Below are 118,238 nucleotides of genomic sequence, written 5' to 3' on the forward strand. Positions count from 1 at the left end.
ATTGCGCCAAAGTTACGTGAAAAAAAACACATAAATCCTTTGATAAATACCCCCCATAGTGTCTGCAAACAAAAGGAGCCAGGAACAGGTCTTGTTTTAGAATTTGCCTATAATATGTAAAGGAAATCAATGAAAATAAATTCTCTCTATCATAAAAATCTCTTTTCAATAGCAAATAGTTACAGTATTTATAAATGGACAACCTCCTCTGTTGTACAATCATCCTTACCTACTGTATCAGCTAACACCATACAGAGGTAAGGCCTTATTTGTATTGTGTTTTCGGGGCAAATTGCCAGTATATATCTGGATATAAGCAACAATTCCTACATAAATCCTGCAACATAACCAAGGAGGGTCCATTCGCATTAAAGGGTACCTTTCATCAAAAAAACTTTTTAAATATTATGGATTAATATATGCAGAATAACCTTCCAATAGCATGTTATTAAAAAATATGCTTCACTTTGACAAAATGACCACTAGGGGTCCTAAATCTCAGACTACAGCCGGGACACAGACAAGCTCAGCAGTTGTCTAATGCTGGATACCTCCTTCAGTGTTTGGACGGAGTCCTATATAAGACCCAGTGGTGGTAATATTATTGTATGGTGTTAGCAGTGCCAGTTTATTTTCACGCTTTTTTATATTGTCTCAATGAAGTGATCTGCTATAGTCAAGGAATAGTCTGTGGAAAAATGCTTGGCTGGGGAAGGTTTCTATTGAAGGTGTGTGGTGTGACCTTGAGATAAGCCGAATTGGACATTTCTAAAAAGTCGATGATTTGAGTGATATATTGAAATCTATGAGCTGTGTTGTAGGGCTGGGCGGTATGGCCAAATATGTGTATCGCAGTATTTTTGTAACTAATATATATTACGGTATATAACGGTATTCCCCACCCCCCCCAAAAAAAAAATCAATTATTAGCCCAGCCCTGCGCTGTCCCCATCGGGGTACTACTCCCGTCACCCGCAAGCGCTGCCCTCCTCATCCTCCTGTTAGTTGCGGCCGCTGGCGCTGGCACATTATAGCTGTAAACAAAATAAACTTTAATGCATGTTGCGACGTCGGCCTTACGCTCTTCCTGGGGACGTGTACTTCGGACAGCCGTCAGCCTATCACCGGCCGCAGCGATGTTCCGCCTCGGTCAGTGATAGGCTGAGCCCACTGTCATGTAAGAAGCCGGCTGAGGCGGTACATCGCTGCGGCTGGTGATAGGCTGACAGACCTCCGACGTTCCATTCCCATGGAAGCTGGTCCGGACCGACGGGGAAGGTGCGTTAAAGTTTATTTTGTTTACCTTTTGCAGACCGGGCATAGGAATACAGTAAAGAGCAGTGGTCTTCAACCTGCGGACCTCCAGATGTTGCAAAACTACAACTCCCAGCATGCCCGGACAGCCGTTGGCTGTCCGGGCATGCTGGGAGTTGTAGTTTTGCAACATCTGGAGGTTGAAGGCCACTGGTATAGAGTGCCAGCGCCGGCGGCCGCAACAAACAGGAGGACGAGGAGGGCAGCGCTTGCGGGTGACATATGTGAGTAGTACCCCGATGGGGACAGCACAGCGCTGGGCTAGTAATTAATTCGGGGGGGGGGGGGGGGCAAAACAGCGCTCGCGGGTCACATATGATTAGTTCCCCGATGTGGGGACAGCGTAGCGCTGGGTTGACAATTCATTCATTCCCGAGGGGGAGGGGCCAAACCGGTATTGCGGTATGGGTTAAAATTCATATCGTGCAGCACAAAAACTTCAATATTCCGTATGAACCAGTATACCGCCCAGCCCTACTGTGTTGTATTATATATTTTTTATCATCCCCTGCATGTATAAATATGACAGGTAGTCAGTTTTCAATGTACAGATTGACAATTTTTATTATGATACCTGTAGGAATCACAGACAATAACCCAATATCCAATGCTTCGATCGAACCTGCATCTTTTTTTTAGGTATCTAAAAATGTAAAACATATCGTGTGTCACTTATGTCGCGGAAAACATAATAGCAACAATGGAACAAGCGAATGAATATGTAACATATTAAGTGTATTCCCATAATAATCTGGGCGCTATGGCAAAAAGGCTGGTAGTCATAGTAACAAACAAGGAGTATGTGTGGAAAAATAGGACAAAAATAACAGCACAAATAGGTGTAAGAAATAATGGCGCTCCAGATGGGTTCTTCACACTGTGATAGCCTGGGGGAGTAGAGTATATGGGATGTAGCTGTGCGGTCACTAAAGGGTGCTTGTTTAACCCTTTCTATTTGTGACGCTAGGGTGAGGGCTCCTCAGTAATGCTTGTCCTACCGCCACCCTTTCCAAGAGCGATAGGGAGGTATAGAATAAGTGAATGTCCACAACCGGAGAGTTTGCTGAAAACAGTTGGAACTTTACTGAAGATTTTATGCAAGCTTCAGAACCGGAACAGTCTCTACACATGCAAAGTCTCTTAGAGGTTGACAAAGGTTGGGACCTTAAGCGTTTTAGAGTCCATAGACTGATATGCGCTGTTCCAGTGGATTTAGGGGATTTAGTTTCGGTCCAGTAGTCACGCTAGCTTTAGCAGGGATTTAGTTTAGGACTCACGGTTTAGTTTAGGCTGAGGCCGCAGGTTTTCTGGCCTAGCTTGTCTTTGAAAGTTGCGCAGATCCATCCTGATAGTCCGGCATCCACGAGAGCAGCAACCCAAGAGAGCGATAATAAGCTACAGCTCCCTTATATGGGCGGGGGCTGGACTAGAGCTGATTGGTCCAATACTTCTGTCAATCATCTTTACATAGAGTTATGGGTAAACATGTGACCCAAGGACCTCCAAAGGTCCTCCAACATACCATAGAGGAATCAACACGGTCACATGACCGAAGGTCCTGCGACGCTAACAAGGTAAGCATACTAATATGCATTATATTAAATATGTACACATAAACATTATAAAATTAGAGAAATAGGAGGTGACTAGGGTCTGTCCCACCTGGGAGACCCTACCTGAACGTAGTAACTCTGACTTTGGGGACCACCATACAAGGTACGGTATGCAATACGGTACAGGGACACCACAACACAGATTAGGTCAGATCAAAATACAAACAATAGTTAAATAGGCATATTTGGGGAGATTTATCAAAACCTGTGCAGAGGAAGAGTGGTGCAGTTGCCCATAGCAACCAATCAGATTGCTTCTTTCATTTTCCACAGGCCTCTTTAGAGGCCTGTGGAAAATGAAAGAAGCAATCTGATTGGTTGCTATGGGCAACTGCACCACTCTTCCTCTGCACAGGTTTTGATAAATCTCCCCCATTAAGTGTAATGCCATTACAGTGCAATGGATTCAGATGTATAAATGGTCTGCAGTATAGCCATGTGGGGGCAAATAAATATATGAAAACTAAAGCGGTAGAACGCCTTTCAGTATAAACACAGTAAACAATATAGATGAAGCAATCCCTCACAGTAAATCATATAACAACTGTGGTAAAGTGTTTGAAGAAAAAACCTTTGGTGAGGGGCATGCAGCCAGCCGCCACATCCTTTCATGGAAAGCTACACCCCCTCTGCACCAATGAGTGATGGACCAAAGCATTAAACATGGAGGATACTATCATGAAGGATGGTTCATTCTCCCTCCCATTCCCAGCAATGATACTGCTTCACACTCCTCATCCAGGACCCCACACAACCTGTTTGTTGAAGAGCATTCGCCTGAAATATTGTTACTATATGTTGTTGTTTTTTATTAATGAATAAATCTAGATTTTCCTAGCTTGTGACGGAAAATATTAGTTATATGAAGACAGGAGGCGAGTATCTTATGCATTATTCTTTCTTTAATAATGCCCATAGCAGAACACTTTGGTAATCAATTCAATAAAAGAAAAAACTTCAAACTACAACTCCCAGCAGTCCTAGGGCCACAGTAGCCACTCCTCCTCCGTAGCCCCTATATAAGGACTGCCCCCATATAGGTCTTCCTCTTTCTTCATGCGAATCAGAACCGCACAAAAACGACTCTATCCGGACATCCACAGTTGCCCGCAAACACTCGGTCCTTCGACCTCGGGCAGCAGAAGCCTAGATGGCAGGGAAGACCCAACTTCGTCCCAACGGGGACTGTAGAGAACCCAAACAGCTGGAAACCGACAGGTCAACCAAACTCAGGAACACCGCCTCTGCGTTCAATATCCTGTAAAGAGAACAAAAGTCGTAATAGGGTGGGTAGGGAGGGAAGATACTCGCCTCCTGTCTTCATATAACTAATATTTTCCGTCACAAGCTAGGAAAATCTAGATTTATATATCAGACAGGAGGCTCATATCTTATGCAAGTTCAAAGCTAACAACTAGCTATGACAGAAAAAACAATAATCAGCCAGAGCATTATAAGACCGACATAGAAACATGGTCCTCCGGCCGGAAGTAGAAATGACGGAAGGTGGTCTCTGAAGATCAATCAGCCGCCATCAATAAGTCGGAGAGGGAGCCCCCTGCTGTGACTATCTTCGTAGCCATAGCACCCCTGGACGAGTGAGCTCCAAACAGAGATACATCAATACCTGCCATGTCCATGGCGGAACGTACCCAACGCGCTAGAGTAGCGGAGGCAACTGGACGATGGGGTCTGACATAAGAGACGAGGAGCTGAGGGGAATCCGGAGAGCGCAGATCTGCCGTCTGCGATTCGTACGCCTATAGGCAACGAACAACGCAAAGCTTCGGATGCGCAGGAAAAAACGGATAAAAAAACGAATGAATACCCGTCTTGGTCCTACGGGCCACCGAGAATTTCACTCCCTGAGGCGAAAATTGTCGCCTAGAGACGTCCAAAGCCTTCACGTCGGAGACACGTTTGATGGACACCAAACATAGAAGGACCGTCAACTTATATGACAACAGTTTCAGGGGAAGATCGTCATTGTCCGTCCACGAAGCAAACATATCGAGCAACCTGGAGACATCCCAGGTCGAATGATACCTAGGCCTAGGGGGACGTTGAAATTTTATGCCGCGCAAAAGTCTACAAACCAGCGGGTGCTTGCCAATCGGCAATCGGTAGGGAGTCCACTGGGCAATGGTAGGCCGCAATAGCCGATCGGTATACGTTAATGGAACTATAGGACTTGCCAGATTCAAAAGAATCTGCCAGGTAGTTCACCACTACAGACACAGGTGCATGTACGGGATCAACTTGCCGTTGATCACACCAACGAACCCAGAGCCTCCAGGCTGATCGATAAGCCGATCTAGTCCCGGGGGCCCAGGCCAGGGAGAGGAGATCCCTAGCTGATCTTGAAAGCTCCTGATCCGCGTCTGAGACCCCGAAACCAACCACGCTAGGAGAGGCAGTTTTCCCTCCATCACCAGAGGATGGAGACCCCCGGTCGGGTTGGCGAGAAGGTGTGGCATGTGGGGTAGCACTCTGGGATAATCCACGGCCATCCCCAGAAGGAGAGGGAACCATGGTTGCGTCGGCCACCAAGGAGTGATCAGCACAACCGTCGCTCTCTGGTTCGTCGCATGCAGGAGAACCCGGGGGATCAATTGGAAGGGAGGAAAAGCATAATGCGTTCCCGTCGGCCAGACGAGGCGGAGAGCGTCTACCGCAGATGCCTCTGGGTCCGGTCTCCAGCTGAAGAAATGGGGCAGCTGGCGGTTGAGGCGGGACGCGAAAAGGTCCACGTGTAACGGACCCCACAGTCGCCGCAATTGCAGGAAGATGGAGCGATCCAGCCGCCAATCGCTGGAATCGAGGAGATAGCGAGAATTCCAATTGGCCACTGTGTTGGAGACCCCTGGAATGTACTCCGCTACCGGGATAATGTTGCGGGCCAGGCAAAAATGCCAGAAGTCTTTGGCAAGGTCCGCCAGGATCTTGGATCTGGTACCCCCCAAGCGGTTGACGTATTGGACCGCCGCCACGTTGTCCATGCGTAGTAACACACAACAATTGGACGAACGAGGCATGAAACTCTTGACGGCAAAATATGCTGCCAGAAGCTCCAATGCATTGATATGCAGGTCGATCTCCTTGACGGACCAAGTCCCTCCTGTGGAAATCTCCCCGCATCGAGCGCCCCAGCCAAGTCGGCTTGCGTCCGACTCTATGATGACGTCTGGGCATGGGTGGAAGATGGCTTTGCCGTTCCACTCGACGGCATGACGAAGCCACCAATGTAACTCTTCGATAGCAGACGGACAAAGGGGTACCTTGTCCGCATATCTGAGGCCCTGGCGCAGATGCAAGATCTTGAGCCTCTGAAGGGCTCGGTAGTGCAAGGGGGCCGGAAAGATGGCTTTTATGGAAGCCGCCAGGAGACCCACCAGGCGCGCCAGAATCCGTAATGATAAGCAACCTTTGCGCAAAACCGCCCTGATTTCTTTGCGGATCAGGGCTAGTTTGGACTTGGGGAGTCGCAGCAGTGCGCGATTGGTGTCCACCAAGAAACCCAGGAATTCCATCTCTTGACCTGGAATCAGGACCGACTTTTCTCGGTTGATTATGAAGCCCAGAGAATGTAGTAGTGATATCGCCCACGACATGTGAAGGGAGGCCTGAGTTTTGGAACGGGCCATGATGAGAAGGTCGTCTAAGTAAATGATCAGACGAACCCCCCTGCTCCTCAGAGCTGCTACCACCGGTTTCATCAGTTGGTGAAACACCACGGGGCGGACGATAGGCCGAACGGGAGGCAGGTAAATTGCCACATGCGGCCCTTCCAAAGGAATCGGAGGAACTGTTGTGACTCTGGGTGTGTGGGGACGGTGAGGTAGGCGTCCTTTAAGTCCACCTTCACCAGCCAGTCTCCTGGCATCAGGAGGTCCCGGAGGGAATGAATTCCCTCCATCTTGAAATGGCGATACGTGACATGTTGGTTTAGGTCTCGTAGATTTATGACCGGACGATAGCCGCCCCCTTTTTTCTTCACGAGGAAGAGGTTGCTTACGAACCCTAGGGAGGATGGATTGGATTCCACGATCACATGTTTGAACAGGAGATCCCGTACCTCGTTGTCTATGAGGGCAACGTTTTGGTCGGAAAAGTGAAAAGGAGGTGGGATGACACCCAGCATCGGCAAGGATTGGAATTCTATGTGAAATCCCCCCACTGTCTGAAGAATCCATACGTCTGCTGTAATCGCAGACCAGGCGTGGGTAAAATACATCAGTCGACCCCCCACAGGTATGTGAGACTGAGAAATGGAAGGTACACTCACCGGTAGGAGGGCGAGAACGGGGGTATCCACGTCCGCCACAACCTCTCCAGGGTCGGCCTCGAGGAGGGAAGAATGGTGATGGTTGAACCACGGGTACTGTGTATGAAGGGGAAGTCTGTGGATACTGGTATTGGGCGAAGGCTCTGCCCTGTGGCCTATAGGGAGCAGAACGGCCGGCAGATCGGCCTCTACTTCTGCCGGCCCGGGGAAAAATTTTACTAGACCCTGATTTCTTCAAGGAATTTTGGGCCTTATCTAAGCCCGTAAAAAGGCCAACGAATCTATTGACGTCTTTCATTAGACTGTCCCCAAAAAGCATGTCTGCTGCCGAAGGACCCGGTTCGGTCTCGGCCAGATGGGACAGTTGAGGGTCGAGGCGCATAAGGATCGACCGGCGCCTCTCAACAGAGCAGGTGGTATTAGCAGTACCTGCCAGGCAAATGGCTCTCTGAGCCCACCCACGGAGCTGACGGACGTCCACAGGCTCATCCGTCGCTGCAGCGTGCTCCGCTAAGTTAAGGATTTTAGTGAGGGGGCCCATTAAATCAAGGATACGCTCCTGTATAGTTTTGAAGGAACGCTCTATTCCTTTCTTAGTGAATTTTCCTGATTTCAATAGATATTTCATCAGGATAGGATCCACCGCAGGGGTGACCACCACTTTATTGGGGATAAAAGGTCTAGGGCATTCGGCCCTCAGCTTATTACGGCTGGACCTATCCAGAGATTTGCGTGCCCAAAGTTCTACATATTGGGCCACATGGGGGAGTGGTGACCAGTCGCCCGATCTCGGGTGGGAGATCGCGTCTGGGTGGAACAGGGGCTCTCCTAGGGCATCCAGGATAACATTGCCCTGCCACTTATGGCCTCGCCTAGCGGACTTATGCCTCTTGCCATGTAACTCCCCGAGGCCCAGGGGTCGAGCGGAGTCTGAAGCATGCTGGGGTTGACAGACCGGGGTAGGAACTGTCTGGAGCATAGTATTATCTTCCCCTGCCGGGGAGTCGGAGGTGTGCTTCCTTTTATGGGAAGCTTTGCCCTTTTTTATCTGCGGCTCTCCACCGTGAAGTGGAGGGACTGGGGCATGGGAAACCGGTTGATGCGGGCCAGAGGACAACATGGACGAGGCCAGGGCTGCTTGGACCGATCTGTTAATTAGGTCCTGAATCTGGGTGGCGGACATAAATTGTGCAGAATCCAGAGAGAGGGGTTCACCTCTGAGAGGGGCAGGTGAAGGTTCCTCAGCCATAATAACGGTAGGGTAAAAAGGAACTTGGGTAGTGAACTAAGGGGTTAATTTATGCCTAATGTACACAGAAACCTAACTAGGCGGAATAAATTCCGATCCACAGAAAAACAATGTATGGGGCACTACACTACCTACTCAAACACAGTACCGGGTTCCGATCCTCCACACCGCAGGCGTAGCACTGTCTTTGCGGTGGGAGGGGAGCCCGGAGTCTTAGCACCCAGGGGACGAAGTCTCGCGAGACTACGTCCCTCTGAGTCCTGATTGGAGGTCGCCAGAGCGCCTCTCCACAAGCGCAGAGACGCCGCCCCCTTACCGAGCGCAGGCCGCAGTGAAAGCGGCCAGCCAGGGAGAAGAAGCTCCGCCCCCAGCCCGCGCGCGCGAACTCGGAGGAGAGGAGAAGGAGCAAGAAATGGCGAAGGGAGGGGGAGGGGAAGGTGGCGATACTAGCACAGGGGGTAATAGGAAGACGCCGAAGCGGCGACAGAGTGAGAAAAAGCCCAGAATCGGGAATTTCCGGCGCTGGGTAGAAGTATAGAGGAGAAAAAGAAGTGAGATAAAGAAAAAACTGAATCTGTGGATACTACTCACGCAGAGAAGCACCACACAAGGTATTACTATAGAATAATATCACCTATAGAACAATATCACAGAAATACAGAAAGTATAAATCACTGCATATAGAGTACACTTATCTTGGGTCTGCTATGAGCAGAAAGAAAGAGGAAGACCTATATGGGGGCAGTCCTTATATAGGGGCTACGGAGGAGGAGTGGCTACTGTGGCCCTAGGACTGCTGGGAGTTGTAGTTTGAAGTTTTTTCTTTTATTGAATTGATTACCAAAGTGTTCTGCTATGGGCATTATTAAAGAAAGAATAATGCATAAGATATGAGCCTCCTGTCTGATATATAACTGACATTACTGCACTTTGTTTGGTCACTATCATATGTGTGGATCATTTGTTCTGGCACCATTTATGCGGGGGTAGTTTTAGCTTTGTCCTCCTTATGTTCCACTGTTGGACTGACGGTTAATAAGTGCTTAAGAGATCATGTAACAAGGATTATAATAACAATGCCACTGTGGGTGGTCTGGGTATTAAGACCAGGAATAGTTAAATACATTACACCATACACAACCCGGAACTACAATCCATTTCTGGTGCAGGAAATGCATCGTGGGTCTGTGGAACTACCTAAGAATCTCCACCATTGCTGTCTATGAAATCTATTATTTATGTTTCAGATAGAAGAAAGGGGGCTCAGCTATCCAAAAATGTGTATATAAAACCGGGGTGCTATCCGGTGTATCCAAGAATTAGAATACCGTACTCAAGGCAAGAAAAAGAAAATGCACCAAAATAATGCGCAACAAAAAATTTAGAAAATAGCAATTCAAGTATGATCATTTTATTATGTGAATGCAAAAAGGAGACATCACATTTGAGCAACACTGCAACAAAAAGGGGACAGAATGACACCCCCGGGAATTACACAAGTAAAATATAGACATATAAAATTTAGGCAGTCCCCACACCACCTAAAGCCCAGTGAAGGCGATGTGCAGACAGTCCTACGAAGTACTGGATGTCAATAAGAAGTTAGGAAATACATAAGACATAATACAAGCAATGCACAATGCAAGCAAGCAAACACAAAATGCATGAACCTAAAATATCAGAGGTAACAACTGCACAAGTGGGACTATGAATGTTAAAAAAAAGTGGAAAAAAACACCTCTAAATTAAGCAGATACCAGATGAAGGTATAGACCGGTGCAGCCATGATAAAAGGTGACAACGCATGTGTCCCACTGAAGCCCCACGCATTTTGTCGTATACATGACTTCCTTAGGGGACCCTTTCGGAAATCATGTATACAGCAAAATGCAAGGGGATTTTGAGTCGTGTCTTTTGGCCCTAAAAAAAGGTCACAAAACTTCCCCCTAATTTTGCAGTTCCAATATGCAGTTTTTGGTGTATTGTCAGTGTCAAAAAGTCTTAAAAAGTTTGTTGCTAACTGTAACAAATGGAAAAAATGGTTAATAGAAGACTTTGTTTTTTTTACATTTAAGGATATTACTAGGATATAACATCACTATAAGATCTGTGGGAGTCTACAATGTTGAGGTCCTCATAATCCCTATAAAGAAGTGGCTTCCTTTTCTCTCCAATGCACAACGTTGTGACACAAGAGACCTTTATTTATGGACCAGTCTTACACTTTATTTACTGCAGAAATATACACCAAATTCATTGAGAGACACCCCTGTTAATGCATCAGTAGTTTGTGCTCCACACAATGAAATCTATGACTGCTATGAGCTGGCATCGATTTCCGCCAGAGTTTAACTAATTTTTTATGTACATTATAAAAAAATTCCTAGTAAGCCACAAAAAAAAGTGTCAAGAATGGGATAAAAATGGCAACATGTATGTCAGAAAACTGGTAAATTCCCTCCATGGTGCTTATAATACTTAAGACTGCCACCTACTGTTTCTGGGATGGTAATTTTTGTTGAATGTAGTAAAAGTATACCTCTATTAAAGGGGTATTCCAGGAAATTATCAACTGGCTCCAGAAAGTTAAACAGATTTTGAAATGACTTCTATTAAAAAATCTTAATCCTTTCAGTACTTATGAGCTTCTGAAGTTAAGGTTGTTCTTTTCTGTCTAAGTCCCCCCTGATGACACCTGTCTCGGGAAAGGCCCAGTTTAGAAGAGGTTTGCTAATGGGATTTACTTCTAAACTGGGCCTTTCCCGAGACAGGTGTCATCAGAGAGGACTTAGACAGAAAAGAACAACCTTAACTTCAGAAGCTCATAAGTACAGTAACCCCCCGACCTACGATGGCCCCGACATATGATAAAATCGACATACGATGGCCTCTCAGAGGCCATCGTATGTCGATGTCAGCATCGACATACGATGCTTTTATATGTCGGGGCCATCGCATTAACTGCTATCCGACAGCGCAAAATGCTTAAGCTGCTGTCGGATAGCAGTGTAATGTGCACCAGCAGGTTCACTTACCTATTCCCGCTGCTCCGGGTCCACTTCGCGATCCTCCGGTGTCTTGCGCATCTTCTCCAGGGTCCGGGCCTTGCTTTCCGGCGTCGTTATTACGTCACTACGCACGCCGCGCCGGCGCAGCAGCGTAATAACGTCACCGGAAAGCAAGGCCCGGACCCTGCAGAAGATGCGCAAGACACCGGAGGATCGCGAAGAAGACACCGGAGCAACGGGACAGCATCGGGAGCCCCTGGAACAGCAGCGGGAGCGGTGAGGACCTGGTCCGGAGCGACGGGGACAGGTGAGTACAGATGCCTATACTTTACATTGCACGGATCCCTCAACATATGATGGATTCGACAAACGATGGGTCGTTTGGAACGAATTACCATCGTATGTTGAGGGACCACTGTACTGAAAGGATTAAGATTTTTCAATAGAAGTAATTTGCAAATCTGTTTAACTTTCTGGAGCCAGTTGATATATATAAAAAAAGTTTTTTCCTGGATAACCCCTTTAAGTCCTGCCGATTATTTCCTAGAATTTTTGCAATGTAATGAGGATAATGGGAAGTATTTATCAATTCTCCTTGTGGAAAGCTATATGTGTAGATTGTTTTTCTATGCTGTTCTTTTGGCATCTTTGCCCCTAAAGTAATAATTAATAAAAATATACAGAAAATTAACTGAGGAAAACCAGACAGGTTCATTTTCATAAGCAAAATAATAAAACTGGCCTGGACAAAAAAAGATGGTACCCTGGCAAGTCAGCTCGTTGTTCACAGATGCAAAAATAAAGCATACAAAGAAAAGAACACTGGGGGGAATGTATGTCTGCTGTGTAGAGGCTTTTATTGGATGTCCATTTTCCTTACAAGCAGAAAGTTTTAAAGGGTACCTCTCATCAAAAAAACTTTTGATATATTATAGATTAATGTATGCAGAATAACTTTACAATTGCATGTTATTAAAAAATATGCTTCTTTCTATTTAATTTTCCGCTTTGAAGAAATGACCACTAGGGGTCTCCCTACCAGTCCTGGCAGCAAGCATTTCAGACTCATGCTGGAGTCCTAAACACTACGAGCTGCCAGTCTGCTTTGTTCACAAAGGAGAACACTCAGAGCTGCCAGCCTGCTTTGTTCACAGCCTGTTTGGCTGTGAACAAAGCAGGCTGGCAGCTCTGAGTGTTTAGGACTCCAGCATGAGTCAGAAATGCTTGCTGACAGGACTGATCGGGAAAAATACAATAGAAAGAAGCATATTTTTCATTAACATGCTATTGGAAAGTTATTCAACATTCATTAATCTAAAATATATCAAAAGTTTATTTGATGAGAGGTACCCTTTAAAGTTAGAAACATTTTGGGATTTTTCACCAAGAAAGGATGCATGTAACGACGAAAATTTACCACTATGGTAAAGTAGAATATGTCACGAATCAGAATATAAGGTAAAAGGCATTAATGCATAAAGTGACAGTGGTCAGATGTGCAAAAAAGGGCTGAGTCCTGAGACCGATTTAAAAAAATCTTCCACTACTTATCGACTGCTGTATGTTCCAGAGGAAGTTCTTTTCTTTTTGAATTTCCTTTCAGTCTGACCACAGTACTCTCTGCTGACACCTCTGTCCATTTTAGGAACTGTCCAGAGTAGGAGCTAAACCCCATAGCAAACTGTTCTGGACAGTTCCTGATATGGAGAGAGGTGTCAGCAGAGAGCACTGTGGTCCGACAAAAAGAAAATTCTAAAATAAAAGAACTTCCTGTGGAACATACAGCAGCTGATAAGTACTGGAAGGATTACTATTTTTAAACAGAAGTAATTTACCCCCAGTTCATTTTACAAAAAAATTTTTTTTTCCACCAGAGCACCCCTTTAAATAAGCAATGTGATTGGTTGCTATGGGCAACTGCAACACTTTTCCTCTGCACAGATTTTGTAAAATAAAGGTGGCATGGTTATGAAAAATATATGATTAAAGAAGATGGGGCAAATAGGGAAAGAATAAGGCATGCCAGGCAGGCAGCAATTGGGCATTAGGGATCTAGGTTAATAACCACTGTCTGCTCTCAGGTCCCGATGAAGGTTATTTTTGCACTTTCGTTTTTCCTCCACACCTTCTTATAGCCATAACACTTTTACTTTTTACCTAAAGACCCCAATGAGGGCCTGTTTTTTTGCCCCACCAATTGTACTTTGTAATTACATCACTAATTTTACCATAACATCTGTATATGAATTTATGGGTAGGATCACACATATATGATGCTGCGGCTGCGCTACTGACCATCCCTAGAGTATGCCTCCTTCTGTGATCTGCGAGTCCCCGCATGCATACAGCTCTCGGCCTAGCTCAGGAAGCATGGGGAGCAACCGCAATGTCTGTGAATACACTGAGCATGCACGCGGCGACTAGCAGATAATTGTGTTTCTGCACATAGAAGCTGATTGCTGTTACGGGCAGATAAAGCAAGACGCACGGGCACAGCAGAAGGTACACCCTAGGGACAGTCATCAGCGCATCCGCGCATCCGTGACTACATGTGACCCTACCCTAAATAGGTTTCCTTTTATTGAACTTTTAAAAAATTATAACTTTTCCTACGAAAATGAGTATGTTAAAAATTGGCCTCTTCTGACCCCTATAACTCTTTAATTTTCCATACACGGGGATGTACAGTGGGAAAAAAAGTATTTAGTCAGCCACAAATTGTGCAAGTTCTCCTACTTAAAAAGATGAGAGCGGCCTATAATTTTCATCATAGGTATACCTCAACTATGAGAGACCGAATGGGGGGAAAGGATAAAGGAAATCACATTGTAGGATTTCTAATGAATTCATTGGCAAATTCCTCGGTAAAATAAGTATTTGGTCACCTACAAACAAGCAAGATTTCTGGCTCTCACAGACCTGTAACTTTTTCTTTAAGAGTCTCCTCTATCCTCCACTCGTTACCTGTATTAATGGCGCCTGTTTGAACTTGTAATCAGTATAAAAGACACCTGTCCACAACATCAAACAGTCACACTCCAAACTCCACTATAGCCAAGGCCAAAGAGCTGTCGAAGGACACCAGAAACAAAATTGTAGACATGCACCAGACTGGGAAGACTGAATCTGCAATATGCAAGCAGCTTGGTGTGAAGAAATCAACTGTGGGAGCAATTATTAGAAAATGGACGACATACAAGACCACTGATAATCTCCCTTGATCTGGGCCTCCATGCAAGATCTCACCCCGTGGTGTCAAAATGATGACAAGAACGGTGAGCAAAAAGCCCGGAACCACACGGGGAGACCTAGTGAATGACCTGCAGAGAGCTGGGACCAAAGTAACAAAGGCTACCATCAGTTACACACTACACCACCAGGGACTCAAATCATGCAGTGTCAGACTTTTCTCCCTGCTTAAGCCAGTACATGTCCGGGACCATCTGAAGTTTGCTAGAGAGCATTTGGATGATCCAGAAGAGGACTGGGAGAATGTCATATGGTCAGAAGAAACCAAAAGTAGAGCTTTTTGGTAGAAATTCAACTCGTCGTGTTTGGAGGAGAAATAATGCTGAGTTGCATCTAAAGAACAACATACCTACTGTGAAGCATGGGGGTGGAAACAACATGCTTTGGGGCTGTTTTTCAGCAAAGGGACAAGGACGACTGATCCGTGTAAAGGAAAGAATGAATGGGGCCATGTATCATGAGATTTTGAGTGAAAACCTCCTTCCATCAGCAAGGGCATTATAGATGAAATGTGGCTGGGTCTTTCAGCATGACAATAATCCCAAACACACCACCCGGGCAACAAAGGAGTGGCTTCGTAAGAAGCATTTCAAGGTCCTGGAGTGGCCTTTTTCTCAATATGTCTCTCATAGTTGAGGTATACCTATGATGAAAAGTACAGGCCTCTCTCACCTTTTTAAGGGGGAGAACTTACACAATTGGTGGCTTACTAAATACTTTTTTCCCCACTGTATGAGGGCTCATTTTATGCACTGTGAGCTGTAGTTTTATTGATGCCATTTTTGTTTTATTTTTTGACCGCTTTTTATGTATTTTTCAAATATATGAAGTGACCAAACATACACAATTCTGGACTATTTTTTAATGCAGTTTAATTGACGTTATATTTTAATAGTTTGGACCTTTACAACCACATATTTATTTTAATTTAAAAAAATGGGAAAAGGGGGGTGATTCAAACTTTTATTAGGAAAGAGGCTTATTCACATTTATTAACTTTTTTTTTTTTTTAATCTTTAGATTGCATACACTGCTCAATGCACTGACATAGCACAGCAGTGATAAGTGTTATTGGTGATCCATTGCCTCAGGCTGCCATGGCTTCCTGCACTGATTGGTGAGTGAGGAGTCAGATAAGAGCTCTCCTGCCATCCCCTCAGCTGATCAGCCCAGTGAGCTAGTCTGGATTATTTTTTCTTTTTTACAGTTTAGATGCCACAATCAGTTTGCGGTGTCTAAAGGATTAGAGGGGTACTCCGGTGGAAGACAATATGTTTTTTTAAATCCACTGGTGCCAAAAAGTTAAACAGATTTGCAAATTACTTCTATTTAAAAATCTTAATTCTTTCAGTACTTAAAAATCTTAATCTTTCCAGTACTTAGCTGCTGTATGCTCCACAGGAAATTCTTTTCTTTTTGAATTTCTTTTCCGTCTGACCACAGTGCTCTCTGCTGACACCTCTGTCCATGTCAGGAACTTTCCGGAGCAGGAGAGGTTTGCTATAGGGTTTTGCTCCTACTCTGGACAGTTCCTAAAATGGACAGAGGTGTCAGCAGAGAGCACTGTGGTCAGACAGAAAAAAATTCAAAAAGAAAAGAACTTTCTCTGTAGTATACATCAGCTGATAAGTACTGGAAGGATTATGATTTTTAAATAGAAGTAAATTACAAATCTGTTTAACTTTCTGCCACCTGTTCAATTAAAAACTTTTTTTTCCCACTGGAGTACCCCTTTAATGACAGTCACGCTTCAAAGGGGTTGTCAAGTGAAAGAAACAGCTTGTGGATGGTGTCAAAAAGTATAGTAAGCAATTTACTAATATAATGTTATTACCTATAGGGCACAGATCTTCCATATGACTTCTCCTCTCTCCTTTGTAATTATATCTAGTCATCGGCTGTAATTGCAAAGAGTTCCAGTCTCCCCCTCCCCTCTTGTCAGCAGGGAACTAGACCGTTAATGTGAAGAGGGGAACTTATTTCTGCTCATTACATTTTAAGGAAGCCTTTCTGAGATAAGACAGCAGTGAGACTGTTTTTAGGGAAACTACTGTGAGTGAGAAAGGCTTCCTTCTGCCTTAAAATCTAAAGAGCAGTAATATGAGTAACAACACAAATAGAGAAACATAGCTGCCCATCCACCATTTTAATTTTGATCTACTTTCTTCTCAGCATAATTTAAAAAACTAACAGGTTGTTAGTACAGTGATCCCCCGACCTACAATGGCCCCGACATACGATCATTTCAACATACGATGCTTTTATATGTTGGGTCATCCGGCTATCCGGCAGCGCAGACTGCTTCAGCTGCCACCGGATAGCCGTTTAATGTGCCCAGTGTGTTCTGGTGAGTGTCACTCACCTGTCCCCGACATTCCGGACCATCCTCTTCATGCTCCGCTGCATGGCCGTTGCTCTCCTTCGTCATCATAACGTCGCCGCACACGCCATCCCGTCATCCAGTAAGAGCAGCGTGCACAGTGACGTGATGACGGCGATGGAGAGCGACGATCCAGGGCAGCGGTGATGGTCTGGAGCGGTGGAGAAACCCCAGGAACGTGATGATGGCGATGGAGAGCAACAATCCAGGGCAGTGGTGACGGTTCGGAGTGGCAGGGACATGTGAATTTAACTTTCTAAATTTTTAATGCATGGATCCCTCAACATACGATGGATTCAAGTAACGATGGTTAATATGGAATGAATTACCATCGTATGTTGAGGGATCACTGTAAACATTTTGATCAAAAAGTACAAGCCCATTCGCCGCGTCAAGGCCACCTAGTCAGAGTGGGTCCCTAACCTAACACTGGCATATCGCTGTGCGGTGACCACTGTCCCCGAGACACCAAGCCCACCGGGGGAATGGCCCAGTGGCCAGGCAGCCGCACTGCTGCCCGACCAAGCCCCTGGCTCTGGGCCACACCACCCCACAGACAAAGCATCACAGAGACAATGGCCGCCACAGAGCACCACACCAGTGTGAACACCTACCATGTGCTCCCTACCAGAGGGCTGGGAGAATGGTAGGAGGAAACCCATATGCTGTCTCCTGCTAATTAAAAACGCCTGGGCTGAATGTGTGGAGTGGAGTGCTGGCCATGGAAGAGGGGAGAGACTACAGATGTACAACACAAATAGAGAAACACAGCCGCACATCCACCATTTGTATTTTGATCTACTTGCTTCTCAGCATAATTTAAAAAAATAATGGGTTGTTAGTATACATTTTGATCAAAAAGTACAAGCCCACTGGCCACGTCAAGGCCACCTAGTCAGAGTGGCAATAATATGAGTTCCCCCTTTTCACATCAAAGGAGTCCAAAGCAGACAGGAGGGGAGAGGGGAGCAGCAATGGAGCAGCTCTGCTTTAGAGAGTGGGACCAGACATCACAGCTACAAGCCAGACATCACAGCTACAAGCCAGACAGCCCAGCTAATATGGATAGACTTGTGCACTGTGGCTAATAACATTCTATTAGTAAGTTGTTTTATTATATTTTTTCACACCATACCAATGTTAGTCTTACTCCATGCCCCCTCCATGCAAGTCTAAGGGAGAGGGCATGATGGCCACGACCCCTGCCACCTGCACCCAGCATTCTAAATGAACGCCGGGTGCTGCACAGAGATCGCGAGGGTCCCAGCAGCAGGAGCCCCGCGATCAGACATCTTATCCCCTATCATTTGGAAAGGGGATGTCTAGGGGCTGAGTACTTCTTTAAAGATTTGTTGATAAGTCTCAACTTTCTGCATGTGACTGAGTCCAAATATGTCAGTGCCAACCCCACTTGTACGGTGTCCATTTTAGGACATCGTCAGTCGTCAGCCGTAACTCCATCCTCCATCAGGTGAAACGGTGTCCTGCCTCCTCCCTCGGACCAATCGCCATCAGCCGCAACTCCGTCAGGTAAAACGGCATTCCGCCTCCTCCCTCACACCAATCACCGTCCTCCTTCAGCCACAACTCCCTCATCTGAAACTCGTCCAAAACGCTGTCATGCCTCAGACGATTCTCCCTCAGACGCAACTTCCTGACGCACAGCAGAGCCGACGCTGCACAGCATTGTATAGCAGAGCCAAAACTGTGAAACTTGCATGTGTACTACAGACACTACATGTTCTACAGAATCTGTATAGCAGAGCCGACATTGAATAGTGTGTACAGCAGAACCCGTATAGCAGAGAGCCAACACTGATTCGGCTCTGCTACGCCACAGGAAAGTTTTTCGTCTGAGGGATGACGGAGTTTCGGATGAGAGACTTTAGGATGAGGGAGTTTTGGATGAGAGACTTTAGGATGACAAAGGAGGGAGGAGACTTTAGGATTGGCCCGAGGGAGGAGGCGGAACGTCGTTTCACCTGACAGAGGATGCAGTTACGGCTGACGATGTCCTAAAATGAACACTGTACACTTGGTACCACTGGGCTGTGGAAGCTGTGGGCCTGCCACCCCCTCAGGGTGCCCCCACATTTCTTCACATGTTCCTGCTCAGGGCTCAAGTCCTGCAGGAACGCATGGGAACTGAGTTCCTGCACTTTTTTCACAGGAACACCGTTCCCATTAGCAGGACCAGCCCTTGAGTGGAAATCTTGGATTAGTTCCCTCACTTTTTTTTCACCAAGCTAATCAACAGAGAAGAAGAAAAAAAACACCAGCAACAGTGGTGTGAACAGAGACAGACACTATCGGGGGCACTGAGACTGGCACAAGTGGTGGCATAGTGGGTGGCAGTGCTATGGGAAAACAGGTGTTGGGGGGTGTAACACTAAACAGATGCCAGGGTATTTGTGTCTATATACGAATACATGGTTGATGAATTGCAAGTTAGGGTGGGTTTTAAAGGGGGGCTCTAGACTGGAATAAATGTATCACGGCCATGTTTAGCTTGGTGCACGGAGCTCTGCTGTTGCTTCCTGCGTTCCATAGCTGTGTCACATTGTATCACTGCTTATTCCTCCTCCCATCCTTAGGGCACTGGCATCTACCCGTCATTACGATAACTTCCTATATTCCCGCCCCTTAGCAACGCAGTTACTGACGTCCCGATTCACCAATCAGCTTACAGAATCATAGAGTGACGGCTGCCGCTAGCCAATGAGCGTGCCCGGAGGCGGGACATCCGCTGTGGTGTGCTCCTGGATGTAGATCAGCTGCTGTGACTGTCGCCCTGGTTTAGGTGTCTTGTTTTCCCGGTTCCTCCTTCACCATGCTCGGTACAGACAAGCTGCCCATCGAGGAGACGCTGGAGGATAGTCCTCAGGTCAGGAGCCAGGCTGGGGAGGGGGAGATGGATTGGACTTCACGTCATTTTATGATGTCTGGTTCTGTCTGTGCCAGTATGTCTAGACCGGTGTTTCCCAACCAGGGTGCCTCCAGCTGTTGCAAAACTACAACTCCGAAGGCTGTCCGGGCATGCTGGGAGTTGTAGTTTTGCAACAGCTGGAGGCACCCTGGTTGGGAAACAATGGGGTGGCTCATGCCATTCATCTTGGGCATCAGGTGGTAGAATAGTAATCAGGGGCACCTACCAGAGCTCATACAGAGGTAGAAATGGTGTCATCTGACTGTCCGGGCATGCTGGGAGTTGTAGTATGTAACAGCTGGAGGCACCCTGGTTGGGAAACAATGGTCTGGACTATGGGGTGGCTCATGCCATTCTTCTTGGGCATCAGGTGGTAGAATAGTAATCAGGGGCACCTACCAGAGCTCATACAGAGGTAGAAATGTTGTCATCTGACTGCCCGGGCATGCTGGGAGTTGTAGTATGTAACAGCTGGAGGCACCCTGGTTGGGAAACAATGGTCTGGACTATGGGGTGGCTCATGCCATTCTTCTTGGGTATCAGGTGGTAGAATAGTAATCAGGGGCACCTACCAGAGCTCATACAGAGGTAGAAATGGTGTCATCTGACTGTCCGGGCATGCTGGGAGTTGTAGTATGTAACAGCTGGCGATCCAAAGGTATGAGGTGCACTATATATAGGGTTATTGCGTGTATAGCAATACTCCAATATAATATTACTTTCAATAGCGGAAGGCTGTCAGTGCATGATGGGAGTTGTAGTTTTGCAACAGCTGGGGAGCCACAGGTTGAGGTGTGGTGAATTTTAAGGTTATTGCATAAATAGCGATTACCGAATACAGTGCTATGTCCTATAGCTTAAAGGGGTACTCCCGTGGAAAACTTTTTTTTTTTTTTTTTTAAATCAACTGGTGCCAGAAAGTTAAACAGATTTGTAAATCACTTCTAAATCCAAAAAAGAAATGCATTTCCTCTGATGTCATGACCACAGTGCTCTCTGCTGTCCATTTTAGGAACTGTCCAGAGCAGCATATGTTTGCTATGGGGATTTTCTCCTGCTCTGAACAATTCCTAAAATGGACAGCAGAGGTCAGCAGAGAGCACTGTGGTCATGACATCAGAGGAAATGCATTTCTTTTTTGGATTTCTCTTTAGTATACAGCCCCTAAAAAGTACTGGAAGGATTAAGATTTTTTTAATAGAAGATGGAATTTACAAATATGTTTAACTTTCTGACACCTGTTGATTAAAAAAAAAAAAAAAAAAAAAAAGTTTTCCACGCGAGTACCCCTTTAAAGCTGTCAGGGCATGATGGGAGTTGTAGTTTTTGCAACAGCTATAGGCCCACATATTGGGGTTTGCAGACTATTAGGCCATGGCACGAATAGCAGTTACCCAATGCAGTGCTCCCTTCTATAGCTAAAGGCTGTCAGGGCATAATGGGAGTTGTAGTTTTGCAATAGCTATAGACTAGAGATGAGCGAACTTACAGTAAATTCGATTCGTCACAAACTTCTCGGCTCGGCAGTTGATGACTTATCCTGCATAAATTAGTTCAGCTTTCAGGAGTTCCGGTGGGCTGGAAAAGATGGATAAAGTCCTTGGAAAGAGTCTCCTAGGACTGTATCCACCTTTTCCAGCCCACCGGAGCACCTGAAAGCTGAACTAATTTATGCAGAATAAGATAAGTCAGCAACCACCGAGCCGAGAAGTTCGTGACGAATCGAATTTACTGTAAGTTCGCTCATCTCTACTATAGACCCACAGGTTGGGGTGTATTGAATAAAAGATCATTGTATGAATAGCAATTCCCCAATACAGTGCTACTCCCCATAGCTGAAGATTGTCAGGGCATGATGGGAGTTGTAGTTTTGAAACTTTTATAGACTCACAATTTGGGGTGTACTGAATAAAAGGTCATTGAATGAATTGCAATTCTCCAATATAATGCTACCTCCAGTATTGCCCCTGCATTAGCTTCTTATTAGAGATGAGCGAACTTACAGTAAATTCGATAAGTCATGAACTTCTCGGCTCGGCAGTTGCTGACTTATCCTGCATAAATTAGTTCAGCCTTCAGGTGCTCTGGTGGGCTGGAAAAGGTGGATACAGTCCTAGGAGACTCTTTCCTAGGAATGTATCCACCTTTTCCAGCCCACGGGAGCACCTGAAAGCTGAACTAATTTATGCAGGATAAGTCCTCAACTGCCGAGCCGAGAAGTTTGTGACGAATCAAATTTACTGTAAGTTCGCTCATCTCTACTTCTCATCATCAGCAGATACAATGTATGTACTTAAATATTTGTATATGTAAATATTAACTCGATTATGTGTAAATAGGAAGCGACGACACTGAAGTTACCATCATCATCGTCCTGTATCCATTCCATGAGTCCTGTTGGTTTATTATAGAAATAGCGCCCCCATTTGGTGTCATAGGGGGATGTCCTGCGTCTGTTGAGTTACTGGGTGTCTGCAGCTATGCTTTGCCATTTGCAGCATGTGACAGCAATCGTAAATCAGGTTGTGTCATCCCACAGACTTGTATAGCAACTGCAGCAAATGATATTTTCCAGAACCCTGCAGTTTATTAACCCCTTAAGGACTCAGCCCATTTTGGCCTTAAGGACTCAGACAATTGAATTTTTACGTTTTTGTTTTTTCCTCCTCGCCTTCTAAAAATCATAACTCTTTTATATTTTCATCCACAGACTAATATGAGGGCTTGTTTTTTGCGCAACCAGTTGTCCTTCGTAATGACATCACTGATTATATCATAAAATGTATGGCGCAACCAAAAAACACTATTTTTGTGCGGAAATTAAAAAGAAAAACGCAATTTTGCTAATTTTAGAAGGTTTCGTTTTCACGCCGTACAATTTACGGTAAAAAATACGTGTGTTCTTTATTCTGAGGGTCAATACGATTAAAATGATACCCATTATTACATACTTTTCTATTATTGTTGTGCTTAAAAAAAATTACAAACTTTTTAACCAAATTAGTACGTTTATAATCCCTTTATTTTGATGACCTCTAACTTTTTTATTTTTCCGTATAAGCGGCGGTATGAGGGCTCATTTTTTACGCCATGATCTGTACTTTTTTTTTATACCGACAGCCCTAGTAGTCTCAGCAGCCTGCCACCGACAGCCCTAGTAGTCTCAGCAGCCTGCCACCGACAGCCCTAGTAGTCTCAGCAGCCTGCCACCGACAGCCCTAGTAGTCTCAGCAGCCTGCCACCGACAGCCCTAGTAGTGTCAGCGGCCTGCCACCGACAGCCCTAGTAGTGTCAGCGGCCTGCCACCGACAGCCCTAGTAGTGTCAGCGGCCTGCCACCGACAGCCCTAGTAGTCTCAGCAGCGACCCACCCCCTTTTCCCTACCACGCTGAACATTCACCCCAAGCACAGTGTAAATTGTAGCAGTTTACATGACAGGGAACGTATGCCGTCATGTTTTATGTATACGGAGATATCTCTTCTGTACAGGATTATTCCTCAGCAGCTTATACTCTCTGTATTTTTATTTTCAGACCCGCTCTCTCCTAGGAGTTTTTGAGGAAGATGTAGCTGCTATCTCCAGTTACTGCAGTCAGCTCTATCATGCCATGCGTAGGATTTACGATGCCCAGGTACCCACCACAATGCTACATGATGCATTGTTCTATTATTTTTCTGTAAACAAAGTTGCCCAGGGAGTTTAAGGAGATTTCACCCCAACAACACTCATCACCTATCCGCAGTATAAATTAGGAGTGTCTGATATGTCTGACCTCTGGGAGCCGGGACCCCCGTTCTCGTGATCGGTTGTTGGTGTTAAAACCCTTTGAAGCAAAGTTCTGTTGGTATGTGTAAATGTTCACATGGTCAGGGCCTTGCACTTAATGTTAAATCTACTCATTTTGCTCTAATTTTTAGGAGAGAGTAGCAAAAAGCTCTCAGATTGATAACATATACAATACAGAATAAAACTAGACTAGACAGGGAAAGTGCATGCATAATACAATGAATAAATCTGGTGCATTTGACAACTCTGCTAAGGCTAGGTTCACATCACGATTAGTGCCTCCAACTTTTGAAGCTGGAATTGGCTGCAATGTATCTATGCACTGATGCCATTCACTCCTATGGCCTGCACAGACCCGATTGTAGTAAACTAAAGGGTCATTCTCTGAGCTTATCATACTTTTGACTCAGATGGGTCTGCTACGATTATACAATCCAGTCCTTGCTCTTTTTTTCCTTCTGACTTCTCTCTTTTTACCTTCCCCCAATACATCAGATGTAAGATTGGTCCCTTCTAGTCCTTGCTCTGTCTTTATCTTTTTACCATGCCACCAAACCTAACATATAGAGCAGTGTTTTCCAACCAGGGTGCCACCAGTTGCGGTCTGGGCATGCTGAAAGTTGTTGTAGTTTTACAACAGGTGGAAGCACCCAGGTTTGGAAACACATACATAGTGTTGCTCTAAACAACTTTTCAGGGTCATCCATCTTATATAAACAGCCTCAAAGCTTTCCTCACTTTTTCCTGAAATTTGTCTAATATTATTTCACATTATCTAACCACTATGTAGACACAAACTTTTATTTATAAAATGCACATTCAAATAACAAAACTCTCGGATTTGTCAAAACCTCATAGAAGCATCTCAGACATATGGTGTGAAATACAGACACTAATAGAGAATCTGATGTGAAGAAACATAAGAGCAGATAGATAGGACATCGGTAAAACCAACAATCGGATTGCATTATGATTGATAATGGCATCATATCATTTCACTGCAGTATTGGAAACCTCAATGCAACTTATAGGATTAGCGCAATCCAACACTAAATAGTAACAAGAGCATACAGTTTATAGGAGTCATCGTGACAACCACTTATTCCCACTGTCCCTCACCCCCTAAAGAAGGTTACTTTCTAAACCTCACAAATATGCCCAGTGACCACATGATTTGTCCAGTTATGTCTTGTTGAATTGACCAGTCTGTTGAGTCAAAGTAGGAATATTGGGTGATTCCGGGGCTACCTTTAGAGCACACAAAAAATGGAAAAAAATTTGAGGTTTGTATTAACCAAATATTAAAGTATCTAGGACACAGTGTTTGCTAAGGATTTCGAGTGTTGGTTTAAAAACGGGATAGAACGGGAGAACTCTGTTACAAGACTGAATAGTATGTATGAATTCTTAAAAATGATGTTCAACATAAAAACCTGATTTAAACAATAGGCCATTTTCTGGTGACCATTTAAAGGGGTACTCTGCCCCTAGACATCTTATTCCCTATCCAAAGGATAGGGGATAAGATGTCTGATCAATGGGGAACCCGCGATCTCGGCTGCGGCACCCTAGATATCCAGTGCACAGAGCAAACTTCGCTCTGGCGATACAGGGCGGAGGCTCGTGAAATCATGTCCACGCCCCCTCCCATAGACTTGCATTGAGGGGGCGTGGCCATGACATCACGAGCCTCCTACACTATAAACGAATGCCGGGTGCAGCAAAAAAACAACAAAAAAAAATCTTTTTTGCATTCTTCATTTCATAACTCACAATATACAACCACAAATCTAAACTTGCGTAAAGGAAGTAGTAACCAGTGATTTGTTTCTGTATAGCAGTTTGTGGTTAATACATTGGCCTAACTTTGAGGTTTTACTTCCCTTCTTACAAGTTATCATAGTAAGTAGTAGATGATAAAAAATTTCCGGGTGATCGGCACAATCCGCATGACAAAATACAAAGTATGCTGGTAAAAATCCAAAGGTTCTTTTATTTGCTTGCGTCAGACGCGTTTCGAGGTTTCATACCTCTTTTTCAATGACTACAGCAGTGATCAACAACTTATCATGGTAATAATTTTAGTATAAGCATTAATGTATTATTGGATTTGGTCAATTTTGTAATGATTTCTCCCCTGACAACAGAACAGCTAAAAAATGTCAAATGGTTTGGTAAGTACAGTGGGGTCCCCAGTGATCACAGATTTGGGGGAAGGATCGGAGCCAATGGAAACTAAATATTACTTTCTTAAAAGAGAAGTAGGTGCCTGGACCAAACTTATAGCCGCTGTGGTTTGTTAATCCACAGTAGATGAATGTAAACTGGTCTGGGATAAATATGTATCTATTCTAAGATACAAATTAAAAGGTAATAGTGTCAGGGCAGACTAGATGGACCATGTGCTTATTTTCTGCTGACAATGTTCTATATACAGTCATGGCCGTAAATGTTGACACCCCTAAAATGTAGTATTTCTCACAGAAATGGATTGCAGTAACACATGTTTTGCTATATACATGTTTATTCCCTTTGTGCGTATTGGAACTAAACCAAAAAAGGGAAGAAAAAAAGCTATTTGGACATAATGTCACATCAAACTCCAAAAATGGGCTGGACAAAATTATTGGCACCCTTAACTTAATATTTGGTTGCACACCCTTTGGAAAAAATAACTGAAATCAGTGGCTTCCTATAACCATCAATAAGCTTCTTGCACCTCTCAGCAGGAATGTTGGACCATTTTTCCTTTACAAACTGCTCCAGGTCTCTCTTATTGGAAGGCGTCTTTTCCCAACAGCAATTTTAAGATCTCTCCACAGGTGTTCAATGGGATTTAGATCTGGACTCATTGCTGCCACTTCAGAACTCTCCAGCGCTTTGTTGCCATCCATTTCTGGGTGCTTTTTGATGTATGTTTGGGGTCATTGTTCTGCTGGAAGACCCAAGATCTCAGACACAAACCCAGCTTTCTGACACTGGGCTGTACAGTGCGACCCGAAATCCGTTGGTAATCATCAGATTTCATGATGTCTTGTACACATTCAAGGCACCCAGTGCCAGAGGCTGAAAAACAGCCCCAAAACATCATTGAACCTCCACCATATTTCACTGTAGGTACTGTGTTCTTTTCTTAGTAGGCCTCATTCCATTTTCGTAAAAGTAGAATGATGTGCTTTACCAAAAAGCTCTATCTTGGTCTTATCTGTCCAAAAGACGTTTTCCCAGAAGGATTTTTTTATGTCTCTGTGTCAGCAGTGGGGTCCTCCTGAGTCTCCTGCCATAGCGTTTCATTTCATTTCATTTAAATGTTGACTGATAGTTTGCACCGACACTGATGCTCCCAGAGCCTGCAGGACAGCTTGAGTATCTTTGGAACTTGTTTGTGGCTGCTTACCCACCATCCGGACTATCTTGCATTGACACTTTTCATCATTTTTCTCTTCCGTCCATGCCCAGGGAGATTAGCTACAGAGCCATGGGTTGCAAATTTCTTGATAATGTTGCGCCCTGTGCACAAAGGCAAATCTAGCTCTCTAGAGATGGACTTGTAACCTTGAGTTTGTTGATAATTTTTCACAATTTTGGTTCTCAAGTCCTCAGACAGTTCTCTTCTCTTTCGGTTGTCCATTCTTAGTGTGGCGCACACACACACAATGCAAAGACTAAGTGAACTTCTCTCCTTTTTATCTGCTTTCAGGTGTGATTTTTATATTGCCCACACCTGTTACTTGCCTCAGGTGAGTTTAAAGGAGCATCACATTCTTGAAACAATCTTATTTATCCACAATTTTTATAGGGTGCCAATAATTTTGTCCAGCCCATTTTTGGAGTTTGGTGTGACATTATGTCCAATTTGCTTTTTTTCCTCCCTTTTTTGGTTTAGTTCCAATACACACAAAGGGAATAAACATGTGTATAGCAAAACATGTGTTACTGCAATTATTTTCTGTGAGAAATACTTCATTTTCTTGAAAAACGTCAGGGGTGCCAACATTTACGGTCATGACTGTAACTGTCCATAGTGCATTGAAGTAAAGTGGAGGTATGACAGAGCATGCACAACTCTATAACATTTTGGGAATATTCCTGGTATACTTGCCTTTTCAATGAAAGGGGTTATCCAGTTATTAAAAACTTACACCCTATCCACAGACATCCTTGTCCTGGCAGTGAGTGCTCAATCACCGGCTAAGGCAGAACACCGCTGTGGCCAGTGATTGGCTGAGCTGTCACTGCTAAGACAAATACTTCTTGAAAGGTGGGGGTCAGAGCATTCATCGAGGAGAGTGTGGCCCCACACTGGAGATTGTGGGGGGTCCCAGAGGTAGAACCTCTCGCTATCAGACACATATATTCTATCATTTGCATAGGTTATACATTTTTAATATCTGGGTAACCCCTTTTAGTTTTGTTCAGTCATCCCCATGTATGCTGAGTGCCACTTCCTTTGAATTTCTGTGGGATGAACATGTTACTATAATGCAGTGTTTTCCAACCAGGGTGCCTCCAGCTGTTGTAAAACTACAACTCCCAGCATGCCCGGACAGCCATTGACTGTCCGGGCATGCTGGGAGTTGTAGTTTGGCAACAGCTGGAGACACCCTGGTTGGGAAATACTGCTATAATGAGCAGGGTCTGTATTGATAAGTAAATTCTTCATCCATCTATGTGTCATGTCCAGAGAATTAGCTGCTATGGAATTGACTGCCATTTTAATAATAACAATGTCTATTATTTCTATTTGCAATATAGAACTTTATACTTTAATAATTCATTTCCATGCATTTCATTAATGTTACTTTGTGTCTCCAGAATGAATTAAGTGCAGCCACTCACTTGACATCCAAACTTCTGAAAGAGTATGAGAAGCAGGTATGTGGACAGTTTTAATATGGTATATTTAACTTGAAGAGACATTAAAAGGGTACTCCGGCCTTAAGACATCATATCCCCTTTCCAAAGGATAGGGGATAAGATGTCTGATGCGGGGGTCCCGTCGCTGGGGACCCCCGCAATCTCTCATGCAGCACCCATCTGTCTCAGCTGCACAGAGCGATGATAGCTCCTTGTCTGAAGACTCACGACCACGGGGCCGGAGTATGGTGACATCACAACTCCGCCCCCTTGTGACGTCTTTCTTCGCCCCCTCAATGTAAGTCTATGGGAGAGGGCGTGCCGGCCGTGCACCTGAGACAGGTGACTGCTGCATGAGAGATTGTGGGGGTCCCCAGCGGCAGGACCCCCAGCGATCAGACATCTTATCCCCGATCCTTTGGATAGGGGATAAGATGTCTTGGGGCTGGAGTACCCCTTTAATTGTAAAAACAGACAGAAAGTTAATAGGAGAATAACCTGCCGACAGTATTTGCCAGTCTGCAGGATCTTCTTCATGCTCCTGAAACAGTCCTGCAGCGAACTCAAGTGTTAACTTTCTCTAAATCCCTTACAATTGTGGCTGATCCTAGTAGGTGGGTTTAGACGCTTTGTCCTCTTCATACAAACAGAACAGTGGGGAAGGGCTCGTGCTGGATCCAGTTGCTGATCTGGTAAAAATTCTGACTCATATTGAAGAGTTTTTCATAGATTTTGGGCAGTTTTTATACTGAGCCATGTTATTTGTGGTGTAATCCACACGCATACACCACTTGTGGTCTTCGCAGCGCCATCACTTACTACTGCAATACGGATCAGAACAGGTTGAGAACCGTTCATGTCAGACTTCTTATATTGCTCTTTTAACTATTGCCAAAGATAAAGCAGTTTTATTGCTTGGTATGTGTTATGTCCTTAGTGCAAAGTACAGACCATACAGACAGTGACTTATGAAATTCTCTGCTGACCTGTTTTCCTTTATTCCAATGCATTTTCGTATAAGGATAATTAAAGGGGTACTCCCGTGGAAAACTTTTTTTTTTTTAAATCAACTGGTGCCAGAAAGTTAAACAGATATGTAAATCACTTCTATAAAAAAATCTTAATCTTTCCAGTACTTTTTAGGGGCTGTATACTAAAGAGAAATCCTAAAGAGAAATCCAAAAAAGAAATGCATTTCCTCTGATGTCATGACCACAGTGCTCTCTGCTGACCTCTGCTGACCATTTTTGGAACTGTCAAGAGCAGGAGAAAATCCCCATAGCAAACATATGCTGCTCTGGACAGTTCCTAAAATGGACAGCAGAGGTCAGCAGAGAGCACAGTGGTCATGACATCAGAGGAAATGCATTTCTTTTTTGGATTTCTCTTTAGTATACAGCCCATAAAAATTACTGGAAGGATTAAGATTTTTTAAAAGAAGTAATTTACAAGTCTGTTTAACTTTCTGGCACCAGTTGATTTAAAAAAAAAAAAAAAAGTTTTCCACGGTAGTACCCCTAAATCTTTGACTTATGACGTATGCTCTTGTTTACTTACAGAGGTTTCCACTGGGGGGCGATGATGAAGTGATGACTTCAACCTTGCAACAGTTTTCAAAAGTGATTGATGAAGTAAGTGTTTGCATCAGGCTTTTTTTTTTTTTTTTTTTTTTTTTTTTTTTTTTTACACTTTTCTACTGAAAAACCTTTAGTTCAGTTTTATGCTGATTTCATTATGCATACCACTGTATACTGCCAGTAGCCTCATTCAGTGACTACGTTCACGCTATATCCCATACATACAGTGGAGCAAAAAAAAGTATATAGTCAGCCACCAATTGTGCACATTCTCCCACTTACAAAGATGAGAGAGGCCTGTAATTTTCATCATAGGTATATCTTAACTATGAGAGACATAATGAGAAAAAAATCCATAAAATCACATTGTCTGATTTTCAAAGAATTTATTTGCAAATTATGGTGGAAAATAAATATTTGGTCAATAACAAAAGTTCATCTCAATACTTTGTTATATACCCTTTGTTTGCAATGACAGAGATCAAATGTTTTCTGTAAGTCCTCACAAGGTTTTCACACACTGTTGCTGGTATTTTGGCCCATTCCTCCATGCAGATCTCCTCTAGAGTAGTGATGTTTTGGGGCTGTCGCTGGGCAACACATACTTTCAACTCCCTCCAAAGGTTTTCTATGGGGTTGAGATCTGGAGACTGGCTAGGCCACTCCAGGACCTTGAAATGCTTCTTACGAAGCCAATCCTTCGTTGCCTTGGCGGTGTGTTTGGGATGATTGTCATGCTGAAAGAACCAGCCACGTTTCATCTGCAATGCCCTTGCTGATGGAAGGAGGTTTTCACTCAAAATCTCACGATACATGGCCCAATTCATTCTTTCCTTTACATGGAACAGGCGTCCTGGTCCCTTAACAGAAAAACAGCCCCAAAGCATGATGTTTCACCCCCATGCTTCACAGTAGGTATGGTGTTCTTTGGATGCAACTCAGCATTCTTTCTCCTCCAAACACGACGAGTTGAGTTTTTACCAAAAAGTTTTACTTTGGTTTCATCTGACCATATGACGTTCTCCCAATCCTCTTCTGGATCATCCAAATGCTCTCTAGCAAACTTCAGAAGGGGCCAAACATGTACTGGCTTAAGCAGGGGGACACGTCTGGCACTGCATGATTTGAGTCCCTGGTGGCGTAGTGTGTTACTGATGGTAGCCTTTGTTACTTTGGTCCCAGCTCTCTGCAGGTCATTCACTAGGTCCCCCCATGTGGTTCTGGGCTTTTTGCTCACCGTTCATGTGATCATTTTGACACCACAGGGTGAGATCTTGTGTGGAGCCCCAGATTGAGGGAGATCATCAGTGGTCTTGTATGTCTTCCATTTTCTAATAATTGTTCCCACAGCTGATTTCTTCACACCAAGCTGCTTGCCTATTGCAGATTCAGTCTTCGCAGCCTGGTGCAGGTTTACAATTTTGTTTCTGATGTCCTTCGACAGCTCTTTGGTCTTGGCCATAATGTAGTTTGGAGTGTGACTGTTTGAGGTTGTGGACAGGTGTCTTTTATACTGATAACAAGTTCAAACAGATAAGGAGTGGAGGACAGAAGAGACTCTTAAAGAAGTTACAGGTCTGTGAGAGACAGAAATCTTGCTTGTTTGTAGGTGACCAAATACTTAATTTTCACCATAATTTGCAAATAAATTCTTTTAAAAATCAGAAAATGTGACTTTATGGATTTGTTTTCTCGTTATGTCTCTCATAGATGAGGTATACCTATGATGAAAATTACAGGCCTCTCTTGCACAATTGGTGGCTGACTAAATACTTTTTTGCCCCACTGTATGTTTATTTTATATAATTCAAAAGGCCATCCTTTTGAGTCTGGCAAAGTGAACACATATATATATATATATATATATATATATATATATATATATATATTATTATGTGTGTGTGTGGGAAATGACCAGGCATGGCATGTAGGGCTGGCTGGGAGTTGTGGTTTTGCAACAGCTAGAGAGCCATAGGAGAGCTCTTTCTGTCCACTGTATCTTCCTTCCTAACTATTCACATGGAGCACCGGTGGCAAAGCTGGGTGCTGCAAACTACGTGCGGCTGCACCTGGCATCCCCTCGGGTGCTCGTAGACATGTATGGGTGTGGCGTTGGATGGTTCCAGCGTCAAATAGAAGAACAATCAATATGGCCATTGTAAACCAATGCGCCAGATCTTTAAAAGAAAGGCCAATATTCACTGTATCATTTACTATTGTTCACTTTTCTCTCGTTCCGTCCAGTTTACCAGCAGATTATTTATCTCTGAAGGGGGTTGCCATACACATAATTTTTGCATGATCACAAACAGCAATTTCTAACATAACGCCCCCGCACCCGCCTCTTTTCTCTATGGGGAGAAAACTGCTGCCGGACACCTTTTAGTTGATGACTTATCTCCCATGAGAATGAATAGAATGGACGTGTTGTAATCGAACAGCCTGATCATTTTTTTCCTAGGACGTGTGCTGTTAGGTAAAAGTTGGGCCACCCCTGTACATGTTGGATGGTCCCCTGCTCCTGCAAAAATTGGATATGTGGGCCATCATTAAGTGTTTTTGGGGCAATCACTGATTGACGGGGTACTGATACCTGACACCCCTGCCTATCAGTTGTTTGGGTCCCCACACTACACAATGATTAGGGCTGGAAGTAATGCACTGTTTATTGTGTAGTTGGCTAAGCTGCAGTAATGTGGCAACACCACTACACAATAAACAGCACATTGCTTGCAGCCGCATACATTGACTCTTGCGGGGCATTAAACCAGTGTTTCCCAACCAGGATGCCTCCAGCTGTTGCAAAACTACAACTCCCATCATGCCCGGACAGCCTTTGGCTGTCCGGGAATGCTGGGAGTTGTAGTTTTGCACCAGTTGGAGGCACCCTGGTTGGGAAACACTGCACTAAACAGCTGATCAGCGGGGGTGCCAAGTGTCAGCATCCCACTAATAGCCTGAAAAACCCCTTTAATCTGTGTGTGGCCATTTACAATCCTGTTTTAGGCTCCTACAAAGGTGGAGCTTTCCCAAAGCTGCAAATGTGACTTTGATGACCAGTAACCTGACTGTATATATGTATTTCATCGAATCCACCTGCATGATCTGTGAATGTAACTCTACTTTTTTTCCATCCCACAGCTGAGCTCCTGCCATGCGGTCCTATCTACACAGCTGGCTGACGCCATGATGTTTCCTATTAGCCAGTTTAAAGAGAGGGATTTAAAAGGTAATGCTGATCATACTGAGCCCTGCCTGTTCTTCTGGATCAGATATATTGCAGTTTATTACATTATAACCTGAAGCGATGCAATTCCTCTCTCTCTGTTTTACATTACAGAAATCCTGACTTTAAAGGAGATTTTCCAGATTTCCAGCAATGGTATGCACGCCTTATGTATGAGATGTGTAACTATGTATGCTTTATTAGGAAGCAGATAAAGGGCATTATGGAGAAAGTCTGCAAAAGACAGGTTGACATGTGCATGAAATCCCTTCCCTGCGGTAGAATATGGGTCTATGAATGTATCCGTGTGTTAAGTATTAAGGAAGAGGTGTAACATTTTACACTGTTGAGTGGAATCTGGAAATGATAAAGGTTGGGCTCTGCAGCTTTGAAGAAACCCAGCTGATATCATTGGGCGGGACAGTTATGGTGACATTTCTGACAAGTCTGTTCAATTGGGTATTGTATGCACGTAACCAGATAAATAAAGCTTAGTCATTGTACAAATTAAAAGTTTGATAGTGAATGGAAGCATTCTTGTTTGCCCAAAACTAGAGATGAGCGAACTTACAGTAAATTCGATTCGTCACGAACTTCTCGGCTTGGCAGTTGATGCCTTTTCCTGCGTAAATTAGTTCAGCCTTCAGGTGCTCCGGTGGGCTGGAAAAGGTGGATACAGTCCTAGGACTGTATCCACCTTTTCCAGCCCACCGGAGCACCGGAAAGCTGAACTAATATATGCAGGAAAAGTCATCAACTGCCGAGCCGAGAAGTTCGTGACAAATCTAATTTACTGTAAGTTCGCTCATCTCTACCCAAAACCTTTGGAAACCTTAGCTCAGAGTTAAGAGTTTGCTACTGTTGGATTGAGTCTGGACAGTCCATTATGAGCGAAATCCATCAACAACAAGGAAAAAAAAAATCTTCTGTCCTGATTCTGCAATATATTAATGTAGAGTGGAAGATTTTTAGTTTACAGGGGAATGCCTATAAGGGGATTGAATTGTAGCAAATTCTCAGCTCTGAGTGGTATTGCCTCTGGATGTAAACCAAAGTTGCTTCCATTCGCTGGCAGCAAGCATGAATTTTAAAATCAGATAAAATGCTTTTGGGTATTTCTTAAAACCTACAAGATACTGCAGATTTTATGCTGTGTTCAACTACTTATTTCTATTGATTTACAGCATAAAATCTGCAGCCTATACAGTATAAGTAAACATACACTTAAAGAGGTATTCCCTTGAAGAAGACCCATCACCTATCTGCAGTATTGATGATGATTGGTCAATGTGAGTAGAAGTGCAGGATTACACATACTTGTGTTATTTGTGTTAAAGGGGTACTCTCCATGGAAAACACATAATATAAAAAAAAATATATATATATTTATTATTATTATTATTATTATTATTATTATTATTATTATGTTATTATTTATTACTTTTATTTAAAAATCGTAATCCTTCCAGTACTTATCAGCTGCTATATGCTCCACAGGAAGCTCTTTTCTTTTTGAATTTCCTTTCTGTCTGACCACAGTGCTCTCTGCTGACACCTCTGTCCATGTCAGGAACTGTCTGGAGCAGGAGAGGTTTGCTATGGAGATTTGCTCCTACTCTGTACAGTTCCTAAAATGGAGAGAGGTGTCAGCAGAGAGCACTGTGGTCAGACAGAAAGGAAATTCAAAAAGAAAAGAACGTCCTGTGGAGCCTATAGCAGCTGAAAAGTACTGGAATGATTTAAGATTTTTAAATAGAAGTAATTTGCAAATCTGTTTAACTTTCTGGCACCAGTTGTTTAAAAAAAAAAATGTTTTCCAGGGGAGTACTACTTTAAACAATATTACTGGAATATTCAGCGTAGTTAGCCGTACAGACGTATGCAGTCACCTCCTTCTTCTTCTTTTCTCCCTAATTCATGGCGGACACCACTCTCGTTTACAAATTGTCCTTATTAGATCCCTGTTCTCCTACATTTTGGTGGATGCATCTTAGAAAGCTATCCTGTATTTTGGGGAACATACAACTTTTCTGTTATATTTCACTATATTTTGCTGGTGATTAGTGACTGGTGTCTTTTTTTTCTTCTTCTTAGATCACGATGTAGCAATCAACAGATACAGCCGGCTGTCCAAAAAGAGGGAGAATGAGAAGGTGGTCCATGGCACCTATTCCACTACTTCATGTCATGCAGCTTTTCTTCCTTTCTTTTGGTGCCTCAGTAAAGTGGATCCTCTATTTTATTACCCTTTTAGAGTAGTATCCAGGCCTTACATGGCATGTTCGCTTTCCCTTTCAAAACATATTAAAACAGAGGAAGGGGCTTTTTGTGTATAATGGCAGGGGATATGTATGACCCTTGCCACCTCCACAGCCACTCTCTCTTATGTGGATTCACTCACCTGGAGTGAGTGCTATAGGTGGCACAACACTCAGCATTCTATTAAATCAGTGTTTCCCAAGCAGGGTGCCTCCAGCTGTTGCAAAACTACAACTCCCAGCATGCTGAGAGTTGTAGTTTTGCAACATCTGGAGGCACCCTGCTTGGGAAACACTGTATGAGATGATCAGATACTAGGTGTAACAGCTGGCACCTCAAATCCGTCCCATGTTCTTTCAAAGGCTAGGTTGGCATCTCTGGTTACTGCTGCGGAGGATGTATCTCTCTGCTAGAAAAGCTTGATCCTTATCGCCAGGGTGATGTTTTAAAGGCTCAATAGTCCTCTCCAGAGTATTTGGTACAGCGCCATCACAAAAAGAGTGCTATAAGAACAAAAATGTAGGAGTGAAAAGGTGGTTGTCCGGAACTGCTAGACTAAGATGAGCAAAAGCAGAATGTGGTGTGGATGGTCCTGACTGTCCTGTTAATGCAATCTTGGGTGCAGAGCTAAACAGCAGGATACAGGCAATGGTAGTGAAGAAAAACAAAGCTTGCACTCGCCATCCAAGGAAAATTCTTTATTTCACCGTGTCAGGCACAACAGGCTGGTGGGTGGAGGCGGGTGGGGTGGGTACCGGAACAGACTGTTTCATGCCGCTCAGGCGCTTCTTCCAGCCGGTATATCAGCTGGAAGAAGCGCCTGAGCGGCGTGAAACAGTCTGTTCTGGTCCCCACCCCACCCGCCTCCACCCACCCACCAGCCTGTTGTGCCTGACACGGTGAAAAAAAGAATTTTCCTTGGATGGTGAATGCGAGCTTTGTTTTTCTTCACTACCACAGAGTGCTATAAGAGCCTACCCGGTTAGTTGATCTTTAAAGGGGTATTCCAGGAAAAACCTGAAAGTTAAACAGATTTGTAAATTACTTCTATTAAAAAAAATCTTAATCCTTTCAGTACGTATGAGCTGCTGAAGTTGAGTTGTTCTTTCTGTCTAAGTGCTCTCTGATGACACATGTCTCTGGAAGTTTTTTCCTGGAATACCCCTTTAACTTTTTAAAGGGAGTTTGTCCCCTGGTTCATTCTGCCCATAAAGCAGCATAAAGTAGGGACAGAGACCTTGTTTCCAGGACTGTCTGACTTTGTTTTTTCTTGCTGTGTTTTTAAAGCATACCTCTTATTTTTGGAAAAATTAATCGTGTAGCACTGTGCATTTTTCAAATTGGCGCAGTTCTCTCTGCCAAATATACCTATTCATTAAGAGAGAGATTTTCTCACTCTGCCTCTGCGGCTGCTATGGGGCCAGAGCTAGAAGCTCTGTCTCAGGATGCAGAGTGCTATGCGGGAAGAATGGCGCCCCTGTTCTGGCATTTAGGTGAATTTGAAAAAAAATGTATACCATTTAAACAAATCACATTCGTGCACAGTGATGAAATCCTCATTTTAGCTCTTAGTCCTCTCCCTGATGTGCAAACTTCCCATAGTTTTCTATTCTTCTAGTTCTCTACCTTCTGGAGGAGAACCATTTTGCTACTGTTCATAAGTGCATTGGCCACATATATTGTATTTGGTCATGTGACATTTCCACGCAGGTATAAAATAAGCTGACATCTGACTTTTATTTGTAGACCAAGTTTGAAGCCACAGAAGATGTTTACACGGCCAGGAAGAAGCAGCATCAGACCATGATGCATTATTTCTGTGCGCTGAACACTATACAATACAAGAAGAAAATTGCAATTTTGGAGCCACTCTTGGGATACATGCAAGCTCAGGTACGCTGTAATGAGATTTAGGCTAATAATAAAATGTACCGTATATACTCGAGTATAAGCCGACCCAAATATAAGCCGAGGCCCATAATTTCACCCCAAAAACCCAGGAAAAGTGTTTGACTCGACTGTAAGCCTAGGGTGGGAAATACATAATCCCCCCCATGTAATCATCCAGACCCCGTCATCATCCCCCCCCCCTTCATAATCACCCCCTGCCAATCCCTTCATCAGTGGTCTTCAACCTGCGGACCTCCAGATGTTGCAAAACTACAACTCCCAGCATGCCCGGACAGCCGATGGCTGTCCGGGCATGCTGGGAGTTGTAGTTTTGAAACCTCTGGAGGTCCGCAGGTTGAAGACCACTGCGGCCTTTGTCATCATCCAGCCCCTCCCTTAAGTTTTCTACTCGCCTCCCCTCGGCGGGAAAAAAGGGTGAGCTGGTCCGGGCCATCTATGCTGCAGGGACCGTCCGGTGGGGAGGGTTAGTCATTGCGGGTTGTCCATTTTCACCGGGGGGGCCTCTTCTTCACTTCAGGCCTGCCCCGGACTAGTGACGTTGCCATGACAACGACGCACAGGGACGTTGCGCATGAGTGGGGGGCGTTTACTCGAGTATATATGGTATCTACACATCTGTTTATTAAACTATTCATCATTTTTATCTAGATGAGTTTTTTCAAGATGGGCTCGGAGAACCTCAATGGTCAGTTGGAGGAATTCATGTCAAACATTGCAACGAGTGTCCAGAAGTGAGTAGTGCTTGCACGTGAAGCACCTGTACACTTCAACACCTTTTCTGTTTGATAAGCAATATTATGAATTTTTATTTTATTTTTTTCCCCATTTTAGCGTACGTAGGGAAATGGACAGTGATGTAGAGACTATGCAGCAAACCATCCAGGACATGGAGGTGGCAAGTGAACCTTTGTATTTGCCTGACCCAGACCCAAAGAAGCTTCCTGTCAATCGCAATTTAACAAGGAAAGCTGGCTACCTCAACATACGCAAGTATGGGACACTTTACTCTGATTATCTATGGTTTTAGGGTGCGTTCCCACATGGCGTATACGCAGCGTATTTCATGCTGCGCAAAATTTATGTCAGCAGCGGGAAATACGCAGCGTGTTCCTTGCTCACTATACACACAGGGCTTTCCAGCGGCAGCCCTATGTGTGCAGTGAGTTTAGGAGGCGGCACACAGCCCCGCCGGCACACAGCCCCGCCTCTAAAACTCACTACACGCATAAGCCCTGTGTGTATAGTGAGCAAGGAATATGCTGCGTATTTCCCACTGCTGCCGTAAATTTTGCGCAGCGTGAAATATGCTGCGTATACGCCATGTGGGAACGCACCCTCAAAGTGTATTTTTCATGCCTCTAGTACGCTGCATTTGAACACTTTGTGCCAAATTGTCAATCCCTTCTTGCCACGTCTAGTTTTGTTGGCAACTTGAGCAGTAAAAGGGACGTGATCATTTTTAGTCAGTGTATGAGTACAGCTAAACTATATATAGTTTAAAGGAGTACTCCGGTGGAAACCTTTTTTTTTTTTTTTTTTTAATCAACTGGTGCCAGAAAGTTAAACAGATTTGTAAATTGCTTCTATTAAAAAATCTTAATCCTTCCAGTACTTATTAGCTGCTGAATAATACAGAGGAAATTATTTTCATTTTGGAACACTGTGCTCTCTGCTGACACCTCTGTCCATTTTAAGAACTGTCCAGAGTAGGAGAAAATCCCCATAGCAAACATATGCTGCTCTGGACAGTTCATAAAATGGACAGAGATGTCAGCAGAGAGCACTGTGCTCGTAATGTCAGCAGGGAGCTCTGTGTTTCAAACGGAAAATGATTTCCACTGTAGTATTCGGCAGCTAATAAGTACAGGAAGAATTAAGATTTTTTTAATAGAAGTAATTTACAAATCTGTTTAACTTTCTGGCACCAGTTGATTTGAAAAAAAAGTTTTTCACCGGAGTACCCCTTTAAGCCGTGGTCTCTGCCCAGTGGCTGTGCTGCTGTTATGAAACTACAACTCCTAGCATGTCCTGACTGCCTACATCTTATAGTTATGGTTACAACAGTGAAGAGCCACAAGTTTAAGATCTGACATGTAGCAGGCAGATAGCAGTATACAGTAAGGTCATCATGTATTTGTAGGTGTGATCTGCAAACCAGTGCATAACATACTATAGGATGGAAGTTCACGTGTCTTCTACAGTCTATCAGCTGTAAAGTTGTACCTACTTAGTTTGTATGAGGTGCTGTCATCCATGTTAAATACGGTTTTGCCTTTACAACTAAGTTCCGTGTTCTTTTTCTATTTCAGTAAGACGGGGCTGGTGTCCTCCACTTGGGAGCGACATTATTTCTTTACTCAGGGAGGTAATCTTATGAGCCAGGCGAGGGGAGACGTGGCTGGTGGTCTGGTGATGGACATAGACAACTGCTCCGTGATGGCTGTGGACTCCGAAGACCGAAGATACTGCTTCCAGATCACTTCCTTTGATGGAAAAAAGTTTGTATCACTATATAGTTCAGCATTATTGCATTAAACCTTTACTATCAGCTAATGCAGATGCATTTTATGTCCTTATTACGACTGCAGCTTCTGGCCCAGACACAGGTCCCATGACCAGATTTGACAGCTGGTACTTCAGGTCATCAGACCCATGATTGAGCCAGGACTTGCTGCCGTAATACAGATTTAAAATACAACCATAGTAGGCTAGTGGGAACCCAGCCTTTATCGTTAATGTAAAAAAAAAAAAAAAAACGAGGGTGAGACCATTCTACTTTATATTTTAATAATTTTATGTTCAAATTCTGTCATTGAAAAAATGGTTTAAGTATCGAATTTTCCCTTAAAGGGGTACTCCACCCCTAGACATCTTATCCCCTATCCAAAGGATAGGGGATAAGATGTCTGATCGCGGGGGTCCCACCGCTGGGGACCCCCGCAATATAGCATGCGGTACCCACCTGTTTCTTGTCCGGAAGCGCTGGAGGGTCTGGGTCCCGACCACGGGAACGGAAGTTTGTGACGTTACGACTTGGCCCCCGTGTGACGTCACGCACCGTCCCCTCGATGCAAGTCACGCTCCCTCCCATAGACCTGCATTGAGGGGACGGTGCGTGACGTCACACGGGGGCCAAGTCGTGACGTCACAAACTTCTGTTCCCGTGGTCAAGATCCAGACCCTCCAGCGCTTCCGGACAAGAAACCGGTGGGTTCCGCATGCTATATTGCGGGGGGTCCCCAGCGGCGGGACCCCCGCGGTCAGACATCTTATCCCCTATCCTTTGGACAGGGGATAAGATGTCTAGGGGTGGAGTACCCCTTTAATACGAGCAATTTACCATGTAAAAATCTTTGACCAATCTTAAAAAAAAGTATGTGTTGTGTAATTTGTATATAATCAGTTTTTACTAGTACTAGAATATATAGTGGTATAGTAAATGTTATAAAGCAGTGTTTCTCAACCAGGGTGCCTCCAGCTGTTGCAAAACTACATCTCCCAGCATGGCTGGACAGCCGAAGGCTGTCCAGCCATGCTGGGAGTTGTAGTTTTGCAACAGCTTGAGGCACCCTGGTTGGGAAACACTGCTGTAATGGGTGGTTTCCATACCTCCCATTGAGCCAAGAGGAGTGGGTAGCTGGATTGTTTTCTTCTCACCTTTTGGAACCATCAGCTATCCTGTGGATAGTCATAAATGTATGAGATATGAATAACTCTTTAAAATGAATGTACAGCTGTGCAGATATTTGGGAATAATACATTTTGTCTTTTTATTTATTTTTTTATAGGTCTGTAATTCTGCAAGCAGAGAGCAGGAAGGACAGTGAAGAGGTACAGACACTTCATCAGGCATCTTTTTTTAACAGTTTCTTATTTAGTTCCCAAATTTCATAAAGCAAAAAAAAAAAACAGACAAAATCTCATCTGACTTGGATTATTATTTTTCTTTTGTAAGTTAGAATAGGCGAATATGATGGGAGATAAAAATCCTGGACAGATCGTAAAGACTTTAAGTTGATGTGTTACCGTAGCCTTTAAAGGGGTACTCCGGTGAAAACCTTTTTTTCTTTTAAATCAACTGGTGGCAGAAAGTTAAACATATTTGTAAATTACTTCTATTAAAAAATCTTAATCCTTCCAGTACTTATTAGCTGCTGAATGCTACAGAGGAAATTCCTTTCTTTTTGGACCACTGATTACATCACGAACACAGTGCTCTCTGCTGACATCTCTGTCCATTTTAGCAACCATGCATAGCAGATGTATGCTAAGGGCAGCATGGTGGCTCAGTGGTTAGCACTGCTGCCTTGCAGTGCTGGGGACTTATGTTCAAATCCCACTAAGGACAACAATAAATAAAGCATTATTATTATTATAATAACCTCAGCAGAGAGAACTGTGTTCATGATGTCATCAGAGAGCATTCCAAAAAGAAAAGAATTTCCTCTGTAGTATTCAGCAGCTAATAAGTACAGGAAGGATTAAGATTTTTTTAATAGAAGTAATTTACAAATATGTTTAACTTTCTGCCACCAGTTGATTTAAAAGAAAAAAGGTTTTCACCGGAGTACCCCTTTAATGTGCAGTAACGTCAATGACCCTATGTTCTCTTGTTTATGTTGCAGTGGATATCTACAATAAATAACATTTCCAAACGTATATATCTAACAGAGAATCCTGAGGTGAGTTTCTGTGTATTAGAGATGCCATTCCATATTGCAGCATTTAGCTGTTTGCATATAAGTACGTTATTTGATGTAAATATTCCCAGTTTGAAATGGAGCAGCATGAGACGAACTGCATCAAAACTGCAAAAATAAAAAATAAATTAATTTTGCCTGTTCTCAATTGACTGCAGACACAAACAGGTTTATTACAGGCTGTCAGGGCCGCCGTCAGCGGGGTACAGTCAGTACACCATTAAGGGCCCTGGGCCCCGCTGTACTACCCCTGCAGGAGACGCGGTGTCAACAGCGTACAGCACGTACAGTGCAAATTGCGTACATAATGTACGTACAGGCTATAGCATTTTCCGGGTCCTGTACGTAAATTACGCAAATAGTGTACGCTATGTACATACAAGAGCGTACATTGCGCAGCAGGCCGAGTGATTATGTCATTTCATCACGCAGCCTGCCGGAGAAGTCCTGCGCCGCCCGGGGGCTGCTGACAGCCTAGCCTCAGTGCAGTGGATTTTTATTATTTTATTTTTATTTTATTTTTTAGAAAATCTACGTGGGGCAATTTTTACCTATGTGGGGGCGTTATTTACAAACTGGTGCATTTTTTGCCTACTGGAGCATTACCTATGTGAGGGGCATTATTACATAACTGGGGGCATTACCTATGTGAGGGGCATTATTACATAACTGGGGGCATTACCTATGTGAGGGGCATTATTACATAACTGGGGGCATTACCTATGTGAGGGGCATTATTACATAATTGGGAGCATTATTACCTAGCTGGGGACATTATTACTCAACCTTTGGGACACTACCTACCTGCATGACATACATGGGGGAACTATCTACTGGGGTGACTGGGGTGACTGTATACTGGGGACATTACCTACCTGGCCTGAAGCTGTATGGGGCCCCAATCTTTCTGATGGCAGCCCTGCAGGCTTTTGTCGCATGTTTATTTAATTACTGAAAATTTGACTGTATAGAAGTAACATTTCATGACAGAGAAATTATTACAGGGACTTTACAGAGAAATGACTGTTAGAGGACCGCCTTACGTCCAATTTAAGGCAGCGTAATTGTTTCAGAGCACATGTTTGGGATATCTCCCATATTGTTTAACAGTGTGGAAATGTATTTTATTATGGATTGGATATGACAAGGAGCTGGATTTCAGGGATCCTACTGATATAGGGACTATCGCCTCTTCCTTTCCACCCCTCCATCTAAGCAGTCTGAGCCAATTAAAATCCCATGGACCGTTCATCCAGGTTGCAGTGGGGCAATGAGACAGTGAAGCCACTGCTGGAACTGCACCGCATCCGGATGAATCATAGATGCAGATGCAGGGAGAGGCGATACAGCCTAATTGACTCCTACTCTCTGGGATAATATCTGCTGAACCACACGAGTTCTCCTTTAAAGTTATGTTTACATGTAAATAGTTCCCTGCAGGTTTTCCGAAAGCGGATTATTTTACTACTCATTGACTTTAACCCCTTAACGACGTAAATGTACGTCCTGGTGACGTGGTACTTAATGCACCAAGACATACATTTATGTCCTATACATAACTGCGAGCATCGGAGCGATGCTCAGGTCATGCGCAACAGGTCCCGGCTGCTGATAGCAGCCAGGGACCCGCTGGTAATGGTCTACATCCACGATCGTGCAGATGTCTGCCATTAACCCCCTCAGATGCAGTGATCAACACAGATCACTGCATCTGCGGCAGTGCGGTCACTAAAATGGATGCCGCGGCGATCCGATCATCCAGAACGGCAGATGGAGGTCACCTCACCTGCCTCCGCTGCCTTCCACGGGTCTTCTGCTCTGGTTTGAGATTGAGCAGACCAGAGCAGAAGATGACCGATAACACTGATCAATGCTATGTCCTATGCATAGCACTGAACAGTATTAGCAATCGAGTGATTACCATAAATAGTCCCCAATGGGGACTATTAGAGTGTAAAAGTACAAAATAAAAGTAAAAAAAAATTTATAAAATCCCCTCCCCCAATAAAAATGTAAATTGTCAGTTTTTCCGTTTTACCCCCAAAAAGTGTAAAAAAAAAAATTAAAATAAAATTTTTATAAGCATATTTGATATCTCCGCGTGCGTAAACATCCGAACTATTAAAATATAATGTTAATCATCCCGTACGGTGAATGGCGTGAACATAAAAAAAAAAGTCCAAAATTGCTGCTTTTTTATAACATTTTATTCCAAATAAAATTGATAAAAAATGTATTAGAAGTTTTATATATGCAAATGTGGTATAAAAAAAATTACAGATCACGGTGCAAAAAATGAGCCCTCATACCGCTGCTTATACAGAAAAATAAAAAAGTTATAGGTCAGCAAAATGGAGGGATTTTAAATGCACTTATTTGGTAAAAAAGTTTGCAAATTTTTTTTTTTAAGCAGTATAATAAAGTATATAATCATGGGTATCATTTTAGTCGTATTGACCCCAAAGAATAAAGAAAACGGGTCTATTTTACCGTAAATGTAAAATATGTGTAGCTCACTTAGGATAAAAGAAATAATGTGCTTGAGGTTAAAGGTGTTGCCTTCACCCAAAAGGCCTAATGTAATATGTAGAAATTATAAATATAAAATATTTATGTGAACCAGTCCTCAAAAGCACAGGGGAGAGAAAAAGGAAAAGACTAGTGGAGATGGGATCCAAGAAATGGTCTTTATTATATAAAAAGGATATATATGACCAATCGCCTAGCAGGGCCCTTGCTAAAGGCGAATGGCATATACTGGGTAAGAAATAGATATAATAAAAAATACAGAATATAGTAGGATTAAAATGAAATAAATATGATGGGTAAGTAGCACCAAAGAAAATTAATTAATTAAATATCTGCTGCATATATCAGGAGAAAACGTTCTCAGTCCATATAATTCATAGGGATAAATGAAAAATCCACAAGAAATGTCCAGAATGAAAAGTCACAATTAGTTTGGGTGTGTCCGGAGTAACGGTATATGGTAGTGAATGTAGCGACAAGTAATGCAGACAATGTGGCAAACACTGTCAGCGATGAAGATGTCAAGTCTCGGTGCACAGCACCACTCACCCTCCTTTGGAGTCCTCAGGTCCGGGCTGGCACGGCTGAGTCCGGCACTCTGGATTTTATCAATGCCCGCCTGGGTGGTATGCTGGGTGAGTGGCTGAATCTCCGGGGGTCCGAGTGTCCTGGGCTGGCACGGGAGGCGTCCGGCCTTGAGGAGGATGATGTCCAGTAGTAACTCTGCCAACCGGGGCTGTGAGTGGATGCAGGTAACAGGTGGTGCGGATTGCACGTGTGAATAAGGCGCTAACAGCGTGCGTGCAGCAGTGGTCCCGGAATCGCGGGCATCCAGCTGTTGCAATTGGAATATGGCAGATAAAGTCTATTTGAAGTGATATACACTTATGGATAAGGTGCAGCTAATGGGCTAGACGCGTTTCAAGGCCGCGGGCCTTTTCTTCAGTAGCTATAATCAATAGTGATTGTCGCTACATTCACTACCATATACCGTTACTCCAGATACACCCAAACTAATTGTGACTTTTCATTCTGGACATTTCTTGTGGATTTTTCATTGAAATATCCCTATGAATTATATGGACTGAGAACGTTTTCTCCTGATATATGCAGCAGATATTTAATTAATGAATTTTCTTTGGTGCTACTTACCCATCATATTTATTTCATTTTAATCCTACTATATTCTGTATTTTTTATTATATCTATTATTTACCCAGTATATGCCATTCACCTTTAGCAAGGGCCCTGCTAGGCGATTGGTCATATATATCCTTTTTATATAATAAAGACCATTTCTTGGATCCCATCTCCACTAGTCTTTTCCTTCTTCTCTCCCCTGTGCTTTTGAGGACTGGTTCACATAAATATTTTATATTTATAATTTCTACATATTTTACCGTAAAGTGTACAGCATGAAAACAAAACCTTCCAATATTTGCAAAATTGCGGTTTTCTTATCAATTTCCCCACACAAATAGTAATTTTTGGTTGTGCCATACATTTTATGATATAATGAGTGATGTCATTACAAAGGACAACTGGTCGCGCAAAAAACAAGCCCTCATACTAGTCTGTGGATGAAAATATAAAAGGGTTATCATTTTTAGAAAGCGAGGAAGAAAAAACGAAAATGTAAAAATAAAATTGTCTGAGTCCTTAAGGGGTTAATGGGTCAGCAGGAAATTTGCTACAAAAATTCTGCAGTGGATTACATATGTGTCAATGTACCCTAAGATTAGGGCTCTGTAATATATGCCTGAGATTCTGAAACTAGCAGCAATACCCCATGACTTGGCGGTAATTTCAGTGTTTCCCTAAAGGCTAAAAGGTTTTCAAGAAACCCTGAAATCCCTGCTAGATATTTTGTGATTTTTGCAATAATTGCGCTGCTGTTTTGCAGTGAATTGAATTATTTACTTATTTATTTGTTTGATTTTTGTATATTTAATTTGAACAATATTGAACATTTCTGAAACAGGAAACTGCAGCTCGAGTAAACCAGTCCGCCATAGAAGCAGTGACTCCATCTCCATCTTTCCAGCAACGACATGAGAGCATGCGACCTGTGTAAGTTAATCTGACATGGCTTTTCAAGATAACATTATAGGGATCTCGGTCAGAAAGAAAACTTTATTATTGATATTTGTAAAATGTTTGCATAAAAATAGCATGTTTGCTTTGAGTGGGGCTGGGTTAAATTGTGATTCTGGAGGAGTACATACATCTCTCATATTTCACAGGACACGCCTCACATTTTTGTAAACATTTTATATTTTTTCATGTGACAACATTGAAGAAAGAGATTCTGCTATAAAATAAAGTAGTGAGTGCGCAGTGTTTATCATTGTTGTCCCTTCAAAATAACTCGACACACAGCCAACAGAAGTGAATACACCCCTTTGTGAAAATGTCGAAATTGGGCCCAATTGCCCATTTTCCTTTCCTGTGTCATGTGACAAGGTTTCAGGTTTGAATGGGGGGCAGGTGTCTTACATTTGGTGTTATCGCTCTCACGCTCTCTAATACTTGGCTCTGGAAGTTCAGCATAGTACCTCATGGTAAAGAACTCTCTGAGGATTTAAATAAAAGAATTGTTGCTCTACATAAAGATGACCTTGGCTATAAGAAGATTACCAAGATTCTGAAACCGAGCTGCAGCACAGTGGGAAAGACCTCTCCATGGTCGACCAAAGAAGTTGAGTGCACGTGCTTAGTATCATATCCGGAGGTTTTCTTTGGGAAATAGATGAATACGTGCTGCCATGTCCTGTGGTCTGACAATACCAAGATAAACTTATTTGGTTTAGATCATGTCAAGCGTGTGTGGCGACAACCATGTGAGGTGTACGAAGAAAAGTGTGTCTCGCTTACAGCCAACAATGGTTGTGAGAGTGTCGTCATGGTCTAGACCTGCATGAGTGCTGCTGGCACTGGAAAGCTACAGTCCATTGAGGGAACCATGAATGCCAACATGTACTGTGACATACTGAAGCAAAGCATGATCGCCTCCATTCAGAGACTGGGCTGCAGGCTGATATTCCAACATAATTACCCCAAAGTCTCTAACATTCACCAGCTCTGTGATGTTGTAATGGAGGAGTGGAAGAGAACTCTAGTGACAACCTATGAATCTATGGTGAATTCCATGCCCTGTGACTTAAAGGAGTACTCCAGCGCAACATGACTTATCCCCTATCCTTTGGATAAGGGATAAGTTATAGATCGCGGGGGGGTCCAAGCGCTGGGGTCCCCCGGGATCTCCTGGACGGGGCCGCCCCCTCCATGTATCTCGATGGGGTACATGGAGGGGGCGTGTCGGCCTCCGCGTCATGCGGGGACGGTACGCCCCCTTTCTAGCATACTACCGCAGCCCTGTCCACGAGATCCCGGGGGGCCCCAACGCTCGGACCCCCGCGATCAATAACTTATCCCCTATCCTTCAGATAGGGGATAAGTTTTATATTGCACTACAGATGTTCTTTAAAGGAGTATTTAGCTCCTAGACATCCTATCCAAAAGGATAGGGGATAAGATGTCTGATCGCGGGGGAGGCGGTTTCTGGCCGCTGAGATCCCTACGATCTCCAACCCAGCGATCTTAACATTTATGTTCAGAATGCTGGCTGTGCTAGGCTTCGGCCGGCCGTGTTTGTCACGCCCCTCCCCTCTCCATTAATGTTTATGGTAGGGGGGTGAAGGCTATGGTCACCCGTAATCGTGGACAGAGCGGAGTTCGCTCCATGCATGCGATTACTGGGGTGCCGGACCAGAAATCACAGGTGCTCCCAGTGGCCGAACCAGACATTTGAATAGAGGATAGGATGCTTAGGGGCAGAGTACCCCTTTAAAGCGCAACTGCCATGAAATCTTGGTGCAATAACCTGCACACAGCCTTTGTACTGTGTGCAGGTGGTGAGCATAGCAATGTTTTTACCTGATATTTGCAGGCTTTCATGACACCAAAAAATGCTTTTAATCAAAGCCACTGACGGTCAGATAGGTGTGGCACGAGGTACACGATGCCCCGCCGCCGCCACACCTACCCCCACGTCTACCCAGTATGTCAGCGCTGGGACCGCTGTGTGATTGACACACAGATCCCAGCGCATGCGCCCTTCAGCTAATCTAATGTGCGCGCCGCTGTGTGTCATCCAGCAAGCGCTCCCTCCCACCGCCGTCTTCCTCCTCAGTGCGCCTGCGCAGAGCAGCGCGCAATCAGGTTAGTACTCGATACTAGGTGCGGAGAGGAAGCGCGCTATCTGCACCTAACACTGCACAGGCGCACTGAGGAGGAAGATGGCGGCGGGAGCAAGCGCTTGCTGGATGACACACAGCCGAGCATACATTAGATTAGCTGAAGGGTGCATGCGCTGGGACCTGTTTGTCAATCACACAGCAGTCCCAGCGCTGACATACTGGGTGGGGGTGGGCGTGGCGGTGGGGCATCGCGTACCTCGCGCCACGCCTATCCGACCGTCAGTGGCTTTGATTAAAAGCATTTTTGGGGTCATGAAAGCCTGCCAGGTAAAAACATTGCTATACACACCACCTGCACACAGTACAAAGGCTGTGTGCAGGTTATTGCACCAAGATCTCATGACAGTTGCGCTTTAAGGCAGTGTTGGATAATAATGGTGGCCTCACAAAATATTGACACTTGGGCCCAATTTGGACATTTTCTCTTATTGGTGTACTCACTTTGGTTGTCAAGGTTTAGACATTAATGGCTGTGTGTTGTTATTTTCAGGGGACATTAAACACTGTTATACAGGCGATGCACTCACTACATTGTAGCAGAGAGTCATTTCTACAGGATTGTCACATGAAAAGATATTATAAAATATTTACTTATGTCAGATACTGTAGCTAAATTTACCACCAGTCCTAAGGAATAAGCATAGCGCTTGATGTCTTTGCAAAGGCAGGATGAAAGGGACAGTGGATTAAACCTTAGCTATTTCTGAATAGACAGTGGCTTTACCTGGTATTCACTTGAGTCCCCGTGGTAAATCTTCACTGGTAATAAGATACTATGGAGTTGTGGAGCTATCGTGTGACCTTCTGACCACAGGTTCTGAGTTATTCATGTTTCTGTCTATTTTGTGATCTTTGGGAACAGTTTCAAGGGAAGTCTCACTTGCTGAAGTCAATTTTCAGCATCACCTGACATTTGGAACATGATTGAAATGCTAAGGCCTGTATGTGACAAAGGTATATGTGAGTACTATTTGGGTTATTTTTAAAGAAATCTTGTGTATTTTCTTATCCTGGACATACTTTAGGTCCCTCAGCCTGTCTTATTGGGATAGGTTGGGAAATCCCAAAGCAAACCTCAGATTTTCACTTTGTGTGCTGTGAATTTTGTCCCGGTTTTGGAATGTAAAATTAGTTTCCGGTGTAAAGAAGCTAACCAGTATCTTCACCACTCAATGTGGTTTCAGGGAATAAATGTGTGGAAAAGTGAGATGTCATTTTTTTCCCCTTGCATATGGATTTTTAAAATCTGTGGATCGGGGATACATTTTTAGTGCTGGAATACCCCTTTAAATGGGTTATCTGTTTGAGACAGCCCCATTTATGGAAGATATTTTTCCTATGAAGTGCAGATTACCAGCAAACAGCTGTGATGAATTAATTGACATTGCCACACCAGGCTAAATGAAGTCTGTGATGAATTAATTGACATTGCCACACCAGGCTAAATGAAGTCTGTGATGAATTAATTGACATTGCCACACCAGGCTAAATGAAGTCTGTGATGAATTAATTGACATTGCCACACCAGGCTAAATGAAGTCATTTTTTTGCTGTGTTTTTGCTAATGTGCACCAAATTTATCAAAAAGTCGCACAGTCTTTGATAATGCACAAATAAAAAATCACCTCAGGACTTGCTGTAGGATGTCACTTTTCTAAGGAAAGGCAAAAATGGTATGTTTTTGTATTTTTCTTTTTAACCGTTTGCGCCTTTTTTTTTTTTTTTTTTTTAAAGGGGCAGATAATAAATCTCATCCACTGCATAGTGAAGAATGAAGTACTGCATTTCACTGTCACTTTTGCCAAAGTTGTCTAACTGCGCAAAAATTTTTCGCCAAATTTCAGCCGACAATATGTCAGGAAGGCAATGATAAATCTAATCTGTAATGTCTATTAAAATCATTTGGCTGCTATCACAGGTGAGTCAGGTCCTCAAGAGGAGAGGCTTTTGGAGATGACCCCACAGCTTTCTGTGAGTGAGACTCATCGGCTCTCCCAGACTCCTACCATTACTTATGTCATGGGGTCTATAGAACTCCTAAATTTGTATTCAATCTGATTCTCACTGTCCTCTCTGCGCTCTGCCTGATGCCCTCATTCACATAACATGGTCGTGTAATCCATTGACATTATCTCTAGAATCCATCATGTCTCCGTTGATCTCTCTCCACTGGTCTGCGTTCTGGGGTATGTGGACGATTTAGTTGTGGGAGATCCTCATAAATTGGAGGTAGCTAGGATGCTGTATATGGTCCGTACCATCATAGCGCTACATTGGTTGGACAGTGCCCCTCCGACTGTTGCGGAATTCATTGTTAGGATTAACTGGCTGGTAAATTTGGATAAGGGTGTGTACCGCAGGCAAAATGCTATGCGTAAGTTTGAAAAGTTGTGGGGATTGTGTTTGGATGAATCAGGACTGGCTTCTAGGGAGTTACAGAGGTTTTGTTTAGGTTTGGTTTAACTTTCCTCCTCAGGAGGTTTTCCTTTCGCTCTTCTTTGCCCCTTCTCTACATGCTCATGCGGTTGGCTGTGTAAGACGTTATATGATTTCACTGATGTATACATTGTTGTGTTCATTCTGTATATTTTGGGCATATGTCTATCTTTACTTTGTGTATCTGGGGTGGGGGGGGGGGGGTATTGGGCCTCCCTGTTGGGGGTCCAATTGTTTGTACCTTTTATGATAAAGTTGTGTTAATAAAAACATGTAATTAAAATAAAGGACAAGAGGTTTTTTTTAGGCTTTGTCATCTTTGTTGCAGAAATGTTGAACGGTTTATAGATGAGGGTCCTAGGTGGGGGACCCACTCTGTTTTCATAGAATTCCCTAATAGTGTCTATTAGGGAACTTGGTTTTTTTCTAAACCAGACAACCTCTCTTTTGAACATAAAGGGCATTTTATACCTGCAGCCTAATTCCAGTTCCTTGCAGAGAGTTCCAGGATAGATTACGAGGGAATACTTGGCAGAGTTGTTCTTCCCTGCTTACTTTCCATTACTAGACAATCCTCTCAGTATAATGAAGTTTAGCAGTGAGCTTGTCGTGTTCTATAAAAACCACATGTAAGACCACATGTGCTGATGACCTACTGGATGGTATGTACTGAACAGACTGCACTTGACCGCAGCTGGCACTTGCAGTAGGCCGATAGGATGTGAGTACAGTTCTCTTTATGGGCTGTAAATGTTGAGGTATTGGTATATTCGCTTTAAAAGTTGAACAATTATTTTTGGATCTCAATCTCTTTCCTTAAAATTGTGATGTTGTGTTGCAGTTCCTGCTGTGGCACCTGGGGAGAATGGCAGTGTAAAAAGGTAGAAAGGTAGTCGGTGGCTTAGTGGTGAGCACTGGGGTCCTAGGTTCAGATCACAGCAACGTCCACATTCCAAAACATACTAATAGTTGAATTTAGATTGTGAGCCCCAATGCTAACAGGAACCGATTTGAATGTACAGCGCTGCAGAATCTGTGTGCGCTATATAAAAAGAAGTGTTTCGGGAAGAAAGCAAAAGGGATGACAGCATTGCTAAGGTTCCTGCAATTTAATTGGACAAATGAGACACCGATGCCAAATCTAATTAATATGTCAATGTTTATATCTATATACAACGTCTTAGGCTGTATTCACATTATGTTGAGGCACTACGGCGGCCTGGTCCGGCTTGGAAATTTCCAAACTGGGAGCTCAAATATCCCAGCCGGACTTTAATGAGCCGACCAAAGTCAGACAGTGAATCCAGTCGGCTCATTTTTGCCCTGTATCTGGTTTTGTGGCTGAACCCCCCCGTATTTTTCAGTTTTCTTTCCCCAGGCCTTCCCATATTTGTTTAAGGAATAGATTGAATATAGTTACTATTTGTTCTGTGCTGGGTCCCGCTGCTATCAAACAGCAGGACTGCCGGAGAACGAACACATGGAACGGTACAAGGTAAGTACCGCTGTCATCAGTGTCACCTGCACTACCTGCCTGTACCGACAGGTTAGTGCAGGTGACACTGATGATAGATTTCCTTTTATAGGGGTTATCCACCATAAGATGATTTTAGTACATACTGGGCAGACAGTAATGGACATGCTTAGGAAGGATCTGCACTTGTCTTGGGGATAAATGGCTATGTTGTGACATTACCATAATACTGTGGTTAGCTTTTTGTGAACTGGTATTTCCTGTTTGTTTTCTTTTTTTGACTACAAATCCCATAATTCCATTTTCCTCCCTCCCACACATCAGCCACCCCACCCATTGAAACATAAATGAGCTGCATCCATTCAAAAGACCTGTGGTTTTCAATCAGGGTGCCTACAGCTGTTGCATTAGTTGCAGATTGATCTCTCTCCCACCAAGCGATCGCTCCACCCATTGATGCAGACAGGCTTCAGCTGACTAGTGAGTCAGGTCTCGGATGCAATGCGAGCTGGGAAAATCTGAGACAATAGTCATTTTGTATGCTGGTAAAAATAAATATTGGGGTGAAAATCACTAAAGAATTGTGAGAAAACCGTCACACACAGGTACAGACACTATATATATATATATATATATATATATATATATATATATATATATATATATATATATATATATATATAATATATATATATATAATATATATATATATATATTTTTTTTTGTCAGTATATTGTAAAGTGGACAGAAAACAAGATATGAATCTGGCCTATGTCAGCACAGGCATAGTCTCTGGATGTGAACAAGGTTGTTTACATTCACTGACACACAGTAATGATCTAGAAATTATTGAGTGCTGAACTGCCTCTAGGACTTGCAAGCTTTAGTTTAGAGCAGACTTGATCATTCCATACTTTCCTTTGCAGGCAACCTCGTCCTCGCACCACCCGGACAAACAGCGTAGGGTCAGTGGGCTCTGACTCTTCCAGTTTAACTGCTCTCTCCCTGGAGTCCATTGTAGCACCAGACACTCCTATACAGTTTGATATCATTTCACCAGTCAGCGAAGACCAGTCAGGACAACCGAGAACTCCAGGACAATCTGGCAGGTATAAATTGTACAACGTGCTGTTATGTTTTTAGCTCTGGATGGAAAAAAAATATTAATAATAATTAAGAATATTAATAATTATTTAAAAAAATAATAAAATAAAATGTGTGTGTTTATTGAGTTCCTGTTTTACTTTTTTTCTTTCTTTGTTTTTTCATTTATTTTATTTATTTGAACAGACGAACAAATCCATTTGGGGAATCTGGAGAAAAATCTGAATCTGAAGGTAAGTTATTTTTTGCTTTCTTCACTTTTGCATCTTGGCTTGTAGCTGATAATATGTAAAATCTTGTGGAATCTGTAATGTTTTACTAATGCTCTATGAAAGACCTAAAAGAAGCTCAGATGACGCAGTTTTTTTGTGTTTTTTGCACACTTAATTTGCAAATCCAAATCCTAATACCCAATATTTCACTAGGTTGGTGCAGATTTTACCCTTTTTGACAACAAAAACTAAAACCTGCTGCAGTCTGGGGGAAAAAGTGTTCTTGGGGTTATGCACCAAATGAAAGCATATCTATATAAGAATACATTCGAGTTTTCAGGATCCCATGAAAAGGGAATTTCTGGATGTTGTTGAATACTGAACCAGTCAGATTAGATGAGTGATAATTTTCATGTTGTTTTATTTAGACTCCATACTCCATCAGTTGTTCATTGTACGTTTCCTGGGATCCATGGAAGTGAAAGTAGATGACTGCCCTGAGGTTGTATATGAAACTATGCGCCAAATCTTAGCAGCACGTGCAATACACAACATCTTCCGTATGACAGAATCGCACCTCCTTGTTACTTGTGACTGTTTAAAGTGAGTAATTCCCATTTATGGGACAATGCTTCAGGCAAGGAGAATAATGTATGTCCTATAACTGTACAATTCATGTCATTCTAGGCTGATTGATCCTCAAACACAAGTAACAAGACTGAGGGTAAGTGTTGTATTAACTTTAATATGCACATGTAAAACTAATCTACCGGCCGGAGATTGCAGGGGGGTCCAAGGGCTGGACCCCCCCCTGCAAGCGGACATCTTATCCCCTATGCTTTGCATAGGGGATAAGATGTGTTGGGCTTAGTACCCTTTTAAAGACTAAGATCATTTTGAATCCTTATTCTGCACTCTAAGCCCTGTACACCATGCAAGTGTTCATTGGTTTCAAAACTGCACTGTGTGGGTACATCCAAGAGGTACTTTATTTTACCCTAGAAGCAATGTTGTAAGCCAGCACTAGCTCTATAATATTACATACACATTGAAGGAATCCTGGTACAGTATGTAGAGAGTCTTATTATGGATCTATATATCTATATCTATATATATATATATATATATATATATATATATATATATATATATATATATATAATATATATATCAGCCCTAAGAGTAGGGCAGCTGCAAAAACAGCAATTTACAGATCCAGCTTTGTTTTTTTTTTTTTTTTTTTTTAGTTTCCACTACCAAATGTGGTCTTATATGCTACACATCAAGAAAACAAGCGTCTGTTTGGCTTTGTGCTCAGAACAGCAGGAGGACGGACAGAGGGAAGACCAGTCTCTGTTTGCTACATTTTTGAATCAAACAATGAAGGAGAAAAGGTAAATCTATGTTTGTGAATAATCGATTCCCTAAAACTTCAGGTATTGGGCTCAATTCCTCACACCGGTAGATCTGATGGTCACTGGAGTGTGTAATTCTCCACCAGTGACTGCTGCTATTGATACCCTCCATACTGTAAAGTATTTCATCATTATACAGTGATCCCTCAACTTACAATGGCCTCAACATACAATAGTTTCAACATACAATGGTCTTTTCTGGACCATCGTAACTTGAAACCAGACTCAACATACAATACTATAGACAGGCCAGATCTGTGAAACTTGTCACAACTGGAGGAACTGACCAATCAGAATGGGCATTTTACTGGTAAATCACCTCTATTACTGAAGTACATGCACTGAATGGCTGTCTGGTAGCGCCCCCCACAGTACAGGGAGGAACTACAAGTTCTGTACTACTCCTTACCTGTGCCAGGGTTAGCTGCTCCTTTTGTACACTAAGTAAGGGTGGCTCCATTTGGGACACTGTGTGTACTGTATAGGACCCTGAAGAAGCTCCTGTCCTCTACATAAACCGTTGCTTCTCAACCAGGGTGCCTCCAGCTGTTGCAAAACTACAACTCCCAGCATGCCCGGACAGCCAACGGCCGGGCATGCTGGGAATTGTAGTTTTGCAACAGCTGGAGGCACCCTGGTTGGAAAACACTGACATAGACAGTGATTACAGCTCCCAGCAGATCTTTATTACTTTTATATGTAAGGACTTACTTTATCTATATTAGTTATCTACTTATTTTTCTTTAATCCTCACTTTTTCCTATTTTTGGATGACATTTTTGTGGCTTCAGAACCAATTACCAGGTTTCCATAGAGTTATGGTCTCAACATACAATTTGGTTTCAACATACAATGGCCGTCCTGGAACCAATTAATATTGTAACTTGAGGGACCACTGTACACTGCAAGCCAAAAAGGCCACCCTGTCGCATTGCATTCTGAGTATACAAAGTGTAGATTGCAGTATCCAAATCCTCATGCTCAGTATGATGTCCTTATGATAGTACTGAACGGGCAATCCACAGAACAGGAAGTGTTGTCATTTTCACACAGGATTATAGATTTAGCCATTAGGCTTATTAGCATACTATTAAAATCTGAATTGCATCTGCTGTATACTCTACTATCCTCCTGTGATTCATCATTTTGATATCACCTGTTTTTGTTTCTTCATTGAAATCAATGTGGAAAATCTAGAATAAAACTAAGAGGAATCCGCAACATAAATTGACGTGTTGCAAATTTTATACCACAAAATGAGTAAATCGCCATGCAGTATTTTTCTGCATGCAATTCCGCTGGAGAGCATCTGCAGTGTATTCGCCCCTTGTGCAGGGACATATAAAAATAGAATGAGGAACAAACAAAGAATACATATTGATGATGACAGGCGTCATGAATAATGATGATAATATTAACAACAATATAATTTTTTATTGTTATATATCTATGTTTATATTTATTTCTATAAATATTATTATTATGTGTTATATGCGGTATGTGTGTGCGTATATACACACATATATATGTATATAATTTTACAAATAAATATTATGTGTGTTATTTATATATATATATATATATATATATATATATATATATATTATGAACAAAGACGAGGTCTGGCACAAGGATGGTTGCAGATAAAAGCTTGCGTTACTTTATTGAAGATATCACTCTACAAGGTAGGACAGCTGGCGCGTTTCGCACATGAATGTGCTTAATCGTAGACTACGATTAAGCACATTCATGTGCGAAACGCGTCAATGTCCTACCTTGTACAGCGATATCTTCAATAAAGTAACGCAAGCTTTTATCTGCAACCATCCTTGTGCCGGACCTCGTCTTTGTTCTTATCCATTAGTAAGCTGAAGGCGGTACCAGCCGGCCTACGGCACAGGTGGTGAGAAGGGCGTGCTAGCGGTGAGCGGCTCATACTTTGTTACAGATATATATTTATTTAATTTTACAATTGTTGTTATTGTTCTTATGACAGAAGATTAATAAAGCCTCATGCTTATTGAAATGTTAACCCTCTGTGGGATTTATACATGTGCTTTTTAGATACAGATTGGGCCTAATCTTTTTCATCTGTCCACAGATTTGTGACTCAGTTGGCTTAGCCAAACAGATTGCTCTTCACGCCGAGCTAGTAAGTGAACATTAGTACTTTACCATCCTTCTATCTGGTTTCCTTGCGAACCCTACATTGTCTTTATTTTGTCTTCAAGGACCGAAGAGCTTCTGAAAAGCTTAAGGAAATAGAGAAAGTAAAGGAAAAAAAAGAGAAAGAAATTAGTAAACAGAAACAGATTGAAAAGGTAACTGAGAATGTTTTTAATTTTTTTTATTATTTATTTTTTTTAAATCAGTTTTTCAGATTTTGTATTTTTATTTAGTTATTTTTTTACTTATGGGGCAGACATCTTTACTATGTTACTACAGCGGAAATTTGCTTTACTGCACTGGGGGAATATAGAGAGCGTACTTCTTGAGGTGTGCAGGGAAAGGGGGAGGAGAAGCTGAGATAAGTGCATCGCTTATTGATAGTGTTACCTTTCATTGTAATCCTGTCTGTAGGATGACCGTTTAGAAGTGATTTCTTAAAGGGGTACTACTGTGGAAAACTTTTTTTTTTTTTTTAAATCAATTGGTGCCAGAAAGTTTAAACAGATTTGTAAATCACTTCTATTAAAAAATCTTAATCCTTCCAATACTTTTTAGGGGCTGTATACTAAAGAGAAATCCAAAAAGAAATGCATTTCCTGTGATGTCCTGACCACAGTGCTCTCTGCTGACCTCTGCTGTCCATTTTAGGAACTGGAGAAAATCCCCATAGCAAACATATGCTTCTCTGGACAGTTCCTAAAATGGACAGCAGAGGTCAGCAGAGAGCACTGTGGTCAGGACATCACAGGAAATGCATTTCTTTTTGGATTTCTCTTTTAGAATACAGCCCCTAAAAAGTACTGGAAGGATTAAGATTTTTTGATAGAAGTGATTTACAAATCTGATTAACTTTCTGGCAGCAGTTGATTTAAAAAATAAAAAATAAAGTTTTCCACAGTAGTACCCCTTTAACCCCTTAACGACGCAGGACGTATATTTACGTCCTGCGTCGGCTCCCGCAATATGAAGCGGGGTCGCGCTACGACCCCGCATCACATCGCGTCGGTCCCGGCGCTCGTCAACGGCCGTGACCCGCGGCTAATACCACACATCGCCAATTGAGGCAATGTGCGGTATTAACCCTTTAGAAGCGGCGGTCTGACCGCCGCTTCTAAAGCGAAAGTGAAAGTATCCCGGCTAGTCAGTCGGGCTGTTCGGGACCGCCGCGGTGAAATCGCGGCGTCCCGAACAGCTTGCAGGACATCGGAAGGGCCCTTACCTGCCTCCTTGGTGTCCGATCGACGAATGACTGCTCCGTGCCTGAGATCCAGGCAGGAGCAGTCAAGCGCCGATAACACTGATCACAGGCGTGTTAATACACGCCTGTGATCTGTGTAAAAGATCAGTGTGTGCAGTGTTATAGGTCCCTATGGGACCTATAACACTGCAAAAAATTTTTTAAAAAAAAGTGTTAATAAAGGTCATTTAACCCCTTCCCTAATAAAAGTTTGAATCACCCCCCTTTTCCCATAAAAAAAATAAAACCGTGTAAATAAAAATAAACATATGTGGTATCGCCGCGTGCGTAAATGTCCGAACTATAAAAATATATTGTTAATTAAACCGCACGGTCAATGGTGTACGCGCAAAAAATTCCAAAGTCCAAAAAGCGTATTTTGGTCACTTTTTATACCATTAAAAGTGATCAAAAAGTCCGATCAAATCAAAAAGCATACCGATAAAAACTTCAGATCACGGCGCAAAAAATGAGCTCTCATACCGCCCTGTACGTGGAAAAATAAAAAAGTTATAGGGGTCAGAAGATGACATTTTTAAACGTATTCATTTTCCTGCATGTAGTTATGATTTTTTCCAGAAGTGGGACAAAATCAAACCTATATAAGTAGGGTATCATTTTAACCGTATGGACCTACAGAATAATGATAAGATGTCATTTTTACCGAAATATACACTGCGTAGAAACGGAAGCCCCCAAAAGTTACAAAATGGCGTTTTTTCTTCGATTTTGTTGCACAATGATTTTTTTTTCCGTTTCGTTGTGGATTTTTGGATAAAATGACTGATGTCACTGCAAAGTAGAATTGGTGACGCAAAAAATAAGCCATAATATGGATTTTTAGGTGGAAAATTGAAAGGGTTATGATTTTTAAAAGGTAAGAAGGAAAAAATGAAAGTGCAAAAACGGAAAAACCCTGAGTCCTTAAGGGGTTAAAGTTGGGAAGCATAAGGGGTCAGTGTGAAAACTGCAAGATTTATATCAGTCATCTCCAAACTGTGGACCACCAGATGTTGCAAAACTACAACTCCCAGCATGCCCGGACAGCCGTTGGCTGTCCGGGCATGCTGGGAGTTGTAGTTTTGCAACATCAGGAGGTCGACCGATTAGAGACCACTGTTACATATGTTTGGAGAATTCAAGAACCTCAATTTAATGTTTCAGGACTTAGAAGAGCAGAGTCGGTTGATAGCAGCTTCCAACAGACCCAACCAGACGGGCGCAGAAGGAAATTTTGTGGTTCTTGGTGCCAACCAGACAGAGGAGGATGACCACAGCGAGAATGGAAAAAAGAAAGAGGAATCGGAGGCGTGAGCTGTAGAAGCAAACAGAGACTTGTCCACAAAATCATCCTGCTCATTTGTATGGCACAAGAAGCATGTGAGGCAGAAGTAACCAGAGCCCTTTTTATAGTTATTATTCCTAAAGCCTCTCAGTTAAGATATGAAGAATTATGTTACCATCTGACAAATGGCCGAGATTCATGGATCGGTGATTTCGCTTGAGCAGAATCTGGAATCCTCAGAATCCGCCTAAAGATTTGGGTCTTTGTGGTTTTAGCTTCCTTCTTCTATAGAATTACCTTTTCAGAATTGGACCTCATTCCGCTTTTCTACTCCTTGGGTGTTGATTTGGGTTTCTTATTGTTGGTTCACTGAATAGATTATAATGAATTTTTCCCAGGGTTTCATATCCTTACTATAGGCCGCAGCCCCACTATAGACCATTGATGAATAAATCATCAATGTGTAAAGAGGTTGTTAAGGCATTCTTCCCCTAGCCACAGGATGGGGCATGACTCTGCTGAGCATGAGGGGGTCAAACCCCCACAATATCCAGAATGGAGCTCCCCCCCACCCCCCGCGATCACACCCTTATCCTGTGGCAAAATCCTTTTAAATAATGCAAAGTGATTCTATCAAGATGGAATTGTAAATCATTTGTGAATATATATATGTTAACTCTAAATGCTCATCATCTTATAATGATGACTTACCTGTTCTTCTTTAGGGGAGATATAAAATTAGCAGTATGCAAAGGTAGGGCAGTTGTCCATAGCAACCACTTGGGTTCCTTATTACATATTTAGGGGCCCTTTGGAAGATAATGCAGCATCCTGATTGGTAACTGTGGGCATCTGCTCCACATCTCCTTTGCACCGTTTTGATAAACCTCACCGTAAATGTTTTTACCTCATTTCCAAATATTATAATAATAATATTTTTTTGATCCATCTGTTACTAGAAAAGCCGGGTGAGAACCAGTGTGGCTGCCAGGATGCCTCTTATTGATCTGCTTTTCCCTACTTTAATGCCCTGGTCCCTAAATTGGACTGTGGGAGAAGTAACAGTCTCCGCACTTCTAGACATTGTGATAAAATCCCAATTATATAACCTATAGACAACACCCATATTTATTCTATTATAGTTTATTAATTGTTGCTGGAGAAGATTTCCTAAAGAAGCCGTCTCCCAACCTGTGGTGGTCCAACTCTTGACAAACTACTTGTCTCATGCTGGGAATTATAGTATTGCAACACTTGGAAAGCCACAGGTTGGGGATCTCTGTCCTAAAGGGATGATAAGCCTAAAATATCTAGATTTGCAGTGCATTACATGCATTCTGTTATTTTCTGTAAGCACCCTTTTAACCTGGGGTGAGGGATCGTTTTAGCATTTTTTTATAGAAGTTAAAGTGTCACTGTCCTTTGAGTAAACTTTTGACATGTTGTCCAGACATATCAAAAGTTTAGATCGCACCAGGTCTCACTCCTGAGACTGCAGTGATCACGAGAGCCCTGTGAAGTGCACGGCAGTTCCCTTTATTCTCCAGGGTGGCAACACCAACCGACCTATTCTCTCCTTATGCAGTAAAAGGGTCGGATTTGAGTGACAGCTGTAGAGATGGGCGCGCACTGCCACGCTCTTCACCCAGATGAAACTCGTGATCGCAGCGAGTTTCAGGACTGCTGTCCATTGCATTCTAAACTTTTGATGTGTCTGGACATGTCAAAAGTTTATTTATTTAAAAGACAGTAACTCTTTAAGAAGCTGAAGTGTTTGCTTCATGATAACTATTTCATCTCCAGGTCTTAGAACCTGCAAATATCATGATATCAGCAGATCTTGTGGCTTATGTAAACGTGAAGATCTCTTGACTTATGTAAACTTGGGTTGGTGACCTTTTTTGTGCAGATTAGAGGATGTTTTTTTGTTTTTTAATTCAAATAGACACATTATATAAGAAAGCTGAGTGGGCAGTTCTACCTTTTGGGACCCCCAATGTTTCCAAGAATGAGGTGCCAGAAATCCCTCTTCTTGGTGATGGAGAGAATGGTAAACAGCCAGCGTTGCCTCAATACCTTGTGCCATGTACGCTCATGCCTGACTCAGCTGACAGTCCTTGGCATCTAGAGGGGTCTCACGTGACTGTATCTCCCATCAGAGCCACTTGTTCCATTATGCATAATGTGGAATTATACTAAAGCTCTTGTGTCTATGTTTTATAGAATGGCTCTACAATACAGTAAGGAAAGAGTCTTCTGTACCCCAGCTCCGGCCATTCATGTCATACATCATAGGAAGCTCCTCAGTCCCTGTAGTGTGCTTTACATGAAAAGACTTTACACTGAGAGCCACATTTCCAAATATGATTTGTGTCATATGGACTATTTCTTTGTGAATGTAACCTTTTTGCACTAATCTTTGTAAATAATTAAGAACTCCTTTATAGGGGTTGTTCAAGATTAGAAAAACCTCTAAGTCAAGCTGGACAAGGGAATGAGTTAAACCGTTAGATGTTAATGCTTTTAGAAACATTTGGTAACTTTCAGATGGATTTGGTGGGTATTTGCTACATTTATGAGTTCTTTGGTGGTAAAGGTTATTTCTTTCTAATAATTGTAAATTGAACATTGTGACGATCTACAGCATTTGAACAGGTCTATATACAATTGCTACGGTGTCTAATGTATTTAAAGGGTTTGTAAGATTTTGATCAGTCCAAATATGGTCACTTGGCTTAATTTAACTTTAAAGTGAACCTGTCGTGTTGTCCTGTGTCTGCCTGCATGTTATGGAGCAGGAAGAGCTTTTTTTTTTTTTTTTTTTTTTAAATCAGAACTGTTTATCTCAAGAGCAGTGATCCCCAAACTGTGGCTCTCCAGATGTTGCAAAATTTAAATTCCCAGCATACCTTGAGAGCCACAAGATGTCAAGGCATGCAGGGGATTGTAGTTTTGCAACAGGTTGGAGATCACTGACCTAGAAGGCCTTTCATCCAAAATGACCCTTGTATAATGATGTAGTATGTAAAATATTTGCTCCACACCAGTGATTCCTAACCCCGTGGCACATGACACATTTTTCCATATTGGCAGCCACAAACTAGCCATATACAGCTAGATACTATCCCTTTATCTGATGTAATTTGAGCTTCAGATCAATGTCTTGCAATGGTCTGATGAAGGCTGATGACCACTATGCTCCAACCATGAGTAAGGGTGAAATCATACACAACAGAATTATTGCAGAAGTTTCTCCAGTTGTCCTTTTTCATCTTGAATACCTTTATTTAAATAGATGGAACTGATTTTAAGTCGTAGTAATTTCTGCAACAAACCTACCATATATAAACTCACCCTAAAAGGTGTCATGCTGGGTGTTTTAGGGCTGGAGGACCTTGAGTTGGAGACAATTGGTCTAAACTCCAGCCCTCAAAGCCCCCCCCCCCCCCAATAGGTCATGATCATAGAAAATCCCATAAAAGAACATGAAGTGATGCCTGATGCACTGACCATAATTATGTAAGAGATCCTGAAAATAAGACCTGTTTGGGGCTTGAGGACTGGAGAAACCCTGGTCTAGTCCGCAGGCATGGCTGTAAGTGATTCTTCCTCTACGCTAGGCCAATTTTACAGATGCCTATATGGCTGTACTTTTTCATGAGTATTACAACTTCAAGTCCCAGTCTGATGACCGGAAGTGACAGATGTCAGTTTAGGTGATCAGGAAAGTGGTCAGGCCAGTACTTAAAGGGGTACTCCGCTGCCCTACGTTCGGAACATTTTGTTCCGAACGCTTGGAGCGGGCAGCGGGGGGTCGTGATGTCACAGCCACACCCCCTCGTGACGTCACACCACACCCCCTCAATGCAAGTCTATGGGAGGGGGCGTGGTGGCCACCACAACCCCTCCCATAGACTTGCATTGAGGGGGTGTGGTGTGAAGTTACGAGGGGTGTGGCTGTGATGTCACGACCCCAGCCGCCTGCACCCAGCGTTCTACACGAACGCTGGGTGCTGCACAGAGATCATTGAAGTCCAAACACAGGAAGTGCAGCCTGGAGTGCTGAGGGGGGGGGGTGTAAAGCCTCATCCAATCATAGCTCCTCTCACACATAACTATGCTGTTGGTTGGACACAGCACCCTCAGCACTCCAGACTGCACTTCCTGTGTTTGGACTTCAGTCCAAAGTCTATGTATGAGATGGGGGAATGCTCTTGAGCTTTTTTTTAAGGACAAATAAAACAGAAAACTTCATTTTTTTTAAACAAAGTATATTAGAAATATTTTTTATTTACCATAAGGAGTGCAATTGCAAAAAATTAGTTTTAATGAGTGCCCATTTAAAGCATAACTCTTATGATATTGGTTGAGCAGCAGTATACATGTTTATATCTTTCGGGAATGTCGTAGCCCAAGACTAAAGCAATCAGAATATGGATGTGCTAGAAGTCTTATAGCAGCGGTCATATCTCTGGCTAACAAGTTGCTGAGAGATTTAAACTGATATCCTGCTGCCAGACCAACATTGGAGTTACACTTTAATCATTGCTTTGCCTTAAATGGGCACTGCCAGATACAAAAACTTTTGATATGTTGTAAAGCATGCAAAACCAATAGGTTTTGCAATTGCTTTCATTAGAAAATTTTCAGTATTTCATTCTGAAAAAGCCAGTCAAACAACTGCCCCCCCTGCCTGCTTGGACACATACAAGTCCTGCTGTGTCCATGCATCATCACCTATGTCATGGACACACTTCCTTGATTGACAGCTGTGAGCGCAGGGCTCACAGCTGGAGGAAAAATCCTCCCACTGTCAGCTTGTGTCCTGCTACTGTCAGTGAGGACAAGCTGGGAGTTGAAGTTTTGCTAATGCTAGGGGAGATGTGAGCAGACAGCATACTGAGGGAGGGGGCAGAGACCTGTACAGTGAGGCCACACCCCCTCCCTTTGAGAGGAATTCAGACTAGTGAGCTAAATTAAAAGTGTAATAAAAAAATAATAAAGGTGCTAGACACATAAAAATTAGATGTACATGGTCAGGATTAGGTACTGAGTGATGTTTTTTTTTTTGGATCTGACGGGTATGCTTTAATGTTAAAAGTTCATGGTCTGTGCCTCAATTTCTCATTTTTTTTGTTGATAGACATCATATATAATTGAAGTAACATAAGGGGGAATCTATCATTCCCAGTGCTGGTAATTTTTTTGCCCAAGCCCTCTCTTTGTGCAAAAATGTTGGGGAAATTTTGCCCCTCTGTTCTGGCACAGGGCATGATAAATTCCACCCATCATGTACAAATATTATTGAAAAATAAAACACAATTTTATATGGAAAATGCCATAATTTTAGGAATGTTTTTGTTCTCATTTTATTCTATACTGGCTGATATAATATATTCATAATGTCACAGCCTGCCAATTCACACATGGAGGCACAAGACATGTAGAATATCAATATGATCAAACATTGAACTGTAGTCTGGATTTGCTCATACTTTTTCCTTCCATGTAGCTGGAGTGGTGCAAACCTTTACAGATCATCTCCATGATAATACGTGTACATCACCAGACAATTGTAGACATTTCTCTGTCCTCCATGCCGGGTGCCCTAAAAGTACAACCTTTGCCTTGTGATTTAAGTGGTTGTGATTTGTATATAACACTAAATAGAATTTTTAAGAATCTGTCATACCTTTATTTTTTTTTTATCTTTTAAGTTCCGTGAATGTATCTGTTATATGTGGTAATGGCACAAGAAAGCAGTTTACTAATCCGACTGTGTGGATTTATTTAGTAAAAACAATTTTACATGGTTTATGGCAGGTCTGTACATTGCATCTTACATGTTTACACTAGGTCAGTGTCTCCAAACTGTGGACCTCCATACGTCACAAAACTACAACTAACAGCATGCTGGGTGTTGTAGTTTTGCGGCATCTGGAGGTCCACAGTTTGGAGACACTGACCTAGGTAGTAACTGAGATTGCTGAAGCCTTGCTCACAACTTAAGAATACACTGTGAAGAGTGGAATAGGGGTCTGGAAGTTGCAGGCTATTAGAACATTTTCCATGCAGTAAGAAATACTATTTCATGGCACCCATTTTAATGCCCCCCCTTAGGCTGTGTTCACACAGCTCGGTAATTCTGCAAAATTTACCTCACATTGGCCCTGATGAAGAGTGGAGTGTAGGTTTCTGTGTGGGGTTTTAATTCCCTACAATTTTTTTTCGACACCGTATTTAGTATTTACTAAGGTTTCCAGGGCCGGCGTTTGGGTGGGGCAACCTGGGCAGTTGCCCAGGGCCTGCATCGAAAAGAGGGTGCCCTGAACATATTTACATCCATACTCTCAATACTGTATTTTGCCGCGATTTACACAAAATCGCAGCAAAATACAGTCAGGCACCTCATGTCATTTTTCTGGCACTAGCAGAGCTGATTACAACCCTGAATGGCAGCAGCTATGGGACCCATGGCTGCACTTACATCCCTTATGCTCTACGGCCACAGGCTCGTTTAGACCTGCAGGAGCAGATTGATGACATCACAGGTCCGACACAGGCAAGCAGGATGTAATCTCTTCATTGCACCCCTGTGTTGGATCTCAGAGGTCACTAGTGTGTTCCCCCTGTCTCATAGGCTACAGGTCTAAACCAGCCTGAGCAGTCTGTGGGGAGACATGAAGAAGAGAGGAGTGCTGAGGAGAGCCTGCAGAGCAAGAGGGAGATGACAACTCTTCTCCCTCTTCTCTTTACAAGTTACCCAGTGCTATCATCCTGTCACCTAACATGGGCCCCGCTGAGGAGGAAGGAAGTGTGAGGACTGCCCCCTCCCCCCAGACCGACGGACTGCAGGCAGGGACAGTGATGGATGGAAGTACTTGTCTGCTTGTGATTAAATGTATGGGGAGGGGAGGACACACTGACAGCCCTTCTAGTACTACTACTCCCAACAGCTGCTGCATCAGGCTGAGTCTATTAGTCCAACATGAGCTACAGTACAGCAGAGCCTTATGGTAATGTTGCTTGCCAGACTGTAAAAACTTGTATAAACTACAACTCCCAGTTTGGTCTTTCTGTGTGGCCTATGTAATTACTCACCACATTCCCTTTAAGGCTGGGGGAGGAGGCACAGACATGAAGACAACACTGGGAGTTGTAGTCCTATGTTGTATAATAAATTGTACCTCTACAGGTTTTTTTTAACATATTAGAGATGAGCGAACTTACAGTAAATTCGATTCGTCGCGAACTTCGAGAGAGAGAGAGAATATTAGATTCCATTCCATTCCAGTGGCTGTAGGACTGTTTTTTATTCCCAGTCCGTCCCTGAATACAGTAGTGAGAATATAGCCTGAAAGCTGTCCGGGCTGCACAGAGCCCATAGACAGCACACACACACACTTTATTTGGATCTTCTAGGACCTTTGGTGAAGTCATCAGGACACTGAGCCAATAGGAGTCATCCCAGGTCTTGGAAGATGCATAGTAAGTCTGTTTATACTGTCTATGGGTTTAATAAACATAGGAGAGTAGAAGGTAAGAGGAAAGGATTTGGGGGGGAGGCGCGTGTGCCATAGGGAGCAGTGTATAGTTACACCTTAGAAATGGGGGGGTGGGATTTAATATTTTAACCCCTCAGGACACAGCCAGGTTTTATTTTTGTTTTTTCCTTCTCTTCTTCTGAGAGTCATAACTCTTATACACTGCTCAAAAAAATAAAGGGAACACGAAGATAACACATCCTAGATCTGAATGAATGAACTAATTGTATAAAATACTTTTGTCTTTACATAGTTGAATGTGCTGACAACAAAATCACACATAAATTTATCAGTGGAAATCAAATTTATCAACCCATGGAGGTCTGGATATGGAGTCACACTCAAAATCAAAGTGGAAAACCACACTACAGGCTGATCCAACTTTATGTAATGTCCTTAAAACAAGTCAAAATGAGGCTCAGTAGTGTGTGTGTGGCCTCCACGTGCCCGTATGACCTCCCTACAACGCCTGGGCATGCTCCTGATGAGGTGGCGGATGGTCTGAGGGATGTCATCCCAGACCTGGACTAAAGCATCCGCCAACTCCTGGACAGTCTGTGGTGGATGGAGAGAGACATGATGTCCAGATGTGCTTAATTGGATTCAGGTCTGGGGAACGGGCGGGCCAGTCCATAGCATCAATGCCTTCCTCTTGCAAGAACTGCTGACACACCCCAGCCACATGAGGTCTCGCACTGTCTTCCATTAAGAGGAACCCAGGGCCAACCGCACCAGCATATGATCTCACAAGGGGTCTGAGGATCTCATCTCAGTACCTAATGGCAATCAGGCTACCTCTGGCAAGCACATGGTGGGCTGTGTGCCCCCCCCCCCCCAAAGAAATGCCACACCATTACTGACCCACCGCCAAACTGGTCATTTTGGAGGATGTTGCAGGCAGTAGAATGTTCTCCATGGCGTCTCCAGACTCTGTCACATGTGCTCAGTGTTTTCATCTTAGTGTTCTCTGGCAAATGCCAAACATCCTGCATGGTGTTGGGCTGTAAGCACAACCCCCACCTGTGGACGTCGGACCCTCATACCACCCTCATGGAGTCTGTTTCTGGAGTGGACACATGCACATTTTTGGGCCTGCTGGAGGTAACTTTGCAGGGCTCTGGCAGTGCTCCTCCTGATCCTCCTTGCACAAAGGAGGAGCTAGCGGTCCAGCTGCTGGGTTGTTGCCCTCCTACAGCCTCCTCCACGTCTCCTGATGTACTGGCCTGTCTCCTGGTGGCGCCTCCATGCTCTGGACACTACCCTGACAGACACAGCAATTCTTGCCACAGCTCGCATTGATGTGCCATCCTGAATGAGCTGCACTACCTGAGCCACTTGTGTGGGTTGTAGACTCTGTCTCATGCTAGAGTGAAAGCACAGCCAGCATTCAAAAGTGACCAAAACATAAGCCAGGAAGCATAGGAACTGAGAAGTGGTCTGTGGTCATCACCTGCAGAACCACTCTTTTATTGGGGGTGTCTTGCTAATTGCCTATAATTTCCACCTGTTGTCTGTTCCATTTGCACAACAGCATGTGAAATTGATTGTCAATCAGTGTTACCTTTATTTTTTTGAGCAGTGTACAGTGGTCCCTCAACTTACAATGTCCTCAACATACAATGGTCTTTTCTGTACCATTGTAACTTGAAATCAGACTCAACATACAATACTACAGACTGTCCAGATCTGCAAAACATGTCAATGGCTGGTAAAACCCCTGTATTCATAAAGTGCATGCACTGACTGGCTGTCTGGTAGCGCCTCCCTACAGTACAGGGAGGTACTACATGTTCTGTACTACTCTTTACCTGTGCCAGGGATAGCTGATATGTTAAGTCCATATTTTCTTTATTCTGTAGGTCAATAAGATTACAATAATACCCATGGGTACATGCTTTACTATTATTGTACTGGTTTTAAGAAAAAATCATACTTTTTAACAATCAGTATGTAAAATTGCCCTATTCTGACCCCTGTTATCTGTAGTTTTTATTGGTTTCACTTTTGGGTATATGTGACTTTTTGATCACATTTTATTTTCTGAAAGAAACAATGTGACCAAAAAGCAGCAATTTGAGGTTGTTGTTGTTGTTTTTTCTTTTACGTATACACCGTTCACTGTACAGAATCATTAACATTATATATTATTTTAATCAGGCACCAAAAGCCAGAAGAAGACCAGGACCGGAGGATCGGACTGCGATATTGGTGGCACCAGGGGAGTGGTGAAAGATTAGTTCAAGTTTATTATTTTTATTCTGGCAGCCCAGACATAGTGGCAAAATATATATATATATTTTTTTTTTTACTGAAGTTCTCCTTCAGGGTACTTTCACACGCTCGTAACTAGCAGTCGGTTTTTCACTGCGGAAAAACCTGTGCGGGTTACGTTACCGTTCATTTTAACGAGTCTGCAAACCTGCTACTATTACGGCCTGTCCATGTGCCCAAACAAGTGCACGGTAGCATCATGGTAGCATAACAGTGGAAACCTACTTCCAGTTACGAACGTGTGAACGTTCTCTTAAACACAGAAAATATTTACTATAGATCTTAGATTTGGACCCTTTGGATTTGTGTTATGGCCTCATTGGGATCTCAGGCCGTATTCACATGGTGCATAATCAGTAACCTAGTGCTGTGTATTCTGTATCACAAAACAGAGGAAACCAGGAAAATCTTTGGTCATGCAATTCCAGAGCCCCATATTTAATTTTTCCCAATTCCACACTTAATCTAAAACCAGCCCTGAAGGTTTCCTTACATTTTGCACTTTTCCCTACATTTTGCTTTTGTTACACCTGCTCTGATCTGTAGGGTTTTCCTCAGCTCAAATCCACCACATTTTCTGTGGAAACCTTAGTAAATATGTTGTTTTTTGTGAAAATGTCAGGAACACGCCCCTTTTTTGTGGCCACGCCCCCTTTCACTGAAGGCCACGCCCATTTGTTTTTGTTTTCGCAGTAAAATGGACAGTGAGTAAGGTTTTTTTTTTTTTATTTTTTTTTATTCTGGCACAGACAGAATTTCTGGCGCAATGCACTAGAGTCTGGCACATAACCTGACAAAACTTGTCTGGTTTGCAATAGTAAATGAGGGCCATTGTGTTTAAATGTGGATTCCACTGTGGAAATTCTGTTTTCTGAATTCTGCAAAAACATTGAACCTGTCCTTTTTAAATTTTGAGGAATACCAGGTGGAATCCCATCAAAATCAGTGGGGCTTTGAATTTTGCCTGAATTTTGTGTTTTGAGCACAAATTCCACAGCAAGCTTTGCAGAGCAGAATTTAAGCGGAATCACATAATTTCCACTATATGTACATAGCCTTAGAGAAGGGTCTTCAACTCTCCATATTAGATAGTGGGGGTCAGAGCAGTAGGTCGCCTCTATGATGCCCACATACCCTTCTACACCATGTGGGCAAAGGTTGTCCTAGTGGAACAACTGTGTAAGGAAGCAAGAATCAGTAATATGAGGTATATAGAAATGTTGCAGCATCTTCATATAGTGTGGCCTGAGAATCTGACCATTGAGCCAGGTAAAGGCTGTGTATACTCCCGCTCTTAAATGGGTTACCCAAGATCAATAAAAAAAACATGATTTTTTTAAATTAAAAAAACAATAGCACCATACCTGTCCTCAGGAGGTGTGTGGTATTACAGCTTAGTTCCATTGAAGTAAAAAGAGTCAAGTTTTAATACTACCGGTACACACAACTTGAGGATAGGTGTGGTGCTGGTTTTGTTTTTGTTTTTTTTTGTTTTTCAGAAATCAGCTCAGCTTTTCTTATTCTTGAGAACTACTTTAAAGGGTACTCTGGTGAATTAACTATGTGTAATATCGGTTCAGGGAGGGGAACAGTTTAAAAAAAAAAAAAATGCAACCCGGGCTTCCAGGTTTAGTGACCTCACATGCCCGCTCATTCAATCAGTGGCAGCAGAGATGTCCCACCTCAGCCACTGATTGGATAACTGTCCGCGTGACGTCACGTCACCAAACTTGGAGGCGCTGAGAACAGAGTTCTGGTTTTTGATGCCTGCGTGGGAGCGAGGTAGATAAGGGAGGGGTTGTTTTGGTTTTGTTTAGTTTCTTTTACATTCCCCCTACCCGAGCAGATATTTCATAAGGTTAATTCACCGGATTACCCCTTTAATTCTGCTCTTGCACCTGTCTGGATACATAGTTACATAATTCATAAGTTTAAAAAATATGACCAGAGTCATTCAAGTCCCACCTATAATCTTACAGGGTTGATCCAGAGGACGGCTAAAAAATAAAAAACAACAACAATAACGAACCCTATGCATCATTTTCAAAGCTCGCACTAGTACAAGCACTATTTTTTTTCTCCGCTTAATTGCTGCAATATTTCCAGATCACCGACTGACCCCATGCAAGTGAATATGGTAATAGCCATGTGCACCCGACCCGATCTGACCCGTAACGAGTCGGGTGCAAACGGCAATGTGAACCTAACTTAAAGAACATTTTTAATTTAGTAACTACATATTCTAGTATAATGTTCCATTTATCAACATTTTTTTTTTAATTGCCAAAAAAAAGGATTGTTTTATTAACATGAAGCAATAATTACATTAGCTGTACACAATTATCAAATCTGACACAGATTTACATTTCATAGTTGACATGTTATTATTATATATTATTATTCAGTCCATGCAGTTTTCTCTTAAAGGGGCTGTCCACAACCACTTTTATATGCCCTGTTTTTAGAGTTAGTAAGGTTAGGTGGAGATCCGACTTCTAGGGCCTCCACCGTTGCGAAGAATTGGGTTCCACAGTTCTTGACTGGAGAGCAGAACGAACATGCACCGTTTTCTCCATCCACCCACAATGCCAAAAAAAAGGGATTTGGGCCCCTTGTTTGTTGCAATGATGAACGTCTCAGGGGTTGTATCACCATCTAACTTACCTTTTATATCCTGTGTGGTTGAAAATGAAATAAAATGACTGTTGTTGCTTGTACAGTGTGCTGGCAGGGAAACTTAAAATGGGCACTGACCTGATTGGTGCCAACGTTCCATCAATAAGATAATGTTACCTTTGGTAAAACTTTGCCACTTTTTTCCTCTTATATTACAGTCAATCAATGTTTTTCCTTAATTGATAATAGTCAAGCAAAAAGCAAGAGGAGTAAGGAATTCTCCCAGAACTGTTCTCATCCTCCCAGCAGAGTATCTTCCCTTGTAATAGTGAACTTTTACCATTTCTGTGCAAAGTGACCTTGTCCATACAGATCATATTCTTTATACAGGATGTAATCTTTTAAGCGGTTGGGCAGTGGGAGCAATGACATAAAAACTGGACAGCGCAGATGAAGCCTTCCCATACATTTTCGAATCTTTAGACGACACAGGTGTTTGAGGGAGCGCGGATTGGCTGAAAAATAGAAGGAAACGAAATGCCAAGAACGATTGTACATTCCTTCAGTTTCCTACCTGCCATTTCATGTTATCCTCTGGAACATTAGAAAGAATCTCAGAACAGTGATTTATTTATAGGGGTCACAATGAGTGCTTCTGGGTACCTATTCTTAGAAAAACCCACCACAGGCCTTCAGGATAGTTACCCCTTTCACAGGGGACTTATTGGGGCTGCTTTCGATGCACTGCAGTGCCGTGACTTTAAAGGAGTATTCCAGGAAAAAACTTTTTTTTATATATCAACTGGCTCCAGAAAGTTAAACAGATTTGTAAATTACTTCTATCAACAAATCTTAATCCTTTCAATAATTATCAGCTGCTAAAGTTGAGTTGCTCTTTTCTGTCTGGCAACAGTGCTCTCTGCTGACATCTCTGCTTGTCTCGGGAACTGCACAGAGTAGAAGAGGCTTGCTATGGGGATTTGCTTTTAAACTGGGCGGTTCCCGAGACAGGTGTCATCAGAGAGCACTTACACAGAAAAGAACAACTCAACTTCAGCAGCTCATAAGTACTGAAAGGATTAAGATTTTTAATATAAGTAATTTACAAATCTGTTTAACTTTCTGGAGCCAGTTGATATATAAACAAAAGTTTTTTTTCCTGGGTGACCCCTTTAAGTTTTAATAAAGAAAGAGAATATGGAGACATCATTAAAAATGTTCTAAAGACAGGCTGTGTGTGTATCTATAGCTATGCAATGCTGGTGGTTCGTCCCTGTCTGTGAGTGGTACCTTCTGACAGACACAGCCGCCTGCTTATCAGTCATTTACTTGGTCTAGGCCTCCTCCCTCCCTTAACAAGGGTGGTAAGGTCGGATCCTTGTGAGTGTGTCCTGTCCAATTGTGGTATTATTTAAAAAAAACAGCAAAGCAGTAGAGCTCCTCATGGGACAGTACATGTGTTCATAGAAAGGTATAACAGTATGTGTAACCCCTTACAGGGAGCTGCTCGCCATTTTTTGCTGTGCATAAACCACAATAACTATGGAAGCCTTATTTTATGTATCCTCATGTGGTGCTACCTGAAGATATCGGAGAGGATAGCTTGAACCCCCAATAGATAGAACATGTAGTTTTAACAGAGAGAAAGAAATCTATATTGGCAGTGCAAACCACTATGTTATCAATGTTAATTCTTTTATAGGTTTCCTTTATTTAATTGTTATCCCCATAACGCATTTCTAGGCCAGACAAAGCCTTTTCCTCAGATGTCATATAGTATATAATTTCTGAATAATACAGAGTATATAAACAAAAATAATGCTGCCCGCACAGCACCCCCAGAGAAAATTAATAATAAAAAGGTAAATACATTTTCTACATTAAAAAAACATCAAATTCATATACTATGTGCAAAATTATAAACTGTGCTAAGGATATCCATGAAAAAAAAGCCATATAAATATTGATAACATTTATTTCAATATAAACACTTCAGATAATATATATACACCCTCATAAATATTGCATAAATAGTATCTGTCATGGAAACGATAAATAATAAGACTAATCCAAATATAGCCATGTTCACCAGCAATTATTGCACAATGATCAGCTGGACTCTCAGCTATGTTTGTAGCTCTATAAAACAAACAAAAAAAATAACAAAAATATATGAACGATGGGACTGTAGTGCGTAGAAAAAACGCCAGATAAACTTACCATTTGGCTCGTCACTGCATAAGTCACGGAGTGGGAATAGTGGGCACTAGAGTACTCCTTTAAGTTCAGCACCTTTCAACCAAAAGGATTGAATGAAGCATTGGAAAACCTCTATGACTGACAATAGTGGTTATTAGATGACGTGCACTGGTCCCCCATAGCCTGTATGCACGCTCACTAGAGATGAGCGAATTTACAGTAAATTCGATTCGTCACGAACTTCTCGGCTTGGCAGTTAATGGCTTATCCTGCATAAAAGAGTTCAGCTTTCAGGTGCTCCCGTGGGCTGGAAAAGGTGGATACAGTCCTAGAAGACTTTTTCCTAGGACTGTATCCACCTTTTCCAGCCCACCGGAGCACCTGAAAGCTGAACTAATTTATGCAGGATAAGTCATCAACTGCCGAGCCGAGAAGTTCGTGACGAATCAAATTTACTGTAAATTCGCTCATCTCTAACGCTCACCACACAAGACTCCATTGCTCATTTAAAGTTTGATGCACATTTGGAAAAGCCAGTGAAATACTGGGAAAATATAGTGAGGTCCAATGAGAGTAAAATGTAACTGATTGGATGCCATAATACACACCATGTTTGGAGGAGAAAAGACGCTGCACATCACCCTAAAAACCTCATACCAACAGTAAAGTTTGGAGGTGGGAACATCATGGTATGGGGCTGCTTTTTAACAATATTATTATGGCTTTTTTTCATGGATATCCTTAACACATTTTATGAACTGCATGTGGTATACGAATCTGATGGGTTTTTTTTTATGCACAATAAGTATTTTTTATTATTTATTTTTTCTTGGGGTGCTGTGCAAGCACTATGATTTGTGTTTATGTACTCTGTATTTTTAGGTGTGATATGCTATATGACATCTAAGGAAGAGGCTCCTTTTGGCTTAGAAATGCGTTATGGTGATAGCAATTAAATAAAGGAAACCTATAAAAGAATCAACATTGACATCATAATGGTTTGCACTGCCAATCCCGATTTTTTTTTTCCTCTCTTTTCTTGTCACCCTATGCTTATTGGATCTAAATTCCTAATTTGTATATCAAGGTTGGGGGGAGGGAGTAGGTCAGCATTTATTTAGGTGGCCTTTTAGAAATCATTTTGATAAGTCTTTTATATATGTAATCCAATGTATAGAAAGAAGGTAAGCGGCACAACAGGATGACTTGAAAGTGAAATCAGGGACTTTATTTTGGTGCAGGTACAGGGAGGGGGAGGACATAGGTAGCAGGATGGCAACAAAATCGGGCAACAATTGTTTCGCACAGGCAATGTGCTTCTACTGGCCCCTTGGGGAGGGGGAGGACATAGGTAGCAGGACGGCAACAAAATCGGGCAACAATTGTTTCGCACAGGCAATGTGCTTCTACTGGCCCCTCGGGGAGGGGGAGGACATAGGTAGCAGGACGGCAACAAAATCGGGCAACAATTGTTTCGCACAGGCAATGTGCTTCTACTGGCCCCTCGGGGAGGGGGAGGACATAGGTAGCAGGACGGCAACAAAATCGGGCAACAATTGTTTCGCACAGGCAATGTGCTTCTACTGGCCCCTCGGGGAGGGGGAGGACATAGGTAGCAGGACGGCAACAAAATCGGGCAACAATTGTTTTGCACAGGCAATGTGCTTCTACTGGCCCCTTGGGGAGGGGGAGGACATAGGTAGCAGGACGGCAACAAAATCGGGCAACAATTGTTTCGCACAGGCAATGTGCTTCTACTGGCCCCTCGGGGAGGGGGAGGACATAGGTAGCAAGACGGCAACAAAATCGGGCAACAATTGTTTCGCACAGGCAATGTGCTTCTACTGGCCCCTCGGGGAGGGGGAGGACATAGGTAGCAGGACAGCAACAAAATCGGGCAACAATTGTTTCGCACAGGCAATGTGCTTCTACTGGCCCCTCGGGGAGGGGGAGGACATGGGTAGCAGGACGGCAACAAAATCGGGCAACAATTGTTTTGCACAGGCAATGTGCTTCTACTGGCCCCACGGGGAGGGGGAGGACATAGGTAGCAGGACGGCAACAAAATCGGGCAACAATTGTTTCGCACAGGCAATGTGCTTCTACTGGCCCCGAGGGGCCAGTAGAAGCACATTGCCTGTGCGAAACAATTGTTGCCCGATTTTGTTGCCGTCCTGCTACCTATGTCCTCCCCCTACCTGTGCCTGCACTAAAATAAAGTCCCTGATTTCACTTTCAAGTCATCCTGATGTGCTGCTTACCTTCTTTCTATACATTGGATTACGTGGACTGCTTTTCTATTAGCTGAGCACCCGAGGAGGAGAGAGGAAATCACCACGTCTACCCTCAGAAGTTCTGCCAAGCTCCTGACTACAGGAACAGATAAGTCTGCTGTGCCGCATTCTGTTTTTTCTTCTTGCATTTTTACTTTTATATATGTAATTGTAACCATGACAATGAATCTAGAGCTCGCTCAAAACTATCGGTTACTTACTGGAGATGGAGTAAATTTCAGGCCAGAGCTTCTGTTTAACAAGCGTGTCTCTCAGCTTAGAGCAAATCTCCACATGGTCAACATAGTCCAGCATGACCCGAACAACATTCCCGGAGAGGTGTTGGAGCCACGTCACAGTGATGACCTCACAGAACTGAGCAAGAGAAAGTGATAGGTATGGCTAGGATTCGGTCAAATAATCATATTTATAGTATATAATCATTTTTTGGTTTGTAGACCATGTGATATACTATATCTTATTCCTATAAATCTGGGAAACTTATTTTTTTTCAGGGTAACCAACCATCGGAAAAGTGGCCAATTTAGTATCAAGGGCAGATTGGTAATGGGGCATAATCAAACTTCTAGCACTGGATACTATAACAATCTCAACGGCCTCATGCTGTGCTGTCTCACACTATAGATATATACTTTATACAAAAATCTAGAAAAAATCCTTAATCTTACATTTGTACGATTAAAACATCCCAGTTTACTATATATTATGCTACCTCTTAACATACCTATATCTGCCCCCCAACCCCACCACCCAAAAGACACCTAACCAGTGCCTTGCTGTGTACAGGAACATTTTGTTTAAAGGGGTATTCCGCCCAAATACATCTTATCCCCCTATCCAAAGGATAGGGGATAAGATGTCTGACCGCTGGGAGCCCGCCGCTGGGACCCCCACGATCTCCGTGCAGAGGGGCATTCTATGCGGGTCTAGGTCTCCAGTCTCTGAAACCTCTTTGTTTCCGGGACTGGAGACGTGACGTCACACTGTGCCCCCTCATGAGGTCACGCCACACCCCCTCCATTCATGTCCATGGGAGGGGGCATGATGGCTGTCACATCCCCTTCCATAGACATAAATGGAGGGAGGCATGGCGTGATGTCATGTCTCCAGTCCCAGCGGTGGGCCCCCGGCGATTGATAGGGGATAAGATGTATTTGGCCGGAATACCCCTTTAAAGGGGTTATCCAGGGAAAAACTTTTTTTATATATCAACTGGCTCCAGAAAGTTAAACAGATTTGTAAATTACTTCTATTAAAAAATCTTAATCCTTTCAGTACTCATGAGCTTCTGAAGTTAAGGTTGTTCTTTTCTGTCTAAGTCCTCTCTGATGACACGTGTCTCGGGAACCGCCCAGTTTAGAAGCAAATCCCCATAGCAAACCTCTTCTAAACTGGGCGGTTCCCGAGACAGGTGTCATCAGAGAGCACTTAGACATAAAAGAACAACCTTAACTTCAGAAGCTCATAAGTAATGAAAGGATTAAGATTTTTTATAGAAGTCATTTACAAATCTGTTTAACTTTCTGGAGCCCGTTGATATATATATATATAAAAAAAAGTTTTTTCCTGGATAACCCCTTTCAGAGTAAAGTCACACGTGCTGTATTTTGCTGCATATTTGCATCTGCGTATTTTGAGGTCAATGGGTAGCAAAATCAGCTGCAGAATGTATGCAGCAAAATACAGCACGTGTGACTCTACTCTAATAATGCTGGGGGTATTAGTACACATGAAGGTGAAGATAAATACACTATATGAATGTAATAAATACCATGGTATCTTTGATGACTGCAGGAGTCCAACCTTCATAACCAAGTATAGTATGTACATTATTTCCATGAGGACACTCAAAACACTTATGTACATCATATCCATAGTTCAGTAACATCCTGAGCATGACTTCATCCTTGAGAGCGTACTGCAGGCTCGAGGGAAAGTGCATAGGGTTGACCCTGCAGATATAATTGACGTTGGACCCATGACGGAGCAACAGGTTAACCAGCTCATAATTGCCCAATCTTAGGGCCACCTGCAAGCAGTTCACTGGGTCCTGGTTGGGAAGGGCACCGGCATCTAGAAGGAGCTTTGTTGAAGTAATGTCACTATTAGAGACTGCAAAGTACAAGGCGGACTTTCTCTCATCATCGTATCCTTTGCGAACCCTTTGGGCCAGCATGAAATTGACATCAAACCCTGATCTGAGAAGAAGTTCTAGGCACTCGGGGTGTCCTCCTGCAGCTGCTGAGTGAACTGGACTGATGCCACTTCTTCTGATCACAGAAATATCTGTAACTGGGATCAGCGTGCTTAAAACCCTGCAACGAACAGAGAGAAGGCCTTACTAGCCTAACAGAGAACAAACATGTGCAATTTACATTGCTCCATAAACAGCCAAATCAAGGTCTAGATGTATCTATGGGAAATCTCTACCCTCCTGAAACATTATGAAAATGTGATCTGTCCTGGCTGCCTTTTTGGATGTAACGGTTGTATGATGCATGCAATAAGGCTTCTTTCACACTACCGTCATGTTCCTGCATTTTGACAGTCATTTTTCTGCTGAAAAAAGAGACAAAATAATTGAACATAACAGACGCTAATGGATGACCAATGTCCGTTATTTTAACGAGCATTCTGTCAAAATAACGAACAAGTTCCATCCGTTATCACCTGTTATTTCATCCGTCATGCACAGTTATAGTCCATTATTTTATGTCCGTTTTAACCCCTTCTGGGTGGGATGCTGTTCCGAGCATGCTCAGTAGCAATAACAGATCATAACGGAAGGTGAAAATAACGGGCGCTAACGAATGTTCTTTGTGAACATCTGTCAGTCATAGACTTCAATGTTAAAATTTTAACGTCCGTTATTCTACCGTTATTTTTGACGAGACAAAAATTAGTGCATGCACCGTTATTTGCACCATCAAAAATAACGGACGTTAGTCATAACGGGTCATAACTGATGCTAAAGGATGGTCAAAAAATCCCATTGACATGAATGGGATTTTTTGACCGCTGTTTTATGGACTTTCTGACGGGAGTTCATGACAGGAGATTTTACAGGAGCATAACTGTAGTGTGAGAGGGGCCTAAGACTATATTAGATTGGGGCTGCGCAGATTTAAAATGTACATTTGTAATGCACATACTTTATAAAGTTTGTTGTCTTCCACAGGCTTAGCTCTGCACTGCTTTCAGGTCCCAATAAATGCCTGCCATGATAATACTGTCATTTGTCCATGGCTGGTGAAGTGACATCTCACAGACACAGTATAGGAACACTCAGTATAGATATTGATGCTTCATACGGAAGCCAGGCTGTTTTCACTTAAATGGGCACTGTCCGATACGAAAACGTTTGATATGTTGTAAAGCATGCAAAACAAATAGGTTTTGCAATTGCTTTCATTAGAAAATTTTCAGTATTTCATACTGAAAAAGCCAGTCAATCAACTGCCCCCCTGCCTGCTTGGACACATACTAGTGCTGCTGTGTCCATGCGTCATCACCTATGTCATGGACACACTTCCTTGATTGACAGCTGTGAGCGCAGGGCTACAGCTGGAGGAAAAATCCTCCCACTGTCAGCTTGTGTCCCGCTACTGTCAGTGAGGACAAGCTGGGAGTTGTAGTTTTGCTAATGCTAGGGGAGAGGAAAAGTTGACCAGTTGCCCATAGTAACCAGTCAGATTTGCTTCTTTAAGCAACACCACTTGGAGTTAAAATATATTTTTGATACTTTTACAGAGAGCTATAGTCTCCCTGATTTGTTCCTATGAACAACTGGTCAACTTTTCGTGCAGTCATGCAGGACCAGCCCTCGAGTGGAAATCTGGGGTGAGTTCCCCCACTTTTTTCCCAGGACTTGACCCCTGATGTTGTCCCTTCACTGATTGTCGATACAGAGATTGGTAGAAACAGATAGGTAGGTAAATGACAAATGGTCTTCAGCTATAAAAACAAAAAGAGCGCTCCATAGCGTAAAACTACCCGGGTGGATATGGCGAAAGGAATGATTATACAAGTCTCTTACCCCAGGTGGTTGTGTGAGCTCACACAAAACAACGGTCAGCGTGAGTTAGTGGTATGGTCCGGTCTGCAGCCTCCCACCAGGTAAACAGCAACCAGGGATGGACTTCCAGAGAATGGCGGGTCTCCACGGCGCTGACCAAGGACGAACACCTCAGGTAAGTAGAAGGTAATTTTATTGGCATATGCAACGCGTTTCACCTCGCTTGCACGGCTTCATCAGGCATCTGATGAAGCCGCGCAAGCACGGTGAAACGCGTTGCATTATTCCAATAAAATTACCTTCTACTTACCTGACATGTTCGTCCTTGGTCAGCGCCGTGGAGACCCGCCATTCTCTGGAAGTCCATCCCTGGTAAATGGTCTCCAGGGATTGGGGTACTATGCCTCCAGCCACCCAGAACAGTCTTTTACAATATGTCACTAACAACATATTCAATACCAACTGGAAACATGATGTCATTGTATCAATAATGTATCAAGAATAGGCTGATTTCATAAGTGGTTCCCATTTAATGAACCTCTAGGGCAGTGGTCTCCAACCTGCGGACCTCCAGATGTTGCAAAACTACAACTCCCAGCATGCCCGGACAGCCGTTGGCTGTCCGGGCATGCTGGGAGTTGTAGTTTTGCAACATCTGGAGGTCCGCAGTTTGGAGACCACTGCTCTAGGGGGTTTATTTTACCTAATGTTGCAAGCAAAACACTTTACAGTAGGCCAGCATGAATATGGCTAAATATATGTAATGTTTGGGAGATGCTGACACCCTGTACTCTACTGGCAATGTTAATGGGGCGCTAATACTACTGGATTATAAAACTGGATAAGGTGACTGATTGATTATCTCTGCACAACTTGTCACCGCCTCTTCATGCTTATTAAAAGCAAAGTTCCTATAAAGCAGGCTGACTAATCTACCTCATCTGCTTCAGATAGTGGACGTTATGACCCATAGTAAAAAATGGGGTTTTCAAAAAAGACCTGGGAGAAAAATGTGTCTTAATTTCTCTCTATGACAGGCAGTGGAGAAAGACGAGGGAAAGTAAGCGCATGGACTTTTTTTTTTTTTTTTTAAAAACATCATCATCCTTGTCCAATTTTTTGAAATGGGTTGAGGTGCAATACCAGCTATAACCTATTGGACAAAGGTGGCGCTGTTTCTAGAACAACAAAAAAAGCAGATCCCTTCTCTTTAACCCTGGAGAGCAAAGGGGTAATATAGAGACAGTGTAATGTGTACTTACAAGAGATGCCCTCGGTATGCCGCTCTGTGTATTGGTAAATGACCGGAGTGTTTTGGTATATTGGCATCTGCTCCATACTCCAAGAGCAGAGATACAGCATCCGGGTTACTGGCAGAAGCTGCTTCAAACAGGATAGATGCAGAGTCAGAGGCTTGTGCTACAACACTGGCTCCTATAGAAAAAGAATGAAGAATGGTGAAAGAGACACTATAGGGGATAGACGCTAGGGAAGCAGTCTCCTATCTGTGGTAAAATGACTGGCAGCAGCCCCCTTTTCTATAGCATCTTTCCTAGTCTACCCTTTCCTTACATTCACAGACTCGCAGTCCTTTCTTTATTTGGCTAAACAACAATCTGATCATGTAGTCAGCGTAACCCAGATCAATAGTAGGGTTGCCCCAAATTATGGGTTCCCATGGCAACTATGTATATTGGATCATAATGCCATCTAATTTAAAGGGGTACTCTACTGCCCTGCTTCGGAAGCTCCCCCCCAGCGTCCGGAAGTTTCTGGTTCCAAATGCTGCGTGAGGGCTTTTGTGTTCAGGGCCGCCCCTCGTGACGTCACGCCCGCCCCCTCAACGAAAGTCTATGGGAAGGGGGCGCGACGGGGCAGCCCTGAACACGGAAGCCCTCACGCAGCATTCGGAACAAGAAACTTTCGAAGCAGGGCAGCGGAGTACCCCTTTAATGGGCACATTTTCAATTCACAAATTTGCTCCTATTTTGTATTGTATTGTGTTTTGCTTTGCCGTGTCTCGTTTAACCTTACTAAGCTGGCAAGAAGCTTGAATGCAGTCTTTCTTTCAGCATATGTATAATCTCCATATTGGCAGCTTACCCACATATTCACCCAAAAGCTGTAACATAATATGTAAAAGGCCCATGATGTCCTCCTTACAATTCAGTGCTCCCGGCGCTTGGCATGAATCTATTCATGGACACTGAGGAATTAACACACTGATATAGATGTAAATGAAATCGGGTAATATATCCATCACCTTTGGTGATAACTAGAGGAAAGGGGTCAAGAGGGAAAGGAACATGTTGCTGCCAGTGGAGACTTTCAAGGACAATATTATGTTCTCCAGAAATGGTTCTGTCTAGATGCAGGAACATTTCCTTAAAAGATATCCTATATTGGTCCAGATCTATCAATCTGCCGGAGACAAAAACTGGAGTGATTTGCCCATAGCAACCAATCACAGCTTAGAGCTTTTTAAGATATAAACGCTGAGCTATGGGAAAATCAGGCAGGCAGATTGATAGATCTGGGCCATTGTCTAACACAAATGGGATTTCCAGTAGGGGTTGCAGTCATGACCTAGCCCCTTAAAGGGGTACTCCACTCCTAAACATCTTATCCCCATGCCCTCATTCCCTCCCATAGACATGAATGAAGAGGTGTGACATGAAGTCACAAACACAAACCAGTAAGTGTTAACATCTTGCTTAGTGACCAGAATAAAAAAAAAAACAAGTGTGGTAGATGGAATTACCTTAGGGGCAGATGGCATTAACCCCTTGTATTCGTGGTGGACAAGGTGGACAAGCTCCCTCTAATTCAGTCCCGGACTCAATCACTTGGATAGCCAGTCTCTTGAAGCGGGGAATGACCAGTTGGGATTTTGGACTGCTAATATTCTCAGCTGGGCTTTATCCCACTTATTATGAGCCCCATCAATAAATCTGTCCATTAACACCTTGTTGCCCTGCTTGGGAGTTATACCATCTAATTTTTGAACAGTCTCTAGGGCATTCTGTAGGGCTACAGCATATGCTCTCAAGGTCGGAGATGTACCACTGAGAATGGGACTAAAATAACTGGTACAGTCATTCAAAGATCTGCTCTACAGTTGCCTTCTCAGATGCTGGCCAGGTGCGGACTTTCTCTAACGCTGATCCTTGTAGTTGTCCTGTGAGAAATTGCACCTGTTGATTTGGAGGGAAAGAGTAAAAGACAAAAAAACTCTAGATCTTCTCTTTGAAATCCCTCAGGGTTAAGGGGTCTCCTTTGTAGGTAGGGAGGACAGGGTTCCCCATGAATACCGGTGCAGACGCTGGAACACCAGGGTTGTTGATGTGGACTGCAGGCAAAACTGGCAACATTCCGGCTGCTGGGGCAGGTGATGATCTTTATTCGCATTGGCATGCATTTTTTGCAGACAGTAAGGGACACAGTTCAGACTATGAGGGAGGATTTGCGGCATAAGGTGCACACCATATCCTCTTCGTGATGCCAAAAGTTGTGGTGGTGGGGTGTTAGATGCAGGGCAGATGGAGTTACCCTGGGGCAGATGGCATTTACCCCTTGTATTCGTGATGCCAGGTCGTGGTTTAGCCTATAACCACCCGCAGGTATACTGCTGGATCCTGGGCTAGGCACGGGGGCAATAAAGACTCCGATGCCAAGTTACGGACGATAGCTTTACTGAGGGTAGACAGTTGGTAAAGTCTATACAGTGCAGCCAGGGCCCAAGGCGGTGACCAGTGACTTGGAGATCCTACAGGCTCGTTGGGACTTGTAGTAGGATTGGGTATTTTAGTGCAGGCCACGTTGACTAGACAGACGACTTGACCGGTGACTGACAATTATTGCAGATTTAGCTTACTTGCATTTGACCGGGGCTGCAGACTGGGCTTGAGGCCTCCAATGCTCTGGACACACACACTGAGACAGCTTGACTGTACTGGACCTCAGCAACAAGAGAGAGGCTAGCTCCACCCAGGGCTTATATGGGGGAGACTAGCAGGGAGCCCATAGGTCACCCTTGTGGTCAGCTGGTCACTAGTACCTCCTGGGTAACAATCACATGGTATATTTTATTAAAGGTATAACACATCTTATAATTCAAAACATATGTACAAATGGGGAAACAATTACAGGGGGCCCTGGGGACACGGCTGGACAGGGCAGGAAAGGTCCTAGGCAACACCAGCCCATACTGTATGACCACAAACTCCCCCTCTTAAGTACAGTTGCCCTCAACGTCCAGTCCTGGATGCCGGAGGACCGAAGTGACCACTGGGGCCAATGAGGCATTTTTAACACAATGTCCTTTCCAGGTCTGATGACAAACAAAAATAAGTCCATGTTGCATGGTGAGTGTCCAAACATTTGAAGGGAATTTTGACCTTGTAACTGCTCTATTGACACACTCCAACAACAGTATGCATAACAATTATATACAAACTTTTGAATTGGGCTGCCGGAGGCTATCTACGCAATGCCTTGGCTGCTGGGGTCCCTTGGTTCTACACACTTCCCCCCCACCCCCCCAGAACTCAATACATTTTACACTGGACAATGACGTTATCTGGACACGTGGACATGAGAAAGAACATTTAGACACATTTTCTACATGCATTTAGAGCTAGTGGACTGGGACTTTAAATAAGGCTGCAGTCCTAACCTATATATTTACATGTATGAACTATTTTGCGATATGAATGGACTATGTGTGGTACTTAACTTTACTTTATTAGCTAATCTTTGTACCTCGCAGGGAGTTGTCCTTGGGTTGACCATTGGGACCTACGCAGCACCACTTCTGAAGAGTTTGGAACCCCAGTGTCTTCTGTAGCTTTTGATACACCTGGAACTGTGACTGGGTCTTCCTCAGCAAATTCGAGAGTTGGTACAGGGTCAGGACTGGCAGGACCCAGAGTCCGGACAGGTTGACTGACCGAACTGGAACTCTCTAGTTGGTAACGGTGACAAGGCTTCTCGCAGCCCGGACAAGAGGGTGGTATTCTAATTGCAGAGGCTCAAGCAGGGTGTGATAGTCTCTATTCTTGACTCCGGGACGTGCACGACACCAAACAATAGTCTCTATGTTGGGTTGCAAGGTCACCAACCTGATGTCTTGTACTCGAACCCTGCAGATTTCACTTTGATTGTTGGCAAACTTCTGCTCCACTTGTAGAACTTTCAAGTGGTGCTGCGCAGCCTGTCAGCCTGAAGGGGACATATGGGGAAGAGAGGCATGCAAGGCATCTACTATTTCAACAAAACAGTTTTTCATAATGTTCATCCCTAATATAAATTCAGCAGACCCCTTATCTGTCACATTAGTTACAATCACTCCCTGCCCGCTAAGTATATGTTCTCCCAACTGAATTGGTTGATTCTGAGTATCCATGTCTGGGGACTGGTTGCCCATTACCCGCAACTACTCTGAAGTTAACATCCTCCAGTTCACACAATAAACTAGCATCCCAATGGTGATAAAAAACATTTTAAGGTATAGTAGACACTTGTGACCCTGTATCTATCAATTCCTCCAACAGTACACCTTCCACAATAATTTTTACATAGGGGCAGGAGGCGACATAAAGTGAGAGTCCTGACTTAGGTCATTCTGGGATTGGACCTGTTGACTGTTTTCCTGAGAGCTGGTTGCGACCTCAGGGGAAATCCATTTAAATCCCAACACTGCGTTTTCCAATGTCCTGGTTTATTAAAATGGGTACAAAAGGGTCTTTGCATTCCTGAGGGTCTACTAGGCAGAGGGTTGCAGGGGTTGAAATTGCGGGGAGCAGGAGCAGGAGTAAGTTTTCTTGGTAGGAGCGGTTCACGGTCAGGTGGAACAGACTGTGTGGCATGCTCCTTCACAGCCTTAGTCAGTTTTTCAATGTCCTGCCTAACACTCTGTAAATCTGAGGCTGCGGTGTTGGGCAAAGCAGGTGACACTGGGGTGGGGGGCTGGTGATGGTAGTGGTATAGGTCTTGCTACCTCCCCTAGTGGCTCTTGGACAGGTGGACAAGCTCCCTCTAATTCAGTCCCGGACTCAATCACTTGGATAGCCAGTCTCTTGAAGCGGGGAATGACCAGTTGGGATTTTGGACTGCTAATATTCTCAGCTGGGCTTTATCCCACTTATTATGAGCCCCATCAATAAATCTGTCCATTAACACCTTGTTGCCCTGCTTGGGAGTTATACCATCTAATTTTTGAACAGTCTCTAGGGCATTCTGTAGGGCTACAGCATATGCTCTCAAGGTCGGAGATGTACCACTGAGAATGGGACTAAAATAACTGGTACAGTCATTCAAAGATCTGCTCTACAGTTGCCTTCTCAGATGCTGGCCAGGTGCGGACTTTCTCTAACGCTGATCCTTGTAGTTGTCCTGTGAGAAATTGCACCCGTTGATTTGGAGGGAAAGAGTAAAAGACAAAAAAACTCTAGATCTTCTCTTTGAAATCCCTCAGGGTTAAGGGGTCTCCTTTGTAGGTAGGGAGGACAGGGTTCCCCATGAATACCGGTGCAGACGCTGGAACACCAGGGTTGTTGATGTGGACTGCAGGCAAAACTGGCAACATTCCGGCTGCTGGGGCAGGTGATGATCTTTATTCGCATTGGCATGCATTTTTTGCAGACAGTATGGGACACAGTTCAGACTATGAGGGAGGATTTGCGGCATAAGGTGCACACCATATCCTCTTCGTGATGCCAAAAGTTGTGGTGGTGGGGTGTTAGATGCAGGGCAGATGGAGTTACCCTGGGGCAGATGGCATTTACCCCTTGTATTCGTGATGCCAGGTCGTGGTTTAGCCTATAACCACCCGCAGGTATACTGCTGGATCCTGGGCTAGGCACGGGGGCAATAAAGACTCCGATGCCAAGTTACGGACGATAGCTTTACTGAGGGTAGACAGTTGGTAAAGTCTATACAGTGCAGCCAGGGCCCAAGGAGATGACCAATGACTCGGAGACCTTGCAGGCTCATTGAGACTTGTAGTAGGATTGGGTATTTTAGTGCAGGCCACGTTGACTAGACAGACGACTTGACCGGTGACTGACAATTATTGCAGGTTTAGCTTACTTGCACTTGACTGTGGCTGCAGACTGGGCCTGAGGCCTCCAATGCTTTGGACACACACACTGAGACAGCTTGACTGCACTGGACCTCAGCAACAAGAGAGAGACGAGCTCCACCCAGGGTTTATATGGGGAGACTAGCAGGGAGCCCATAGGTCACCCTTGTGGTCAGCTGGTCACTAGTACCTCCTGGGTAACAACCACATCGTACATTTTAAGGTATAACACATCTTATAATACAAAACATGTGTACAAATGGGAAAACAATAACAGGGGCCCTGGGGACACTGAGAGACACTGCCAGACAGGGCAGGAAAGGTACGGGGCAACACCATCCTGTACTAGGCCACCACACAAGATTTCTGAATTATTTTATAATATGGAGAGTATTATGGAAAGTAAAAATGAAAAAAAAAAAAAAATCACCAATAAGTAAAAAATATGATGATATATGAATAGAATTGCTCAGTAATTTAAAGTCAGGTACCTTTCTGAATGAGTAACTCCATCACCTCAGTATGTCCATTCTGTGCCGCAAGAGCCAGAGGAGTGAACCCAAAGTTACTAGTATAGTCAGGGTCAGCTCCTCCATGAAGTAGAAGACCTGTAATATCTGTGCGTCCCAGTTTGGCCGCCTCATGGAGAGCAGTCCTGTTATCGGCACATGCTAAATTTACATTTGCGTTATGGCGCAGTAATATTGATGCTGTATCATAAGATCCATGACGTATTGCTAAACAAAGAGAGAAAAATATATGTATACATAAGTTGTGTATAAGCAATTATTGGCTTCGCTAAGAGTTTTGCTACAAATATACGCATATATATATATATATATATATATATATATATATATATATATATATAATATAACCAAAGAATAAGTTGGCCAGCACTATTAATTCCAAACTATTGTAAAAACTATATATATATAGTTGCTATATATATATATATATATATATATATATATATATATATATATATATATACACGCATTGCCAGACTAGATACAGTGATAGCTCTGGGCAAAGCTCAACTAAAATTGCATTAAAAAATATTCTATTATGGGGGTGGTCTTCTCAAAGGGGTGGTCTTATTAAGATGTTTCACTGTAATAAGTATTTAGCTCACAGAGGGTTGACTAGAACAGAAACAATGAGGGAGATTTATAAATACCTGTGCAGAGGTAAAGTTGACCAGTTGCCCATAGCAACTAATCAGATCACTTATTTTTATTTTTGAAAAAGGCCTCTGAAAAATGAAAGAAGCGATCTGATTGGTTGCTATGGGCAACTGGTAAACTTTTCTTCTGGAGAGGTTTTCATAACTCTCCCCCAATATGTTTTAGGTTTTTATGGGTTTCTCAAATAAACTAGAACACTCAAAATTATGTAAATCTCAAATCCTCCAAATGTAAAAAGTATACATATGTCATTGTTTTCAGTAGTAATGATAATAGTAGGGGTAAAAAAAAAAATGAGTCTACGTAGACCAAACACAACCACTGAAAGAACCATTTGCATTATCCTGCTAAAAGAGGCATCTTCCATTATGAGTCCGAGTTTTAACACTAATATCTTTGGGAAGTCACAAGTTGACTACATTTGGTCCATTGAAGTATTGTGCCAGCCTGTTTGCGCTCATACACGTCAGCATCCCCTTATGACATGATGAGAAGATATGCGTGCCACGGAAGCCACTATCCCGGTATGAATCCAGTACAAGAATTAAACAAATTCTTCTCCACTGTATTCACTGAGGAGAATGAAATGTCAGGTGAAATACAGAGAGATAAGGTAAACTCCCCCGTACAGGTCACCTGTCTAACCCAGGAAGAAGTACAGTGCCTCCTACAAAAAATCTAAATAGACAAATCACCAGGTCCAGATGGCATTCACCCCCATGTTCTAAAGGAATTAAGTAATGTAATAGACAGACCCCTATTTTTTTTTATATTCAGGGACTCTATAGTGACAGGGACTGTTCCGCAGGACTGGCACATGGCAAATGTGGTGCCAATATTTAAAAAGGGGTCAAAAGGGGACCCCAGGAATTATAGACTTGCTAGTTTAACCTCCATTGTATGTAAATTGTTTGAGGGTTTTCTAAGAGATGCTATTTTGGAGTACATTGATAAAAATAAATGTATGACTATATCAGCATGGCTTTATGAGGAATCGGTCCTGTCAAACTAACCTGATCAGCTTTTATGAGGAGGTGAGCTCCAGACTGGACCAGGGGCAATCACTGGATGTCGTATATCTGAATTTTTCCAAAGCATTTGATACGGTGCCACATAAAAGGTTGGTGCATAAAATGAGAAGGATTGGGCTGGGGGAGAATGTGTTCAAGTGGGTAAGTCACTGGCTCAGTGATAGGAAACAGAGGGTGGTTATTAATGGTACTTATTCTGATTGGATGACTGTTACTAGTGGGGTACCACAGGGGTCAGTCTTGGGTTCTATTCTATTTAATATATTTATTAATGACCTTGTAGAGGGGTTGAATAGTAAAGTAGCAATCTTTGCAGATGATACTAAACTCTGTAAAGCGGCAAACACTATAGAGGACAGTGCACTGTTACAAATGGATCTGGATAGTTTGGAGGTTTGGGCTGAGAATTGGCAGATGAGGTTTAACACTGATAAATGTAAGGTAATTCACATGGGGAGGAAAAATCTGGGACAGGGTTATGTATTAAATGGGAGCACACTTGGGACGACTGACGTGGAAAAGGACTTGGGAGTCTTAGATAACAGTAAATTTAGCTATAGTGACCAGTGTCGGGCAGCTGCCGCCAAGGCAAGTAAAATCATGGGGTGCATCAACAGGGGCATAGATGTCCACGACAAGTAAATAATTCTACTGCTGTACAAATCACTAGTCAGACCACACATGGAATACTGTGTACAGTACTGGGCACCAGTGTACAAGAAAGATATAGGGGAGCTGGAGATGGTTCAAAGACGGGCAACCAGGGTAATACGGGGAATGGGAGGACTACAGTACCCAGAAATATTATCAGAATTAGGGTTATTTAGTTTAGAAAAAAGAAGGCTTAGGGTTGGCCTAATAACTATGTATAAATATATCAGGGGACAGTACAGAGATCTCTCCCATGATCTATTTATACCCAGGACTGTATCAATAACAAGGCGGCATCCTCTACGTTTAGAAGAAAGAAGGTTTCTACACCAGCACAGATGGGGGTTCTTTACTGTAAGAGCAGTGACACTGTGGAATTCTCTGCCTGAGGAGGTGGTCATGGGGGAGTCTGTAAAATAATTTAAAAGGGGTCAGGATGCATTTCTGGAGAGTAATAACATTACTGGTTATGTATACTAGATTTATAGGGACAGAACGCTGATCCAGGGATTTATTCTGACTGCAATATTTGGAGTCGGGAAGGAATTTTTACCTCTAGTATGAGGGTTTTTTGCCTTCCTCTGGATCAACTCAGTAGGGACTCATTAGGGATATAGGTTGAACTTGATGGACTCTGGTCTTTTTTCAACCTTATGAACTATGTTACATCAACTTTCACTTATTTTGATGTTGTGTCTAATCAGTATATAAGAATGTCATAGTGAATGAGCATTACATATATTACAGTAGCCAATAGATCACCCAAGCTTTACTCTGAAGCCGCTGATCAAGCCGTTGAACAGTAAGGGTCTATTCACATGGCAGGGCAAGCAAAAGTCTACGGCCTTTAATTTGAGGAATTCCACAGCTAAGGATTTACCTATAACAAGTGGAGAATCTTCTACATTATTTTTGGCATCAGGGTCACAGTTATTTGACAACAAGAAGCTGACATTGTCCAGTCTGCAGTGGTCAACAGACAGAAACAGGGGGGTCTCGCCTTTCAGTGTCTTCTGCTCGCAAACGCTATGGTCTGTAGCTAAAGAAATAAAATGAGTTAGTAATAAAGTCAAGTCCTGTCCGCTCTCTATTCACTTTCAAGGTTAAAGCTCAGAAACCAAATTATTGTTTATCCTTGTAAATCGTACAAGGAATCGTACAAGTTACTGACATTTCAATGTAATTTCCAGGATAGTTTTATGTCTCTGAGCCGCAGCCTCATGCAGCGGAGTCCAGCCTCTCTCATCAGCCTCCAGAAACGCAGACTGGTGAATGGACAACTTAGTCAATGTCATTTCATCACCTGTGGGTAGATAAGGTTATAATGGCTCAATAAATACAGAATAAGATCACGTGACACTATGACAGAGATGTAGTGTATGACAACTAACACACCATCAGATACAAACACAATGGGGCAGATTTATTAATGCCAGGCCACTGGACACTGGATAAGGTAGTCACACTCACAAGCACTCTGAAGCTCCATCCACTTCTTCTACAACATCAGCTTATGTCGAAAATAGTGACACCAGGGCTTTATAAATATTGCAGCCAAAGTACCATATTTTTTTGTATATTATTTATGCCAGAATACATAAATAGCAAACATACTTAAATAAATCTTCCCCAATATATGGATCTGTGCTACAAATCTGAACAGTTACTTAAAAAGGACCGTAACAACCTAAAAAATTAGATTTCTTAATCATTAAAGGGGTACTCCGGCGCTAAGACATCTTATCCCCTATCCAAAGGATAGGGGATAAGATGCCTGATCGCGGGGGTCCCGCCACTGGGGACCCCTGTGATCTTTCACACAGCACCCCGTTACCATCAGCCCCGGAGTATGTTCGCTCCGGGTCTGATGACTGCTGATCATGGGGCCGAAATATTGTGACATCACGGCTCCGCCCCTGTGTGACATCACACCCTCAATGCAAGCCTATGGGAGTCACGTGGGGTCGGTGGGATTCCCGCGATCAGGCATCTTATCCCCTGTTCTTTGGATAGGGGATAAGATGTCTTAGCACCGGAGAAACCCTTTAAATGGCTTAGGGTGCCCTGATCACACACCCTTTTAGAGTTTCTTGATACTTTGAATCCCAAGATATGCAGGTTAATAGTTTGTCTGATTCGGTACATCAGTCAGATGGGCGTCAGCTTAATTTTAACAATGGGAGTAAATATCAGGTAATGGGCAGAATAATACAGTCAGGATGTGAAGGTTTACTATTGAGGAGCATGTGTACCTAATTCACACCCTCTGGTTGTATAATCCTGCCCATCACTTGATATTTATTCCCATTATTAAAATTAAGTTCACATCTATCTGTCAATTCCCTGAATTTCCTGAATTGGCTACAGGTCCTTTTTAAAGTCAGCGGAAACTGCTAATCTTGACACTACCGGCCAGCTAATGTATATGGAGGTGTCCTAATGCTCACCTCAAAACCAGATGTCAGGTGAAAGAAGCCTTTGCTGGTGAAGTCTGACCTTCCAGTTGATAACACACAGAAAAGCTGAGAGTACATGAGGAGTCGGGAGTAAGGTGTATTATAGTCATAATATAAAGAAAGGATAATATGCACTCACCGCTAGGCTATGGCTGTCAATCCTGGGAGTCCGGGGACACGAATGGAGTCGGCGTCTGCATGGAGCACTCGGAGGCTACACCGGTTGTTTCGCGGGATCAACCCACTTCTTCCAGCCTCTGAAGCTGGAAGAAGTGGGTTGATCCCGCGAAACAACCGGTGTAGCCTCCGAGCGCTCCATGCAGACGCCGACTCCATTCGTGTCCCCGGACTCCCAGGATTGACAGCCATAGCCTAGCGGTGAGTGCATATTATCCTTTCTTTATATTATGACTACGATACAGCAGCTTTTCTAATATGCACCCCGCAGGTTGCGTTTTCACGTGAGTACCCCGGGCCGTCATATCTGTATATACGATCCATAGGAGCCATAGAACAGGCTTGGATCACACTGCACACCTTGAGAGTGCCCCCATCTGCCATTTCTTCTTTATATTCGTAAGGTGTATTACTCCGCATTATGTCACATGCACGCAATTATTCTGCCTTCTGCATAGTTGTGTGTAGATATATATTGAATTCTGCAGCCTGATGTCTGATTCATTCATTCATGTATTTATGTGCTTCAGTCCTAGTCAATGAGTGAAGCCCTAGTGCACACTTGTGTCTGCCACTCCAGTCAAACAGGGGACTTGGGACTTAATATTGCAAATGAATCCACATGAATATCAGTGTAGGTCCCAACAGTTGGATCCCTCAAAATAACATATTTATCATCTATTCTGTGCATAGAGGATACATTCATGTTTGTGGTCCCAACCTCTTTAAAGACTAGAAATGGTAGGCTACATTTCTACTTGTTTTTTTGTCCTGCGTTTTTTTGGGTTGAAAAAAACGCCTGAAAAAATGCCAGTGTAATTTCCTGCGTCTGGCGTTTTTTTTTTATTTGTGTGAAAATTGCACCTTGGCAGTTTTTTTTGGCACCCAAAATTTGTTGGGTACGAAAAAATAAATTAAAAAAAGGATGCAGTAGTAATGGAAAAAAATTTATTTTACGAAATGTATATATTTTATAACAAAATGTTAATAAATATTTTTATAAAGTGTGTGTTTTTCTCTATTTATTTTTTATTTTTTAGGTATTACTACTACTCCCAGCATGGAACAGACTGTTCCATGATGGGAGTAGTAGTACCTGTACTAATAGACATATTGCCCCTGGTCTCAGTCCTGACACCCGATGCGATCGTCCATAATATAGCAGAGATGTGGAGCGGCTCTATACAGCGCTCGCATTTCTGCTCTGTACTCCGGCCAGTGATGTGAATAGAATATCACTCATTCATATTTTCCGCCCAAAGTGGTGATTGGCCGGATGGTTGCAGCCAATCACAGCTTTGAAGGAAATATGAATGAGTGATGTTCTATTCACATCACTGCCCGGAGTATAGTGCAGAGATGCGAGCGCAGGAGAAAGCCGCTCTGCATCTCTGCAATAGATAGGACGATCGCAGCGGGTGTCAGTAGTGTTACCCGCTATGATCTGTTCTTACCTGCAGGTACTACTACTCCCAACATGGAGCACACTCTGCTCCATGCTGGGAGCTGTAGTACCTGCATTAATAGACAAATCGCAGCAAGTGTAACTTCTGACACCCGTTGTGATCTGTCTATTAATGCAGGTACTACAGCTCCCAGCATGGAGCAAAGTATGCTCCATGTTGGGAGTAGTAGTACCTGCAGTTAAGGAAAGATCACAGTGGATGTCCCTCCTGACACCCACTGTGATCCTCCTGTATAATTTATAGATGTGGCCGCTCTTCTATGATCCCCTTCTATGGTACACTGACGTATATATACACCTATTCATATTTCCCACAGAGAGTTGTGATTGGCTGGAACCATCTGGCCAATCACAGCTCTGCGGGAAATATGAATAGGTGTATATATACGTTAGTGCAGGGGACCATAGAAGAGCGGCCAGCCGCATCTATACATTATACAAGAGGATTGCAAAGGGCGATCTGTTAATTAGTAAAGTACTACAACTCCCGTCATGGAACAGCGTGTTCCATGCTGGGAGTAGTAGTACTACAGAAAAAAATGTAAAAAATAAAGAAAAAAGTGAAAAACACACACACACTACATTTTTATTATTGTCGGCTACATTTTTAGGTCCCTGCCCGCCCACATAAATTGATCCCGGTTTTAAAAATGTATAAAAATTTAGTTCTAAAAAAAGATACATTTCGTTAGATAAAATCTTTTCCTTCACTACTGTATCTTTTTTTTTTTTTTTTAATGGTACCCTATGAAATTTTATTAAAAAAGGTATCTCCATCACTTTTTTTGATCGCTAAAGTCCAAAAAAGAATAAAAACCGCCTACAAAAACACCAAAGTTAAAACCCCCATATTGTTTTTCTTTCAGGCCGGAAGAAGCGCATACCTATGCGTGAAACAGCCGGCAGCCGCCTCTGAGCGCCCCACCCTGTCGGAGGTACAGCCCGAGATGGGAACCGTCTAACCAGAACTGAAGCGGTGAGTGCAGGACGTCTGTCTGTGTCTTTGGATGATATTATTCTTAGTGCTACTATTTGTCCTAATACCACCAATACTGATTCATCTGTTTTTTGCCCGAGCCGAACCTTGTCCATCTCGGTTAGCTGCGCGGATATGGTACCGGTGCCACTTGTCTTTTTTTGTATTTGCTGAGACATTTAAAAAAGCTTGCTTATGTATGGTTTTTTTTTAGTTGTTTTATTTTGCTTAATGTTTTGCTTACGTGCAACAAATTTATTAACAAGTCACACGGCCTTTATAAATTTTTCGCACGTAAGCAAATCAGCAGTTTTCCTCAATTTTTTTTTCCATTGTGAGATTTTGCTCATGTAAGCAAAATCTGTAGGCCAGGGTTGAGCTGGAGTAAATGTATGTCATTTTTGATGGCGTGCCACTTTTTTGCCACAGTCGCACATTATAAATCTCTGACCACTGCAAGTCATTTTTATAAAAAATGCTTACATAAGCGAGAAAGATTTTTCTTGCTCCTCTCGCTAGGCCGGTCAAAAGTCGTACAGAAAAGTGCCTAGTCGCATGTGCAACATTTGAGAGACAAATATAAGCAAAAAAAAATCTACTAAATGCTTTTATAAATGTCCCCCATAGTGACCTACCTTGTTACATTACTGGAATGCTCCTGGACACATGCTGAAAGTACATTTGTACATAAAACCTATATGATCCTACTGACCATGACAGTGTACAGTTTGATTTATATGTAGTACAACCTGTGCTGTGTATTGATACGTACCAACCCGAATAGCTGCTACAATCTTTTCATGTTCAGAACTCATGGAGTAGGTGCTGACAAGGTAAAAAGCAAATCATTATTATTAATAGTAAACATATACAGTGACCCCCCGACCTACGATGGCCCCGACATACGATCATTTCAACATACGATGGCCTCTCAGAGGCCATCGCATGTTGAAGGCAGCATCAACATACAATGCTTTTGTATGTCGGGGCCATCGCATAAACGGCTATCCAGCAGCGCTGATCATCCGTCCCATCATCCAATAGGAGCGACGTGATGACGGCGATGAAGAGCGATGATCCCAGGCAGCAGAGACGGTCCGGAGCGGTGGGGACACCCCAAGGACGCTGCGACAGCGATGGAGGGCGATATCCAGGGCCGCGGTGACGGTCCGGAGCAGCGGGGACAGGTGAGTATAACTTCCTATACTTTACATTGCACGGATCCCTCAACATACGATGGTTTCAACTAACAATGGTTCATTTGGAACGAATTACCATTGTATGTTGAGGGACCACTGTATAGAGAACACGATCTATGAGTATAAAATCATTTGAACAGATCGTTCCCAGTCCCACATGTATAAAAGCTCATGTCATGATCATATCCAAAAATTGACTTAACCTGTATGTTTGCTATTGTCCTAGTTCACCTTAAGGGTACGTTAACATGAGCGGATCCCCAGCACATATTACGCTGCGGATCCACTGCTGAAGGACCGCTGTATGCTGCCTTTACAGGTGCCTGCTCAGAGCAGCAATATGCCGCTATGAGCAGACACACTACGATGTGCGATATACTCGGCAGCTCTCGGCCTAGCTCATAGAGCAGGGGGAGCGGCTGCGATGTTTGCGAGTACACCGCGTATGCGCAGCGACTTGCACATCGCTTCAGTGTGTCTGCTTGTAGCAGTGTATTGACGCTCTGAGCAGGCACCTGTAAAGGCACCATACAGAGGTCCTTCAGTGGCAGATCCACAGCGTCATATGCGCTGGGGATCCGCTCGTATAAACGTACCCTTAAACGGGTACTCCGCCCCTAGACATCTTATCCCCTATCCAAAGGATAGGGGATAAGATGTCAGATCGCCGGGGTCCTGCTGCTGGGGACCCCGGGGATCGCTGCTGCAGCACCCCGCTATCATTACTGCGCAGAGCGAGATCGCTCTGCACGTAATGACGGGCAATACAGGGGCCGGAGCATCGTTACATCATGGCTCCGCCCCTCGTGACGTCACGGCCCGCCCCCTCAATACAAATCTATGGGAGGGGGTGTGGCGGTCATCACGCCCCCTGCCATAGACTTGCATTAAGGGGACGGGCCGTGATGTCATGATGGGCGGAGCCATGAAGTCACGCTGCTCCGGCCCCTGTATCGCCCGTCATTACGCACAGAGCGAACTCGACAGTAATGACAGCGGGGTGCCGCAGCGGCGATCCCCGGGGTCCCCAGCAGCGGGACTGCGCCGATCTGACATCTTAATCCCTATCCTTTGGATAGGGGATAAGATGCCAGGGGCGGAGTACCCCTTTAACCCCTTAAGGATGCAGGACGTAAATGTACGTCCTGGTGAGGTGGTACTTAACGCACCAGGACGTACATTTACGTCCTAAGCATAACCGCGGGCATCGGAGCGATGCCCGTGTCATGCGCGGCTGATCCCGGCTGCTGATCGCAGCCAGGGACCCGCCGGCAATGGCCGACGCCCGCGATCTCGCGGGCGTCCGCCATTAACCCCTCAGGTGCCGGGATCAATACAGATCCCGGCATCTGCGGCAGTTCGCGATTAAAATGAACGATCGGATCGCCCGCAGCGCTGCTGCGGGGATCCGATCATTCATAACGCCGCACGGAGGTCCCCTCTCCTTCCTCCGTGCGGCTCCCGGCGTCTCCTGCTCTGGTCTGTGATCGAGCAGACCAGAGCAGAAGATCACCGAAAACACTGATCTGTTCTATGTCCGATACATAGAACAGATCAGTATTAGCAATCATGGTATTGCTATGAATAGTCCCCTATGGGGACTATTCAAGTGTAAAAAAAAATGTAAAAAAATTTAAAAGTAAAAGTTAAAAAAAAGTGAAAAATCCCCTCCCCCAATAAAAAAGTAAAACGTCAGTTTTTTCCTATTTTACCCCCCAAAAAGCGTAAAAAACATTTTTTATAGACATATTTGGTATCGCCGCGTGCGTAAATGTCCGAACTATTAAAATAAAATGTTAATGATCCCGTACGGTGAACGGTGTGAACGAAAAAAAATTTAAAAAGTCCAAAATTCCTACTTTTTTAAATACATTTTATTAAAAAAAAAATTATAAAAAATGTATTAAAAGTTTTTTATATGCAAATGTGGTATCAAAAAAAAGTACAGATCATGGCGCAAAAAATGAGCCCCCATACCGCCGCTTATACGGAAAAATAAAAAAGTTATAGGTCATCAAAATCATGTGCACTTCATCTTGCACTTCATCCAGGGATTGGCTGCAGTACTTTATACACAGTGAGGGAGCCGCTGCAGTACTGGAGCAGGAACAAGCAGAAGAAAAAATACAAGGTTTTTTTCTACTTGTATACCCATGCCTTATGCCTGAAACTAGAAAACCTTTTTAAAATAAAAAACAAAACAACTTTGCAAATAGTCTTAAAGGGGGTATGCAGTGAAAAGTAACTTATCCCCTATCCACAGGATAAAGGATAAGTGTCAGATCCCCACAATCTCCTACATGACCTCTGAGAGAAGTGCATATTGGGGACAGTATGCACTCCATTTCTAAGAGAGCGCCGGAGATGCCAGAGTACAGCAATCGGGTCTCTTGGGCACTCCAATAAAGAATGAATGGATCAAGCGCCGTCCCCAGCACTCACTCCTTGCAGAGAGCTGGGGCCCGTGCAGGAGATCGCAGGGAGGTCTCAGCAGTTGGGCCCCCACAATCTTGTGGATAGGGGATAAGTTACTTTATGCTGCACAACCCCTTTAAATAAACCCATGCAGAACTATATGCCATTGTTATAGTACGAGAAGACAACACACTTTCGATCCCCACTAATGTATCTCTGTCTCTGTGTATCTGCCAACTACAAAATAATTCTGTTTGGCCACTCTCTGGTCCATCTATATTTAATAAGTTGGTAGATAGAAAATATGATTGATTAGCTTGGTCTGAAAGGGGGTGAAGGGGCAGGGCAAAGCCTCTCAACAGTATTCACTAATTGGACACTTTATTAGGTACACCATGCTAGTATCGGGTTTGACCCCCTTTAGCCTTCATTCTTAGTAGCATGGCATCTGCAAGGTGCTAAGAACATTCCTCAGAGATTTCGGTCCATATGGACATGATGGCATCACACAGTTGCTGCAGATTTGTCGGCTGCCCATCCATGATGTGAATCTCTCTTTCCACCACATCCAAAAGGGGATCTATTGGATTGAGATTTGGTGACTGTGGAGGCCATTGGAGTACAGTGACCTCATTGACATACATGAGATAAGGTGACTTGATATGTGCTTTATCCTGCTGGAAGAAGCCATCAGATGATGATATGTAATACTGTGGTCATAAAGGGATGGACATGGTCAGCAACAATACTCTGATTGGCTGTTGTATTTATACAATGCTAAATTTCTACTAAGAGGCCCAAAGTGTGCCAAGAAAATGTCCCCCACATAATTACACCACCAGCCTGGACCACTGATACAAGGCAGGATGGATCCATGCTTTCATGTTGTTTACGGCAAATTCTGACCCCGTCATATGAATGTTTCAGCAGGAATCGAGACTCATTAGCTAGACAATGTTTTTCCAGTCTTCCATTGACCAATTTTGCTGCCTGTGTGAATTGTGGCCTCAATTTTGTTGTTCTTAGCTGAAAGTGGCACCCAGTGTTGTCTTCTGCTGCTGTAGCCCATCTACTTCAAGGTTTGACGTGTTGTGCATTCAGAGATGGTATTCTGCATACCGTGATTGTAATTGAGTGATTGTTTGTGTTACTGTTGCTTTTCTATCATCTCGAACCACTCTGCCCATTTTTATCCAACATCAAAAAGGCATTTTTATTCACACAACTGCTGCACATTGGATATTTTCTCTTATTTCTGTTGTGCGTAAAAATCCCAGGAGATCAGCAGTTTCTGAAATAACCAGACCAGCCCATCTGGAACCAACAACCATGCCATGTTTTAAATGCATTGAAATCCCTTCTTGCTCATTCTGATACTCGATTTGAACTTTAACAAGTTCACCATGTCTACATGCCTAAATGCATTGTGTTGTTGCCATGTGATTGACTGATTAGCTATTTTGGGTTAACAAGCACTTGAACAGGTGTACCTAATAAAGTGGCCACTGAGTGTATCCCACACACTATACAGATCAGCATCTGCCAAATCTGCTAGGTAAACTTACATAAGGGGTTAACATATCACAGGTTTAGCTTTCTTTGGAGGTTTAGTGGCTGTATTTCTATATGACAACATGTTTTATACTGTCTCTAAGTGCCAAAGAGGTGGGGCCAGATCCGCAATGCCTCTCTGTGGTAATTGACATGCCTCAACTCATATGCAGGTTTTAAAAATGACACTTGACTTTTATTTCCATGCAGCAACAAGAAACGCATTGCCTCATGATAATAAATGTGAAGTTCTTTATTTTGATGTTCGGTTACCTACTCTGCGCCATTTTGAGTCCTGTATACGAGTTGAGGCATGTAAGTGCCCCCGCGAGTTCCCTACTATGAGATGGAATGTGGAAGTGGAAAATATGGGCCTAGCAGATGGTGGTAGTATGGACACAGTAATAATATATCCTGTAGATATGGAATTTTAAATTGGATATTATTTGTACCTGTTGTTTTCATTGGTTTCTACAATAGAATCTTTTTTATAGGCCTCTTGAAGGCTTTGGTGTATAACGTACTGAGTCGCAATATCATCATCTAAATCGTCACCAAATGCAGACAAATCCATGTTACGGACTCAAGATTTCACTCTGTTGGGGCAAAACACAAGAAATGATCTGATATTGACCTTACCAGTTCACTATACACTATTATGGAATAAAAAATAAAATCTATCTGCTGCTCTCTCTATCTGCTGCTCTCTCTATATGCTGCTCTCTATATGCTGCTCTCTCTATCTGCTGCTCTCTCTATATGCTGCTCTCTATATGCTGCTCTCTCTATCTGCTGTTCTCTCTATCTGCTGCTCTCTCTATCTGCTGCTCTCTATCCGCTGCTCTCTCTATCCGCTGCTCTCTCTATCCGCTGCTCTCTCTATCTGCTGCTCTCTCTATCTGCTGCTCTCTCTATCTGCTGCTCTCTCTATCCGCTGCTCTCTCTATCCGCTGCTCTCTCTATCCGCTGCTCTCTATCTGCTGTTCTCTCTATCCGCTGCTCTCTCTATCTGCTGCTCTCTCTATCTGCTGCTCTCTCTCTATCTGCTGCTCTCTCTATCTGCTGCTCTCTCTATCTGCTGCTCTCTCTATCCGCTGCTCTCTCTATCCGCTGCTCTCTATCTGCTTATACTAGTTCCTAGCTTTGGTATATTTGCTATATGTTAGCTACTTATTTTATGACACAAAAGTTTAAAACTTTTGTTTCCACTATGATGCACCTATTGGGGGAGATTTATCAAAACCTGTCCAGAGGAAAAGTTGCCGAGTTGCCCATAGAAACCAATCAGATCACTTCTTACATTTTTTTAAAAAAAAGCCTCTAAAGAATGAAAGAAGCGATCTGATTGGTTGCTATGGGCAATTCGGCAACTTTTCCTCTTGAGAGGTTTTGATAAATCTTCCCCATTGTGTATATTAAAGATTTAGACCCTGACCCCAGAAGACCAGCCCATTATACAGGTCAAGTCTGTCACCATTTTTGGATCACTATTCGATTAACTATTTATTAGAACCACCTGCACGATAGTTGCCACTTAAACTATATATAAATTATTTTGTAACATGAGGTCCGCATGTGTACAGTGTTACAGTGCTGCCCTATTTAGGCATCCAGCAATATTAATTATCAACATTATTATTTTGCCTCCCTTTAATAACAATGAGATGATTCTCCCCATTCTGTCCCAGTCTATACAACAAAGCTGACAAGTAGTTTTAGGATTAGTTTGTATTTTTTATGTGGACATTAACAAAAAAAGATAGGTCCCAAAATGTGTTAAGTATATGTTTAGAAAATCCAATTTATATAATTTATTAATTACAGAAAATAAGTAATGTATCTGTTCAAAATAATAAAATTCTGGCTGCCAACATATAACACTAGGAAAATCTCATTGCATACTGTACTGCATTTGATTATTCAGTTCAATGTAGACACAACATCACCTAAGTATCTTTGGCTACAGGCAGACAGACATCTATCAGGGAATTAAAATCCTCCCCATTAAAACATATTGAGAAATTAATAAGCAAAGATGTTTGGACCTATTTATATTAAAGGGGTATTCAGATTTAATAAAAGAATCTATCTACAGCATGCTATGAGTGTAAAATTACAAACTAGAGCATACTCACCTCTCCCAGTTTGCCCTGCTGTCTACGTATACTTACCCTGATGATGTTCTGAACCCACTGCAGCCAATCACTGGGGCTATAGTAAGTTTGTCATGTCATCAACAGAGCAGAATGAATAATCACAGGTATTGGAGCGTTGGCGCAGGACTGGGAGAGGTGAGTATGCTGCAATTTAATTATTTTACACTTGCTGTAGAGGTTTTTATTAAATTGGAATACTCTTCTATTATTTAACAAAAACACAAAATTAAGTTTGGTCATTCAATGTAAATTTTTCTGTGCCTCTGACATGGACAATATGTCATATCTTCCATACCAAAACAAATTCTCTCATACGTGAGGGTGCGTGACTAAGCAAGAGTATGCACTTAAAATCCTTACTGCAAGGTAAGTCTTGGCTCAATGAGGTTTGTGGTCACATATTCTAACATAGTTGGAACTGTTACATATATTTATATATATATAAGTATTTTTTTTATTTTGGACGGCAAAAGCAATATAAGATATACCCATGAAGTAAATGTCAGAAATAGAGATGAGCGAACTTACAGTAAATTCCATTCGTCACGGACTTCTTGGCTCGGCGGTTGCTGACTTTTCCTGCATAAATTAGTTCAGCTTTCAGGTGCTCCGGTGGGCTGGAAAAGGTGGATACAGTCCTAGGAAAGAGTCTGCTAGGACTGTATCCAGCCCACGGGAGCACCTGAAAGCTAAACTAATTTATGCAGGAAAAGTCATCAACTGCCGAGCCGAGAAGTTCGTGACGAATCGAATTTACTGTAAGTTCGCTCATCTCTAGTCAGAAACATACAACAACTGTAAGAGCAACAACCTATTTCTATCACATTCATTACCTGACAGGGATGGAGAATAAAGCCATGTGATCTATACTAACCTTTCTTTTGTTGCAGCATTGAAAATAAGAATATAAATGCAAATAAAACAATGCATCAGTAAGTCATAACTTTACTTCCTAGTGGATAAAGTATAGCAGGATGCGACGTAAAGAGTAAAGCTACCCACAGGGATTGCATAGTCATTTTAGGGCTAACGCTTAATCCTACCTTGGACCCTTTACCCACTTTGTCCATTTGGTACCTTCAGGCCTTATATAAACTATATGCTTCCCATGATACATTTCATTGGTCGTCTAGATTTAGGAAGTTTTACCTTGCAGTGAATCCTGATAATTCTTGTATACACATTAGAGGGTCAGATCACAGGTACAGCCTTACAAACCAGAACCTTGGTCTTCTTTAGAAAACAGCTTCATTCCTCATCATAGGATCGTATTTGTTATGATGCAGGCATGGCCGCTGACCTATAAATACTGGATCATGGGACAGTCTGAGACCTTCTCCTGCCCCCGTCACGTGGCTGAGCTATGTTTGGTAACACAATCAGGTGGATTACAGGAGAGGAATTAGAAGAGGCTGCAGATACAGGACGTTTCACTACAGGATGGCAAGGTCTTTATGTACCAGAAACTGCAGTATTGATCTACAGCCACTATACAGGAATGACAGCTGTTTTCAGCGGAATTTATGGATAATACCCTTAAAGGGCCAGATACTTTATTATATATGTATACAGTGATCCCTCAACTTACAATGGCCTCAACATACAATAGTTTCAACATACAATGGTCTTTTCTGGACCATTGTAACTTGAAACCAGACTTGACATACAATGCTACATACAATGCTACAGACGGTCCAGATCTGTGAAACGTGTCAATGGCTGGAAGAACCGACCAATTAGAATGGGCATTCACTGGTAAAACCCCTGTATTACTGAAGCGTATGCACTGACTGGTGTCTGGTAGCGCCCCCTACAGTACAGGGAGGAATTACATGTTCTGTACTCTTTACCTGTACCAGGGTTACCTGCACCTTTGGACACCAGGTGAGGGCAACTCCATTACTTTTTTAAGACACTGCATGTACTGTACAGGACCCCAAAGAAGCTCCTGTCCTCTACATAGACCAGTGTTTCCCAAGCAGGGTGCCCCCAGCTGTTGCAAAACTGCAACTCCCAGCATGCCCGGACAGCCTTTGGCTGTCCGGGCATGCTGGGAGTTGCAGTTTTGCAACAGCTGGAGGCTCCCTGCTTGGAAAACACTGACATAGACAGTGATTTACAGCTCCCAGCAGATCTTTCTTACTTTTATATATAAGGACTTGCTTTATCTATATTAGTTATCTACTTATTTTTCTTTAATTCTCACTTTTTTTCCAATTTTTGGATGACATTTTGGTGGCTTTAGAACCAATTACCAGGTTTCCATAGAGTTCTGGTCTCAACATACAATGGTTTCAACTTACAATGGTCGTCCTGGAACCAATTAATAATGTAACTTGAGGGACCACTGTACATGCCTTCCTATTGCACTAAATATATGCCCCCGATACCCATGCTCATCAGATGGGTGGACAAACAATGACCAAAACTCCTACTCTGAGAACAATGAGGAGTGGATACATGAATGAAAATGTCCTAGTATTTAAAAACAACACAAGCATTTGTACAATAAAACAAATTGGACTGAGTGTGTATGTCTATATCAATAGATGTTAAAGGGAATGTGTCACCAAATGTCATTTTTTTTTGTAGTTAAATAGGCTTTTCACATTATTTAAAATATTTTGTATACTTGTCACAAAATATGAAACATTAAATAATGACTTGTCATATCTCCCACTGTCGCCCAGCAGAGGGAGCTAACATGAGGAATTTGGTGAAAACAAGCAACTTAGTCTTGTCCGTCTACCTACCTTTTGTGTCTGTGTGCAAAAGGAGAGGGGGAGGGGTGTTGTAGTTTTTTCAATTCCCTTGCGCAGAGCCATTTTGTTGGTGTCTGAAGAGTGACGACCAGATGTCTCTTGCCTATTGCCTCCCTCCACCAGATGTCTCTTGCCCTCTGTTTACAGTATATAGGCAGGCCCGGCGCTTCCATAAGGCAGACCAAGCGGTCGCTTAAGGGCGCACGGACCAGAGGGCGGAAAAATCAAGGACTTTTTTTTTTTTTAAAGGGTACCTTTTATCCAAAAAACTTTTGATATAGTATAGATTAATGTATGCATAATAACTTTCCAATTGCATGTTATTAAAAAATATGCTTCTTTCTATTTAATTTTCCACTTTGAAAAAATGACCACTAGGGGTCTCCCTACCAGTCCTTTTTTATAAATTTCAGACTCATGCAGGAGTCCTAAATCTCAGACTGCAGCCAGGACACAGAAAAAATCCATGTCAGTGAGCAGTGGTGAGTTTGACTGTGTTCCGGCTGCAGTCTGAGATTTAGGACTCCTGCATGAGTCTGAAATTTCTAAAAAAGGATTGGCAGGAAGACCCCTAGTGGTCATTTTTTCAAAGTGGAAAATTAAATAGAAAGAAGCATATTTTTTTATAACATGCTATTGGAAAGTTATTCTGCATACATTAATCTATAATATATCAAAAGTTTTTCTGATGAAAAGTAGCCTTTAAAGCTGTGTTGCGCCCCGCCGCCCGCTGGACTGTGTTGTTCGTGCCGTGTGTGTCGCTCGCTCATAGAGCGGTGCCCACGGCAGCAGAACAGCTCAGGGCCATCTTTAACATGAGGCAAAAGGGGCAGCTTCCCCGGGCCCTGTCATTCCTGGGGGCCCAAAGCAGTTGCCCCTTTTGCCTTGCGTTAAAGATGGCCACCGCGGCTGGTCTTGCAGAAGTTGCGGGGTCCGGCTGAAATGCAGGGAGCAGTGTGGGCTTTGAGGGGTCCAATTGGAGTAGGTGCGTGATGGGGAGATCCGTGTCCATGCTAAGCTGCGAGCACCTGTAGCTGGGGGAGCCCTCCCTGTACCGCCGCCCCTGTATGCGACCAGCCCCTGCAGCCTCTTTAGCATTTTCAGTTGCTGCTCAGGCTGGTCACGTGGCGCGCACGGCACGTCTGTAATGTCCCTGCCTTGCCCCGCCCCCGGCTGCTCACCACCACCAGAGAGGAGCGCCGGTGTGAGGTGGTTTTTTGCGCCCCCGTAGATCCATGCGTCCGCTCCTCCCCCAGCTCTCCGAACATTTCCGAAGCTAGAGCTCGGGGAGGGCAGAGCAAGGGGAGGGAGGAGGTTCACGCCCCCTCCCTTATCTCCCCTCCCTGAGCTCGGCTGGATGCAGATCTCTACGGCACGCCCCCTCCCTGAGGACATAGATCGCCACGGCAGGTCCCCTCCCTCATCTCCCCGAGCTGAGGACGTAAATCTCCACGGCAGGTCCCCTCCCTCATCTCCCCGAGCTGAGGACGTAAATCTCCACGGCAGATCCCCATGGAGATTTATGTCCTCAGGGAGGGGAGATGAGGGAGGGGACCTGCCGTGGAGATCTATGTCCTCATGGAGGGGGCGTGCCATAGAGATCTGCGTCCAGCTGAGCAGCCGATCTCAGGGAGGGGAGATGAGGGGGGGGGCGTGGACCTTCTCTCTCCCCTTGCTCTGCCCTCCCCCATTTCTAGCTTCGGAAATGTTCAGAGAGCTGGGGGAGGAGCGGACGCATGGATCTACGGGGGCGCAAAAAAACACCTCACACCGGGGCCTCCAAGTGCAAGAAGAGGAGATTCGCCGGGGCCGCCTCAGAGCGTTACTGCTTGTGACCCTCAGCAGCTGGAGTCCGTGTTCCCCGTGGCTCAAGCCCCTTACTTTAGGTCAGATGCAGTCATACAGTCCATGACCATGTTCAGCACAGCATGTGGCCCAGTGCCTGGCTGCCTGTGCCTCCTCCATTACTCTGCTCTGTACCCCCTACCCCTTATATAAAAATGTACAGACACCAGGGTGCAATGCTCTGCACCCTTATTTATAAGGGTGCAGAGCATTGCACCCTATTGTCTGTACATGCTTATGTTAAAGGTAAGGGGTGTATTACATTATACCCTAGTGTCTGAACATTCATATATGAGGGGTATTGCACTCCCTTACCCTCAAATACAGGATGTACAGATACTAGGGTAAATGATCTGCACCTTTTTATGAGGTTGCAGAGCATTGCACCCTAGTGTCTATTCATTAGGGGTAAGGGAGAGCAATGCTCTGCACCCCCTTACCCCTAATATAGGAATGTACTGACACCACGGTGCAATGCTCTGCACCCTTATATGATGGTGCAGAGCATTGCACCCTAGTGTCTGTACATTTTTATGTGAGGGGTAGGGGGTAGAGCATTGCACCCCCTTACCTCTAATATAGGAATGTACTTACACTACGGTTCAATGCTCTGCACGCTCATATTTGGGTGCAGAACATTGCACTTTGGTGTCAGTACATTCCTATATTAGGGGTAAGGGGGAGCAATGCGTCACTCCCCAGTGCATCTCCACAAGGTGAAACTGGGTCCCTAGCAATGCTGCTGAGCACCGGCCGGGCCTCAGGAGCAACGGAGAAGACTAAGGGTGAGGTGCGGAGGGGAGGCTGGGGAGAACATAAATACAAAGATGGGGTGCAGGGGGGGAAGCTATCGGAAGGTTGGGAGCCGAGGGGGAGGAGTCTGAGGAGGGGGAGGGGTTGTATATTTATGATTGATAAGGGGGGGGGGACGCTGGGGTTGTTACCGAGTTATCACTGTGTTATCTGTGGTGTTACATAGGACTGCAAGTCACATCTACTACATTATCTATACTCGGAGGGTTATCACTGTTATCTGTGGTGTTACATAGGACTGCAGGTCACATCTACTACATTATCTGTACTCAGAGAGTTATCACTGTTATCTGTGGTGTTACATAGGACTGCAGGTCACATCTACTACATTATCTGTACTCAGAGAGTTATCACTGTGTTATCTGTGGTGTTACATAGGACTGCAGGTCACATCTACTACATTATCTGTACTCAGAGAGTTATCACTGTGTTATCTGTGGTGTTACATAGGACTGCAGGTCACATCTACTACATTATCTGTACTCAGAGAGTTATCACTGTTATCTGTGGTGTTACATAGGACTGCAGGTCACATCTACTACATTATCTATACTTGGAGGGTTATCACTGTTATCTGTTCTACTTGAGCCCCCTGCCCCCCAAATGTCTGTGCATGTCCCTGAATGTGTCAATCAATAAATCAGTATCTAACATGGTGTTATGTCAGAAACTTATTTCTAAGCTATAACAATAAGATAATAGGTATTACAATAAAAATATAAAAATAATATCATGGAAATGCTCCATATGTGAATTAGCATGATATTGAGGTAGTACATTTGTCTTGTGGTTGCTTTATTTATGAGTTGTAGATCAACTAGGTATAAAGTCAACAACAAGACCAACCTGTATTGTAAGTAGTCCTCTGATCTCGTGATCTTCTGCACAGATGTAGATTGGGGATTCGTTTTTATGCACGATAATTCTCCTTTAATGATTTTTTTTTCCAGTTTTGTCTATAGGAGGTTTATTAGTAGTATGTTGAAGTGTATACCATATCAGTAGCATAATAATACAATTTATTTATAATTTTTTTTAATTTAAGCACAAAGCCGCAACATAACAAAAAACTGCAAAGGTCTAAAGGCACCTGGGAAAGCAACGCAGAGCTGTAGGGCTGCAATGGATACCACAATAAGGGTTAAACCATAGTTACACCGATTCATTATAGCATACACACATACAGATGCATATACTGTAAGGGTTATGTATTCTAAATAGGCTGACCAGCTCCGGGCACTGACCATCTGGGTATTAAAAGTGAATGGGCGCTAAAACCTGCACCTTTTCTTTTTTTTCAGGTTTTGACAGTGAGCTCCTGTCCATACAAATAGAGAGACATCAGCCGGTCCCCAGCCAATGATGGAATGAAGGAGAGATTATTTGCCTACAAGATTCCTGCTAAATGTCTTAATGTTGTGACTTCCATAAAACCTTCCACTTTTATAAGACTAGGTTTCCACTTGTTTTTTTTTTTTTTGCAAAAACGCCAATAAAAACGCCCATTCTGCCACATGGCGTTTTTTGTGTGAAAAAACGCTGCGGTCAGATGTTAGCTAAAAGTCAATAGTTAACTGCAAAATGCCATATCCACTTGGCGTTTTTCAGTTTGGCGTTTTTGGGCTCCTTTTAAAAAATGACCTCTTGTTGAGACTTTGTTTTTTATGGGTAAATCTTGGCAAAAAACGCCAAGAAAAACACGGGTTTTAATGTGGGTTTAATTTTGAAGTTTTCGCAGGCGGTTTTTATTCTTTTTTGGACTTTAGCGATCCAAAAAAGTGATGGAGATACCTTTTTTATTAAAATTTCGTAGGGTACCATTAAAAAAATTATATAAAGGATACAATAGTGATGGAAAAATTGTATTTAACGAAATGTATCTTTTTTATAACAACATTTAAATTCATTTTTAAACAGGGATCAATGTGCGGGCAGGGACCGAAAAATATAGCCAACAATAATAAAAATGTAGTGTGTGTGTATTTTCCACTTTTTTTCTTAATTTTTTAGGTAGTACTACTACTCTTAGCATGGAACACACTGTTCCATGATGGGAGTAGTAGTACCTGATCTAATTGACAGATTGCCCCTGGTCTGTTGTGATCCTCCTGTATAATGTATAGATGCGGCCGGCCGCTCTTCTATGGTCCCCTGCACTACCGTATATATATATATATATACACCTATTCATATTTCCCACAGAGAGCTGTGATTGGCCAGATGGTTCCAGCCAATTACAACTCTGTGGGAAATATGAATAGGTGTATATATACATCAGTGCAGGAGACCATAGAAGAGCGTCCGGCCGCATCTATACATTATACAGGAGGATCACAGCGGGTGTCAGGAGTGACATCTGCTGTGATCTTTCCTTAATTGCAGGTACTACTGCTCCCAACATGGAGCAGAGTGTGCTCCATGTTGGGAGCAGTAGTACCAGCAGTAAGGAACAGATCACAGCAAGTGTCACTCCTGACACCCGCTGCGGTCATCCTGATGTGAATTTCACGACTCAGCTGTGCTCAAGGCTACAGAGCCGGGAGAACAGCTGAGCAGTAGATATACTTGAGGAGATCGATCAAAACTTGAGCGGGGGAAATGTTGACCGGTTACCCATAGCGACCAATCACATTACTTCTTAATTGTTAAAAGGGCCTCTGAAAAATGAAAGAAGCGATCTGATTGGTTGCTGTGGGAACTGGTCGGCAACAATTTTTTTTTACTGGATCCTCAGAGAGTTCTTTGCCATGAGGTGCCATGTTGAACTTCCAGTGACCAGTATTAGAGATGCAGAATTAAGGCAGCTCCATAATTTAGCATGAAATTGTTTGTCAGTTTAGGATGTCTTTAACATCTGTTTTTTCTCTTAGGCTGCATTCACACTTTGTTTTTACATTATGGGTGCCGGCTGGGGGAGGGGCAAATCGGGCTCTCCCGTACCCCAGCCAGACCAGCGCTGAACTCCATTTACTTTAATGGTGACTCCGGTCAGCTCATTTTTTTTATTCGTATCCGATTTTGTGACTGGACCTAAAACCGTAGTATACTACGGTTTTAGGTCCGGTCAGAAAACCGTATATGGGTCAAAATTTAGCTGACCAGAGTAAAACGTCTCCTTAAAGTAAATGGCGTTCAGCACTGGTCCAGCTGGGGTACGGGAGAGCCCGGTTTGCCCCTCCCCCAGCCGGATCCGGCACCCGTAATGTAAAAAACGAAGTGTGAATGCAGCCTTACTCTAGAGTTGCATCTTGTAAATCTCTCCTGACACTAAGGCTATATTCCCACAGTTTTTCGGTCTGTAAAATGGTGTCAGATGTCAGTCATCCACGAGACCTTTTCTCTCCAGCACCCTGTCAGAGCATTATGCATCTAGCTGAATTGCTCCATTAGAACATTGGAGAAGTAACACTGAGTAGCTGTGAATCGACACATACAATCGGCACATCGACACCTAGGGGGAGATTTATCAAAACCTGTGGAAAGGAAAAGCAGAGCAGTTTCCCATAGCAACCAATCAGATTGCTTCTTTTATTTTTCATAGGCCTTTTTTTTTTTAATAAAACAAGCAATCTAATTGGCTTCTATGTGCAACCGCATCACTTTTCCTCTGCTCATGTTTTGATAAATTTCCCGCAAGAACTTTTACTTACACAGGAGTATGAGCCTTGAAAATTTTCTGTAACCTATAGTAAATCCGACACCATGCCTACTTTTGCAAAACTGATATGCATAATCCAAACTTCAGCTTTTTTTGGTGTAATCACCTTGGTGAAAATTTTGTGTGAATGTTTGTGCCAAATCTTTGAAAGGAAACTAAAAAAAATAAGCGGTGAGAAAATGTTTTAATATGTCGCCCTTTGTGTTTTGTTGCCTTTTTAACCCCTTAGGGACTCAGCCCATTTTCACCTTAAGGACTGAGCCCTTTTTTTGCAATTCTGACCACTGTCATTTTATGCATTAATAACTCTGGGATGCCTTTACCTTTTATTCTGATTTTGAGAAGACTACTTTAACATAGTGGTACATTTTCGCCGAAACTTCCATCATTTCTTGGTGAAAAATAAAAAAATGTCATGAAAAATTTGAAAATTTTGCATTTTTCTAAATTTTAAGCTCTCTGCTTGTAAGGAAAATAGACATAACAAATAAATGATATATTGATCCACATATACAATATGTCTACTTTATGTTTGCATCACAAAGTTGACATGTTTTTACTTTTGGAAAACATCAGAGGGCTTCAAAGTTCAGCAGCAATTTTCCACAAAATTTTCCAAATCGGAATTTTTCAGGGACCAGTTCAGTTTTGAAGTGGATTTAAGGGGCCTTCATATTAGAAATCCCCCATAAATGACCCCATTATAAAAACTGCACCCCTCAAAGTATTCAAAATGGCATTCAGAAAGTTTGTTAACCCCTTAGGTGTTTCACAGGAATAACAGCAAAGTGAAGGAAAAAATTCTAAATCTTCATTTTTTACACTCGCATGTTCTTGTAGACCCAGTTTTTGAATTTTTACAAGGGGTAAAAGGAGAAAAAGCCCCCCCAAATTTGTAACCCCATTTCTCTTGAGTAAGGAAATACCTCATATGTGGATGTAAAGTGCTCTGTGGGTGCGCTAGAGGGCTCAGAAGGGAAGGAGCTACAATGGGATTTTGGAGAGTCAATTTTGCTGAAGTGGATTTTGGGGGGCATGTCGCATTTAGGAAGCCCCTATGGTGCCAGAACAGCAAAAAAAAAATAAACCACATGGCATACTATTTAGGAAACTACACCCCTCATGGTACATAACAAGGGGTACAGTGAGCCTTAACACCACACAGGTGTTTGATGACTTTTCAGTAAAGTAGGATGTGTAAATTAAATTATATTTTTTTCACTAAAATGCATTTTTCCCCGCAAATTTACAATTTTTACAAGAGGTAATAGGAAAAAATGCCACCCAAAATTTGTAACCCCATTTCTTCTGAGTATGCAAATACCCCATGTGTGGACATAAAGTGCTCTGCAGACGCACTACAATGCTCAAAAAAGAAGGAGCCACATTTGGCTTTTTGAAAGCAAATTTAGCAGAAATTGTTTTTGGGGGCCAGTTGCATTCAGGAAGCCCCTATGGTGCCAGAGCAGGAAAAAAAAACACATGGCACACTATTTTGGAAACAACACCCTTCAAAGAACGTAACAAGGGGTACAGTGAGCCTTTAGACCCCACAGGTGTTTGACAAATTTCCGCTTAAGTTGGATATGAAAATGAAAAATTAGATTTTTTCACTAAAATGCTGGTGTTACCCCAAATTTTTCATTTTTTCAAGGGGAAATAGGAGAAAAAACTCCCAAAATTTGTAACACCATTTCTTCTGAGTATGGAAATACCCCATATGTGGATGTAAAGTGCTCTATGGGTAAACTACAAGGCTCAGAAGAGAAGGAGCGCCATTGTGATTTTGGAGAGAGAATTTGTTTGGAATAGAAGTCAGGGGCTATGTGCGTTTACAAAGCCCACATGGTGCCAGAACAGAGGACACCCCCCACATGTGACCCCATTTTTGAAACTACACCCTTCACAGAATTTAATAAGGGGTGCAGTGAGCATTTACATCCCATTGTCATTTGACAGATCTTTGGAACAGTGGGCTGTGCAAATGAAAAATTACATTTTTCATTTTCACGGACCACTTTTCCAAAAATCTGTCAGACACCTGTGGGGTGTAAATGCTCACTGCACCCCTTGTTACATTCCGTGAGGGGTGTAGTTTCTAAAACGGGGTCACATGTAGGGGGGGGGGTCCACTGTTCTGGCACCATGGGGGCTTTGTAAACACACATGGCCTTCAATTCCGGACACATTTTTTTTCATTTTTACATCCAACTTTAACGAAAATTCGTCAAACACCTGTGGGGTGTTAAGGCACACTATACCCCTTGTTATGTTCCGTGAGGGGTGTCATTTCCAAAATGGGGTCACACGTGGGTAATTATTATTTTGCGTTTGTCAGAACTGCTGTAAAATCACCCCTGTGCAAATCACCAATTTAGGCCTGAAATGTACATAGTGCACTCTCACTCCTGAGCCCTGTTGTGCGCCCACAGAGCATTTTACACCCACATATGGGGTATTTCCCAAATTTTGGGAGTCTTTTCTTCCCTTTACCTCTTGTGAAAATGAAAAGTATGGGGCAACACCAGCATGTTAGTGTAAAAATTTTAATTTTTTTACAATAAAATGCTGGTGTAGACCCCAACTTTACCTTTTCATAAGGGGTTAAAGGAGAAAAAGCCGCCAAAATTTGTTTGGCAATTTCTCCCGATTACAGAAATACCCCATATGTGGCCCTAAACTGTTGTTTTGAAATACGAAAGGGCTCCGAAGTGAGAGAGCGCCATGAGCATTTGAGGCCTAAATTAGGAATTTGCATAGGGACAGACCCAGATGCAAGAATTACACTTCCCTCCGATACCAAAAATACCCCATGACAGTGTTTCCCAAACAGGGTGCCTCCAGCTATTGCAAAACTCCCAGCATGCCTGGACAGTCAATGGCTGTCTGGCAATACTGGGAGTTGTTGTTTTGCAACAGCTGGAGGCTCCGTTTTGGTAACACTGCTGTAGGAGATGGGGGGGGGGGGTAACTGTGTAGGGGTATGTGTGTACATTGTGCTTTACTTTTTATTTTGTGTAGTGTAGTGTTTTTAGGGTACATTCACATGGGCTAGTCCAGGGGCTGTACTGAAACTCAGGAGTGCAGCATTGGTGTCAGGGCCCAGACGCTACCAGCCTTAAAGGGGTACTCCGGTCTAAAACAATTTTTTTTTGAATCAGCTGGTGCCAGAAAGTTATACAGATTTGTAAATTACTTCTATTTAAAAAAAATCTTAATCCTTCACAAATTTATCAGCTGTATTCTACAGAAGAAGTTCTTTTCTTTTTGAATTTCTTTTCTGTCTGACCACAGTGCTCTCTGCTGACACTCTTTTTATTATAAATATATAAAACTTAACAAAACAGAAAAACAGGCTTAACTAGCAATAACAAAGCACAACACAACAACACCTGCCTAACCGGCCAGCCCAGCTTAGCTAATCTAACAAAACACATAACATTATATCTACATATAAATTACCTACATATAAATTATGAAAAATACTATCACACACACACACATACCCACGCATTCTTTACATAAACATAAAAATAGCTTTACTTAGCTTTAAACTAAAAACAACCAGACTTCGTAAAAACTCAACCGCACATTACATTCACAACTAACACCCACTCTTTTTTTTTTTTTTTTTTTATTATTATTATTTTTTTTACTTTTGTTTTTTTTTTTTTTGTTTTTTTTTTAACTTTTTTTTTTTTTTTTTTATTAAATTTTTTCCCCACACACATATACACATCTATACATATATATATATATATATATATATACATACATACACACACATATATATATATATATATATATATATATATATATATATATATATATATATATATACTGTACATACACATACTTTATTTTTATTTTTATCTGCACTACCATAATATAACCAATATTAAGTTAAAGTAATATAAAAATGCTAACTAAATCTGATCCGACTGCCTATCCCCATCCCCTGATAAAATAAAATAACCAATCCATACTATATAATAATATATACAATACAAATATAAAAATACAAATACATAACCTAAATGCAAATATATACATAAACCATATACACCAAAAACCAAACTATACATCTACAAAACACATGACATCCTACACTAGACTAACCCATCACCCACACAACCACCCACCTTGACATGGGTCAGAGTTCATAGTCCATGGATATCCAGTCCAGTCCATAACTGACCCATGCCAGCCCCTCCAAACATCCACCAACCCACCAATTCCCCCACCCAACCTAATCTATACCAAAACCAAATATACAAATACAACTTCAAAACACAACATAACATCATATACAAATACAAAACAATACAATCCACCTTAGGCCCAAGTTCGGTCGCCTGTAAGCCCTTTAGGCAATACATATTCTGAAAACAAAACAAAAAGACTAGGGTGTACATGCATAGCCCACCACCAGGAAGAAGGATGGCAATCCTGATATTACTTTTTTAAACTCTCTCCACTAACGTTTCCCTTCGACTCACCCTACCATTATCCCTTCAACAAACTGACCCTGCACTCACCCTCTCTCTGTCCCTATATTGCTATCCCTAACAAGAAACAGGGGTACTCTACCCAAGAGGTCTAGTACATAGGGCACATCAAATGAAAAACCTCTCCACAGGAGTGAAGCCCTGCTGGTACCAAGACTGCCATACTCCAAAGACCTGATCTTCCTGAGGTCACCGGTGATGTTCCTACAGACCTCCACCTCGGAGAGGACTTTCCGCTGTGTAGATACTAGACACCGTGCGTTCCACGTGTAGTACCTAACCACTAAACTGACTACAAATAAAGTGCCCTGGTCTCGGCCACCCAGGTTCCTGAATGCCCCATAAGCCCACTCCGGATAGGTAAGGCCAGCAAGGTGACTCCAGCTGATGGAAGCGCCCACCCGGTTGTAGACCCCTATATTAAAAGGACAATGAAGCAGGAAGTGGTCCATGCTTTCCAGCGTGTCCCCGCACTCTTCTCGGGGACATCCCCGGTCATCAGAGCTTCTACACTTCAAATTGTCCTTTATATATAGCTTCCCCTGAAAGCAGTGCCAGGCCAAGTCCCAAAACGTCTGGGGGATCCTTTTCATGTTTAAAAGGTACAACCCCACCCTCAGATCCCGACCTGGGCAGTCCCTGAGCGCCAGAGGCTTCTGGAAGTGGGTCAACAGAACCCGTTTGTCAAGGAACTGCCTTGACTGGATCCTGATCTCCCACACTCCCAGACTCCACCGACGTATCGCCTTCAGAGTCGGGGTAGCATAAGCCGGAAGATATCCGTGTGGCGTACGGAGGTCCTTCACTCGCCCTCCTCTCTCCCATTCCTGGAAGAAAGGCCGAAACCATTCCCTGCAGGAGAGTACCCACGGAGGAGCCCTCTCTGACCAGAGGTTTGAGATGTTAG

The 118,238-nt window shown here is 42.9% G+C and overlaps 2 protein-coding genes across 3 annotated transcripts; one reads left to right on the forward strand and one right to left on the reverse strand.

Moving 5' to 3' along the window:
- The first annotated feature begins 19,829 nt into the window (after nucleotides 1-19,829).
- On the forward strand, nucleotides 19,830-64,311 carry APPL1 (adaptor protein, phosphotyrosine interacting with PH domain and leucine zipper 1). The gene is made up of 22 exons (XM_056524430.1): nucleotides 19,830-19,982; nucleotides 23,558-23,656; nucleotides 28,627-28,686; nucleotides 30,228-30,299; nucleotides 33,387-33,474; nucleotides 33,586-33,627; nucleotides 35,566-35,624; nucleotides 37,477-37,623; nucleotides 38,290-38,372; nucleotides 38,473-38,631; nucleotides 39,951-40,139; nucleotides 41,430-41,472; nucleotides 42,267-42,323; nucleotides 46,852-46,940; nucleotides 53,966-54,148; nucleotides 54,330-54,376; nucleotides 54,784-54,958; nucleotides 55,043-55,079; nucleotides 55,603-55,749; nucleotides 57,872-57,922; nucleotides 58,002-58,091; nucleotides 60,341-64,311. The coding sequence occupies exons 1-22, from the start codon at nucleotides 19,929-19,931 to the stop codon at nucleotides 60,488-60,490; spliced, it is 2,121 nt and encodes a 706-aa protein (XP_056380405.1). The 5' UTR covers nucleotides 19,830-19,928; the 3' UTR covers nucleotides 60,491-64,311.
- Nucleotides 35,994-102,163, reverse strand: ASB14 (ankyrin repeat and SOCS box containing 14). Of its 2 annotated transcripts, none has more exons than XM_056524431.1 (10): nucleotides 102,042-102,163; nucleotides 97,197-97,249; nucleotides 92,522-92,653; nucleotides 92,231-92,389; nucleotides 88,973-89,218; nucleotides 82,663-82,834; nucleotides 79,157-79,700; nucleotides 77,586-77,739; nucleotides 73,233-73,407; nucleotides 35,994-36,233 (listed from the first exon to the last, which is right to left on the reverse strand). In XM_056524431.1, exons 1-10 carry the CDS (start codon nucleotides 102,161-102,163, stop codon nucleotides 36,176-36,178), a joined length of 1,815 nt encoding a protein of 604 aa, XP_056380406.1. In that variant the 3' UTR covers nucleotides 35,994-36,175. The 2 variants fall into 2 exon arrangements, with proteins under 2 accessions (XP_056380406.1, XP_056380407.1); XM_056524432.1 differs by lacking the exon at nucleotides 35,994-36,233 and adding an exon at nucleotides 93,192-93,206 and having other exon boundaries at nucleotides 72,571-73,407.
- Between the last annotated feature and the right edge of the window lie 16,075 nt (nucleotides 102,164-118,238).

The sequence above is a fragment of the Hyla sarda genome, chromosome 6 (assembly GCF_029499605.1).
Source record: "Hyla sarda isolate aHylSar1 chromosome 6, aHylSar1.hap1, whole genome shotgun sequence".
In the NCBI taxonomy this organism is placed as follows: Eukaryota; Metazoa; Chordata; class Amphibia; order Anura; family Hylidae; genus Hyla; species Hyla sarda.

Excerpts from the sequence above, each read along its gene's own strand:
- ASB14 (XM_056524431.1), bottom strand. The coding sequence starts at position 102,163 with ATGGATTTGTCTGCATTTGGTGACGATTTAGATGATGATATTGCGACT. Across the intron at positions 73,408-77,585 it reads TGAAATTTACTCCATCTCCA|CCAATCCGCGCTCCCTCAAA; the intron begins GTAAGTAACCGA and ends TCTATTTTTCAG. Across the intron at positions 36,234-73,232 it reads GGTCACTTTGCACAGAAATG|CACTCTTTTTGTGATGGCGC; the intron begins GTAAAAGTTCAC and ends TTGTTCTTATAG.
- APPL1 (XM_056524430.1), top strand. The coding sequence starts at position 19,929 with ATGCTCGGTACAGACAAGCTGCCCATCGAGGAGACGCTGGAGGATAGT. Across the intron at positions 37,624-38,289 it reads TGGGATACATGCAAGCTCAG|ATGAGTTTTTTCAAGATGGG; the intron begins GTACGCTGTAAT and ends ATTTTTATCTAG. Across the intron at positions 55,750-57,871 it reads CAAACAATGAAGGAGAAAAG|ATTTGTGACTCAGTTGGCTT; the intron begins GTAAATCTATGT and ends ATCTGTCCACAG.